The sequence below is a fragment of the Salvelinus fontinalis genome, chromosome 31, assembly GCF_029448725.1.
Source record: "Salvelinus fontinalis isolate EN_2023a chromosome 31, ASM2944872v1, whole genome shotgun sequence".
Lineage (NCBI taxonomy): Eukaryota > Metazoa > Chordata > Actinopteri > Salmoniformes > Salmonidae > Salvelinus > Salvelinus fontinalis.
This window is the reverse complement of record NC_074695.1, coordinates 26,302,319-26,446,497: the sequence shown is the minus strand read 5'-3', so window position 1 is coordinate 26,446,497 and position 144,179 is coordinate 26,302,319. Positions and strand designations below refer to the sequence as shown.

General features: G+C 40.7%; 1 protein-coding gene across 2 annotated transcripts; it reads right to left on the bottom strand.

Annotated features, from left to right (window-relative positions):
* Nucleotides 1-55,160: 55,160 nt before the first annotated feature.
* Nucleotides 55,161-124,541, bottom strand: LOC129829954 (adherens junction-associated protein 1-like). Of its 2 annotated transcripts, none has more exons than XM_055892012.1 (6): nucleotides 123,631-124,541; nucleotides 84,580-85,334; nucleotides 64,122-64,209; nucleotides 63,722-63,964; nucleotides 62,511-62,642; nucleotides 55,161-61,673 (listed from the first exon to the last, which is right to left on the bottom strand). In XM_055892012.1, exons 1-5 carry the CDS (start codon nucleotides 123,657-123,659, stop codon nucleotides 62,570-62,572), a joined length of 1,188 nt encoding a protein of 395 aa, XP_055747987.1. In that variant the 5' UTR covers nucleotides 123,660-124,541; the 3' UTR covers nucleotides 55,161-61,673; nucleotides 62,511-62,569. The 2 variants fall into 2 exon arrangements, with proteins under 2 accessions (XP_055747987.1, XP_055747988.1); XM_055892013.1 differs by having other exon boundaries at nucleotides 123,902-124,541.
* Nucleotides 124,542-144,179: the final 19,638 nt, after the last annotated feature.

Below are 144,179 nucleotides of genomic sequence, written 5' to 3'. Positions count from 1 at the left end.
TACTGAGTACAGGTAAATGTTAACGTTGACACGAGGACATGGAGCACTGTTGTCTACCAGGTGCATAATCTTATGGTGTTTTAACCTACATGATCAGAAATGTTATCTAAGTGTAATTATAGTGGCATATACACTACCGTTCAAAAGTTTGAGATCACTTAAAATGTCCTTGTTTTTGAAAGAAAAGCTATTTTTTGTCCATTAAAATAACATCAAATTGATCAGAAATACAGTGTAGACATTGTTGTAAATTGTAGCTGGAAACTAATAATTTTTTATGGAATATCTACATAGGCTTTAACCTGTTTGGGCTGCAGGGGCAGTATTGAGTAGCCGGATAAAAGGTGCCCATTTCAAACGACCTCATACTCAATTCTTGCTCGTACAATATGCATATTATTATTACTATTGGATAGAAAACACTCTAGTTTCTAAAACCGTTTGAATTATTTCTCTGAGTGAAACAGAACTCATTCTGCAGCACTTTTCCTGTCAGGAAGTGAGATTTCTGAAATTGAGGTCCCTGTTCTAGGGTCAGTTTATAAGTCCCCATGCAAGCTATGGGGCTACATGCACTGCATACGCCTTCCTCTAGATGTCAGTAAGCGGTGAGAATTTGAATGGACTGGATTGCACCATCTGGGACACTATAAGGGATCATGGAACGGAAGTACCGTTCTTTTCAATGGGGCGCCTGGCGCAAGAGGGACATCACAATGGCGTCCTGAAAAGCTTTCGTTTTAGTAGTTCTGTATCTCCGGCTCTGATTTAATTTGATTTTTGTCTTAAAAACTTCATAAGGTAGTTAATTTAAACCGACTTATAGCAGTTTATATCAGTTTATTGCGATTTTCTGGGGTTTCTTTGTCACACGCTATAACGAGTTGAACACCTCTCAGGTGGAGGGCTAGCATTAGCTGCTATTTCTACAGGAGAAGAGGACATCTTTCAACCAAAAGACGATTGTTCTGGAGAAAGGACACCTTGCCCAAGATTCTGATGGAAGCTCAGCAAATAGTAAACTCTATATGCATTGTGTAATATGATGTTATAGGACTGTCATCTGAAGAATTCTGAGAAGGTTAGTGAAAAAATTAATATATTTTGGTGGTTTATACGTTATCCCTATTTTTGGCTTGAATCAATGCTGTTGTGATGTTTGCTATTGTGGTAAGCTAATAGAAAATCTGAAATATTGGCTGGATTCACAAGATCTGTGTCTTTCATTTGCTGTACGCTGTGTATTTTTAAGAAATGTTTTATGATGAGTATTTAGGTCATACACGATGGTCTCTAGTTATTCTAGTTGCTTTGGTGAGAGTTGTGATGGTGGCTGCAATGGTAAACTATGATTTATACCTGAAATATGCACATGTTTCTAACAAAACATATGCTATACAATAAATATGTTATCAGACTGTCAGCTGATGAAGTTGTTTCTTGGTTAGTGGCTATTTATATCTTTATTTGGTCGAAATTGTGATAGCTACCTATGCAGGAAAAAAGTTGTGTCTTTTGCTATCGTGGTTAGCTAATAGATTTACATATTGTGTCTTCCCTGTAAAACATTTTAAAAATCAGAAATGATGGCTGGATTCACAAGATGTGTATCTTTCATCTGGTGTCTTGGACTTGTGATTTAATGATATTTAGATGCTACCATTTACTTGTGACGCTATGCTAGGCTATGCTAGTTAGCTTTTTTACTGGTGGGGGTGCTCCCGGACCCGGGATTGGGAGGAAGTAGAAGTTAAATACACTGCTCAAAAAAATAAAGGGAACACTTAAACAACACAATGTAACTCCAAGTCAATCACACTTCTGTGAAATCAAACTGTCCACTTAGGAAGCAACACTGATTGACAATAAATTTCACATGCTGTTGTGCAAATGGAATAGACAAAAGGTGGAAATTATAGGCAATTAGCAAGACACCCCCCAAAACAGGAGTGATTCTTCAGGTGGTGACCACAGACCACTTCTCAGTTCCTATGCTTCCTGGCTGATGTTTTGGTCACTTTTGAATGCTGGCGGTGCTCTCACTCTAGTGGTAGCATGAGACGGAGTCTACAACCCACACAAGTGGCTCAGGTAGTGCAGTTCATCCAGGATGGCACATCAATGCGAACTGTGGCAAGAAGGTTTGCTGTGTCTGTCAGCGTAGTGTCCAGAGCATGCAGGCGCTACCAGGAGACAGGCCAGTACATCAGGAGACGTGGAGGAGGCCGTAGGAGCGCAACAACCCAGCAGCAGAACCGGTACCTCCGCCTTAGTGCAAGGAGGTGCACTACCAGAGCCCTGCAAAATGACCTCCAGCAGGCCACAAATGTGCATGTGTCTGCTCAAACGGTCCGCCCACTCCGCCCACTCCCCCGGCCGGTCCTGGTAATAGGACCACAGAAACCTACCCACATCCTAGTTGACTCTCTCCACCTGCCTGTTACTCTCAGGGTGGAAACCTGAGGTAAGGCTGACCGAGACCCCCAGGTGTTCCATAAACGCCCTCCAGACTCTAGACGTGATTTGGGGACCCAGATCAGAAACTATATCCTCAGGCACTCCGTAGTGACGGAATACGTGGGTGAACAGGGCCTCCGCAGTCTGTAGAGCCGTAGGGAGACCGGGCAAAGGAAGGAGACGGCAGGACTTAGAAAACCGATCCACAAAAACCAGGATCGTGGTGTTACCCCTCGACGGGGGAAGATCCGTCACGAAATCCACCGATAGGTGTTACCACGGTCGTTGTGGAACGGGAAGGGTTGTAATTTGCCTCTGGGCAGATGTCTAGATGCCTTGCACTGTCCGCATACCGAACAGGACGAAACATAAACCCTCACCGCCCGACCGATGCCAGGATGACCAGAGGAGGATGGCGTGTGAGCCCAACAAATCAAACGATCACGGACATCAAACGGAACGTACAGACGCCCAGCTGGGCACTCAGGGGGAGGGGGCTCTGCACGTGACGCCCGCTCGATGTCCGCGTCCACCTCCCGTGCCACCAGGCGAGAAGCTGGAATTATGGGAGTGGGATCCGTGGACCGCTCCTCTGTATCATACAGCCGGGACAGTGCGTCTGCCTTAACCTTCTGGGAACCTGGTTTGTAGGATAGGGTGAAAACAAAGCGGGTGAAAAACATGGCCCACCTTGCCTGGCGAGGGTTCATTCTCCTCGCCGCCCGGATGTACTCCATATGGTTGGTGGTCAGTCCAAATGAGGAAAGGGTGTTTAGCCCCCTCAAGCCAATGCCTCCACGCCTTCAGAGCCCTGACAACAGCCAACAGCTCCCGGTCCCCCACATCATAGTTTCGCTCCGCCGAGCTGAGCTTCTTCGAAAAGAAAGCACAGGGGCGGAGCTTTGGTGGCGTACCCGAGCGCTGAGACAGCACAGCTCTTATGAATGCCAAGGAGGGACCAGGATGAGCCAGCACGGGAGCCGAGGTAAACAGAGCCTTCAGGTGACCAAAAGCCCTGTCCGCCCCAGCCGACCACTGCAGTTGCACCGGTCCCCCCTTCAGCAAGGAGGTAATGGGAGCCGCTACCTAACCAAAGCCCCGGATAAACCTCCGGTAGTAGTTGGCAATCCATAAGAACCGCTGCACCTCCTTTACCGTGGATGGAGTCGGTCAATTACGCACGGCTGAAACGCGGTCATTTTCCATCTGCACCCCTGACGCTGAAAAGCGGTATCCTAGGAAGGAGACGGACTGTTGGAAGAATAGACATTTTTCCGTCTTGAGGTATAGGTCATGCTCCAACAGTCGACCAAGCACCTTGCGCACAAGGGACAGATGCTCGGCGCAGGTAGTGGAGTATATTAGAATGTCATCTATATACACCACTACACCCTGCCCGTGCAGGTCCCTGAAAATCTCATCCACAAAGGATTGGAAGACTGATCGAGCATTCATTAACTCATAGGGCATGACTAGGTACTCATAGTGCCCAGAAGTGGAACTAAATGCCGTCTTCCACTCATCCCCTACCCGGATACGCACCAGGTTGTAAGCGCTCCTGAGGTCCAATTTTGTGAAGAAGCGCCCCCGTGCAAAGACTCTGTCATACTGGTGATGAGAGGTAGAGAGGTAACTGTATATTACCGTATTCTGATTTAAACCTCGATAGTCAATACACGGGCGTAAACCTCTATTCTTCTTCTTCACAAAAAAGAAACTCGAGGAGACAAGTGAAGTGGAAGGCCGAATGTATCCCTGTCCCAGAGATTCGGCAACATATGTTTCCATAGCCGCCGTCTCCTCCTGTGACAGAGGATACACGTGACTCCTGGGAAGTGCAGCGCCTACCTGGAGATTTATCGCACAATCCCCCTGTCGATGGGGTGGTAATTGAGTTGCTTTCTTTTTACAGAAGGCGAGTGCCAAATTGGCATATTTGGGGGGAATGTGCATGGTGGAAACCATTTGGGGGGAAGTCGTGACAGTGTTCGCATCTGGCAACCCATTAAATTAATAATCTCCAATCTCTCACCAATGTTAAGGCTGGGAAGGTTCAACTGAGACAGGAACAATAGCACACCTGAACTTGGTTAAAATAATTGTTTATCCTGATGAGGACAGAGGGGGCTGTTGTCACTTTGGGGGAAAAACGTGCCCAATTTAAACGGCCTCGTACTCAATTCCTGCTCGTACAATATGCATATTATTATTACTATTGGATAGAAAACACTCGCTAGTTTCTAAAACCGTTTGAATTATATCTGTGAGTTAAACAGAACTCATTTGGCACAAACTTCCTGACCAGGAAGTGGAAAATCTGAAATCGATGCTCTCTTCTGGGTCCTGCCTATAAATGGGCATGATACCTATTAGTATACATGCACGTCATACACCTTCCCCTGGATGTCAAGATGCAGTGAGAGAAGAAATGGAGTGTTTATCTTGGTCTGAGATGGAATACGTCCTCTTGGAATGACGTGTCACCCATTTCCTGTTTTCAGGAAGGCGCGATGTTGGACCTGGATTTGCCTTCTGAATAGTTTTCGTTATAGGCGACTAATATCTCCGGCTTTGATTTTATTTGATACATGTGACAATATCATCGTAAAGTATGTTTTTTCAATATAGTTTTATTAGATTTTTGAAATTTATTTCGGGACGTTAGGCGTTTTGTGCCTTTGTTCAGAAAGGAGAGCTTCGCGCCACTTGGCTAGTGCGCTTGCGAATTCAAGAGGGAAAATGGACGTTCTAAATCCAAACAACGATTGTTCTTGACAAAGGACACCTTGTACAACATTCTGATAGAAGATCAGCAAAAGTAGGACCCATTTTATGATGTTATTTCATACATCTGTCGAACTGTGTACTATTAGTTTTGCTCCCAGGTTTTGGGCACTCGGTTGACATAACGTAAGCCTTATGTGGTATTGAAGTTATTTTTAGAATTCTAACACGGCGATTGCATTAAGATCTAGTGTATCTATCATTTCCTATACAACATGCATTTTTTAGTTATGTTTATGAATAGCTATTTGGTCAGAATATGTGTGTCAGAAAAAGTGTCAGAAAAAAATCCGGACGTTGTGGGACAAAATAGCTACGTTAGGACAATGTATAACCACTGATTTCAGCTCTAAATATGTACATTTTCGAACAAAACATAAGTGTATGTATAACCTGATGTTATAGGACTGTCATCTGATGAACCTTATCAAGGTTAGTCAAAAATTATATATCTTTTGCTGGTGTGTCACGATCGCTAACTTTTACTGCTGGGAAATGGCTTGTGTTTCTGGTTATTGTGGTAAGCTAATATAACGCTATATTATGTTTTCGCTGTAAAACACTTAAGAAATCGGAAATATTTGCTGGATTCACAAGATGCTTGTCTTTCATTTGCTGTACACTATGTATTTTTCAGAAATGTTTTATGATGAGTATTTAGATATTTGGCGTTGGTGTCCTTAATTATTCTGCCTGTTTTCGGTGCAATTTCTGATTGTAGCTGCAATGTAAACTATGATTTATACCTGATATGCACATTTTTCGAACAAAACATAGATTTATTGAATAACATGTTATAAGACTGTCATCTGATGAAGTTGTTTGGTTGGTTCTTGGTTAGTTAGGTTGGCTTTGTGCATGCTACCTGTGCTGTGAAAAATGTCTGTCCTTTTTTGTATTTGGTGGTGAGCTAACATAAATATACGTGCTGTTTTCGCTGTGAAAACATTTTAAAAATTGGACATGTTGGCTGGATTCACAAGATGTGTACCTTTCATTTGCTGTATTGGACTTGTTAATGTGTGAAAGTTAAATATTTCTAAAAAATATATTTTGAATTTCGCGCTCTGCCTTTTCAGTGGAATGTGAGATGAGTTGCGCTGGCGGAACGCTGGAGCAGTAAAGGTTCATTCAAAAGTTAATTACATTTACATTTACATTTAAGTCATTTAGCAGACGCTCTTATCCAGAGCGACTTACAAATTGGTGCATTCACCTTATGACATCCAGTGGAACAGCCACTTTACAATAGTGCATCAGATCTTTTAAGGGGGGGGGGGGGCAGGAGGATTGCTTTATCCTAGGTATTCCTTGAAGAGGTGGGGTTTCAGGTGTCTCCGGAAGGTGGTGATTGACTCCGCTGTCCTGGCGTCGTGAGGGAGTTTGTTCCACCATTGGGGGGCCAGAGCAGCGAACAGTTTTGACTGGGCTGAGCGGGAACTGTACTTCCTCAGTGGTAGGGAGGCGAGCAGGCCAGAGGTGGATGAACGCAGTGCCCTTGTTTGGGTGTAGGGCCTGATCAGAGCCTGAAGGTACTGAGGTGCCGTTCCCCTCACAGCTCCGTAGGCAAGCACCATGGTCTTGTAGCGGATGCGAGCTTCAACTGGAAGCCAGTGGAGAGAGCGGAGGAGCGGGATGACGTGAGAGAACTTGGGAAGGTTGAACACCAGACGAGCTGCGGCGTTCTGGATGAGTTGTAGGGGTTTAATGGCACAGGCAGGGAGCCCAGCCAGCAGCGAGTTGCAGTAATCCAGACGGGAGATGACAAGTGCCTGGATTAGGACCTGCGCCGCTTCCTGTGTGAGGCAGGGTCGTACTCTGCGGATGTTGTAGAGCATGAACCTACAGGAACGGGCCACCGCCTTGATGTTGGTGGAGAACGACAGGGTGTTGTCCAGGATCACGCCAAGGTTCTTAGCGCTCTGGGAGGAGGACACAATGGAGTTGTCAACCGTGATGGCGAGATCATGGAACGGACAGTCCTTCCCCGGGAGGAAGAGCAGCTCCGTCTTGCCGAGGTTCAGCTTGAGGTGGTGATCCGTCATCCACACTGATATGTCTGCCAGACATGCAGAGATGCGATTCGCCACCTGGTCATCAGAAGGGGGAAAGGAGAAGATTAATTGTGTGTCGTCTGCATAGCAATGATAGGAGAGACCATGTGAGGTTATGACAGAGCCAAGTGACTTGGTGTATAGCGAGAATAGGAGAGGGCCTAGAACAGAGCCCTGGGGGACACCAGTGGTGAGAGCGCGTGGTGAGGAGACAGATTCTCGCCACGCCACCTGGTAGGAGCGACCTGTCAGGTAGGACGCAATCCAAGCGTGGGCCGCGCCGGAGATGCCCAACTCGGAGAGGGTGGAGAGGAGGATCTGATGGTTCACAGTATCGAAGGCAGCCGATAGGTCTAGAAGGATGAGAGCAGAGGAGAGAGAGTTAGCTTTAGCAGTGCGGAGCGCCTCCGTGATACAGAGAAGAGCAGTCTCAGTTGAGTGACTAGTCTTGAAACCTGACTGATTTGGATCAAGAAGGTCATTCTGAGAGAGATAGCAGGAGAGCTGGCCAAGGACGGCACGTTCAAGAGTTTTGGAGAGAAAAGAAAGAAGGGATACTGGTCTGTAGTTGTTGACATCGGAGGGATCGAGTGTAAGTTTTTTCAGAAGGGGTGCAACTCTCGCTCTCTTGAAGACGGAAGGGACGTAGCCAGCGGTCAAGGATGAGTTGATGAGCGAGGTGAGGTAAGGTAGAAGGTCTCCGGAAATGGTCTGGAGAAGAGAGGAGGGGATAGGGTCAAGCGGGCAGTTTGTTGGGCGGCCGGCCGTCACAAGACGCGAGATTTCATCTGGAGAGAGAGGGGAGAAAGAGGTCAAAGCACAGGGTTGGGCAGTGTGAGCAGAACCAGCGGTGTCGTTTGACTTAGCGAACGAGGATCGGATGTCGTCGACCTTCTTTTCAAAATGGTTGACGAAGTCGTCTGCAGAGAGGGAGGAGGGGGGGGGGAGGGGGAGGAGGATTCAGGAGGGAGGAGAAGGTGGCAAAGAGCTTCCTAGGGTTAGAGGCAGATGCTTGGAATTTAGAGTGGTAGAAAGTGGCTTTAGCAGCAGAGACAGAAGAGGAAAATGTAGAGAGGAGGGAGTGAAAGGATGCCAGGTCCGCAGGGAGGCGAGTTTTCCTCCATTTCCGCTCGGCTGCCCGGAGCCCTGTTCTGTGAGCTCGCAATGAGTCGTCGAGCCACGGAGCGGGAGGGGAGGACCGAGCCGGCCTGGAGGATAGGGGACATAGAGAGTCAAAGGATGCAGAAAGGGAGGAGAGGAGGGTTGAGGAGGCAGAATCAGGAGATAGGTTGGAGAAGGTTTGGGCAGAGGGAAGAGATGATAGGATGGAAGAGGAGAGAGTAGCGGGGGAGAGAGAGCGGAGGTTGGGACGGCGCGATACCATCCGAGTAGGGGCAGTGTGGGAAGTGTTGGATGAGAGCGAGAGGGAGAAGGATACAAGGTAGTGGTCGGAGACTTGGAGGGGAGTTGCAATGAGGTTAGTGGAAGAACAGCATCTAGTAAAGATGAGGTCAAGCGTATTGCCTGCCTTGTGAGTAGGGGGGGAAGGTGAGAGGGTGAGGTCAAAAGAGGAGAGGAGTGGAAAGAAGGAGGCAGAGAGGAATGAGTCAAAGGTAGACATGGGGAGGTTAAAGTCACCCAGAACTGTGAGAGGTGAGCCGTCCTCAGGAAAGGAGCTTATCAAGGCATCAAGCTCATTGATGAACTCTCCAAGGGAACCTGGAGGGCGATAAATGATAAGGATGTTAAGCTTGAAAGGGCTGGTAACTGTGACAGCATGGAATTCAAAGGAGGCGATAGACAGATGGGTAAGGGGAGAAAGAGAGAATGACCACTTGGGAGAGATGAGGATCCCGGTGCCACCACCCCGCTGACCAGAAGGTCTCGGGGTGTGCGAGAACACGTGGGCAGACGAAGAGAGAGCAGTAGGAGTAGCAGTGTTATCTGTGGTGAGCCATGTTTCCGTCAGTGCCAGGAAGTCGAGGGACTGGAGGGACGCATAGGCTGAGATGAGCTCTGCCTTGTTGGCCGCAGATCGGCAGTTCCAGAGGCTACCGGAGACCTGGAACTCCACGTGGGTCGTGCGGGCTGGGACCACCAGGTTAGGGTGGGCGCGGCCACGCGGTGTGAAGCGTTTGTATGGTCTGTGCAGAGAGGAGAGAACAGGGATAGACAGACACATGGTTGACAGGCTACAGAAGAGGCTACGCTAATGTAAAGGAGATTAGAATGACAAGTGGGCTACACGTCTCGAATGTTCAGAAAGTTAAGCTTACGTTGCAAAAAATAAGAATAAAATACAAGATCTTATTGACTAAAATGATATAGTACTGCTGGCTGGTGAAGTAGCCTGGCTAGCAGTGGCTACGTTGTTGAAAGTGAAGCTGGCTAGGTAACCTCGACAGTTTCACTAAATTTCTCTAAACTACACAATTATCATGGATACAAGGACAGGAGAGACAACTAGCTAACACTACGCTAATCAAGTCGTTCCGTTGTAATGTAAGTTTCTACAGTGCTGCTATTCGGTAGAAGTTGGCTAGCTAGCAGTGTTGGCTAGGTAGGAGGACGGCAGCGCGGCAGGCGAAAAATAGCTGGCTAGCTAACCGATAATTACTCAAAGCTACACAATTATCTTAGATAAAAAGATAGCAAAGAAAACTATGTAGCTAGCTAACACTACACAAGTCAAGTCGTTCCGTTGTAATGTAATCGTTTCTACAGTGCTGCTAATCGGTGGCTAGCTGGCTAGCTAGCAGGGTTGACTACGTTACGTTAGGGCGAGAATACCTGGCTAGCGAACCTCAGCGAACCTTGATAACTACACAATTATCACCGATACAAAGACGGCTATGTAGCCAGCTAAGTAGCTAGCTAAGATCGAACAAATACAAATCAAAGATAGCAAAGACAACTGTGTAGTCAGCCAACACTACACTGATCAAGTCGTTCCGTTGTAATGCACTCGTTTCTACAATGCTGCTATTCGGTGGCAAGCTGGCTAGCTAGCAGTGTTTGGCTACGTTGCGTTACGTTAGGGCGAAAATAGCTGGCTGGCGAACCTCAATAACTACACAATTATGTTTGATGCAAAGACGGCTATGTAGCTAGCTAAGATCAAACAAATCAAACCGTTGTACTGTAGTGAAAATGAAAATCAGACCGTTGTACTATAATGAAATGTAATGAAAAGTCTATACTACTATTCGGTAGACGGTGGACGTTTGCTAGCTGCTGGGCAGGTAGCAGTGTGGACTACGATAGACGACGGAATACGATAATTACGCTATTATCTTTTATACACAGACGGCTAAGTGGCTAGCTAAGAAGAAATTGCTAAGGTTAGACAAATTAAGCCGTTGTACTATAATGAAATGTAATGAAAATGAAATGAAAATGTATACTACCTGCAGAGCGAATGCAAATGTTAATGTTACTACTTAGCTTCGGCTGTTGAAGGTGCTGACGAACCAATAAATGGCAAATGCAATTTACTGTGTCATCACGCAGGATGAAACAGAGAAGTGGCCAACACCCTATTCCCTTCCCCTTTTATACTCCAACAGAGATAGTTCCTGTTTCTGAACCGAACTGAACTGAGCCTCTATTTAGAGTAGAGGCTCAGCATGGTTTAAACTTACTGGCCTATCGCTGATGTTGGCGCATAAGCTAGTCCTAGCCCCTTAGCGCTTTTTGGTGTCCCGACGCTGTTGCTGTGTAGATTACGCTCCCTCACCCCAGAGACTGAGGTCAGACAGCTCTGCAACATTGTCTGAGCTATTTGCACCTGTATACAAAGCCCACTGTTCTCGCTCAAGGCTAACCACAGCTTCCCAGCACACTTATCTGGGGCTAACTGTTACTTCCAGCACACACACACAGACACCCAGGCGCCCAGGCGAACAGTTGCTAATATTCAATCACATTGAGTATTCAATCACAATCACATATAGTATTGGGTTGTAGTGCATAATTCAGAACCTCACAGATGATCTTCGTGTGTATAGTTTATCTGTTATTGTCTATTGTACACCATAGTCAGCAGTCTCCTAATTCACCCCCCTCCCTCTACACCCCTCATGTGCCTTTCTAAGATTAGCACAGTTTCGGTCACACAGTACAGCGCCCTTCTTAACACACACACATTTCACACTTTATTGTTCATATCCTATGGCCTTGTACATTGTTGCATACACACACATATTTCAGGCTGTGGCCTCATGGTTAGGCTATGAGAACTGTTACTCCTGAGAACAAAGACAAATGTCAGGCCTACATGAGTCAGTAGCTTAAACTTGAATTAATGCAAAATCCTTCTAGTTTATAGTTATTTTAGCACGCTAAGCTTTGCAAAACCCCACACCGTCAACAGGCAAATATCCCTAGACAGGTCTGAGTGATCTTACAGATCCACCAAGCACAGTCAGTGCGGTTGCTAGATTGGGTTAAAAAAAAATAATAATTACATACATGGAAGAATGCGGGATCTAACGGCAATAATTCAAATGCACTTGTGGAGACAGTAATTCATCACCAGAGAAGTGGCATGCTTTCTTCCTAATTATTATGTAGTATTGTCTGTGATCAACAGTAAGTAAGTACGTTTTTCTCTGAGGCAATTATCTCTCCACTGTTTATTTATTTCACTGTTTTGCAAGATTAGCCTAATACATATGTATGATTAAAGTAACCAGGTCCTTTGTTACTTCATGTAGAACTAATTAGAATTTAATGACAGCTTTTTATGGTTGAAAATCTGGCAATTAATCACTATTCTATGAATAATATATGACTACATTTATCACTTATATTATGGTAATGTACAGGAATTTATGAATTGAACTGCTGACAAACCTCTAATTCATTGTGGAGTGTGTGTCTAGAATGTCTTGTTCACAGTGCCCTGGGATGCTGTAAACGGCCGAGACCATTTCAGTTGCTCTTGTTGAGGTAGAAGTTAAGTCATTTTACAGTGGCTTTTGTCACTGACTGTCTCAACTCTCTCTTTCAGAGCGTACAAAGTACTAAGTTGGCTCTGATGGCAAAGAGCAATCAAAGACAAAAAGACCTGAACAAAACAATGAAATCTCTCGAATCTCTACCTGTTGACTAGGCAACAACACATCCGTCACGCTGACCCTCAACACGACGGCCCCTCAGGGGTGCGTGCTTAATCCCCTCCTGTACTCCCTGTCACCCACGACTGCGTGGCCACACATGACCATCATTAAGTAGGCATGATCACCGACAACGATGAGACAGCCTATAGGGAGGAGGTCAGAGACCTGGCAGAGTGGTACCAGCACAACAAGCTCTCCCTCAACGTGAGCAAGACAAAGGCTTCTGATCGTAATCTACAGGAAAAGGGTCTGTAGTGAAACGGGTCGAGAGCTCATGTCCACATCACTAAGGACCTATCACGGTCCAAACACACCAAGACAGTCGTGAAGAGGGCACGACCACGCCTATTCTGCCTCAGGAGGCTGAAAGGATTTGGTATGGGACCTCAGATCCTCAAAAGTTCTACAGCTGTACCATCAAGAGCATCCTGACTGGTTACATCACCGCTTGGTATGGCAACTGCTCGGCATCCGACCACAAGGCGCTACAGAGGGTAGTGCGTACAGCCCAGTACATCACTGGGGCTGAGCTCCCTGCCAACCAGGATCCCTTCAGAGAAAAGCCCTAAAAATTGTCAAAGACTCCATCCACTCAAGTCATAGATTGTTCTCTCTGCTACCGCACGGTAAGCGGTACCGGGGCACCAATTCTGGGACCAAAAGACTCCTTAACAGCTTCTACCCCCAAGCCATAATACTCCTGAACAGTTATTTAAATGGCTGCCCGAACTATTAGCATTGACCCCCTTATTTTATTCTAATTTATTTTTTGCACCGACTCTCTTGCACATGCTTAATGTACACTCACTGGACTCTAACCACACACACTACACTGACACTCGAACACACACACACACACACACACACACACACACACACACACACACACATTCCTTCACACCCGCTGCTACAACTCTCTGTTTATTATCTATGCATAGTCACTTTACCCCTACCTACATTTACATATTAACTCAATTACCTTGACTAACACACACCCCTGCACACTGACTCTGTACCAGTAACCCTTGTAGCCTCTTTATTGTTATTTTACTGTGTTATTGTTTAGCACTTTTTTCTTACTTCATATTTTTTTAAACTCTGCATTGTTGGTTAAGGGCTCTTAAGTAAGCATTTCAAGGTAAAGTCTACACCTGTGACAGTGAAATTTGATTTGATCAAAGGGTCAGGTCAGGTGGCCAAATCCTTTACCATTCTGCTCTGTCTCCACTTCATAGAATCACTCAACGTGCCGTCGCCACTGGGGAATTCTAACTGTGGCCAGATCTAACATGCAATGTGTAACACATTAGTCTGAAGCCAGTCGATATCACAGCACTGGCTGTGATTGACTCTGTGGACCACCGTTCTTCAGCATCAGCGTATTTCGGCCACAGTTTTATAATTACCCAATTGACCTTTTCTGAACAATGTTATTCGTCCAATTAAGGGTGCAGACCAGACAAAAAGCCACCATAAATAATTTGATTGTCCTCCTCAGTACAGTATCAGTCGGTTACTTATTTTCATAAAGTAATGATTAAATGTGTTCATGGAAAGTTTCATTTATGGCAGATAATTCTATCCTTTCAGGACTTTGCCTTATAAAAGTAGCTCTACCAGTAGCTTAATTTGTGTCTCCATCCTAACCTTCAGATCTAAAAACTCAGATAGTGACTTAGTTTGTGAAAAGGATATTTCACTCTGTGATCAAAGAATACTTCACCCCAAGATCAAAGTTTGTCAGGAGGTTCTTTAACCTCATACGTAGAATGGAGTCCATATTCCTTGCCAGCTGTTGTGTAAATCCCCTATCACGCATGCAAAGAAATCTGCAGGCCTCATGTAAATGAATGACATAGATGGGCACCAACTAATGGATTGGTTGTAAATACAGTTGAAGTCGGAAGTTTACATACACATACACAGCCAAATACATTTAAACTCAGTTTTTCCACAATTCCTGACATTTAATACTAGTAAAAATTCCCTGTCTTAGATCAGTTAGGATCTCCACTATTTTAAGAATGTGAAATATCAGAATAATAGTAGAGAGAATGATTTATTTCAGCTTTTCTTTCTTTCATCACATTCCCAGTGTGTCAGAAGTTCACCTACACTCAATTAGTATTTGGTAGCATTGCCTTTAAATTGTTTTACTTGGGTCAAACGTTTCAGGGTAGCCTTCCACAAGCTTCCAAAAATAATGGCTGAATTTTGGCCCATTCATCCTGACAGAGCTGGTGTAATTGAGTAAGGTTTGTAGGCCTCCTTGCTCGCGCATGCTTTCAGTTCTGCCCACAAATTTTCTATAGGATTGGGGTCAGGGCTTTGTGATGGCCACTCCAATACCTTGACTTTGTTGTCCTTAACCTTTCTGAACCACCCATCCCGGATACGGGATAATTGTCATCAGCAACGCTGAATAGCATAGCGTAGCATAGCTCCACAGGTAAAAGATATTACTAGAAAATATTCATATTCATGAAATCACAAGTGCAATATTGCAAAACACAGCTTAGCCTTTTGTTAATCCACCTGTCGTCTGAAATTATGCTTTACAGTGAAAGCAACACAAGCGTTTGTGTAAGTTTATCGATCGATCGACAAAACAATAAGTACACTTAGCATCAGGTAACTTGGTCACAAATCAGAAAAGCAATCAAATTAATCGTTTACCTTTGATGATCTTCGGATGTTTTCACTCACAAGACTCCCAGTTAGACATTAAATGTTCCTTTTTTTCCATAAAGATATTTTTATATCCAAATACCTCCGTTAGTTTGGTGCGTTATGCCCAGGAATCCACCGGAAAGAGAGGTCACGACAACGCAGACAGAAATTCCAAATTATATCCATAATGTCCACAGAAACATGTCAAAGTTTTTTATAATCCATCCTCAGTGTGTTTTTCAAATATCTATTTGATAATATATCAACCGGGACAGTTGGCTTTTCACTAGGACCGGGAGTAACAATGGCTGCCTTTCTCTTTTACGCACAACTCACTCTGAGAGCCCCCACCTATCCACTTACGCAATGTGGTCGTTCACGCTCATTCTTCAAAATAAAAGCCTGATGTCAAAAGGCTGTGTCTAAAGGCTGTTGACACCTTAGGGAAGCCATAGAAAAAGGAGTCTGTTGATATCCCTTTAACCTTTTATGGCTGCAGCCCGACGCCGGTACACCTATGACAACATCCAGCTCACGTGCAGGGCGCGAAATTCAAAATCTATTTTTTTTTAATATTTAACTTTCACACATTAACAAGTCCAATACAGCATTTGAAAGATAAACATCTTGTCAATCCAGCCAACATGTCCGATTTTTTAAATGATTTACAGAGAAAATACCACATATATTTATGTTAGCTCACCACCAAATAAAAAAGAGGACAGACATTTTTCACAGCACAAGTAGGATGCAAGTAGCATGCACAAGCCAACCTAACTAACCTAACGCCTCACAAACCCGGATCCGGGATCCCCCCCATCACAAAAGCTGACTAGCATAGCCTAGCCTAAAGTTACAGGGATATCATAAAATAAAATGTTCATGAAACCACAAGTCCAAGACACCAAATGAAAGATACAGATCTTGTGATTCAAGCCATCATCTCTGATTTTTAAAATGTTTTACAGGGAAGACACAATATGTAAATCTATTAGCTAACCACGTTAGCAAAAGACAACACTTTTCTTACTCCACCATTTTCTTACTGCATCAGTAGCTATCACAAATTCGACCAAATAAAGATATAAATAGCCACTAACCAAGAAACAACCTCATCAGATGACAGTCTGATAACATATTTATTGTATAGCATAGGTTTTGTTAGAAAAATGTGCATATTTCAGGTATAAATCATAGTTTACAATTGCAGCCCCCATCACAACGCTCACTAAAATGACTAGAATAACTACAGAGACCATCGTGTATTAGCTAATTACTCATCATAAAACATTTCTTAAAAATACACAGCGTACAGCAGATGAAAGACACAGATCTTGTGAATATAGCCAATATTTCAGATTTTCTAAGTGTTTTACAGCGAAAACACAATATAGCGTTATCTTAGCTTACTACAATAGTCAGTCACACAGCAGCATTGATTCAAGGCAAAAATAGCAATAACGTTATAAACCACCAAACGCTATTAATTTTTTCACTAACCTTCTCAGAATTCTTCAGATGACAGTCCTGTAACATCATATTACACAATTCATATAGAGTTGGTTCGAAAATGTGCATATTTAGCCGCACAATTCGTGGTTACACAACGTGATTAGTGGGCAAAAAATCAAGCAATCTGTCCTGCGCCATCTTGGAAAGGCACCTATTCTTATAGAAAGCTATTCATAAACTTGACTAAAAAAATACAGGTTGGACAGCAATTGAAAGACAAATTAGTTCTTAATGCAATCGCTGAGTTAGATTTTTAAAATTAACGTTACTAGACATACAGTGTGCGTTACAGCCAGACTAGGCGGACAAATACGTTTACATTTTTCCACATAAATACGGAATAACATCATAAATAGCTCTTACTTTTGGACGAGCTTCCATCAGAATCTTGGCGAAGTGGTCCTTTGTCCAAAAGAATTGTTGCTTGGTTGTAAAACGTCGTGTTCAACTTCGGAAGTAGCAGCTAACAAGTAGCTATGAGGCCACAGCATGCCCAAATCTTCAAACTCAATACTAAGGAAATTCCGAAAATAGCAATATACTCGCATAAACTGATATAACTCGGTTGAAAATAACTTCGTTATGATGTTTCTAACACCTATAACGAATTAAATTACAGACGGGTATATCTAAGGTCGATAACTGAGCGTTTCAAAATGCCATCCTGAGGTCTTGCTTTGCGTAATGGCGAGCGTTGAAAAGAGAGGTCCTCTCGCTCCTTGGCCTTTTATAAACTCTGGGAACTACGCAGAAAGTCCATTCCACTTCTCTTTGGTTACTGACATCCAGGGGAAGGCGGGTGCAGTTCATGTCGACCCATAGGATACATACAGAGCTTAAAACTGATCTGAGAGCAGAGCCTAGTTTTCAGACATTCGCAGTTCCTGTCATGGATTTTGCTGCAGAAAGAGTTCTGTTCCACCCGCAGACATAATTCAAACGGTTTTAGAAACTAGAGTGTTTTCTATCCAATAGTAAGAATAATATGCATATTGTACGAGCAAGAATTGAGTACGAGGCCGTTTAAATTGGGTACAATTTTGTGCTATGTCGAAATGGCACCCCCCTAGTGGCAAGTCCAATACAGCAAATGAAAAGGTACACACCTTGTGAATCCAGCCAACATGTCCGATTTTTAAAATGTTTTACAGCGAAAACAGCACGTATATTTATGTTAGCTCACCACCAAATACAAAAAAAGGACAGACATTTTTCACAGCACAGGTAGCATGCACAAAGCCAACCTAACTAACCAAGAACCAACCAAACTAACCAACAAACAACTTCATCAGATGACAGTCTTATAACAACACATCTGACCAAATAGCTATTCATAAACATAACTAAAAAATACATGTTGTATAGGAAATGATAGATCCATTAGTTCTTAATGAAATCGCAGTGTTAGAATTCTAAAAAATAACTTCATTACGACATCCAGCTTCGGTATAGCTAGAGTACCCCAAAGTTGGGCGCCGGCGACTAGTTCACATGCACGACAGATATGAAATAGCATCATCAAATGTTTCTTACTTTTGCTGATCTTCCATCAGAATGTTGGACAAGGTGTCCTTTGTCAAGAACAATCGTTGTTTGGATTTAGAACATCCATTTTCCCTCTTGAATTAGCAAGCGCACTAGCCAAGTGGCACAAAGCTCTCCATGTCAACAAACGGAAGAGAACGGAACACGGCAAAACTCCCGAAAAAATTTCAATAATCTGATGAAACCATATTGAAAAAACATACTTTACGATGATATGGTCACATGTATCAAATAAAATCAAAGCCAGAGATATTAGTCGCCTATAACGGCAGCTAAACAGAAGGCAAATCCAGGTCCCCCTTCGCGCTCTCCAGAAAACAGGAAATGGGCGGACACGTCATACAAAGAGCTTGTATTCTACTTCAGACCAAGATAAACACTAAATTTCTTCTCTCACCGCCTCTTGACATCCAGGGGAAGGTCTACGAAGTGCACGTATACTAATAGGTATCATATCCATTTATAGGCAGGAAGTAGAACAGAGCCTCGATTTCAGACTTTCCACTTCCTGGTCAGGAAGTTTGTGCCAAATGAGTTCTGTTTGACTCACAGATATAATTCAAACAGTTTTAGAAACTAGAGAGTGTTTTCTATCCAATAGTAATAATAATATGCATATTGTACGAGCAAGAATTGAGTACGAGGCCGTTTGAAATGGGCACCTTTTATCTGGCTACTCAATACTGCCCCTGCAGCCCAAACAGGTTAATGCAACCGCTGTGTCAGATTTCAAAAAAACTTTACAGAAAAAGCAAAGCATGCAATAATCTGAGTACGGTTCTCAGATATCCGCCATGTTGGAGTCAAAAGAAGTCAGAAATAGCATTATAAATATTCACTTACCTTTGATGATCTTCATTGGAATGCACTCCCAGGAATCCCAGTTCCACAATAAATGTTTGTTTTGTTCGATAATGTCCATAATTTATGTCCAAATTCCTCCTTGTTGTTCACGCGTTCAGTACACAATCTAAACTCATGACGCGCGGGCAGGTCCAGGCAAAAGTTCAGACAAAAAGTCATATTACAGTCCGTAGAAACATGTCAAACGAAGTATAGAATCAATCTTTAGGATATTTCTAAAATAAATCTTAAATAATGTTCCAACCGGAGAATTCCTTTGTCTTCAGAAATGCGATGGAACTCAAGCTAACTCTCACATGAAAGCGCATGGTCAGCGTATGGTCAGCTCATGGCAGACCTTACTCAATCCCCTCTCATTCGCCCCCACCTCACAGTAGAAGCATCATACAAGGTTCTACAGAATGTTGACATCTAGTGGAAGCCTTAGGAAGTGCAGCATGACCCCATTTCCACTGTATCTTGGATAAGCAAAGAGTTGAAAAACTAAAAACCTCAGATTTCCTTCTTCCTGGTTGGATTTTTTCTCAGGTTTTTGCATGCCATATGAGTTATGGTATAATCACAGACATCATTCAAACAGTTTTAGAAACTGCAGAGCTTTGCAACTGCATCCGCAATGCTGAACTGGAGGCTATCAACAGAATCCCCCAGAGATCTATCAGAGATGATATGGGCGAACCTCCCATTGTGACCGAGATGCAAGATGCCATCAGGAGCCTGAGAAACGCCGCCGGACCAGACAGGATTCCAGCAGAAATCCTAAAGGAAGGTGAACCAGAGCTCCTTAGTTACATACATGCCCTACTCCTGAAGATCTGGGACAAGGAAGAACTACCCTCAGAGCTCAGGGATGCTCTGATAGTGATCATCTTCAAAAAGGGAAACAAGGCATAGTGTGGGAACCACAGAGACAAACCCTCTCCTGTCAAACACAGGCGAAATACTTGCACATGCCAAGCGACTGCTACCCCGGTCTGAGGAAGTACTCTCAGAATTGCAGTGTGGCTTCCACCCATCCAAAGGTACTGCAGATCTTCACAGTACGTCAACCACAAAATAAATGCTGGGAACAAAAGCAACCATTGTACATGGCCTTCATAGACTTAACAAAAGCCTTCAACACAGTTGACCGCTACTCTCTTTGGCGGATAATCTCGAAATACGGCTAAACTGACAAGTTCATCAGAATACTGAGGCTGCTGCATGATGACATGTCTGCCACAGGGCTCATCAACAGCGGCTCTGAGTCAGAGCCCTTCACTGTGGAGACGGGTCAAACAGGGCTTCATCGGCACACTGTTTGCCGCCTTCAGCGCTGCCATCCTCCACCTCAAGTTCAGTACAATACGGTACATTATATTGTACTCAACTCTAGTGTGCTCTACTGTACTGTACTATAAGGAACTTTACTCAGCTTTCTTTTCTTTACTGTACTTTACTCTGCTGTCCAAACTTGTGAAACAAAGACATCTATCTATGATTTGTTCAGACTGGACCAAATCTGAACCAAATATGGACATCTATGTTTGGGCCAAATCAAGGCCGATTTGGACCAGACCAAAAACTAAAGCCGGTCCAGACCAAAACAATGACATCTGTGGACATTGACATCAAGGTCAGGTTGGACTGACCAAATTTCAACTACTTTTCAATGTCAATGGATGTCCGTTGTCAGTTGGTGCTCAACAGTGGTGGCATTAGTTACTTAAAAAAGTGATATACTGTATTTCATATTACTTACATTTAACCCATAAGTTGAAGCCATGTCTAAGCCTGCATACACATATATACATACACATACCTATATAGACATACTTTTTTAAAGAATATAGCTTTATTATTATTACCCGCAAACCCTACCACCGATCCCCCAATTGGAGTAAACTAATAAACACTTCGGCTTTTACTTTCAATTTATACATCTTTATATATCATTTATTTTTCAACAGGACAATGACCCAAACACACCTCCAGGCTGTGTAAGGGCTATTTTACCAAGAAGGAGTGATGGAGTGCTGCGTCATCAGATGACCTGGCCTCCACAATCACCCGACCTCAACCCAATTGAGATGGTCTGGGATGAGTTGGACCGCAGAGTGAAGGAAAAGCAGCCAACAAGTGCTCAGCATATGTGGAAACTTCTTGAAGAATGTTGGAAAAGCATTCCTCATGAAGCTGGTTGAAAGAATGCCAAGAGTGTTCAAAGCTGTCATCAAGGCAAAGGGTGGCTACTTTGAAGAATCTGAAATATAAAATATATTTTGACTTGTTTAACACTTTTCTGATTACTACATGATTCCATATGTGTGATTTCATAGTTCTGAAGTCTTCACTATTATTCTAGAATAGTAAAAATAAAGAAAAACCCTTGACTGGTACTGTACGTGTTTGTGAGAGTCTCACCTTTTCACAGAGGGTTCATATTAGTGTGTAGCCCAAACTATTTGGATGCTACAGACAAAACTTCGTATATCGGCTGTACTGACTTCAGACGAGTCTCAAGACGCTTATGGGGGTTATAGAGCAAAACAGAGAACACCATTGTGTTCGTGAGAGGGATCCTAATAGTTTGTAGGCCAAACCTTTCGGATGCTACATACAATTTTGTGAGAAGACTGATTTTTGGGATGTCTCATGGTCTGACAAACACTGCTCTAGCTCTGTCACCTTTCACTGCAGATGCGGAAGTGCAATGATGAGATGCATCCAAGGCAAAAAATATATATCTTTAGCTTAAACTGACAGATTTTTATGGGGATTTTTTTATTACGCTAATTGTGTTTCTGCGGGGTCGTGGACATTGACTCTAGGAGGTTAACAAAAGTGACGTGTGACTTTACAATATTACTTTGTGTGGAAAATAATGCATTATATTACTAGTAATATTACTTTGCATTACTTTCATGAAAAAAATCACAATATCACTGTTAGACTGTTGGAGCGAGCAAGGCCAGCCGCGCGGCCTCTACTAAAAAGAGGCTACTTACTATTGGCTCTATTCAATATGTAAAGCAGAAGCATTACAGATTTTGCGATATAAATGTAAAGGTAATTTCCTATTGAGCCGACATATGCAGCGTTTATTCTGAATGCTGTCTCCGCTAAAGCGGGAACATTGCCTTTACATTTCAATCATGCTGCAAAGCTGAAATCTGCGTTGCGGATTGAATAGAGATTTACTGTAACTGAGGTTTGATCACAAGTTAATCCTTTCATCTGTGGCACTGCTTTCCTGTACTAGTCTACAAGTGCTGCGCTAGCATATGGCCTGCTTAATTAGCCATATACTGTAAGCCAAACATCTGTACAGATTTGCGATCCTTTCATTTAAGTCTTTCTCTCAAGCCGACCAGTTCTGGTTATAGACGGCACGTACATGGACACATAGAGATGTATTGAGGGCACACTGGCCACTAGACGGGTAACAATTTCTATATTTAATAATTAATGAATCAAATAGATATCAGTAAAAACATGAACTAATTGGTAGGTATACCTACAGTAGTTACTTCTGTGAACTTTTATTTTTCTCCCTCATGAGGGAGAGAAATTAGAAAATATCTTAAAGATATGTGGGATTTTGATAAAGGAATTACAAGGCACATGTGGCAATGTGTCTTAAACTTACATATGTCAAATAATTTCTATAACTGAATATAAGTGTTGATATTAGTTGAAATGGGTCTTTGCTTCAGCATTGTGTTTAGAAGTAGCTTTAATACCTTTTTAATAGGGATCCCTTAACCTGTTGAGGCTAGGGGGTGCTGTTGTCACTATTTATGTAAATCGTGTAATTTTTGAAACGGCTTCCTACTAAATTCTTGATCGTACAATATGCACATTATTATTATTATTGGATAGAAAACAGTCTCTAGTTTCTATAGCCGTTGAAATTTTGTCTCTGAGTGGAACAGAACTCATTCTACAGCAATTTCCCTGACATTTTTTATTTATTTTTTTTATTTTTATTTCACCTTTATTTAACCAGGTAGGCAAATTGAGAACACGTTCTCATTTACAATTGCGACCTGGCCAAGATAAAGCAAAGCAGTTCGACACATACAACAACACATAGTTACACATGGAGTAAAACAAACATACAGTCAATAGTACAGTGAAAAATAAGTCTATATACAATATGAGCAAGTGAGGTGAGATAAGGGAGGTGAGGGCAAACAAAATATATATATAAATAAATAAAAATATAAAAAGGCCATGGTGGCGAAGTAAATACAATATAGCAAGTAAAAAAAAGTAAAAAAAGTAGAGATAGTAGAGATAGAAAAAAGTAGAGATAGAAATAATGGGGTGCAAAGGAGCAAAATAAATAAATAAATAAATACAGTAGGTAAAGAGGTAGTTGTTTGGGCTAAATTATAGATGGGCTATGTACAGGTGCAGTAATCTATGAGCTGCTCTGACAGCTGGTGCACCTCTACCGAGTACCTAACCCGGATTCGGGAGCACCCCCCACCCCCCCCCACACTGATTAGCATCGCTAGCATAGCGTCACAATTAAATAGTAGCATCTAAATATCATTAAATCACAAGTCCAAGACACCCAATGAAAGACACAGATCTTGTGAATAAAGCCACCATTTCAGATTTTTAAAATGTTTTACAGGGAAGACACAATATGTAAATCTATTAGCTAAACACGTTAGCAAAAGACACCATTTTTTTACTCCAACAGTTTTTTCCTGCGTCAGTAGCTATCACTAATTCGACTAAATGAAAATATATATAGCCCCTAACCAACAAACAAATTCATAAGATGACAGTCTGATAACATATTTATGGTATAGCATAGTTTTTTTTTTTTAAATGTGCATTTTTCAGGTATAAATCACAGTTCTACATTGCAGCTGCAATCTGATATAGTGCTGATGCAGCCAGAACAATTACAGAGACCAACTTCATATAACTAATTACTTGTCTTAAACATTTCAGAAAAAATACACAGCGTACAGATATTGAAAGCCCAACATCTGGTGAATCCAAACAATATTTCAGATTTATTAAATGTTTTATAGCGAAAACAAAATGTAGCGCTAAATTAGCATAGCCACGCCAGCCAGAACCAGCTGGGCGCGCCCGACCAGTTCACATGCACGACAGATATATGAAATAACATCGTAAATTGGGTCTTACTATTGCTGATCTTTCATCAGAATGTTGATAAAGGTGTCCTTAGTCCTGATGAGTCGTTCAATCCATTCACAATGGCAACTTTCCCTCTTCATTTAGCGTAGGTACTGGTCGACTAGCACGGTTCTGTCCAAAGTTAAAAAACTCACAGAACGGAACACGGCAAAACTCCCGAAAAAATTCAAATAATCTGATTAAACTATATTGAAAAAACATACATTAAGATGATATGGTCACATGTATCAAACAAACTTCGAGACGGAGATAGTTTTCATCCGTAACGACAGCATAACAAAAGACAATTGCACCTCTAAAACGCGCGTTTCAGAAAACCGGAAGTTGTCGGTCACGCTAAAGAAATAGGTCTTCTTTCACGTCAGTACAAAAAATTTCTCCTCTGACGTCTTCCTGACACCCAGAGGAAGACGAATGAAGTGTGTTTCGGGACATAGGTGGCGTGACCATATATAGGCAGAGCGTTGAAGCGAGCATACACATCTTGCAATCTTCTTCTTGCTCAGGGAAAGTACTGTCAAATGACTTGTGTTTCACTCAGAGACAAAATTGAAACGGTTTTAGAAACCATAGCTTGTTTTCTATCCAATGGTATATGGTTATATGCATATAGTAACAGCAATAATTGAATAAGAGGCAGTTTAATCTGTAGAGGCAATTATGCTAATGCGAAAACAGCACCCCCTGTATTCTCAAGAAGTTAAAGCTAGTGAGGGAGATAAGTGTTTCCAGTTTCAGAGATTTTTGTAGTTCGTTCCAGTCATTGGCAGCAGAGAACTGGAAGGAGAGGCGGCCAAAGGAAGAATTGGTTTTGGGGGTGACCATAGAGATATACCTGCTGGAGCGCGTGCTACAGGTAGGTGCTGCTATGGTGACCAGCGAGCTGAGATAAGGGGGGACTTTACCTAGCAGGGTCTTGTAGATGACCTGGAGCCAGTGGGTTTGACGACAAATACGAAGCGAGGGCCAGCCAACGAGAGTGTACAGGTCGCAGTGGTGGGTAGTATATGGGGCTTTGGTGACAAAACGGATGGCACTGTGATAGACTGCATCCAATTTATTGAGTAGGGTTTTGGAGGCTATTTTGTAGATGACATCACCGAGAATGGAGTCAGATTTCACACATTTTGGCCCCTGATCTGGAGTCAGTTTTAAGGCCACTGTTATTGTTATGAGTATACGGACACTGCTTACGTCTTCCCCTGGATGCCTTTACGTGATGACGATTTGAATGGTATCGATTGCGCAATCACAGCCCCTATAAAACAAAAACACGTGTAGGTAGGAACTCTTTTCCAGATGCGTCAGGCGCGCGGTGGACACAGACCTGCTCTTTTTCCAAGCATTAGTGTAGCCAGTTATATTTCTCCGGTCATGTTTCTACTCGTTATAGGAGTTAAAAACATCATAAGGTAGTTAATTTAAACAGTTTTCTAGCAATTTATATCCGTTTAGTGCGATTTTGGGACATTTATTTCTGAGACACTGTGAATCTCTGGGCACGGTTCCAGTTCATGCCGAACGCAATGGGCATTTCTACATGGCAAGAGGACAGCTTTCGACCAAAAGACGATTAGACCCAAGAAAGGATTCTTTGCCCAAGATTCTGATGGAAGAACAGCTCAAAGTAGGAACAATTTATTATGATAAATCGTGTTTCTGTTGAGAAATGTTAATCGCTTATGACGCCATTTTGTTTGACGTAGCTTCGCTTGGCGCAAACTGTATTGAAAAGTAAGGATAATTTAAAAAATGTAAATCAGCGATTGTATTAAGAATTAAATTGTCTATCAATCGCTGTCCACCCTATATTTTTTAGTCACGTTTATGAGTATTTATGTATACGACTAGATCACTGTCTAATATGGCGCATGACATTGTCTGACCAGCTGGGCAACTTTTGTCATTGTCTAACCATGATTTTGGTGGCTAAATATGCACATTTTCGAACAAACTGTATATGTATGTTGTAATGTGATGTTACAGGAGTGTCATCTGAAGAATTCTGAGAAGGTTAGTGAAAAAATTCATATATTTTGGCGATGTTTACGTTATCGCTCTCTTTGGCTAGAACCAATGCTCTGGTAACGTTTGCATATGTGGTATGCTAATATAACGATTTATTGTGTTTTCGCTGTAAGACACTTAGAAAATCTGAAATATTGTCTGTATTCACAGGATCTGTGTCTTTCGATTAGTGTATGCTGTGTATTTTTACGAAATGTTTGATGATTAGTAATTAGGTAAACACGTTGCTCAATGTATTTATTCTAGTCCATTTGTGACGGTGGGTGCAATTGTAAACTATGATATCTACCTGAAATATGCACATTTTTCTAACAAAACCTATCCTATACCATAAATATGTTATCAGACTGTCATCTGATGAGGTTTTTTCTTGGTTAGTGGCTATCAATATCTTAGTTTAGCCGAATTGGTGATAGCACCTGATGGAGTAAGAAACTGATGGAGTTAGAAAAGTGGTGTCTTTTGCTAACGTGGTTAGCTAATAGATTTACATATTTTGTCTTCCCTGTAAAACATTTTAAAAATCTGAAATGGTGGCTTTATTCACAAGATCTGTATCTTTCATTAGGTGTCTTGGACTTGTGATTTAATGATATTTAGATGCTACTATTTAATTGTGACGCTATGCTAGGCTATGCTACTCAGTGTGGGGGGGGGGTGGGGGGTGATCCCGGACCCGGGGTAGATACTCGTGAAAGGTTAATAATCCACAGCTTTCAATTTCCCACTTAAATCAGCAGAAACCAAAGGCGGGCCGGCACAAAATGGAGGACGTGAGTCTTGTTGACACGATGAAGCCCAGCGGGGCCACAGCATTAATCTCGTCACCAATCCATAAAAACCTCCAAGAGCATCATTAATGTAGTGATATGGCTCCGTTGGGAATAGAGTCAGGCACAGAAAAGTTTATTAGGCCTCAAGTATTTATTCATAAGGCCTCTGGGGAGAGTAAAGGACCAAGAAAGAATAAACATCATTACAAGTGTTTTTGTTATCTCACTAGAGACCTACATGAACATATACAGTGCATTTTTGAAAGTATTCAGACTTATTCTAAAATGGATTAAACAGTTTTTCTCCCTCATCAATCTAAACACAATGTCCCATAATGACAAAGTAAAAACAGGTTTTTAGAAATGTTTGTCTTCAATACTTTGTTGACGCACCTTTGGCAGAGATTACAGTCTCAAGTCTTCTTGGGTATGACGCTACAAGCTTGGCACACCTGTATTTGGGGAGTTTCTCCGATTCTTCTCTGAATATCAAGCTTTTTCAGGTTGGATGGGGAGCGTCGCTGCACAGCTATTTTTCAGGTCTCTCTAGAGATGTTCTATCTGGTTCAAGTCCGGTCTCTGGCTGGGTCACTCAAGGACATTCAGAGACTTGTCCCGAAGCCACTTCTGTGTTGTCCTGGCTGTGTGCTTAGGGTCGTTGTCCTGTTGGAAGGTGAACCTTTGCCCCAGTCTGAGGTCGTGAGCGCTCTGGAACAGGTCCATGGTGCGGACCGCGTCAGACACAAACATCCGGTTATCTGGACACCCCCCCCCCCCCCCCCCCCACCCACACCGCGCCTCCCGAGCCTGCTTCCCTATTCCCCAGCTGAGTGCTGTCGCCAGGCACGAGTTGGGAAGAATGGTCTCAGGTTCTGGGGTAGTAGTCGTGGGAATATAGCGGCATGACAACACATCTGGCTTGACATTCTTGGATCCCGGCAAGTATGAGAGGGAGAAGTTGAACCGGGTATACGGTAAGGCCCATCTAGCTTGCCTGAAATTGAGGCGCTTGGTGGTGCATAGATATTCCAGGTTCTTGTGGTCGGTCCACACAATGAATGGATGTTCCGCCCCCTCCAGCCAGTGCCTCGACTCCTCCAACGCCATCTTCACTGCGATTTGCTCACGATTCCCCACATCATAGTTCCTCTCCGTGGAGTTGAGGCGGTGGGAGAAGAAGGCGCAGGGATACAACTTGAGGTCCAGGGCAGACCACTGGGACAGGACAGCCCCCACTCCAACATCCGAATCATTGGCCTCCACCACGAACTGGCAGGACGGGTCAGGATGAACCAAGATGAGAGCTGTGGTGAAGCGATGTTTGAGATCCCGGGAACGCCCGTTCAGCAGCTGGGGACCACGTGAACGGAACCTTGGGAGAGGTCAGTGCAGACAGGGGGAATCCAGTGTGCTGTAGCCACGGGTATAGTGGTGATAAAAGTTGGTGAAACCCAGGAACCGCTGCAGCTGCACTCTGGACAAAGGCTGGGGTCAATCCACCACCGCTCTCACCTTCCCGGGATCCATCTATACGCTCCCTGCAGCGACGATGTAACCCAGAAAGGGGATGGTGGAGCAATGAAATTCGCACTTCTCTGCTTTTACAAAAAGCTGGTTCTCCAGGAGGCGTTGGAGAACCTGTCGGGCGTGGAGCACGTGTTCTTGGGTGGAGCGGAGAGGACGAGGATGTCATCGAGGTAGACGAAGACAACGTGTCACAGAGAACATCATTACCAGAACCTGGAACACAGCAGGGGCGTTTGGTAAGGCCAAAGGGCATGACCAGGTACTCGTAGTGGCCGCTGGCCATATTGAAGCCAGCCTCCCACTCGTCCCCTTCCTTCCCTTCCTGTAATCGTACCAGGTGGTAGGCGTTCCGTACGTTCAGCTTGGAGAACACAGTAGCTTGGAGAACACGGTTCGAAGGCCGAGGAGATGAGAGGTACCGGTTCTTTCGCCGTGATGTCATTGAGACCTCTGTAGACGATGCACAGGCACAGGGTTTTGGCCTTCTTCTCCACAAAGAAGAACCCTGCACCGGCAGGGGAGGCAGAAGGACAGATGAACCCAGCAGCTAAGGAGTCCTCAATGTAGGTCTCCACAGCCTTGATTTCCGGGCCAGACAGAGAGTACAGTCGTCCCCGGGGCAGAGTGGTGCCTGGGAGAAGATCAATCCCGCAGTCATATGGTTGGTGCGGTGGCAGCGAAGTGACCCGGGCCTTACTGAACACCTCCCGGAGGTCCTGGTACTCCGTGGGAATGGCGGAGAGGTCTGGAGCAACTTCCGAGGCCCCAGGAAGACATCCCAGGATAGGCTGCGCTGACTTCCAGCAATGGGCGTAGCAGAACGGGTTCCAGACCATGATGGCACCGGCAGACCGTTTAATGAGGGGATTGTGTCACTGGAGCCAGGAGAATCCCAATACCACGGGAACCTGAGGAGACTTAATGAGCAGGAACTGGATGGTTCCCTGAGGCACGTAGTTTGATGGGGGTGGTATTCTGGATGACCCGGCCTATAGAGCATCCGTCCAGTGCTCTAACGTCCATGGGAATGGAGAGTGGCAGAGTGAGGATATTGAGCTCGGAAGCCAGGGTAGCGTCCATCGTCCACAGAGTCAATGAAGACCCGAAGTGAGTTTGACTGGTTCCCCCACAGCAACATGGCATGAAAAGGGATGCAAGTAAGGGGAGAGGAAAGTTCTCCATATGGCCCACCAGAGTACTCGCTCCTACCAGTGCGCCTGGTCTTTTAGTGGTCAGGTGGAGATGAAATGACCAGTAGTCCCGCAATTTTACTTTATTTTTATTTATCCATTATTTTACCAGGTAAGTTGACTGAGAACACATTCTCATTTACAGCAACTACCTGGGGAATAGTTACAGGGGAGAGGAGGGGGATGAATGAGCCAATTGTAAATTGGGGATTATTAGGTGACGCTGATGGTTTGAGGGCCAGATTGTGAATTTAGCCAGGACACCGGGGTTAACACCCTTACTCTTACGATAAGTGCCATGGGATCTTTAAAGACCTAAGAGAGTCAGGACACCCATTTAACATCACCATCCGAAAGACGGCACCCTACACAGGGCAGTGTCCCCAATCACTGCCCTGGGGCATTGGGATATTTTCTAGACCAGAGGAAAGAGTGCCTCCTACTGGCCCTCCAGCCAGCAGTGTATGCAGGGTGGAAATGCTGCTGGGTGGTATGCTGCAATACAGGCAGCTCTTAGTGTGAAGCCTGTATAGCCTTTCAGCTGGAGACGGCCTAGCTCTGCCTAGTTGCATGGGCTCGGTAAGAGGTGAATCGACAGCCTTCGGAGACTCTCGGGGGAACTTGGGTCGCCAACGGAGCCGTCGGGTTCTTCCGAGATACCTCGGAGGCGAGGTGGAATCCTTGGACGGCGAGTGAAATTGAATCTCCTCTTCCTCCTTCGTTCCCGTAGTCACCCATCAATCCGAATGGTCAAGGCGATGAGCGAATCGAGATCCGTCGGTAGTTCCCAGGCAGCAAGCTCATCCTTTACTTCCTCCGAAACTCCGTGCAGGAACATGTCGAACAGTGCTTCCGGGTTCCAGTCACTCTCAGCTGCCAATGTGCGGAAATCCACTGCGTAGTCTGCCACACTGCGGGAGTCTTGCCGAAGCTGAAGTAACTTCCACACAGCCTCTCCCGGAAATTGGAGCATCGAAAACCTTCTTTACCTCTGCCACGAACTCCTCCAGACTGAAGCATATGGCCGACTGTTGTTCCTAAACTGCCGTAGCCCAGGCGAGAGCCCTCCCGCACATCAGAGTGGTGAGGTATGCTATCTTAGAGCAGCCTGAGGGGAAGGCGGAAGGCTGCAGCTTGATGATGAGTGAACTCTGAGCGAGAAATGCCCGGCAGGTGCCCGACTCTCAATTAAAGCGCTCCGGGATAGGTAAGCAGGGTTCCCGGGAAACCGGGGTGACGGCGCTGCTAACAGCCGGGTTGTAGGCTTCATAGTAGACAACCCACGGAATTACTCCAGCAATTTCTTCAACGCTTGATTGTGACGTTCGGCCAAGTTCTGGAACCCTTCAGTAAAGAGCACGAAGCAAATGCAGACGGTGTCGAAGAAACTAAAGTTTATTTCTAAAACAGGGGCAGGCAAACAACAGGTCGAAGGCAGGCAGGGGTCAATAATCCAGAGAGGGTGCTAAGGGTCCAGAACGGCAGGTAGTCTCAGGGTTGGGGCAGGCAGGGGTCAAAAATCCAGTAAGGGGGGGTAAGGTACAGGAATGGCAGGCAGGCTCATGGTCGGCAGAACGGTCAAAATTGGGAAGTACTAGAAAACAGGAGCAAGAAACAGGCAGGAGCAGGGGAACAAACGCTGGTAGGTTTCACAAACAAAATGAACTGGCAACAGACAAACAGAGAACAAAGGTATAAATACACAGGCAATAATGGGGAAGATGGGCGACACCTGGGGGGGTAGAGACAAGCACAAAGACAGGTGAAACAGATCAAGGTGTGACACTTATAAGGTATTTCTGTTTTTTATGTTGTATAAATTTGCAAAAAATCCAAAAACCTGTTTTTGCTTTGTCATTATGGGGTATTGTGTGTCGTTTGATGATGATATTTAAAAAAAATCTATTTTAGAATAAGGCTGTAATGTAGCAGCATTTTTTTTAATTCAAGGGGTCAGAAAACTTTCCGCATGCACTGTAGATGGCTAATGCTTTCGCCATGAAAACAGAGATTAAATATCTTTGCCATTAGCAGAGATTGCATAAGAATTATAGATTTGCCTGAAGTGGCTGGTAGTACATTATGCATAGTCAAATATCCAGTTCCTTAGACTTTGACCTCAAGGGGGGGGGGGGTGGCAAATCATTAAGTTATTCAATGTTTAAGTCTATGTGTGGTTTGTAATTAAACAACATTAGATCAATGTAAGGGGAGTACAGCACTGGCTGACAAAGAAGTAGATGTGTTAGCCATAACCTCTGAAAACCGATGGGGAGGACCACATTTGTAATAAATACTTTCACTGCGTTGACATGAAATACATTTCAGATTCAGAGTTATAAATATTATTTATAAAATGAAAGGCTCAACTCTCAAACAAAAACACAAACCAATGTATGGTTTGTAAATGATTAAAATGAATTTACAAGATTCGATAAATTCAAAAACTAACCCGTCTGTCATACAAAGCGCCATAGTCATACAACTGACAGAGGGTTTTGCTTTCTCTGTAGAGATGACTGAAACGGTCACAGAAATAGATATAATTATTAGGATGAAGATAATGAATTCAGACCGCGGTTCTCAATCCCCTTCACGTGCTTCAGTATGTTGATCATAAACGGGAAAGTCCCCTGAAAACAGCCAAAAGGTCAACCCAGCAGGGAAATGTCTGGGGAAAATATGAAAATCTTCAATCTGTGATTACAATCACAATGCTGCCTGAGGCCAATTATTAGCTGTAGATGTAGGAAGGCCTATGTGAGGAAAGGTTTTGTAATGCCTTCATTACAAAACATGATCCAAGGTTGAAATTCAACGCATTTTGCAATGTTTATTGCAGAAATGTTTGTGTCGTGACATGTGGCTAAATATGTTGTAAGATTTGTGATGGTAGGAAATGACTTACATTTATTCTATTAGCATAGTGTGTTATTTTGGTTTGGTGGTTTGTTTTGAAACTCAAAGATCCCTATCATTTGCTAATACATGTCTTTTTGTATAGATTACAAAAAAACTAAAATACTGAAATCAGTTATTTGGCAATCATCATCACTCTTGTCTATATCACTGTGTGTTTTCTGCAGTGAATATGCCCACCAACACTTAAACATGACGAATACAATAATGTCAAAGATGTGACCACGAGACCAAAATTTCTAGCTCCCTTCCATGCATCCACCTGTTATCTGCAAACTTTCATTCTTTTAACCCTACTTGACTCTTTTGTTTTGCGAAAAGGAAAAGTTACAAAGAGCAAGACTGACAGGAAAGCCTTTAGCTAATAGCAACCCGAATCTGCCATCCCTTGGTAGATAGAGGCTGTGACTTAAATATTAAACTCTAAACTAGCTTCGCTCTCACTTAGCCCTCTGGTGTGATAGGGGGCGGGTAAGTAGTTTATACTGCTTGGTGACCTGAGCTGCCCTGGAAATTCAAAGTTCAAAAACAGAATTGCCATTAGCAGCACTGCTACGTTTTTTGTGTGTTTTAGCTATGGCCATAAGCAGCAACTGATATACTGCCACTGTTGGTGGATGCTGCCTGGTTCGACCAATAAAAATGATCCTCAAATCTCAACCTGTTGAATGAGACCACCCCAACTAAAAGCACGTCTTGGGGTGAGATCACTCACTGTTGTGTTTGACTGTGCAGTTAAAATCCCAGGTATTAGATAGAAAGTCGCAGCCCCGCACGCCTGTGGGGAAAACAACCTGTGGTTACCTAGGTTACCCCATTGGAAAAAGTTCAAGTATTTGCTGTGAGCCAAACGCAATTTTATTTTTGTCTGCTTGTCTTAGTCAATTACAAAACGACTTAACAAAAGTACAACATGTCAAGATTACTTATCCAAATTGCCTGCTCCTGAGCATTCTCACTATTTAGAAAAATGTAATATTGTAGGGCTTCCCTCATGCCCCTTTTCCTGACGGTGCTGGCAGCCACGTGAGTGAGTTAAGATAGCCAAGACCAACAACACAAACAAACGGACTATACAGCTACAAGTAGTGAGTGGCGTTACAAACCGGCTGTACTAAACAAGTAAAATGTCTTACCTGTGATGAAATGTTTTTCCACACACACAGCTACATTTAGCCTACTTGGTCCCAACATTTCCCAATCTCCCATGCCAGATAGCCTGAAGCCACAGGGCTCTTCTCTCAGGATCTATTTCCCTACGGGGGAGTATTGCGAACCGTAGGTCGGGATTTTTTACCTGGTTACATGTACATTGAACAACACAGCAGCTTTTTGGGATTTTTTGTTATTTCTGTATAACAAAAAATCAATGACGAAGTTGGGTCTTTTGCAATGGGGATTATAAAGTTATACAGATTCACCATCGAGAGCATTCTGACCGGTTGCATCACCTTCTGGAATGGAAACTTCTCAGCATCCGACAGTAAGGCGCTACAGAGGGTAGTGCGTACAGCCCAGTACATCACTGGGACTAAGCTTCCTGCCATCAAGGACCTATATACTAGGCGATGTCAGAGGAAGGCCCAAAAATTGTCAAAGACATCAGTCACCCAAGTCATAGACTGTTCTCTCTGCTACCGCACGGCAAACGGTACCGGAGCAGCAAGTCTAAGTCCAAAAGCCTCCATAATAACAATTTCTACCACCAAGCCATAAGACTGCTGAACAATATCAAATGGCCACCTGGACTATTTACATTGACAACCCCACCCCTTGTTTTTTACTCTGCTGCTATTCTCTGTTTATTATCTATGTATAGTCACTTTACCCCTACCTACATATACAAATTACCTTGACTAACCTGTACCCCCGCATCATTGAATTGGTACCGGTACCCCCTGTATATAGCCTTGTTATAGTTATTTTATTGTTACTTTGAATTTTATTTTTTACTTTCTTGAACTGCATTGTTGGTTAGGGGCTTGTAAGTAAGCATTTCACCCTAAGGTCTACACCTGTTGTATTCAGTGCATATGATTTGATTTGAATTGAATGAATGTTTGTTTTGTGGGCCTGGTCAAGGGGGATTCCTTATTATTACGTGAATATCGACGCAGAGTATTTGTTCAGAAACAGAACACAAAGCTGAGCCAATGAGGAGAGAGAGGTCCTTTAGAGTGTAAAAGTGAGAAGATCTGGGCTGATCTGGACTGGTCTCCTGGGCTATGTTATTTTTAGGACCACTCCTAAACTAGTGTTATAGGACTCCAACCCCTGTAATCCAGGCATTGAGAGGCAGTGGAGTGAGAGGAGATAATCAAATACCTGTGTGGCTAGAGGGAATCCTTGATGATGAGGAGGAGAACCAGTAAATGCCCTGGAGATGGACCGAAATAGAGAAATAGGCCCCCATCTCAGTTGTTCTCCAGTCAGTCTGGACCTGCTCAAGACTCTCTCTCCTCTCTCTGTCTTTCTCTCTCTCTCTATACACTGAGTATACAAAACATTAACAACACCTGCTCTTTCCATGATAGACTGACCAGGTGAATTCAGGTGAAAGCTATGATCCCTTATTGATGTCACTTGGTAAATCCACTTAAATCAGTGCAGATGAAGGGGAGGAGACAGGTTAAAGAAGGATTTTTAAGCCTTTAAACAATTGAGACATGGATTGTGTATGTGTGCCATTCAGAGGGTGAATGGGAAAGACAAAAGATTTCATTGCCTTTGAACGGGGCATGGTAGTAGGTGCCAAGTGCACCGATTTTTGTCAAGAACTGCAACGCTGCTGGGTTTTTAATGTTCAACAGTTTCCTGTATGTATTAAGAATGGTCCACCACACAAAGGACATCCAGCCAACTTGACACAGCTGTGTGTGTATACACAGCTAACTCAGTGTGTGTGTGATATATACTGTATATATATATGCACACACTCTCTATCCCCTTGCCCATTCTCTCGCTCAATCACTATTTTTCATTGTGAAATAAGGATACCCTACGGGGCTTCCTTCCTGGTTTACTGCAGCTCACTGATAACTCTTCTAATATACATTGACCGTCTACAGGGGGGAAATCAATACCTTGAGGAAGCTTGTCCCCGGCTGAAATGAGTTGCCTTGCCTCTAACCATGCAAGAAATGTGGACAAAAGTTTGACAGTCAGTGTACATTTCAAAATCAATGGCATCAAGTTTGATAAGGAGAAAGGCGGGATAGGTTCTGAGGGGGTAGAATGCCTTGGTCGCCTGTGCAAATATAGTGTGATAAAACTGTAGTGATAAAAACAATTTATCACTAGACGAGTTAGGAGTTTTATTTCTGCATCCGTTCTGCAAATGTGAATGTTCTCCTATATACTCTTGGAAGCCCCATTTGCGGAAGATGGAATCAGTCTTTTGGAACTTGAAGAGGACTTAACTGCTTAGGGCAGAAAATGCAGTGAATCATATACTTCCAGATGTACTTGCAGATTTACTGTATATCTTATCATGTTATATTGAAGTATGAGATCCTGCCATGATAGTAAATTATTCATAAATGTTTGAACAACATTGTGAGCACGGTCATAACAATATGTTATTCCTGGCGTCTAGGTTGGAGATGATGTGGGCGTCAGATCAGAGTCGAGAGAGAGAAAGAAAAGAGAGAGAAAAACACACACAAACACAGTACCAATGAACACACAATCAGACAAGCTACCACCCTATACCAAGTAATGTAATGGCGCTGTCTATGGCACCAAAGCTAAACAGTAGCAGTTAATTCACAGTGTTGTCCATGGTACAGAAGACAGTTCAAACTTACATTATGCAGTTGAAGACTATAAGATTTCAAGCACCCAAAATGACTTACCTTAGTATGGTAATTTCCATGTAAAAAGACCCATGTGAAGTTTATAGGAGTATGCCAAATTGGGTGTCAAATGAAAGCTATGAGTCTTAAATTTAAGGCATATATACATTTTTTCAACCATTATCCACTAAACATTTGGAATAAGCAAACACTTTGATTTCTGGTCAAACAGATGGAAAAGGGGTCTTAGAAAACATCTAACAGAAAGAGTTACAAGGTATTACAAATACATCAAAACACAATAATGTTGAAGTAAAGAGAGAAATGTTTCTGCCTTCTGTAAGTTTAGGAAAAATTGCCTTGTGATTCCGGCTACCAAAAACCCACATATCTTTAAGATATTTTCTAATTTCTCTCCATCATGAGAAGGGAGGTTAATGAAAATTCACAGAAGTAACAAGTAAAGGTATACCTATCAAGTTAGTTATAGTATTTTTGATGATATAGATTTTATTTATTAATTTGTTTATTAAATGATTAAAACTCAAAACGTAGTTACCAGATCTGTAACGGAATTCTTAAGAATCAGAAATGGAATTTCTGCAATTGAATTGGCTACAATGGGAAAGTGTAATAGTCACTAACCACGGTTGGGTTCACAAATTTGGAGAGAACAGTACAGCACAGTAGAGTGCAGTAAAGAAAAGTGTAGTACAGTAGAGTACAGTACAGTACACAGTGGAGCACACTAGAGTTGAGTACACTATAATGTACAATAGTGTTCTGTACTGAACTGTACTGTACTGAACTCTACTCTACTCTACTGCAGTGATCTCTTCTCCACTGTTCTGTACTGAACTACAGTTGAAGTCGGAAGTTTATATACACTTAGGTTGGACTCATTAAAACTAATTTTTCAACCACTCCACAAATGTCTTGTTAACAAACTATAGTTTTGGCAAGTCGGTTAGGAAATCTACTTTGTGCATGACACAAGTAATTTTTTCAACAATTGTTTACAGACGGATAATTTCACTTATAATTCACTGTATCACAATTCCAGTGGGTCAGAAGTTTACATACACCGAGTTGACTGTGCCTTATAACAGATTGGAAAATACCAGAAAATGAATGAGCTTCTGATAGGCAAATCAACATTGAGTCATTTAGAGGTGTACCTGTGGATGTATTTCAAGGCCTACCTTCAAACTCAGATGTCCTCTGGTCTGATGAAACGAAAATATAACTGTTTGGCCATAATGACCATCGTTATGTTCGGAGGAAAAAGGGGAAAGCTTGCAAGCCGAAGAACACCATCCCAACCGTGAAGCACGGGTGTGGCAGCATCATGTTGTGAGGGTGCTTTCTTGCAGGAGGGACTGGTGCATTTCACAAAATAGATGTCATCATTAAGTAGGAAAATTATGGGGATATATTGAAACAACGTCTCAGGACATCAGGCAGGAAGTTATAGCTTGGTTGCAAATAGGTCTTCCAAATCGACAATGACCAAAAGCATATGTGGTGGCATATTTCTGCTTTACAAAATGAGGAGAGTTACAAACTATACACCAGTCAGAGTTATACTTAAACTACATCTTTAATAATAATAAGCTTTGCAATAGCATTTGACTTTCAACAATTCACTTTCTAATGAACCGTTGAGAAGTACCAACAGAAAAGTACAAAGCTCTTTTATAGCCAAGATACACCCTCTCAACTTACATGACAAATCACATATCTTAGGAACAGTTCACAAAGAAAGACTTTTACTTGAGAAAGATATCTATAAACCATGTGTCAACAGTTTTCATTGTAAAGACCAGTGTCTGCCCCCCTTACTCCAAAAGGGAACCGTCTCTCCCTGGTACGGCACAGAACAGAACCATTAGCTTATCCAATGGCATATATCAATTGTCAACTCTAGATACACCCATCTCAAGTAAACCCCCTCTTGACCCCACTCCTGGACAAACTCACTGAGGGGAGTGAGCCTCTAGGTCATACACTATCCCGGGATAAGTGTAAGATCAGAGAGGAAATACAGACACTGCCATACTACTCCCGCCAATGGGAAAAGGAGGGAGTGACTGGCGCACAGACATTGTGGAGACAAGTAATTGGTTCCCCATTAACATACATAATCGATAATATTTCAACCGGACGGTAACCTATTCAATACTACAGAGAAAGAAAATCTCTCGCGCGCAGGAACTAATCAAGGGACACCTGATGCGTTTGTAAAAATCTTGCTCATTCTTCAAAATAAAAGCTTGAAACTATGTCTAAAGCCTGGTCACAGCCTGGGGAGGCCATTGGAGAAGGAATCTGGTTGATACCCCTTTAAATGGAGGAGGGGCAGGCAACGGAACAGGGATTTTTCCAAATTAAAGGCACTTCCGGGTTGGATTTCCTCAGGTTTTCTCCTGCAAAATCAGTTTTGTTATACTCACAAACAATATGTTGACAGTTTTGGAAACTTTAGAGTGTTTTCTATCCTAATCTGTCAATTATATGCATATTATACCATCTGGACCTGAGAAATAGTCCGTTTACCTTGGGAACGTTATTTTTCCAAACATAAAAATTCTGCCCCCTAGCTGAAAGAAGTTAAGTGTTGCAGTCATTTCAGTCGCTGTAGTAGCTGACATGTATAGTGTTGAGTCATCCGCATACATAGACACTCTGGCTTTACTCAAAGACAGTGGCATGTCATAAGTAAAGATTGAAAAAAGTAATGGGCCTAGACAGCTGTCCTGGGGAATTCCTGATTCTACCTGGATTGTGTTGGAGAGGCTTCCATTAAAGAACACCCTCTGTGTTCTGTTAGACAGGTACCTCTTTACACAATATAGCAGGGGGTTTAACCTTTTACGGGGGCAGCCCGACACCGGTACACTTATGACAACATCCAGCTCAAAGTGCACGGCGCGAAATTCAAAATCAATTTTTTTTTTTATATTTAACTTTCACACATTAACAAGTCCAAGACACCAGATGAAAGGTGCACATCTTGTGAATCAAGCCAACATGTCCGATTTTTTAAATGTTTTACAGGGAAGACAAAATATGTAAATCTATTAGCTAACCACGTTAGCAAAAGACACAACTTTTCTAACTCCATCAGTTTCTTACTCCATCAGGTGCTATCACAAATTCGACCAAATAAAGATATAAATAGCCACTAACCAAGAAACAAATTCTTCAGATGACAGTCTGATAACATATTTATTGTATAGCATATGTTTTGTTGGAAAAATTTGCATATTTCATGTATAAACCATAGTTTACATTTCAGCTACAATCTGAAATTGCACCGAAAGCAGCCATAATATTTACAGACACCAACGTCAAATAGCTAATTACTCATCATAAAACATTTCTGAAAAATACATAGTCTGCAGCAATTGAAAGACAGGCATCTTGTGATTCCAAACAATATTTCCGATTTATTAAATGTTTTACAGCGAAAACAAAATGTATCGCTATATTAGCGTAGCTACAATAGACAGAAATAATTGGGCGCCCACGGCCAGTTCACATGCACGACAGATATATGAAATAACATCATAAAATGGGTCTTACTTTTGCTGATCTTTCATCAGAATGTTGAAGAACGTGTCCTCTGTCCAGACGAGTCGTTGTTCCGATTCAGAATGGCAAATGTCCCTCTTCAATTAGCATTGGCACTAGCCGAGTGGCATAAATTTCTCCAACGTAAACACAGTCAGAGGACGAAACACGGCAAAACTCCCGAATAAAGTTTCAATAATCTGATTAAACTATATTGAAAAAACATACATTACGATGATATGGTCACATGTATCAAAAAAAATTGAGCCGGAGACGTCAGCCGTTCGTTACCAAAGCAAAACAGAAGTCAATCCCACTTCCTTCAGAGTACCGGAAGTGGACGGTCACGTCAAAGAAATAGGTTTTTTTCCACCACAGACCAAGAGGAGCACAAAAATGTCTTCTCTGACATCCTCTTTACACCAATAGGAAGGCGTATAGAGTGTCAGCAGACTCCTAAGTGTTAAGACCATGTATAGACATCAAGTTGAAAAGAGCATCGATTTCTGACATTTTACTTCCTGGTCAGGAAAAGTGCTGCAGAAGGACTTCTGTTTCACTCAGAGAAATAATTCCAACTCTTTTAGAAACTAGAAAGTGTTTTCTATCCAAAAAGAATAATAATATTGTACGAGCAAGATTTGAGTAGGAGGCCGTTTGAAATGGGCACGATTTCACTGGCTACTCAACACTTTGCCTTGCAGCCATAAGAAGTGAAAGACATAACACATACATTTTTCCAGCCGCAGACTATGATCGATAATGTCAAAAGCCACACTAAAGTCTAACAAAATAGCCCCCACAATATTTTTATCATCAATTTCTCTCAGCCAATCATCAGTCATTTGTGTAAGTGGTGTGCCTGCTTCCCTTTAAGCGTGCTGAAAGTCTGTTGTCAATTTGTTTATGTAAAATAGCATTGTATCTGGTCAAACACAATTAATTCCAAAAGTTTACTAAGGGTTGGTAACAGGCTGATTGGTCAGCTATTCGAGCCAGGAAAGGGGGCTTTACAATTCTTAGGTAGCGGAATGACTTTTTCTTCCCTCCAAGCCTGAGAGCATACACATTCTAGTAGGCTTAAATTGAAAATATGGCAAATAGGAGTGGCAATATCGTCCACTATTATCCTCTGTAATTTTCCATCCAATTCAGTAGGCTTGTCATTGTTGATAGACAACAATACATTTTTCACCTCTTCCACACTCACTTTACAGAATTCGAAATTACAATGCTTGTCTTTCATAATTTGGTCAGATATACTTGGATGTGTAGTGTCAATGTTTGTTGTTGGCATGTCAAGCCTAAGTTTGCTAATCTTGCCAATGAAAAATAATTTAAGTAGTTATATATATCATTTGGTTTTGTGATGAATGAGCCATCTGATTCAATGAATGATGGAGCTGAGTTTGCCTTTTCCAAAATGTAATTTAAGGTGCTCCAAAGCTTTTTACTATCATTCTTTATTTAATGTATCTTTGTTTCATTGTGTAGTTTCTTGTTCTTATTCAGTTTAGTCACATGATTTCTAAATTTGCAATATGTTTGCCAATCGGTTGAGCAGCTAGACTTATTTGCCATTCCTTTTGCATCATCCCTCTCAAACATACAATTCTTCAATTCCTCATCAATCCACAGGGATTTAACAGTTTTACAGTCATTTTCTTAATTGGTGCATGCTTAGTAGTAGCTGTAATAAGCAATTTCATAAATGTGTCAAGTGCAGTGTCTGTTTGCTCCCCATTACACACTACGCACCAACAAATGTTCTTTACATTAACAACATAGGAATCACTACAAAACTTATTGTATAACCTCTTATAAACTATATTAGGCTCAGCCATTCTAACTTTGGTTTTCCAAAGTATGGCTATTATATTGTGATACTGCTTTCAAGCACATTTCTGCAGCAGTAACAAATATGGGATCATACATGTTAATGATTTTATTCCTGTGCTGTTTGTAACTACTCTGGAAGGTTGACTGATAACCTGAACCAAGTTGCAGGCACTGGTTACTCTTTAAAGATTTTTCTTGACTGGGCAACTTGATGAAACCCAGTCAATATTTACACTACTTTTCAAAAGTTTGGGGTGACCTAGAAATGTCCTTGTTGAAGTTGAAGATCTCATACAATGCTGTGTACTACTCCCTTCACAGAACAGGGCAAACTGTCTCTAACCAGAATAGAAAGAGGAATGGGAGGCCACGGTGCACAACTGAGCAAGAGAACAAGTACATTAGAGTGTCTAGTTTGAGAAACAGACGCATCAGCTTCATTAAATAGTACCCGCAAAAAACCAGTCTATGTACAGTTGAATTCGGAAGATTACATACACCTAAGCCAAATACATTTAAACTCAGTTTTTCACAATTTCTGACATTTAATCCTAGTAAAAATTCCATGTTTTAGGTCAGTTAGGATAACCACTTTATTTTAAGAATGTGAAATGTCAGAGTAATAGTAGATAGAATGATTTATTTCATCTTTTATATCTTTCATCACATTCCCAGTGGGTCAGAAGTTTAGATACACTCAATTAGTATTTGGTAGCATTGCCTATAAATTGTTTAACCTCTTGACGCTAGGGGTCAGATTTGTTAATTTTTTAAAAATAACGTTCCCAAGGTAAACAGACTATTTCTCAGGTCCAGATCGTAGAATATGCATAAAATTTACAGATTAGGATAGAAAACACTCCAAAGTTTCCAAAATATTGTCTGTGAGTATAACAAAACTGATTATGCAGGCGAAAACCTGAGGAAATCTAACCTGGTAGTGATTTTTTTTTATCTGTGTTTCCTTGCCCATCTTTCTTCCATTTAAAGGGGTATCAACCAGATTCCTCAGGCTGTGACCAGGCTTTAGACATAGTTTCAGGCTTTTATTTTGAAAAATGAGCGAGATTTTTCAAAATTAGTGAGTTGTCCTTTGATTAGTTCCTGCGCTCGAGAGGGGTAGCTCTCCATTTTCTTTCTCTCTTTTATTGAATAGGTTACGGTCCGGTGGAAATATTATCGATTATGTTTGTTAACTTCTTGCGACTATAGGGGGTGCTGTTTTCTCATTAGCATAATTTGCATTACAGATGAAACGGCTTCCTACTCAATTATTGATCGTACAATATGCATATTATTACTATTATTGGATAGAAAACACTCTCTAGTTTCTATAGCCGTTGGAATTTTGTCTCTGAGTGAAACAGAACTCATTCTAAAGCAATTTCCCTGACATGGAGTCAGATTTCACACATTTTGGCCCCTGATCTGGAGTCAGTTTAAAGGCCACTGTGAATGCTATGAGGATACGGACACTGCTTACGTCTTCCCCTGGATGCCTTTACGTGATGAAGCTTTGAATGGTATCGATTGCGCAATCACAGCCACTATAAAACAAAAAAACGTGTAGGTAGGAACTCTTTTCCAGCTGCGCCGGACGTGCGGTGGACACCGCCCTGCTCTTTTTCCAAGCATTAGTGTAGTCAGTAATATTTCTCCGGTCATGTTTTTACCCGTTATAGGTGTTAACCTGTCTAGGATGAGGGTGCCGCTAGCGGCACTCCCCCCCCCCCACTGAAAAGGCAGAGCCGCGAAATTCAAAAAAAATATTTTTTTAAGATATTTAACTTTCACACATTAAAGTCCAATACAGCTAATGAAAGACACAGATCTTGTGAATCCAGCCAACATGTCCGATTTTTAAAATGTTTTACAGGGAAGACACAATATGTAAAGATGTACATCTATAACCTAAAAACACATTAGCATAATCCACCATCTTTTATTTGTCCACCAACACCAGTAGCTATCACCAATTCGGCTAAACTAAGATATTTATAGCCCCTAACCAAGAAAAAAACTCATCAGATGACAGTCTGATAACATATTTATGGTATGGGATAGGTTTTGTTAGAAAAAAGTGCATATTTCAGGTAGATGGCATAGGTTACAATTGCACCCACCGTCACAAATGGAATTGAAAAACTACATTGAGCAACGTGTTTACCTACTTACTAATCATCAAACATTTCGTAAAAATACACAGCATACACTAATCGAAAGACACAGATCCTGTGAATACAGACAATATTTCAGATTTTCTAAGTGTCTTACAGCGAAAACACAATAAATCGTTATATTAGCATAGCACATAGCACATAGCAGCCCAGCATTGATTCTAGCCAAAGTGAGCGATAAAAGTCAACATCGCCAAAATATATTAATTTTTTCACTAACCTTCTCAGAATTCTTCAGATGACACTCCTGTAACATCATATTACACAATCCATATAGAGTTTGATCGAAAATGTTTATATTTAGCCACCAAAATCATGGTTAGACAATGTGAAATGTAGCCAAGCTGGTGAGAAAATGTCCGTGCGCCACTTAGACAGTGATCTACTCTTATACATAAATACTCATAAACGTGACTAAAAAATATAGGGTGGACAGGGATTGATAGACAATTTAATTCTTAATACAATCGCGGAATTACATTTTTTAATTTATCCTTACTTTTCAATACAGTTTGTGCCAAGCGAAGCTACGTCAAAAAACATGGCGTCCTAAGCCACTAACATTTTTCGACAGAAACACGATTTATCATAATAAAAATGTCCTACTTTGAGCTGTTCTTCCATCAGTATCTTGGGCAAAGGATCCTTTCTTGGGAGTAATCGTCTTTTGGTGGAAAGCTGTCCTCTTGCCATGTGGAAATGCCAACTGCGTTCGGGATGAACTGGACGCGTGCCCAGCAATTCACAGCGTTTCAGAAATAAATGTCCCAAAATCGCACTAAACGGATATAAATTGCTATAAAACGCTTTAAATTAACTACCTTATGATGTTTTTAACTCCCATAACGAGTAGAAACATGACCCGAGTAATATTACTCCCTCCACTAATGCTTGGAACAGGCGCGGGTCGGTGTCCTCTAGGCGCATGACGCAGCAAGAAAAGAGTGACTAGCCTCAGGGTTTTTTAATTTGTAGTGCCTGTGAACGCGCAATCGACCCCATTCAAATCGTCATCACGTAAAGGCATCCAGGGGAAGACGTAAGCAGTGTCCGTATACTCATAGCAATAACAGTGCCCTTTTAACTGACTCCAGATCAGGGGCCAAAATTTCTGAAATCTGACTCCATGTCAGGGAAATTGCTGTAGAATGGGCTCTGTTCCACTTAGAGACAAAATTTCAACTCCTATAGAAACTATAGACTGGTTTCTATCCAATAATAATAATAATATGCATATTGTACGATCAAGGATTTTGTGGGAAGCCGTTTCAAAAATTACACGATTAGCATAAATAGTCACAACAGCGCCCCCATCCTCAACAGGTTAACAGCATCATAAGGTAGTTAATTGGAACCGTTGTATAGCAATTTATATCCTTTTAGTGCGATTTTGAGGCATTGCTTTGTTGTGCACTTTGACGCGCTGGGCACATTTCGGTGTCCCGGTCGTACGTTAGTGGGCATTTCGACGGACAAGTGGACATCTTTCGACCAAAAGAAGATTAGACCCAAGAAAGGATTCTTTGCCCAAGATTCTGATGGAAGAACAGCTCACAGTAAGAACAATTTATGATGATAAATCGTGTTTCTGTCGAAAAATGTTAAAGCTTACGCCGCCATTTTGTTTTGTATAGCTTCGCTTGGCGCAACCTGTATTGAAAAGTAAGGATAATTTAAAAAATGTAAATCAGCGATTGCATTAAGAACTAATTCGTCTTTCGATTCCTGTCAACCCTGTATTTTTTAGTCAAGTATATGATTAGCTATTGATTAACTCCTATAACGAGTGAAAAGATGACCGGAGAAATATAACAGGCTAAACTAACGCTTGGAACAGGAGCGGGTCGGTGTCCAGCACGCGCGTTACGCACCAAGGAAAGACTTGCTAGCTACAGGGTTTTTTAATTTATAGGGCCTGTGAACGCGCAATCGACCCCATTGGAATCGTCATCACGTAAAGGCATCCAGGGGAAGACGTAAGAAGTGTCCGTATAGTCATAGCAATAACAGTGCCCTTTTAACTGACTTCAGAACAGTGGCCAACATTTCTCAAATCTGACTCCATGTCAGGGAAATTGCTGTAGAATGGGCTCTGTTCCACTTAGAGACAAAATTTCAACTCCTATAGAAACTATAGACTGTTTTCTATCCAATAATAATAATAATATGCATATTGTACGATCAAGGATTTTGTGGGAAGCCGTTTCAAAAATTACCCAATTAGCATAAATAGTCTAAACAGCGCCCCCATCCCCAACAGGTTAAACTAGATCACTCAAAGATGGCGACCGACATTTCCAGGCTTGTTTTGCTACTATTTTCATTGTATAACCACGTTTTTTTATGGCTAAATATGCACATTTTCGAACAAACTGTATATGTATGTTGTAATTGATATATTGATAGCCACTAACCAAGAAAAAAGCTCATCAGATGACAGTCTGATAACATATTTATGGTATAGGATAGGTTTTGTTAGAAAAATGTGCATATTTCAGGTAGATATCATAGTTTACAATTGCACCCACCGTCACAAATGGACTAGAATAAATACATTGAGCAACGTGTTTACCTAATTACTAATCATCAAACATTTCGTAAAAATACACAGCATACACTAATCGAAAGACACAGATCCTGTGAATACAGACAATATTTCAGATTTTCTAAGTGTCTTACAGCGAAAACACAATAAATCGTTATATTAGCATACCACATATGCAAACGTTACCAGAGCATTGATTCTAGCCAAAGAGAGCGATATTGTAAACATCGCCAAAATATATTAATTTTTTCACTAACCTTCACAGAATTCTTCAGATGACACTCCTGTAACATCACATTACAACATACATATACAGTTTATTCGAAAATGTGCATATTTAGCCACCAAAATCATGGTTAGACAATGACAAAAGTTGCCCAGCTGGTCAGACAATGTCGTGCGCCATATTAGACAGTGATCTAGTCGTATACATAAATACTCATAAACGTGACTAAAAAATATAGGGTGGACAGCGATTGATAGACAATTTAATTCTTAATACAATCGATGATTTACATTTTTTAAATTATCCTTACTTTTCAATACAGTTTGCGCCAAGCGAAGCTACGTCAAACAAAATGTCGTCATAAGCGATTAACATTTCTCGACAGAAACACGATTTATCATAATAAATTGTTCCTACTTTGAGCTGTTCTTCCATCAGAATCTTGGGCAAAGAATCCTTTCTTGGGTCTAATCGTCTTTTGGTCGAAAGCTGTCCTCTTGCCATGTAGAAATGCCCATTGCGTTCGGCATGAACTGGAACCGTGCCCAGAGATTCACAGTGTCTCAGAAATAAATGTCCCAAAATCGCACTAAACGGATATAAACTGCTATAAAACGGTTTAAATTAACTACCTTATGATGTTTTTAACTCCTATAACGAGTAGAAACATGACCGGAGAAATATAACTGGCTACACTAATGCTTGGAAAAAGAGCAGGTCTGTGTCCACTGACGCCTGACGCATCTGGAAAAGAGTTCCTACCTACACGTGTTTTTGTTTTATAGGGGCTGTGATTGCGCAATCGATACCATTCAAATCGTCATCACGTAAAGGCATCCAGGGGAAGACGTAAGCAGTGTCCGTATCCTGATAGCGTTCACAGTTGCCTTTAAACTGACTCCAGATCAGGGGCCAAAATGTGTGAAATCTGACTCCATGTCAGGGAAATTGCTGTAGAATGAGTTCTGTTCCACTCAGAGACAAGATTCCAACGCCTATAGAAACTAGAGAGTGTTTTCTATCCAATAATAGTAATAATATGCATATTGTACGAGCAAGAATTTAGTAGGAAGCCGTTTAATCTGTAATGCAATTATGCTAATGAGAAAACAGCACCCCCTGTAGTCGCAAGAAGTTAATGCATCAGACTTGACTTAAATGACTTGATAGAAACAATAAACAATATTCACTTAGTCCAGTCCTTTGTGGATTGGCTGTTTGCGGCTGTTTGATCCATAAATCATATATTAGAAACAAAGTGGCTCTGCACTCAATCATGTGCAAATGTCAGGCTAAGAAATATATGAAATGTAGTTAAGACTGGTTTCTATTCAATCTAATCTGTTTCCTCTGCTTTGATTTGAGTCTTACTTCGTTCGACACTTTAAATGTTATTTTGCATATTTACATGATTCAAATTGTGTTGTACTCTTGTTGGGACAAGACAAATGTTATTCTTGACTTATTCCAGAAACCATTTTTTTTAAACCCATCCTTACCTTTATTTATACATGTCCATGACCACATACTCTTTAATATTTACAGACTAAGCCTAAGCCAGTCACAGTCATCCCTACACATTTTCCCGTCTGGGGTATCAGCATTGTGCAACACTGGCTTCTCGCCATGCACTACATCATAGCCGCCAGTCAAAAGTGCAAAGTGTCTACACCGAGACCGCCACAAGCTAATCAACTCTGACTGGAGTGTCTGAGCTGGCAATGGAACCTCCTTTGATGGGCACAGGTTGCAGTGGGTACTTTTTCTCACCACACTAAAGTGTCTCTCTGGCAGCAGTTGGCATGTGCTGTCGACGTCATTGATCCAGGCGTCTGTGTAGGGCTGCATAATTCTGTTTAATATATGAGTTCTGAGGGGCTCAGAGACTGTCAGAGGGAGTAGAGACTGATCTGCCCTGTCTCATACTAATGCCGCCTGGCAGCCCTCCCCGAGGGAACCAGAGGGAGAGGAGACCAGGGCAGGCAGCAGGAGGACTCACTCTGCCCATGCACATTTATCAAAGAGTGTCAAGAGAGGAGGCTGGTGGTAGACCATGTAATTGTTCAATCCAGAATCCAGAATAACATTTTGTTAAAATAATGACTGAAATGGAAATGTGGTTTGAACAAGCAGGAATACAACTAACTTTCTCTCGTGGAAATTATATGACATTCAGGTACAAGGTGATGACCGTACAAGTTACAGAATATGTTGGCAAAGTTGGCCACACGAGGCAGGCAAAAAAAACTGGAGTGACTTTTCTCTTAAGGACAGCATCTAGTGACAAATGTTGAAATCCAGTCGACGGACAGTTCTTTTAATAAATTAATATTGAAAAAAATATGATAAAAACATGTGTAGAGCCTGCCAAGCTATAATTAACTGTATTATTAACAGCTTGACTGATTTAGCTATCAAAAAACAAAGGTAGACATTATAGAAAAGTTAATTACATTTGCGTACCTTATATGCTGTCTCCCTTACAGCCCTCTTAACTCATAAACTACTGTTTGTTGATTATTGAGCCATTCCTTACTTAGGCAATACATTAACCTGTTGGGGATGGGGGCGCTGTTTAGACTATTTATGCTAATGTGGCTAATTTTTTAAACGGCTTCCCACAAAATCCTTGATCGTACAATATGCATATTATTATTATTATTGGATAGAAAACAGTCTATAGTTTCTATAGGAGTTGAAATTTTGTCTCTAAGTGGAACAGAGCCCATTCTACAGCAATTTCCCTGACATGGAGTCAGATTTGAGAAACGTTGGCCACTTTTCTGAAGTCATTTAAACGGGCACTGTCGTTGCTATGACTATACGGACACTTCTTACGTCTTCCCCTGGATGCCTTTACGTGATGACGATTCCAACGGGCTCGATTGCTCGTTCACAGGCCCTACAAATGAAAAAAACCTTTAGCTAGCAAGTCTTTTCTTGCTGCGTAACGCGCGTGGAAGACACCGACCCTCTCCTGTTCCAAGCGTTAGTTTAGCCTGTTATATTTCTCCGGTCATCTTTTCACTCGTTATAGGAGTTACAAACATCACAAAGTAGTTAATTTAAAGCGTTTTATAGCAATTTATATCCGTTTAGTGCGATTTTGGGACATTTATTTTTGCAACGATGTGAAAAGTTGGTCACGCTTTTCAGTTCATCCCGAACGTAGTTGACATTTCCACATGGCAAGAGGACAGCTTTCCACCAAAAGACGATTTCTCCCAAGAAAGGATCCTTTGCCCAAGATACTGATGGAAGAACAGCTCAAGGTAGGACATTTTTATTATGATAAATCGTGTTTCTGTCGAAACATTTTAGTGGCTTAGGACGCCATGTTTTTTGACGTAGCTTCGCTTGGCGCAAACTGTATTGAAAAGTAAGGATAAATTAAAAAATGTAATAACGCAATTGTATTAAGAATTAAATTGTCTATCAATCCCTGTCCACCCTATATTTTTTAGTCACGTTTATGAGTATTTATGTATAAGAGTAGATCACTGTCTAAGTGGCGCAAGGACGTTTTCTTTACCAGCTTGTCTACATTTCACATTGTCTAACCATGATTTTGGTGGCTAAATATAAACATTTTCGATCAAACTGTATATGCATGTTGTAATGTGATGTTACAGGAGTGTCATCGGAAGAATTCTGAGAAGGTTAGTGAAAAAATTAATATCTTTTGGCGATGTTGACTTTTATCGCTCACTTTGGCTAGAATCAATGCTGGGCTGCTAATTGCTATGTGCTAAGCTAATATAACGATTTATTGTGTTTTCGCTGTAAGACACTTAGAAAATCTGAAATATTGTCTGTATTCACAGGATCTGTGTCTTTCGATTCGTGTATGCTGTGTATTTTTACGAAATGTTTGATGATTAGTAGTTAGGTAAACACGTTGCTCATTGTAATTATTCTAGTCCATTTGTGATGGTGGGTGCAATTGTAAACTATGCCATATACCTGAAATATGCACTTTTTTCTAACAAAACCTATCCCATACCATAAATATGTTATCAGACTGTCATCTAATGAGTTTTTTTGTTGGTTAGGGGCTATAAATATCTTAGTTTAGCCGAATTGGTGATGGCTACTGGTGTTGGTGGACAAATAAAAGATGGTGGAATATGCTAATGTGTTTTTTAGGTAATAGATGTACATCTTTACATATTGTGTCTTCCCTGTAAAACATTTTAAAAATCGGAAATGTTGACTGGATTCATAAGATCTGTGTCTTTCATTAGCTGTATTGGACTTTAATGTGTGAAAGTTAAATATTTTAAAAAAATATTTTTTTTGAATTTCGCGGCACTGGTTTTTCAGTGGGGGGGGGGGGGGAGTGCCGCTAGCGCCACGCTGATCCTAGACAGGTTAATCAAATGTAAAGGAACAGTAAACAAACGGATAATACAGACAAAAATCCGGAATAAAACCCGGAATAATGGGAACGACATTTTCCAATAAGGCAATTTTACATAACAAAAGTTGAAAAAAAACTCAGCAAATGTCCTCTCACTGTCAACTGTGTTTATTTTCAGCAAACTTAACATGTGTAAATATTTGTATGAACTGAGACATAAACTGAACAAGTTCCACAGACATGTGACTAACAGAAATGGAATAATGTGTGCCTGAACAAAGGGGGGCGTCAAAATCAAAAGTAACAGGCAGTATCTGGTCTGGCCACCAGCTGCATTAAGTACTGCAGTGCATCTCCTCCTCATGGACTGCACCAGATTTGTCAGTTCTTTGCTGTGAGATGTTACCCAACTCTTCCACCAAGGCACCAGCAAGTTCCCGGACATTTCTGGGGGGAATGGCCCTAGCACTCACCCTCCGATCCAACAGGTCCCAGACGTGCTCAATGGGATTGAGATCCGGGCTCTTTGCTGGCCATGGCAGAACACAGACATTCCTGTCTTGCAGAAAATCATGCACATAACGAGCAGTATGGCTGGCGGCATTGTCATGCTGGAGGGTCATGTCAGGATGAGCCTGCAGGAAGGGTACCACACGAGGGAGGAGGATGTCTTCCCTGTAACGCACAGCATTGAGATTGCCTGCAATGACAGTCCGCAGTGCGCGCAGTCCGATGATGCTGTGACACACCGCCCCAGACCATGACGGACCCTCCACCTCCAAATCGATCCCACACCAGAGTACAGGCCTCGGTGTAACGCTCATTCCGTCGACGATAAACATGAATCCAACAATCACCCCTGGTGAGACAAAACTGCATCTCGTCAGAGAAGAGCACTTTATGCCAGTCTTGTCTGGTCCATTGACGGTGGGTTTGTGCCCATAGGCAATGTTTTTGCCGGTGATGTCTGGTGAGGATCTGTCTTACAACAGGCCTACAAGCCCTCAGTCCAGCCTCTCTCAGCCTATTGCGGACAGTCTGAGCACTGATAGAGGGATTGTGCGTTCCTGGTGTATCTTGGGCAGTTGTTGTTGCCATCCTGTACCTGTCCCGCAGGTGTGATGTTCGGCTGTACCAATCCTGTGCAGGTGTTATTACATGTGGTCTGCCATCAGCTGTCCGTCTCCCTGTAGCGCTGTCTTAGGCGCCTCACAGTACGGACATTGCAATTTATTGCCCTTGCCACATCTGCAGTCCTCATGCCTCCTTGCAGCAGTTCACGCAGATGAACAGGGACCCTGGGCATCTTTCTTTTGGTGTTCTTCAGAGTCAGTAGAAAGGCCTGTTTAGTGTCCTAACTATGACCATAATTACCTTCCGTCTTTAAGCTGTTAGTGTGTTACGACCGTTTGTCACGATCGTCGTCTGGAGAAGGAGAGAAGGACCAAGGTGCAGCGTGGTAAGTGTTCATTAATTTAATTAAAATATGAAACACTTGACAAAACAACAAAAACGATAAACGAACAGTCCTGTAAGGTGAACACACAAAACAGAAAACAACCACCCACAAACACAACGACAGACAGCTGCCTCTGATTGAGAACCATACCAGGCCAAACACATAGAAATACAAAACAAGGACAACATAGAACACCAGACATAGAATGCCCACCCAAACTCTCGCCCTGACCAACCAAAATAGAGACATAAAAAGGATCTCTACGGTCAGGGCGTGACACCATTCCACAGGTGCATGCTCATTAATTGTTTATGGTTCATTGAGCAAGCTTGGGAAACAGTGTTTAAACCCTTTACAATGAAGATCTGTGAAGTTATTTGGATTTTTACGAATTATCTTTGAAAGACAGGGTCCTGGAAAAGGGACGTTTCCTTTTTTGCTGAGTTTATTAACTTCTACTGCCTCAGAAACCCGGATCCGGGAGCACCCCCCACCCCCCACACACTGTTTAGCATAGCTAGCATAGCTTCACAAGTAGATAGTAGCATCTAAATATCATTAAATCACAAGTCCAAGACACCAGATGAAAGATACAGATCTTGTGAATAAAGCCACCATTTCAGATTTTTAAAATGTTTTACAGGGAAGACACAATATGTAAAGATGTAAATCTATTAGCTAAAAACACATTAGCATAATCCACCATCTTTTATTTGTCCACCAACACCAGTAGCTATCACCAATTCGGCTAAACTAAGATATTTATAGCCCCTAACCAAGAAAAAAACTCATCAGATGACAGTCTGATAACATATTTATGGTATGGGATAGGTTTTGTTAGAAAAATGTGCATATTTCAGGTAGCTGCCATAGGTTACAATTGCACCCACCGTCACAAATGGACTAGAATAATTACAATGAGCAACGTGTTTACCTAACTACTAATCATCAAACATTTCGTAAAAATACACAGCATACACTAATCGAAAGACACAGATCCTGTGAATACAGACAATATTTCAGATTTTCTAAGTGTCTTACAGCGAAAACACAATAAATCGTTATATTAGCATAGCACATAGCACATAGCAGCCCAGCATTGATTCTAGCCAAAGTGAGCGATAAAAGTCAACATCGCCAAAAGATATTAATTTTTTCACTAACCTTCTCAGAATTCTTCCGATGACACTCCTGTAACATCATTTTACAATATACATATACAGTTTGTTCGAAAAGGTGCATATTTAGCCATACAAAACCGTGGTTACACAATGAAAATAGTAGCAAAACAAGCCTGAAAATGTCGGTCGCCATCTTTCAGAGTGATCTAGTTTAATTAATAGCTAATCATATACTTGACTAAAAAATACAGGGTTTACAGGAATCGAAAGACAAATTAGTTCTTAATGCAACCGCTGATTTACATTTTTAAAATTATCCTTACTTTTCAATACAGGGTTCGCCAAGTGAAGCTATACCAAACAAAATGGCGAAATATGCGTTTAAAATATTTCGACAGAAACACGATTTATCATATTAAATATTGCTTACTTTGAGCTGTTCTTCCATCAGATTCTTGGGCAATGTATCCTTTCTATGTTATAAACGTCTTTTGGTCGATAGATGTCCTCTGTCCTTCGAAATGTCCACCACCAACGACCGACACCCCAAAACGTGTCCAAAGTTTCAGAGTGCACAACAAATAAATTCCTCAAAATCGCACTAAACGGATATAAATTGCTATAAAACGGTTCAAATTAACTACATTATGATGTTTTTAACACCTAGAACGAGTAAAAACATGACCGGAGAAATATTGCTGGTTAGAAAACGATTTGGAACGAGGCAGGTCCGATGTCCTTCACGCTTCAGGCGCACGACGAGAAAGGGCGGTCTCTATACATTTTGGTCTTTTATAATGGCTGTGAAAATCCCATCGATTCCATTGAAAGCGTGATGACGTACAGACACCCAGAGGAAGACGTAGGCAGTGTCGGTTTCTTCATAGCATTCACTGTCGCCTTAAAAACAGACCCCAGATCAGAGGTAAAAAAATTTGAAATCTGAACCCTGTCATGAAAAGTGCTGTAGAAATTGTTCTGTACAACTCAGAGACAAAATTTCAACTTCTATAGAAACTAGAAGGTGTTTTCTATCCAATAATAACAATAATATGCATATTGTACGATCAAGAATTTAGCACGAGGCAGTTTAATTTGGAGACACAAATATGCTAATGCGGAACAGCACCCCCTATAGTTCCAAGAGGTTAATAATGAGTTATATAAATAATTAGATGAGTTATATGAATGTGCGATTTTATTACATTCTCTTATTTTTTTGTTGCATTTTACTGTGAATCAGGCAGGCAGTCAGGTAGTCAGGCAAGCAGGCACAGCAAACTTCAGGGTAACTAGGGGGAGAGACAACCCCCCCTGGGTGCTTTGCTTAGACGTTTTGTTTAAGAGCGATATGGGAGGAAAGGAGCTCAAATGTACAGTATGTGGGTACTCCTCATATTCAAATAGTTTATTTGTGTTATTTGACAAACTCCCCAGCATGAATTTAGACAGACAGTCTGTGTTGTTTTACATTTTATTTATAGGAACATCAGAGTACTAAATGTACAGAGGACGAATCCGATGAGAATCGCATTTACAGTGCTTGCAAATACAGAGCTTAGAAGTACAAGAGTAACCAAATCAAAATCACCTGTAAATTTAAACATTACCAATACCTACAAAAAGAGATGTGATCCATAAGACACAAAATAAAATTATACAACATTTAGCTGACACAGAAATGGACTGTTTATACAGTCCTTCTGTGTGCGTCTGTGTGTACTACAGTCATAGATAGATCATATATAAAAGTAACAGATTTACTCATTGATATATTAAACACAAATATAAAAAGTTTAAGAGTCACAAAGTACAAATGTTTCATTTCTATGGCAACAACAAGACTTCAGTCAGGTTCTGTGTAGTAGTAGTATGGATTCTTGTGATTGTTTCGCTGAACAAACTGTTGTGTGCACCTGTGTGAAACACCAGAAAGAAAAAGATGTCATCTCAGTCAGACATATTTGTTTGTCTACCATTTAGCCTTGCGAATTATTTCAATACCTGAAAAAACATCTTACCAATATCTCTCAGACATATATCGGTTTGGCTTCATCTGCTCTGAGAGAGTGACAAGGCAATGCCTCACTGTCACGGCTGACTCTGTTCAAATCTGACGACCTGTCCAGTGATAACCATATATCGATTGAGCTGTGCTATCTCAAATATCAATGTTAAACCAGTCCAGATCAATATACACTCCATTTTAAAGGCATCATACTGAGTGTCAGTCTGAGGCCCTATTTTGTGCAGTGGCATATAGCTATGCTCATAGGCAGATGTGTTTCATGCAACCAGACTCTACTTGACCCAAAATGGCCATATAGGAAATGGTGACGTCATTAAATCATAGTTCAAGTCATTAACTCTGTTGACAAACACTGGTGATTATATCAGTACAATAGCTCTTATGAATAGAAAAATAAAAACATGATCCGCAAGGAGAATTGGAGTCCTCCTCTTTAGATACAGTTTAAGCGCACAATACGTAAAGTCATAAAAACATGATGAGGAAAGCAGTTTGAGAATGAACGACCCTGTGTAAAGCAAAAATATGCACCCAAAAACAATCCAAACACCACGCATTTATCCCCTTTCTCTAAGTATTTCAGAACAACAAGGAGTATCAGTATCCCCCCTGTACTGTAATTAGCCTGTGGCCAGATGAATTCTAGTGCTATCAATCAATCGTTGCTAGGCTACTCACAATGTTTATTATAATAATATGTTCCCCAACAGTATAGTGCCATATTGAAATACCTTAAGCCTGAACCCCCTGGCCTGTGATTAATACTAAGACTCAAAACAGATTGATCATTCAAGTTCTGGATCATATCTCATAGATAAATTTTTTTTAAAGATTGGGCCAGTAAAACATGGAATTGACATTCTGAATATGTCAAAAGGTCGCAATCAATATGACTGATTATTAACTGTAGTATTAACATGAAGCAAAATACAGCACAATATGTGTGACACCTTTCCTCTTGCTGGCACCGACTGCGTCCTTTCATTATTTGACAGTTTGTTTGTCTCATAGGTGACACATTGGGGACATGCTGTATTATAAGTGTCAAGGATCACTGAAGAGACAGCTAGAGGACATACAGTCTGTCTCATATGTAGATATTTGTTTGCTCACAAAAGGTGTTCAGTCTCATATTTCTCTGATCTTACTGCAACTCCATTAGTCATTAGTCATCTTCACAGTCAATTGAACTGCCTCAACCACTATGGGCTAACTGTAAAATCAGCAGATATGATAAAGAATAGCTCTGTTATGTCCGCATTACCTACAGAGAAGCATGGGTGCTGTTGTTGGCACTGATATTTCACACTGAGGGATGAACTGATCTGAGAGAAGCAACTGTGAGTTGCTTATGTCAAGTTACATTTACTTTGCCATTCCTTCAAATTAGTGGCTTCGGCTATTTCAGCCACACTCGTTGTTGACAGAGGTATAAAATGGAGCCCACATCCATGCAGTCTCCACAAACATTGGCAGCAGAATATCCCGTACTGAAGACCTCAGTGACTTTCAACGTTCCAACAAGTCAGTTTGTCAAATTTCTGCCCTGCTAGAGCTGCCCCGGTCAACTGTAAGTGCTGTTCTTGTGAAGTGAAAATATCTAGGAGCAACAACGGCTCATCCGTGAAATGGTAAGTGATAGGCCAGACAAACTCACAGAATAGGACCACTGAGTGCTGAAGCGCGTAGGGCGTAAAAATCATCTGTCCTCGGTTGTAACACTCACTACGGAGTTCCAAACTGCCTCTAGAAGCTACATCAGCACAATAACTATTTGGCGGGAGCTTCATGAACTGGGTTTCCATAGCCGAGCAGCCGCACACAAGCCTAAGATCACCATGCGCAATGCCAAGCGTCGGCTGGAGTGGTATAAAGCTCACCGCCATTGGACTGTGCAGCAGTAGAAACAAGTTCTCTGGGGTGGTGAATCATGCTTCACCATCTGGCAGTCCGACAGACGAATCTTGGTTTGGCGGATGCCAGGAGATTGCTACCTGCTCCAAAGCATAGTGCCAACTGTAAATGTTGGCGGAGGAGGAATAATGCTACAGCATACAATGACATTCTAGATGATTCTGTGCTTACAACTTTGTGACAACAGTTTGGGGAAGGCCCTTTCCTGTTTCAGCATGGCAATGCCCCCATGCACAAAGTGAGGTCCATACAGAAATGGTTTGTTAAGATTGGTGTGGAATAACTTGACTGGCCTGCACAGAGCCCTGACCTCAACCCCATCGACCACCTTTGGGATGAATTGGAACGCTGACTATGGGCCAGGCCTAATCGCCCAACATCAGTGCCCGACCTCACTAAAGCTCTTGTGGCTGAATGGCAGCAAGTCCCCGCAGCAATGTTCCAACATCTAGTGGAAACCATTCTCAGAAGAGTGGAGGCTGTTATAGCAGCAAAGGGGGGACCAACTCCATATTAATGCCAATGATTTTGGAATGAGATGTTCAATGAGCAGGTGTCCACATGCTTTTAGCCATGTAGTGTATTTCAAGACAACACTTTCATATGTAACAATATGAAAGTATATTAGGAATTTAAGAAATGTGCATTGGGGACAATGCTTGGGAGGATATTCGAACATCTGAGGCTTGTAGACAGCACTTGAGGAAACCTTTCACATTAAAGAAATTGTGCCCTTGATATTCCTATGATGTCTCAAACTTCCTTTAGAATATTGAGGTAAAAATAGTGTAGTATGTAGCTGGCTTTAAACAATCATGCTATCTAAAAATCTGATCATGAAGATGTTCATGAAAGTGGAGAATTTTGTTGCAAAACATTGGTGGTGTTTGTCATCATCATATGAAAGAAAGACATAATAAGTACATACCCGATTCATTTCAGTACCAGCATAACCAAAACAAACCAAAACATAAAAATCCTTGTTCATGTACTTGTTCTCTGCAAATGCAAAGGGGAGTGAAATATTTACCCTAAAAACCCTGAAACCTTATTCTTTGTTCTCTTTACTACTGTACTTCTTTCTGATAACTTATCTGTGGTTTCAACTCATGCTAAATAGTACGAGGTCATAGGCCTAATAGTTTTCCCTGCCTTTAAAGAGAAAACTAACACATATGTTGTGGTTACATGTAGTTTAACATTTTACAATAAAAATGAACAAAAAATTTACTCATTCTAACTTTCTCTCATAACAATTATTCTTGGGTTTACATTACTTCCCCTTTTCACCATGACTAATCATATCTCCAGAAGCAAATAGATTTCATATGAAAATGGTTTGTCAGCATTTGATAATTGCGCATCTTCTACCAACCAAACCCCAAGCATCAGCATGCCGATCTCATCATAGTATACAATCAAAAGACCTTCTCTTCCTGGACCGTAGCTTTGTTACTTCTAACAACTTTTTCAGTATGTGAAATATTGCAGTGTCTATTTAAGTATTGTATTCATTAGCCAAATATATAATACAGGTACTGCTTGAAAGTGCAGGTAGGACGCTTGGCACAAGGTTTTTTTGTGTTGTGAAAGAAATACGGTAGTTCACATGTAAACAAAGACACTATCCCAACCTAGCCAAACCTTTCCCAAAAAGAGACAGGTCTTTAAAAATAGAACATACCTGTACACAAATAGAAGTAAATAAATAGAAAATACATTTACACATGTTTAATATACAGTTTAGTAACCCTCTGACTATCCAGATAACACTTTTTGTTCAAAAAATATATGTTATGTTGACGCAACTTGGTCTCAGCGTACATGTTTGGATGAATTGGCATGGTCGTTCATGGTGTTTTGGTGTGTGAGTGGAGAGTGGTGTACTAGGAGTCATAGTTGCACCACAGTCACAGATCCAAGGTCAGTTCTTTACCCCTCCAGTTACATAAGCTTATGATTTAGTGATTTAGGATCTGTACTATGGGTCCACCTCTACCTTGAGCTCTGGGAACAGAATAGCTGAAGCCTGAATCTTGTCCATCTCATTGAGTAAGTGCAGATATCAGCCCACATCCGGAGAAGAATCCAGTCCATCTTTAAATATGTACATATTGCTGTCGACACCGAATAATTGCAATCACGTGTTGTTATTTTTTGTGCTTTCTACCTACCCACTAGCGTAATGAAATGTTTTGTGTTATGTTCAAGTGTCCTGACTCACTAATAGTGGAATTGTATTAACTAATCAATTAATTCATGTATTACATATGGCCCAGTCTTCTAGACTCTGATTGGCTGCTCCTAATCCCCCTAGTTCCACATCTCATTGATGATGCTGGAGGTTAAGACGAGGCTGATGTTAAACAAAATCGCATCTATGAGCAACCCTCAGGAACCAGAAAGAACATGGTTGTTTTTCACTGTACTGCACTTGACATGAAAGAGGGATAGTGTATTCCTTCATATAAGTGAGCTTTAGGGAGGAACATTATTAAAAATGGTTGTGTCTGCATTCACAGCACAAGATATACAGCTAATTTGGACCTAATTAGGAGGAATACTTTACCATTTTTATTCAGATGTCCTGTTCATTTCCATTTCTTGATTTGCATGCATTTCAGAGATTATGCTTTTGAAAATACTACTTCTGAATGTAAATACTTCTCGCACAGGGCACCATTTGTAAAGGTGTTTGATGATAATATGATCATTCAAATTATAATTCCAATTAGCATGTGCTTGATAAATGCAACACAAAAAGGTATTGTGATTCCCCCAATAATACACACAAATCACACTTATTAGTGGCCTTAGAAGCATTGTTTGATAAACCTGACCCTTGGTTGTTTTAAGAATAATAAGAGAAATATTTGCAATTAGACACTGGGAAACAGTGGTAAACACTGACTATTCATATAGTTGAGAGGAGATATTCAATATTTCTCACTTACTGTAATTGTTGAGTTAGAATAATTCTATTCTTACAAGTTCATTCTAAATTCCACCCTTGTGCGGTACCGCTCATATCCTACCAACACTCAAAGTAAGTCATCATGTCTTATCCCTTGTAAATAATGCTTGGGATGGAAAATGGAAAACTTGTGTATTGGACACTGACCTGAGTCAGTACATATGTAAACATACTGCTAATCCTCTCTGTTTGCTTTAGCTATGCAAATTCAGATAGAACTGAACACAATAGGACATAGGGTATGCAATGTTCGACAGCCATAGAGCCCTTTTGTATGTAGTAAGCACAATCCAAAACCTCTGACAAAAAGGACATAGCGAAAGGGCAAATAATCTGGGCTTGGATTCGATCTCTGATTGGACTGTTAACGGCATTCCACTGTCCAAACATCATGTGGCATGGAACTGCACTGTTTGGGTTGTGACTGACTGACCTCTTTTTGTATAGAAAAATAGACAGACTACTCTGGTTTTAAAATGGGACATAGTAACAATGCATTAAATGTAGGTGTTGACTAAAGCATTTACCGTTTTCTTTTCTTTCCCCCCTTGCCCTCAATGATTAGTGCTTCATATAATATATATTTTTTGGACTATTTCAGAAAACATATTCAAATACTTTTAAACATATTTTTTTCTTAATTTTTCTTTAAAAAGAATATGTTTGATACAGAGTTAATATAGCACTGTCTTTAGTTGTCCATGAATTGTTGTTCTGTACAGATTATGGCACATAGTGGCGTAATTGGCACATTGTTCAGTAATACAGCTCAGCTTTTTCCACTGAGAGCAGATGCTCCAAGTCTCCTAGCTCTCCAAGAAACCTATTCCCCTTCAAGGTGACGCTGACGTAGATGGTCTTCTCTGGCACATCCAGTAATATAGTTATATATTAACTCTAACTAGATATCTAAATGAACACAGGTCTCTGGAAAATAGTATATGGTGGCAGCGGTATGGCTGCTCGGTTTGTCATCATTTATAGAAAAATAAATATCTTCATCTGTGTCATTTGAGTCGCTTCTTTCTCTTGGCTGGAAAAGTTTACCAAAGGATCCTGTGGAGAAAAATCTTGACATTAGTAAATAAAATTGTCAGAAGAGCTGTAGAAAACCAATAGCAGTAGTTAAAGCAAAATAAGCATGTGTCAAACTCAACATTGAACACAGTAAATAACCTACAGTATGTTGCGTAACTGCCAGTTGTAAGTACCATGTCACAATGTGCATCTACATTGCAATAACATTGTTTATGCCCATTTAACTACAATGGCTCTCCATGGTCTTTAAGTCTGCAGTGCTGGAAGGAAGAACTGGGGCGTTTTAGTTCTTTCTCTGACTGAGACCAATGTCTGTATAGACGATGGTCTTGGCCCTCTTCCTCCTGCTACTGTTCCTGCAGTCGTTCTATTCCTTTTCAAAGCTGGGTCAATAACAGACGTGTGGCCCCCTGGGCTTTTAGCCACACACTAGCCCAGTGCATGTGTTTAACTTTCACGCTTGGAATTTCAAATGGAGGCAGTCCAGCTTATCGTTAAAATATACAGGAAAGTCAAGGGAAAGTTCCCCTTTCCCATAACAAAACATTGAAACAATATTACACTGGCCGCCTGAATGAGAGCCGCCACCCCATAAATGCGTAATATTTTTCATAAACGCTAGGTTGTCGAAGGGCATGAGTCAAACATAATTGGATTATAATTGCTAATGAATGACCTTTGGTGATCTTGCCGTTAAATACAATTTTCCAGGGCAGTTTATGAAAAATCCTTGCCGAAATAACAACCATATGCCATTTCCCTTCTATTCCCAAACTGGGACACTAACACCACAGTGATCAAGGTTGGGAAGGCTCAGGAAAGGATTTGCGGAGGGGAAAGTGACATAGTACTCACCAGAGCATAAATTCAGGAAGTTTGTTCAATCCATGTGATGTAAAAAAAGCTTCAGATAGTCAGCAGGAGATCTCGAACCACTTCTCTGACACAAAGGCCACAGGAATCAGCTGCCTTTCAGTGGGAGAAGGTCTGTAGGACAAAGGATTGAGACACAAAGATAATGAGAACCTGAGTCCAGGAGACACTATATAGAGGTACTTTGCAAGGAAAACAATACCACTTACAAAAAGAGGATTTACACCATTTAGGGCAAGGACTTTTTCCGAAATATGTGATTATACCAGAAGAAACAACTGTCCCGACTCATAATCAGTGTTGGGGGTAACGCGTTACACTAATACTATTACTTTTTGCGGTAACGAGTAATATAACGGAGTACTGTACCAATTTGAGAAACAATATTACCGTTATTGATCAAAGATACAGTAGGTATCCTATTCCTATTATAGTTATTATATGTGATGATTATTCTGTCGTCCTCTCACCAAGTTCCTGTTTACGCACGCATGCCCTACTACAGTACTGACCGTTTTAGTTCAAAAATGGCAGAAGCTTTTAAAACATTGTTTCTCAGCATGGAAGTACTCCCATTACTTTGATTTGGTAGGATGACAAAATGACAAGAATATAACTGTAAAATGTTAACTGTGCCCAGGAGAGAAACACCTCTCCACTGCTAGAAACGCAATCCAATCTCTTGAAGCACCTTCAAAAGCAACACGCCAAGACAAAACCCAGAGCGAAAGAACCACAAGGCCTGAACACTTCTGCTGAAGATGACTGTAGGCCTACCTCATACAAACAATCAAGGCTTGTTTTGAGGAGGACAAACTGTGAGAGCTAAACAAGCTTGTAGCTAGGTATGTAGCAGAAATGCTGCCCTTATCCACGGTAGAATAACCCTCTTTTTTGTGTTGCTCATTATTAGGCTACTTGTGTTGGTGTATAGGCCTACATAACGTTTACATTGTGTGAGGATGCACAACGTTTTGGGGGGTAATGTTTTACTTTTCCCAGGGAGTAATAAGTAAAGTAATTTGTTATTGTTGAAAGAAGTAACGAGTTACAGGTAATATTTTTGCTTTTTGAGTAACGACCCCAACACTGCTCATAATAACCAACCCAAAAGTGAGAGGGAAGCACTTACACAAACAGTGATCAAACTGACTCAGAAACCTAGCGCTGAGAGCGATTTAAAGCCGGCGTACCTATTTCCGTTATAGGTTGTCTTGTATATAGGGGTCTGCTGGATCATCTCGTCTGTGTAGACGGGCACGGCGGTGCGCACACACTCGTGCGAGCACTGCAGGCTGTCGTTGTAGGCGGTGAAGATGTCCACTTTATTGGGCACTCGGGCAGGGGTGAAGTCGGTCAGGTTCTGACAGCTCTCCTCCTGCTGGTGGATCTTCCGCTGATGACTACTGTGACGGCCATTCCCCGACTGTACACAGCTACAAAAACACGTACCAAAGACAAGAAACAAACATAAAATCATACCTTGTACCACTGTGGATGAGTGGCTCTGGTAAAAGCTTAATTGAAACTTTCAAAAGCGATGTGTTGTGTGTGTGTCAGGAAGTAATTGCAAAGTAAAGGAATCTTTCCTACCAGTTTTTAAGGACAAGCGTAGTTATCAAGGCTGCGATGACCATAATGAGAGACACAGTGATTGTAATAATCTGGTGAACTGCCAGACCTGCAAAGAAAGAAGGACACAAAACACAAAGAAGCGCTTAGTTACGAATGGAACGGTTTTAAAGGCCGGTAGTAATTTGCCATGTTACAGAAAACTAGTAACATTTTAAGGATGTTTTTGAATAACCATATGCGCTCCACATAACACCAAGGGCAATCTACTGAAGCTCAGAGGAAGATATCTGTGAAGGTATTGATCATACTCTCTTCATTATTTAACAGATCTATAAAGATTTCAATCAAAGCCAACCACCTGCATATTAGTTTAGTTATCTTTTTTTGTACAACATTTTTACAACTTCTCCTGAACTGGTGGGAACCGTAAACCTCACTTTGAGTTTCTTAACTCTTCCCTGATTTCCTATAAGTGAATTAAAAGTACTAACACTTTTCACTTGTCAAAACTTAATCTCAGTCTTTACCTCAAAATAACCTATAGTTCAGTTCAAATACAAATGTACATGTTATCCATGCCTAAGCTGTTTTTGATGAACCCAGACAGTTTTTAAGTTTATATTTTGTGTTAGCTATGTTCCAACTCAAAATTGGGGTTATCAACATTCAAAGCAGGATTACTTTCCCGTTACTTTCTCCAATTACAGAAGTTTTTGTAAAAAAAAAAAAAAAGCCTAGGATCCTGTAACATATTTAGAATTTTGAAAAAACATCCGCCACAGTATCAATTAATGTGTACCAAGGCGCTAATAAGAACAAACAAAAACATTTGCACATTTCTACAGGGTATATAACATGGTTCACAGTGGTGCCACCTCTCTCATGAGTCTCCATCCACCAATCGCAGCCTTGCTTTTGCACAACGCCGAAAAACAGATGCGGACTTCCAGATGTTTCGCTGGTTCGAATAATTTCGTATGACTGAACTACAAAACACTGTATTGTTTTACTAAAACCCTGGAGAACCCTGCAAGGTGCTGATGCCTCAGTTTTGGAGGAATAAGGTAATCTACAGACACAGACGCAGTGCATGTCAGCACCACAGATTTCTCTCTATGGCCGACATACAGTATGATGAGGTGGTGTGGGGTTGGGAAGGGGGGGGGGGGGGGCAATTCACCAGCAATGAGTGGACCACATGTAGCAGAACGCCAAGTTCTTCATGATGAAAACGTCCTTGCGGGCCTATATATCCAAACCCTCATCAGCCAGGTGATTGTCTGCTGATCCAGTCTAGTTAGTCTTCGGGATAGTTCAAAAGGAGCGGCCACTCAGTCATGGTAAAATGCTAGCTCCCTCATTGTGCATATACATTCCCTTGGATAACAAACTTCTGTGGGCAGGGCACAAAGCAGCCAGGTCAACCTTGGATTAATGATTTCTCTGGCTGTCTCAGGAATGCCTCCCTTCCTTCGCCACAATCAGTCCCTCTGCTGCAAAGACATCATTTGCATCTTTCTCTCTTGCTCACTCCCCTGCCTCCCTTCCTGGCTGACATCAAGGCTTAAGTTGAAAGTGTGGAGTAATAAATGAACACCTGTCCAAGTTCATGGATAATAGATCATGGATCGATAGTCCACGTCTCCATGGAGAATTGTTTCGTTTTACATTCATGTCGGCATGAAAGGCTTCTCTGGCAGATGTCCAGCTTATACCAAATTCATATCAAGCTGAAGCCCTGGCCATACAAATACAGTCTTAGGTCTCATTACAACCTACTTTTAGGGCAGTGCATTAACAAGACAAGATAATGTCAGATAATGATTCCACTGACACAACCGGGAGACAGTCCAGATGATTCTCTATCCCTGACCAGAACTGCCAGTTTAAGGGAGAGAAAATTGGTCCTGCTAGCTCAAATGCATTGTGCTCTAGCAGTGAGGCTGAAAAATTACCTTTAGCAGTCACCTTGCTTTAGAGGTGCTGGGTTAGGTTTTGTTTGGAAGAATCAGTGCCAGACAAAGAGAGGGGGAGTGAGAATGGGAAAGAGAGAGAATAAGAGAGGGATAGAAAGAGCTACTGACCCCTGTGTCAGCAGAGTTTTGGGCACACCAAAGCTCCCGGAGAGAAATAAATGAGGTTTTCACCTTCAAGGTCTTGACAGTTTGATGAACACGCCATTGACAAGCATGGCATTTTAAGAAAATCTCACTATCTGCCTTTATTAAAGACTACCTAGCCCAACCCAGAAGGAGAACAATAGAAAATAATATCAGCAACAGATGTAAATAATGTATCATACACATACATATATACTGTACAGTACCCTATGTGTATGCCCATACAGTTAAGTAAAAAGTAGTGGATAAAAGCCTGTGGCAAAACTCCACAGCCAGTTGATAAAAATCTAGCAGCACTATAGCTCTTAATTGGCAACAACAACAAAAAACATACTGCCAACCTCGATAATGAGATGGAACACTGACATCAAGCTGAAAACGCTCACCTGTTAAGTCAATGGTACCAGAAGCAAACAGTGGATTTAGTAATGAAGCCATCCACTTTTGAACCAGAAACTGTGTTCTCCCCTATAAATGGACATTGGTTTAGCTTCCCATCACAGGGGACCCTTGACCCTTGCTCAATTTCATAGCCTGGCTATTTGAATTGCTTGTGGGCATCGATTTTAAACTGTTATCAGACCATTTGTGCGGGAACTGCTTTTGAGCGGGTTTGTCCTCCCAAAATTGCCTCAATAACAAAAGCATAACCAGCCATTGCCGAGCAAAGGAAAAATATGTGGAACTCAGTTTCTAAGCAAGGAGTTATTTGAAGCTATAAGGCAATCATTCTAAATGGCCATTGAGCATTAAGGCCTAATGCCGCCGTACAGCCCACGTCCGCTAGCAGAATTAAAGCTCATGAAAAATGTGGGAATAGCCCCTATTTGTGAATGGAGATGTTGTCGAGAGCAAGCCAGCCCTCCCTTCCTCCCACCCATTGCAAATGTACGGAATCTGTCCCTTATTTATAATGCATTAAACTTCCTGGAGTGTGTGAGGGTTGACATGCAGTGAGACTTAACCCCCCTATCCCCTCCGCTCTTCCCCGTTGCCCCTCTCCAATCCATCCTCCCAAACGTGGTACCTGAGCGGGGAGGGAAGGGAGAGATGGGGCAGGGGAAACCTTCTGTCGAAGCCTGCTGATGGCTCACAATTGCCAATTAACGCTGATGTCAAAGTGTCAATCTGACCTGATTTCCACTGAGTCACCGAGCAATCTAAAACACTTACAGAAGAAGAGAGGGTGCTTCTGAAGAGAGAGAGAGTAGAGAGAGACGTAGAGAGAGACAGAGAGAGAGAGAGAGCGCAAGATCAGAGCCAATTATTCCACTCACCTTTTCTCCCAATGTCAAAGGCAGCACTGCATAATTCAATCACTCTAGATAGCAAACTTTGACAGTCGAGGAGATTTGGTCAGACTCTTGCGCAAGTTCCGATGATTTTGTTACTTACCAGTAAATGCAGTTGTCATGCATGCCTGTACTTCATTTGGGGACAGTTGACTATGAAATACTTCTTCTAGTGTTAAAGAGCCACTGAACACAACAATTGGCATGTGTGTCTTTCAGTTGCACATTAGAAAAACAAGATTTCAGTCCTGGTGTGTTTCCTGACCAAGAAATTTCAAGAAATCTGTGATTTGTTTTTATGGTTTTGCCAAGGATGTTTTAGTTGCGCAATTTTACATCTAATTAAGGTGTTGGTGCAGTATTTCTCAAGGAAAAGAATTTGCAATGTTTTGTCTTATCTAAACAAAGTCGGAGCTGATGGGCAGATCTGTCTCACTCTCTATGCTATTGGATAGAGAGCCATCACTGCAGCTGTTCACCCCATGTTAGTTGGCAAATGAACATCGTCAAATTAACACCTAAACTTCATTTACCTGTTGTGATGCACGGATGTTTCAAACTTTTAGATGAGGCTGACTTTATGACCAAAATTATCCTACTTACACTTTGTAGTCAATTTTGACAGAACTATTTTTTCATCGAATCAATGCTTTGTATAGGGTGTTACTTTTTAAGTACAGAAAGGGGATTGCCACTAACAAGTGGGACTACATAACAGAGAGAAAGTTTTGAGTGTGATGTATTCAACTGTAATCCCTCGTATATCCTCCCCACTCAATTATCTGACTTGATATTGATGTTTCTTCATGCTGTCTGAATTTGTGTCAAACAAACAAATGACGTGCACTGTGAATATTTGCTGTTAGAGATTGCATTCTAAAATAGGTACACCAACACCTCATATTTCTAGTTGACATTGGGTAAAGGAACAATTTGCTATCTCCTGACCTGTTTGGATAAATAAGGTGTTGGAGTCTAGCTAGCCAATACAGAAACAACGAAAGGTTTTTCAAATGGTCGCTTGCCAGTAGTGCACCTTTTCCTCTCAGAGGAGATGTCTGCCATGAAAGAGCTGAGCATTGGAAACATGAAGTAAAACAGCATCTGTTCATTCTGGCTACTCTTCATCTCCTCTTGGCCGAGTTTCTATAAATCAGAAGGCTCGACTCTGCATGGCTGTCACCAGGCATCAGCATTTAAGTCCAGATTTAACGCTTGGGAAGAAAATTCATTTTTACCCAGCTTATCGAGAGTCAATATAGAGTAATGGTGAGATTATTAGATTGCCATGGTAACCAGTGTGGAAAGTTTATGTCTCTGTGCCTGAAGAGCCTCTCACTCTATTGTAGCCTACACCTCTACAAGGCTCTCAGAGGTCACAATGTACCATTGGTGGCGTGGCGTTTGCCAAATTTGCATACCTCTTTAAATATAGATACATAACTGAAGCACTCGAGTACTGTACTTAACGTACATTTTATATGTGCTTCGGGTGGATTCTGGCCTTGCTTATTTAACTGACTGTTCGTTTAACCTCACCTCTTCAGAGTGTGATAACAAGACCTGAATTAGCAGCTGCAGCAGGTTCTATACATTCTCGATGCATTCATCACATTTTTGGTGGAATTTCATTTTTACTTATTGACTCCACTGCCTCGTTTAACCTCTCGACTTCAGAACGTGATAACGAGACTTGAGCGATCAGCCAGCAGGATGGACGGCAGTTTTAATCATCTCATATCCATAATGAAGCTGACAGCTCCATCTGCGCGGCTTTGAGAGACCTGAGCGGAGCTAGCACAACATCACCGGGAACAATCAGCCAGCATCTGGAGTATTGTCAGAGCCTGTTACTGGGCACCTAGGTGCTTCACTGATATTACATTTAATCTATTTAAATTATATTGGTTACGTACACTTACAGTTGAAGTCATTAAAACTTGTTTTTCAAACACTCCACACATTTATTGTTAACAAACTATAGTTTTGGCAAGTCGGTTAGGACATTACTATGTGCATGACACAAGTAACTTTTCCAACAATTGATTACAGACAGATTATTTCACTTATAATTCATTGTATCACAACTCCAGTGGGTCAGAAGTTTACATCCACTGTTGACTGTGCATTTAACCTCTTTGGGCTCAAGGGGCAGTATTGAGTAGGCAGATAAAAGGTGCCCATTTCAAAAAGGCCTCGTACTCAATTCTTGCTCGTACAATATGCATATTATTATTACTATTGGATAGAAAACACTCTCTAGTTTCTAAAACCGTTTGAATTATATCTGTGGGTGAAACAGAACTGGACTTAGAGCAATTTTTTCTATGTGTATGTCAGAATGCAGAATTTTGCTGGCTGTTCTGAGACCTGTGTATTAATTTGCCTGTCCTCTATTGGTTGAGATGCACTGCATACACCTTCCACTGGGTGTCAGCGAATAGGGAGAGTTGAAATGGAGTTTCTACGTAGGTCCCAAAGGTTATAAATTGCTTGGAACCGAAGTGTCCCATCTTTCCACTCTTCGCTCTGACGCAGGGAGGGTCTTGGCATGTCATTTTAGAAGCTCCCGTATTAACTCCTAGATATATCCGGCTCTGTTTTTATTCGATATAGGTGTTGATGACATCGTAATGTTGTTATTTTAAACCGAATTATATCAGTTTGTCAGTATATTGCGATTTTCGGGTATTTATTTTCGTGACGTTTTAGGAAGTTGGGTATCTCTGGCCCACATGGCTATTGTTTACTGCTAATTGCAACGTTGAAGACGAAGTTCTCCAACCTAGCAACGATTCTTTTGGACAAAGGACACATTTCCCAAGATTCTGATGGGAGTTCATCGAAAAGTAAGAACTATTTATGCTGATAATTCATTGTTCTGTTGAAAAATGTTAAATGCATAAGACGCCATTTCCTGCAGTGTAGCCTTGCGTTATCGCAGCCTGTATTGCGCAGTAAGGTTAATTTTAAAAATGTAATTCAGCGATTGCATTAAGAACTAATTTGTCTTTCAATTGCTGTCCAACCTATATTTTTTTAGTCAAGTTTATGAATAGTTTTCGATAAGAAAAGGTGCCTTTACAAGATGGCGCCGGACAGATTGCTTGACGTTATGGACACTATTCTCATTGTATAAGCACGATTTGTGCCGCTAAATATGCACATTTTCGAACAAACTCTATATGCATTGTGTAATATGATGTTACAGGACTGTCATCTGAAGAATTCTGAGAAGGTTAGTGAAACAATTAATATATTTTGGTGGTTTATACGTTATAGCTATTTTTGCCTTGAATCAATGCTGTTGTCATGTTTGCTATTGTGCTAAGCTAATATAACGCTATATTGTGTTTTCGCTGTAAAACACTTGATAAATCGGAAATATTGTCTGGAATCACAAGATGCCTGTCTTTCAATTGCTGTACACTATGTATTTTTCAGAAATGTTTTATGGTGAGTATTTAGTTATTTGGCGTTGGTGTCTGTAATTTTTCTGTCTGCTTTCGGTGCAATTTCTGACTGTAGCTGCAATGTAAACTATGATTTATACCTGAAATATGCACATTTCTCTAAGAAAACATATGCTATACAATAAATATGTTATCAGACTGTCATATGATGAAGTTGTTTCTTGGTTAGTGGCTATTTATATCTTTATTTGGTCGAATTTGTGAAAGCTACTGATGTAGTAAAAAACTGATGGAGTAAAAATAGTAGTGTCTTTTGCTAACGTGGTTAGCTAATAGATTTACATATTGTGTCTTCCCTGTAAAACATTTAAAAAATCGGACATGTTGGCTTGATTCACAAGATGTGTACCTTTTCATCTGGTGTCTTGGACTTGTTAATGTGTGAAAGTTAAATATTTAAAAAATATATCTTTTGAATTTCGCGCCCTGCACTTTGAGCTGGCTGTTGTCATAAGTGTACCGACGTCGGGCTTGCACGCCAAACAGGTTAAACAGCTTGGAAAATTCCAGAAAATTATGTCATGGCTTTAGAAGCTTCTGATAGGCTAATTGACATCATTTGAGCCAATTGGAGGTGTACCTGTGGATGTATTTCAAGGCCTACCTTCAAACTCAGTGCCTCTTTGCTTGCCATCATGTGAAAATAAAAAGAAATCAGCCAAGACCTCAGAAAAATAATTGTAGACCTCCACAAGTCTGGTTCATCCTTGGGAGCAAATTCCAAACGCCTGAAGGTACCACGTTCATCTGCACAAACAATAGTACGCAAGTATAAACACCATGGGACCACGCAGCCGTCATACCGCTCTGGTAGGAGACGCGTTCTGTCTCCTAGAGATGAACGTACTTTGGTGTGAAATGTGCAAATCAATCCCAGAACAACAGCAAAGGACCTTGTGAAGATACTGGAGGAAACAGGCACAAAAGTATCTATATCCACAGTAAAATGAGTCCTATATCGACATAACCTGAAATGCTGCTCAGCAAGGACATCAGGTTATACATACACTTATGTTTTGTTCGAAAATGTGCATATTTAGAGCTGAAATCAGTGGTTATACATTGTGCTAACGTAGCATCTTTTTCCCACAACGTCTGGATATTTTGCTGACACTTTTTCTGACACACATATTTTGACCAAATAGCTATTCATAAACATAACAAAAAAATACATGTTGTATCGGAAATGATAGATACACTAGTTCTTAATGCAATCGCCGTGTTAGAATTCTAAAAATAACTTCATTACGACATCCAGCTTAGGTATAGCGAGAGAGTACCCAAAAGCTGGGCGCAAACGACTAGCACAACATGTTCGACAGATATATGAAATAGCATCATAAAATGGGTCCTACATTTGCTGATCTTTCATCAGATTGTTGTAGAAGGGGTCCTTTGTCGGGAACAATCGTTGTTTGGATTTAGAACGGCCTTTTTCCCTCTCGATTTAGCAAGCACACTTGCCAAGTGGCGCGAATCTCTCCATGTCAACGAACGAAAGAGAACGGAACACGGCAAAACTCCCGAAAAAATTTCAATAATCTGATTAAACTATATTGAAAAAACATACTTTACGATGATATTGTCACATGAATCAAATAAAATCAAAGCCGGAGATATTAGTGGTCCTTAACGACAGCTTATCAGAAGGCAAATCCAGGTCCCTTGACGCGCTCTCCAGAAAACAGGAAACTGGTGACACGTCATACAAAGAGCTATTATACGAGCCCAGATCAAGTTACACACTTCATTTCTTCTCTCACTCCTTGTCGACATCTAGTGGAAGACGTATGAAGTGCATCTAAACTAATAAATATCAAGGACTTTAACAGGCAGCCCCTAGAAGAGAGCATCGATTTCAGATTTTCCACTTCCTGTCAGGAAGTTTGCTGCAAAAGGAGTTCTGTTTTACTCACAGATATAATTCAAATGGTTTTAGAAACTAGAGTGTTTTCTATCAAATAGTAATAATAATATGCATATTGTACGAGCAAGAATTGAGTACGAGGCCATTTGAAATGGGCACCTTTTATCCGGCTACTCAATACTGCCCCTGCAGCCCAAACAGTTTAAGTGTTCCCTTTAGTTTTTGAGCAGTGTATATACAGTGCATGTATATGATTGTGTGTATAGACAAGGACAGTATATGAACAGTAAAGGTGTCTACAGAAGTAGTTACAGAGACCAGAATATACATATGAAGTGGGTAAAACAATATATAAACATTAAGGTGACCAGTGCCAATGACGTAAGGACTGGCTGATTTCCAACTTCTCACTGTGTAAAGCAGGGAGACGCACCCTCGCCCACTTTATTTCCAGTACATGTCAATGATTTAGCCCTACAAATCAAATATGCTAAACTTGGTGTTGAAGTTGTGGATATATTCCTGGGCATCTTGTTGTATGCTGCTGACATAGTTCTCCTTGCAGAAACCGAAGATGACCTCCAGAATATGTTGAATATTGTTAATTGATGGTGTAATAAATGGAGACTTGCGTTAAATCAAGAGAAGACCCAGATTGATCATTTCATAAAGAAGGGAGTGCAGAGAAGTGCACACAATTTTTGTTTTGGTACAACCCCATTATTCTACACTGTGCTCTATAAATACCTTGGTTTCACTCTGGATGAACACATGACCTTTGAAGATGGCATTAGATCACTGGTAGATTCTGCAGGCAGAGCATTGGGGTCTACCTAAGTAAGGATCTTGGTTAATGTGCTTATTCTCAGCTGTATAAATCCTGTGTGTGTCCGGTGATGGACTACGCTGCTGGGGTATGAGGATCCAAAGTGCGTACTAATTGTAACAATGTTTGAAACCGAGCAATCTGCTGCCTTCTTGGTGTGCACAAAGTGACTCCAAACCTGGCCATCTGTGGAGATATGGGTTGGGAACCATGTGCGGTTAGGCAAAAAGGTGGAACATACTGATAAATATGCCAGAACACAGAATCAAAAAAGTGACCTTAGTCATAGCTATTCATGAGCCAGAAAATTGTTATATATTTTTTGTGAAACTGATTTGCAGTATATATTCAGGAACAAATTACAGTGGTTGCTCAACAAAAAGTTTTAAGATTATGCTGCGGGACTTGTGGTTTAGTACGGTACCCTGCATCACTACTTCATTGCTCCAGACCAACGCAAGGGGGAGTTAGAGCACTGATTATGCTTTTGGGTCCCAAGGCGCTACTGTTTCTCTAACTGACAATGAATGGGTGACATAACCCTAAATAGAAACTGATAATTGTGCACGGCTTCAGTATTACGAACCAAAACTGTTGTTACACTAAGAGAAACTTAGACTACAATTAGGGTGTGGAAATGTTAGATTTATTTTGCTCTTACTGTAGTTCTGTAGCCTACTCCCGACCAGTCACGTTGTACAGCGCCTGAGAGCCGGTCTAAGACACTGCATCGCAGTGCAAGCTATGTTGCTACAGATGCTGGTTCAATATCTGTGCTGACCTTGACTGGGAGACCCATGAGATGACTGTAGGTTTTTGGTTTCTCTCCCTCTAAAAACAGAATCATTCTAAATAACAAACTGTCTGTCACGCCTTGACCTTAGTTATCTTTGTTTTCTTTATTATTTTGGTTAGGTCAGGGTGTGACGAGGGTGGTATGTGTGTTTTTGTTTTGTCTAGGGAGGGTTTTGGGTATGTCTAGGTGTGTGTGTGTAGTCTAGGCATTATGTAGGTTATGGTGGCCTAGATTGGTTCCCAATCAGATGCAGCTGTTTATCGTTGTCTCTGATTGGGGATCCTAATTAGGTTGCCATTTTCCAGTTTGGTTGGTGGGTGATTGTCTATGAGATGTTGTATCTCTGCCATCGTTATACTTAGTTTCACGTTCGTTTTGTTGTTTTGTATTAGTTTGTTAAGTGTTCTTCGTTTCATTAAAGAAGATGTAGTCACATCACGCTGCGCTTTGGTCTCCTCACTACGACGAGCGTGACACTGGCTTTATTTACAAATTAGTAGCAATGTCTCACCCAATGTTCAAGAATGGCCTTTTTCTTGCTCATTTTATGTTATTTGAAAACAAAATAATATCCAAAATATTGTTATTTCTTAAACAAAGCGAATATTATTATTATTATTAATTTAGAATTATAAACTCATCAAAAAACGAAACGTCCCTTTTTCAGGACCCTGTCTTTCAAAGATAATTAATTCATGTGGAAATGTTATGCACTTAATATTGTAGCCTACTCTCGACCGTCACGTTGTACAGTGCCATATTTTCAGTTTCATCCTAACGGAAACCCTGAGGGTTTTTCATTTTTCTTGGAATAGAAACAACATAATATTAATCATATTAATTAAGCAACATTTCTTAAAATCAGTCCCATGTACTATGTTCTTACAAAAAAAGTTTTTAAATTCTCTAGCACAGTGTCACGTTCCTGACCTGTTTTTCCTTTTTCTTGTATTTTATTTAGTTGGTCTGGACGTGAGTTGGGGTGGGTTGTCGATGTGTTATTTTCTGTGTTCGGCCGGGTATGATTCTCAATCAGAGACAGCTGTCAATCGTTGTCCCTGATTGAGAATCATACTTAGGCAGCCTGGGATTCATGTGTGTTTTGTGGGTGTTTGTATCTCGTGTCAGTGTTAGTACCACACGGGACTGTTTGCGGTTTTGTCACGTTTGTTGTTTTGTATATTAACCTGTTGAGGATGGGGGCGCTGTTGAGACTATTTATGCTAATTGGGTAATTTTTGAAACGGCTTCCCACAAAATCCTTGATCGTACAATATGCATATTATTATTATTATTGGATAGAAAACAGTCTATAGTTTCTATAGGAGTTGAAATTTTGTCTCTAAGTGGAACAGAGCCCATTCTACAGCAATTTCCCTGACATGGAGTCAGATTTCAGAAATGTTGGCCACTGTTCTGAAGTCAGTTAAAAGGGCACTGTTATTGCTATGACTATACGGACACTTCTTACGTCTTCCCCTGGATGCCTTTACGTGATGACGATTCCAATGGGGTCGATTGCGCGTTCACAGGCACTACAAATGAAAAAACCCTGTAGCTAGCAAGTCTTTTCTTGGTGCGTAACGCGCGTGGAGGACACCGAGCCGCTCCTGTTCCAAGCGTTAGTTTAGCCTGTTATATTTCTCCGGTCATCTTTTCACTCGTTATAGGAGTTAAAAACATCATAAGGTAGTTAATTTAAAGCGTTTTATAGCAATTTATATCCGTTTAGTGCGATTTTGGGACATTTATTTTTGAAACGATGTGAATAGCCGGGCACGCTTTTCAGTTCATCCCGAACGCAGTTGGCATTTCCACATGGCAAGAGGACAGCTTTCCACCAAAAGACGATTACTCCCAAGAAAGGATCCTTTGCCCAAGATACTGATGGAAGAACAGCTCATAGTAGGACATTTTTATTATGATAAATCGTGTTTCTGTCGAAACATTTTAGTGGCTTAGGACGCCATGTTTTTTGACGTAGCTTCGCTTGGCGCAAACTGTATTGAAAAGTAAGGATAAATTAAAAAATGTAATTCCGCAATTGTATTAAGAATTAAATTGTCTATCAATCCCTGTCCACCCTATATTTTTTAGTCACGTTTATGAGTATTTATGTATAAGAGTAGATCACTGTCTAAGTGGCGCAAGGACATTTTCTGACCAGCTGAGCTACATTTCACATTGTCTAACCATGATTTTGGTGGCTAAATATAAACGTTTTCGATCAAACTCTATATGGATTGTGTAATATGATGTTACAGGAGTGTCATCTGAAGAATTCTGAGAAGGTTAGTGAAAAAATTAATATATTTTTGGCGATGTTGACGTTATCGCTCACTTTGGCTAGAATCAATGCTGGGCTGCTATGTGCTATGTGCTATGCTAATATAACGATTTATTGTGTTTTCGCTGTAAGACACTTAGAAAATCTGAAATATTGTCTGTATTCACAGGATCTGTGTCTTTCGATTCGTGTATGCTGTGTATTTTTACGAAATGTTTGATGATTAGTAAGTAGGTAAACAAGTTGCTCTAAGTAGTTTTTCTATTCCATTTGTGACGGTGGGTGCAATTGTAACCTATGCCATCTACCTGAAATATGCACTTTTTTCTAACAAAACCTATCCCATACCATAAATATGTTATCAGACTGTCATCTGATGAGTTTTTTTGTTGGTTAGGGGCTATAAATATCTTAGTTTAGCCGAATTGGTGATGGCTACTGGTGTTGGTGGACAAATAAAAGATGGTGGATTATGCTAATGTGTTTTTAGGTAATAGATGTACATCTTTACATATTGTGTCTTCCCTGTAAAACATTTTAAAAATCGGACATGTTGACTGGATTCACAAGATCTGTGTCTTTCATTAGCTGTATTGGACTTTAATGTGTGAAAGTTAAATATTTTAAAAAAATATTTTTTTTGAATTTCGCGGCACTGGTTTTTCAGTGGGGGGGGGGGGGGGGGGGGTGCCGGCACGCTGATCCTAGACAGGTTAAGTGTTCAGTCTACGTGAATTAAAAGATGACCACTTTCCACTCTGCATATTGGTCTGATCCTTCTCGCCTCTCCTCCTCGTCCGAGGAGGAGGATTACGACGACCGTTACACACAGCCACTATTGAAGGCAATCAAATGCTTCTCAAAGATCCCTCTGGTGGTCAAACTAGCTCTAACTAGCTTTAGTGGTTACAATTTAAGTATGCTCTCTCTCTAATTCTCTATTTCTCTCTTTCTTTCTCTCTCTCGGAGGACCTGAGCCCTAGGACCATGCCGCAGGACTACCTGGCATGATGACGTCCCCAGTCCACCTGGCCGTGCTGCTGCTCCAGTTTCAACTGTTCTGCCTGCGGCTATGGAACCCTGACCTGTTCACCGGACGTGCTACCTGTCCCAGACCTGCTGTTTTCAACTCTCTAGAGACAGCAGGAGCGGTAGAGATACTCTTAATGATTGGCTATGAAAAGCCAACTGACATTTACTTCTGAGGTGCTGAGGTGCTGACTGGTCATTTATGAACATTTGAACATCTTGGCCATGTTCTGTTATAATCTCCACCCGGCACAGCCAGAAGAGGACTGGCCACCCCTCATAGCCTGGTTCCTCTCTTGGTTCCTTCCTAGGTTTTGGCCTTTCTAGGGAGTTTTCCTAGCCACTTTGCTTCTACACCTGCATTGCTTGCTGTTTGGGGTTTTAGGCTGGGTTTCTGTACAGCACTTTAAGATATCAGCTGATGTAAGAAGGGAAGATATATTTGATTTGATGTGATACTGTGGTGTTAAGCAAATCAAGAACACACTTTTTCTGATCTACAAGGAAAAATGGGCAGTTATTTGTTTTAAACCTAAACTTAGAACATACACTCTTCAACTATAAGGTACTTTTTTGAGCTCTCCTAGATTTGCCATTGAGGAATATAAGCATGCTGGTCATTTTCTGTTTCGAACACAGCCCTGCATCCCCACCAACACACAATTTCTGTTGTTGTTTACGTAATCCCAAAACATTCCATTATAAATTGCAATACAGGTCAGGTGGGCATAATTTCAAAGCTTATTCTATTGCCTACATGGCTTGCTAAGTTATAAAATATGATCTTACAGTGTTAGGCTTTCAAACTAACAGATTGTAACTTTGGTGCACATAGAATGGAGTCATGAGTGCGTGTTCCGCACAGTCTGAGAAAATCCAGCTGAATAGGTCTGGATGGGGCTGGGTTCATATGAAGTGAAACATCTGTACCACTGGGTCAACGCTAAAAGTTAAGATACAGTCTACTGTAGAAGTATAGCCGTTTCCCATTTCACTATGCCAAACAATGCCTTCAAAGTATTCACACCAATTTTCAACATTTTGTTGTGTAACAGCCTGAATGTAAAATGTATTAAATTGAAATTTTGTGTTACTGGTCTACACACAATACCCCATAATGTCGAAGTGGAATTGTCTTTTGAGATTTATTTTTTTTGTTAAAAATGAAAAGCTAAAATGTCTTGAGTGAATAAGTATTCAACCCTTATGATATGGCAAGCCTAGATAAGTTAATGAGTTTAAATGTGCATAACAAGTCACATACACTATTAAGTTGCATGGACTCCCTCTGAGTGCAATAATAGTGTTTAACATTATTTTTGAATGATTACCTCATCTCTGTACCCCACACATAAATTATCTGTAAGGTCCCTCAGTCGAGCAGTGAATATCAAACACAGATTCAACCACAAAGACCAGGGAGTTTTTCAAATGCTTGCAAGGAAATAACAAAAGCATACATTGAATATCTCTTTGAGCATGGTGAAGTTATTAATTACACTTTGGATGGTGTATCAATACACTCAGTCACTATGAAGATACAGGCGTCCGTCCTTCCTAACTCAGTTGCCGGAGAGGAAGGAAACCACTGAGGGATTTAACCAGGATGCCAATGGTGACTTTAAAACAGTTACAGAGTTTAATGGCTTTGATAGGAAAACACTGAGGGTTTACTAACCTAAATGACAGCGAGAAAAGAAGAAAGCCTGTACTGAATTAAAATATTCCAAAACATGCATCCTCTTTGCAATAAGGCACTAAATCAAAACTGCAAGAAATGTGGAAAACAAATGAACTTTATGTCCTGAATACAAAGCATTATGTTTGGGGAAAATCCAACACAACACATCACTGAGTACCACTCTTCATATTTTTAAGCATGGTGGTGGCTGCATCATGTTATGGGTATGCTTGTCATCAGCAAGGATTAGGGAGTTTTTTAGGATATGTTAGCAGTTGAAGTCCAAAGCAAATCAGGGGGAGAAAAATAGATGTATCTGAGAAGGACAAATCATAGATGTTATGCTGGGAGGTGGATGTTCAGCCTCCCCTGTCCTCAGGTTTTCTCCACAGAACAAAGGAACAGGATGCCATGCATAACCCCCCACCCTAGCCTGGGGTTGACCAATCAGAAGTCCTTGCAGTGCACCTGGGCCAATGGCCAAATAACAATAATAAGTATCCTGCTCCAGACTCAATGTACAGACCAATGAAAACGTGGCACATGTAGCGCTGAGTACAGACTGACATTCCACAGATTCTGAATAGGTGTTGAACTGAAGACCAAGTATTTACATTGACAATTCCCTATTGACCATTAGTACTCTCGTCCTCTCCTCCTCTGCGTTGTGTATTTATCTTCAAAATATTATTATAGATAAAATGAAACAGAATAGAGCTAAGCACAGGCAAAATCCTAGAGGAAAATATGGTTCACTCTGCTTTCCAACAGACACTGGGAGACAAATTCATCTTTCAGCAGGACAATAATCTTAAACACAAAGCCAAATATACACTAGAGTTTCTTACCAAGATGACGTTGAATGTTCTTGAGTGGCTGAGTAACAGTTTTGACTTCAATAAGCTTAAAAATCGATAGCAAGACTTAAATGGCTGTCTAGCAATGATCAACAACCAACTTGACAGAGCTTGAAGAATTTGAAACATAATAATGTGCAAATATTGTACAATCCAGGTGTGCAAAGCTCACATGGAGAAACTTCACCATAAAATCACACATTGCTTTTGTACATCAAACGGACAGTAATTTTCGATAACAACATTTAATATGGGATCAATATGGGATCAACAATATGGGATCAACATTTGCAAATGTATTTGTAAATGTAAATCACCAATCCATAAATGTAAATCGCTATCCACAAATGCAATTCACTATCAACAAACAAACACCATTTGATTTGTATATGTAAATCGAGGGCCTTAAGTAAAATGACTGGCATAAAGATTTGCACATAGGAGAGATATGCACAAACATGACAGATATGGCAAACCTGCAGCTCCATATTTGGAAGCGCTTAGGTCACCTGACTTTTGGCAGGGATTTTACGACTACAAATCGCTTTCTATCGTAATAACTTTTTTTCTTTGTGGGAGAACTTCTTGTCTACATGTGAGAACTTCTTGTCTTTTTCTTGTCGTCAAATCCCTACCAAAAGTCAGGTGCAATGACTTCCAAATCTGGAGTTGCAGGTTTGCCATATCTGTCATGTTTGTATATATCATATCTCTCCTATGTGCAAATCTTTATGGCAGTCATTTTACTTAAGGCCCTCGGTTTTTCTTATTTTTTAAATATTTTCTACACTGTAGAATAATAATGAAGACATCAAAACTATGAAATAACACATATGGAATCATGTAGTACCCAAAAAAGTGTTCAACAAAACAAAATATTATTCAAGGTAGCCACCCTTTGCCTTGATGACAGTCTTGGCATTCTCTCAACCAGCTTCATGAGGTGAGAATGAATTTCAATTAACAGGTGTGCCTTGTTCAAAGTTAATTTGTGGAATTTCTTTCTTTCTTAATGTGTTTGAGCCAATCAGTTATGTTGTGACAAGGTATGGGTGGTATACAGAAGATAGCCCTATTTGGTAAAGTCCATATTATGGCAAGAACAGCTCAAATAAGCAAAGAGAAACGACAGTCCATCATTACTTTAAGACATGAAGGTCAGTCAATTCTGACAATGTCCAGAACTTTGAAAGTTTCTTCAAGTGGAGTCGCAAAAACCATCAAGCGCTATGATGAAACTAGCTCTCATGAGAACCGCCACAGGAAAGGAAGACCCAGAGTTGCCTCTGCTGCAGAGGATATGTTCATTAGAGTTAACTGCACCTCAGATTGCAGCCCAAATAAATTCTTCACAGAGTTCAAGTAACAGACACAGCTCAACATCAACTGTTCATAGGAGACTGCGTGAATCAGGCCTTCGTGGTTGAATTGCTGCAAAGAAACTACTAGTAAAGGACACCAAAAATAAGAAGATACTTGCTTTGGCCAAGAAACACAAGCAATGGACATTAGACTGGTGGAAATCTGTCCTTTGGTCTTATGGGTCCAAATTTGAGATTTTTGGTTCCAACCGCCGTGTCTTTGTGAGGCGCAGAGTAGGTGAACAGATGATCTCCGTATGTGTGGTTCCCAACGTGAAGCACGGAGGAGGTGTGATGGTGTGGGGTTGCTTTGCTGTGGACACTGTCAGTGATTTATTTAGAATTCAAGGCACACTTAACAGCATGGCTACAACAGCATTCTGCAGCTATACGCCATTCCATCTGGTTTGCACTTAGTGGGACTATCATTTATTTTTCAACAGGACAATGACCAAACACACCTCCAGGCTGTATAAGGGCTATTTAACCAAGAAGGAGAGTGATGGAGTGCTGCATCAGATGACCTGGCCTCCACAATCACCCGACCTCAACCCAACTGAGATGGTTTGAGAAGAGTTGGACCGCAGAGTGAAGGAAAAGCAGCCAACAAGTCCTCAGCATATGTGGGAACTTCTTCAAGACGGTTGGAAAAGCATTCCTCATGAAGCTGGTTGAGAGAATGATAAGAGTGTGCAAAGCTGTCATCAAGGCAAAAAGTGGCTACTTTGAAGAATATAAAATATTTTTTGATTTGTTTAACACTTATACTACATGATTCCATATGTGTTAAATCATAGTTTTGATGTCTTCACTATTATTCTACAATGTAGAAAATAGTAAAAATAAAGAAAAACCCTTGACTGTCACTGTATATTTAATTATACCATGGTACCACAAGCATGTGGTAAGAACAATTTAACAATGCTCTATCTGCAAATCACAATATATTTAACACTTTCAAAACAGTAATACAATGCCCGTATAAACGAATAGACCTATAGTGCCTATCATAAGAAATCACCCCGCTTGGATTTTTTTCACATTTTGTTGCGTTACAAAGTGGGATTGAAATAGATTTAATTGTGATTAATTGTCACTGATCTACACAAAATACTCCATAATGTCAAAGTGAAATGGACATTCTATGAATGTTTACAAAATTAACAAAAAATAAATAAATAAAATTTCTTGGTTATACTGTATCAGTATTCACCCCCATTGTTATGGCAAGCCTAGATAAGTTTGGGAGTAGAAATTTGCTTAACAAATCACATAATAAGTTGCATGGACTAATATAATATGAGTTAAGATGATTTTTTTAATGACCATCTCTGTACCCCACACATACAATTATGTGTAAGGTCCCTCGGTCAAGTAGTGAATTTCAAGCACAGATTCAACCACAAAGACCAGGGAGGGTTTCCAGTGCCTCAAAAAGAAGGGCACCAATTGGTTGATTGGTAAAAAAAAAAAAAAAAAGCTGAATCGGAATATCCCTTTGTGCATTGTGCATATTAATTAGGCTTTGGGGGGGGGGGGGGGGGGGGGGGGGGGTCAATACACCCAGTCACTACAAAGATACTGGCATCCTTCCAAACTGAGTTGCATGAGGCCAATGGTGATTTTAAAAAAGTATGAGTTTAATGACTGTGATAGGAGAAAACTGAGAATGGATAATAAACAATATTGTAGTTACTCTACAATACTAATCTAAGCCTGCACAGAATAAAAGTAGTTCATAACATGCATCCTTTTTGCAACAAGGCACTTAAGTAAAACTGCAAAAAATGTAACAAAGGAATTAACTTTTTGTCCTAAATACAAATTGTTCAAAATACATCACTCAGTACAATTCTCCATATTTTCAAGCATGGAGGTGGCTGCATCCTGTTATGGGTATGCTTGACATCATCAAGGACTGAGGAGTTTTTCAAGATAAAAAAAATAATGGAATGGAGCTAAGCACAGGCAAAACCGTAAAGGAAAGCCTGGTTCAGTCCGCTTTCCACCAGAGACTGGGAAATGATCTAATGACAAGACTTGAAAATGGCTGTCTACCAACCATCAACAACCAAGTTGACAAAGCTTGAAGAATTTTTTAAATAATAACGTGCACATATTGCACAATCCAGGTGTGCAAAGCTCAGAGACTTACCCAAATAGACTCGCAGCTGTAATCGCTGCCAAAGTGTTTCAAGCATGTATTGACTAATTGGGGTGAATACTCAAGATAAATTATTTTTTTATTTTTCCATTTCTTTTTTCCCATTTAGAATTTTTCTAGCACTTTGACATTAAAGTATTTTGTGTGGATCGTTGACAAAAAAATTACAATTAAATCCATTTTAATCCCACAATAAAATGTTAAGAAATCTAAGAGGGGTGAATACTTACGATAGGCAATGTAACTACAGAGGTATAAACATGGCATATGCCTATTCTGAAACCAAAAACTGCTGAATAAAACAAAACAGTTTGCTCTGAGTCATAGCTCCTCTAAATTCAGGGGAAAGATTAAGTGTCCTAAAATATTAATTGGCCGATGGTTAGGGAAGATGTGCTTTGAATAGTTGAACAATTTTGAGGGGCCCATCCCTCTCAATACCCTAGATATGTCAAAAGGAGAACACTTACATCACTGAATGATATTTCACTTATTTTACACAAATATTCAACACATTCTTTACTTATCTGTCCCAGACAACGGCAATTCATGCCAAAATCTTGCTTCAAACAGTTAGCAATGGGTGTATAATAACGTGATGCACTCCTGCTGTCTTCCTGACTAGCCTTGACACACCAAATCCAGATGCACTTAAAACAGGATAAAATTACAGATGAATGACTTTGAAATTGCATGATAGAAAACATAGGAAAGGAGTTTTACCTGGTGTGTCTCCATATGGCTTTGGTGGTTTGACAGTCTCCCCTAAACTGACGCTGGCCTTGGTGGTGCTCAGCCTCCTAGGGTGTGGGGTGGTCACCACCGCGAACGTCCTCTGGGGGCTCTTGGTGGTGGTGGTAGTGGTGGTGGTGGCCACGGTAGTGGTCAAGGCCTTGGTGGACAGCGTGGAGTTGGCCGCCGTTTTCCCCTCACCATCGTCAAAGTTGTCCTCTGTCCCTGTGGGTCCCCAGTCGATATATCCGGCCACTGTCGTGGTCCTGCCATCCTGAGATTTGTCGTCGGCGTCCCATTTCAGCTGTCTCCGAGCCCTCCGTAACAACCTCACCATGTCTGTTTTGCTCCCCCTGGGGAGACCTACCGCTGCTGCCGAATCCCATGCCTCGGTCGATGTGTATTTCCATCGGCACTCCTTACATGGCTGTCCTTTGTGTGCCAGTCTCCTGTACTTTTGACCCCTGACCTTTAGCACTGGCCCTCCCCTGCTGTCTGGCAGTGGAACGGGGTTGAGGAGCCGGTGCGCCAGAGTGCTCACAGTCCTCCAATGGAGAATGTTGGGAGTATCCCAGAGGGGCGCCGAGTGGGGCCGGGGGCGAGGCACAGGTTTGGGGATGAGCTTGATCCCCAGGCCCTGACTGAGGGGGCTACACAGGGAGAAATCCAGGGTGAGGTGGGTCATGGCCAGGAGGATCCACACCTGACGCCCTAGACAGCTCCCCGGCCGTAGAACAGACATCGGACTGGGGAGAAAAGGAGAGAGGCCATTTTAGATTTGGCGTCGGTGCACATTTTAAACCAAAAGGGATAGTAGTAGTTTTGTAGATGAAGGGTTGGTTTCCCAGACATGCATTACGCCTAATCCTAGACTAATAGCACTTTAGGCCTAATCTAGGACTAATCTACATCAGAAAGCCATCCAAGAGTGTTTTCTAACTGTGAGATTGGCATCACAGAAGAACGTTGATGGAGGTCTAGTCACCTACACAATGAAACATATATCGATGTAACATTGTGTACGGTCCGCATCTGCATTCCAGACAGACCTGATTCTCCTCTCAGGCAAAATTCTGCTCTCTGACTAACTAAACTCTGGAAAATTGAGCACCTGAAATGACAAAGGTCAGACACTAAATAAATAGTGTTATACATTTTCAAAGATTAAGGCTTTAAAATATTGCTTTGTGCTGTCAAATGCAGCAAGGATTTATCCTTGATTTTACAGGTTTACTTCTTCAATCCAGTCATGATTAACTGTAAAAAAAAAGGTGGTCAGGCCTAGTTTAGCTGATCATAATATTCAGCATAGAATGTCATCTTGATTCCCGGGGGGCAATTAGATTATGCTGCGAGATAGCATTGAAGGGTGTCATATAATATAAAGTCAGAATTAGACATGGCTTGATGTGAGTACGATATTGAATATGAAAACTTAAAAGGTAGACTCAGAGACACGACATCAGCATGCACAGCGGGGCGACTTCCTGTTTATAAAATATCAACAACAACAGACTTCAAATCTGTCAAACCTGCCACCATTGGCATGTCTCAAAAGAGGGCTCAGTGGTAGTATTGGCAGAATAAATGTTTTTGCTGTTATTGATATCTATAAACAGGACATCGCCCCAATACTACATTTAACATTGGAATGAATACATTCTTTATCACTTTAGTCATCATTATCATCACCATTAAAACTCTCAAACAGACATTTAAACACCTGTTAAATGTTACCCTGCTTCCAAATCATCCACTGATAGATATCTGTAAACAGGACACTGTCCCATAAGCACTAACATGTGAAGTTCATAAGAGCACATCACATTTGTTGTCAAATGAAAGCTAAGAGTTTATACTTAAGAAAAGGCATATATACATTTTTCAACCATTTTCCATCCTAAACAATTTAATAATTTAATTTTGATCAAACAGATGGAAAAGGGGTCATAAAGTCTTTAAAGGTATTACAAATACATCAAAACACAAACATGTTGAAGTAAAGACCCCTGCCAACTAATATCAACACTTCCATTTCGTTTTTCAGTTATTCGATTTTGATTTCATTTATTAGGATCAAATCAAATTTCATTGGTCACATACACGTGTTTAGCAGATGCTATTGTGGGTGTAGCGAAATGCTTGTAAATCCCCATTAGCCGACGCCAATGGCAACAGCTAGTCTTACCGGCGTCCGACACATAACGAAAAAGACATTACAGACAAAATACTTTATAATTGACATATATTTAACAACATTAACATGTAGTATGTGTGTGTGTGCATCTATCAGTTACACATGCATGTCAGTACAAACAACAAGTCAGTCACATGGGGGCGAGGCATTGCTTTATTTGTTTTTTTAAACCAGGTTTGCTGTTCACTTGCGCTTTATAAGATGGAAGGAAGTTCCATGCACTCGTGGCTCTGTATAATACTGTAGGTTTCCTTGAATTGGTTCTGGACCTGGGCACTGTGAAAAGACCCTTGGTGGCATGTCTGATGGTGCTGTGTGTAAATTGACGATGCAAACCATTTGGAATTTCTAACACATTAATGTTTCTTATAAAAACAAGAAGTGGCACAGTCAGTCTTTCCTCAACTAAAACCAAAAGAGAGACTGGCATGCATATTATTAATATTAGCCCACTGATTACAATGAAGAGCAAGACGTGTCGCTCTGTTCTGGGCAAGCAGCAGCTTTCTTTGCAGCACTTGACCATTTAACTGTACAATATATCAAGATAAGATAAAACTAGAGCCTTCAGGACTTGCTTTGTGGAGTGTGGTGTCAAAAAAGCAGAGCATCTATTATTACGGACAGACCTCTCCCCATCTTTAAAACCATTGAATCCATATGTTTTTACCATGACAATTTACAAGCTAAGGTAACACCAAGTAATTTAGTCTCCTCGATATGTTCAACAGCCACACCATTCATTACCAGGTTCAGGTCTAGAACCTACGGAATAGTTTGCACCAAATACAATGCTCTTAGTGTTAGAGATGTTCAGGACCAGTGTATTACTGGCCACCCAATCCAAAACAGACTGCAACTCTTTGTTAACCTTTCTCAATAGGGGGTGCTGTTTTCACTTTGTAAAAATTCGTTCCCATATTAAACTGCCTGGTACTCAATTCTTGCTCGTACAATATGCATAGTATTATTACTATTGGATAGAAAACACTCTCTAGTTTCTAAAACCGTTTGAATTATATCTGTGAGTAAAACAGAACTCAAGTTGGAGCAAACTTCCTGTCAGGAAGTGAGAAATCTGAAATCAGGCAGTCTGTTCTAGGGTCAGTTTATTAATTTACATGTATTCTATTGGTCGAAATGCACTGCATAGGCCTTCCCCTAGATGTCAGCAAGCAGTGAGAATTAGAATGGAGTTGCTAGGCAGATCTGAGGCCATATAAAGGGTCTTGGTACATGGGGTACACTTTTTTCAACTCTTTTCAACATTCGCCATGACGCAAGACAGACCTCAAGATGGCGTTCTGGAAAGCTCTCGTTATAGGCCTTAGATATATCCGGCTCTGATTTTATTCGATATAGGTGTTAAAAACGTCATAATGTAGTTATTTTAAACCGAGTTATATAATTTTATTTCAGTATATTGCGATTTTCGGAATTTTCTTAGTGCTGCGTTATAGTGAGTTGGGCACGTCTTCGCCACATGGCTAATGTTTACTGCTAATTCCAAAGTTGAAGGCGACAATCTACAACCGAGCAACGATTCTTCTGGACAAAGGACAACTTGCCCAAGATTCTGATGGAAGCTCATCAAAAAGTAAGAACTATTTATGATGTTAATTCGTTGTTCTGTTGAAAAATGTCAAACTACTATTCCGCCATTAATTTCGGTGCGGTCTCGCTTTAACGCACGCTGTATGTCGTAGTAACGTTAATTTAAAAAATCTAACACAGCAGTTGCATTAAGAACTAATGTATCTTTCATTTGCTGTCCAACCTGTATTTTTTATTCAAGTTTATGAATAGTTATTGATTAGATTAGGTGCCTCTCCCAAGATTTCTCCTGACATTTTGTTGGCAGCTTGGCTACTATTCTCATTGTATAACCACGATTTGTGCCGCTAAATATGCACATTTTCGAACAAACTCTATATGTATTGTGTAATATGATGTTATAGGACTGTCATCTGAAGAATTCTGAGAAGGTTAGTGAAAAAATGTATATCTTTTGCTGGTTTATTCGTTATCGCTATTGTTGGCTTGAATCAATGCTGTTGTGTGGTTGGCTATTGTAGTAAGCTAATATAATGCTATATTGTGTTTTCGCTGTAAAACACTTAAAGAATCTGAAATATTGGCTGGATTCACAAGATCTTTGTCTTTCATTTGCTGTACGCTGTGTATTTTTCATAAATGTTTTATGATGAGTATTTAGGTAATTCACGTTGGTCTCTGTAGTTGTTCTAGTTGCTTTGGTGAGAGTTGTGATGGTGGCTGCAATGTAAAACTATGATTTATACCTGAAATATGCAAATTTTTCTAACAAAACATATGCTATACAATAAATATGTTATCAGGCTGTCATCTGATGAAGTTGTTTCTTGGTTAGTGACTATTTATATCTTTATTTGGTCGAAATTTTGATAGCTACCTATGCAGGGAAAAAAGGGTGGAGAAAAAAAAGTTGTGTCTTTTGCTATCGTGGTTAGCTAATAGAAATACAAATTGTGTCTTCCCTGTAAAACATTTAAAAAATCTGAAATGATGGCTGGATTCACAAGATGTGTATTTTTCATCTGGTGTCTTGGACTTGTGATTTAATGATATTTAGATGCTAGTATTTACTTGTGGCGCTATGCTAGGCTATGCTAGTCAGCTTTTTTACTGATGAGGTGACTTCATTAGCTGTGGTTGCTGATGTGTATATGGTTGAATCATCAGCATACATGGACACACATGCTTGGTTAATGCCAGTTCCGGGACATTGGTAAAAATAGAATAGAGTAGCGGACCTAGAGACCTAGAGAGCTGTCGTGCGGTACACCACACTTTACAAGCCTTCTGTAAGCTTAGGAAATATGTGACTAATTTCAGGAAACTAGGCGTATGTCGCACGTCACTAATTCACAGGAGCAGCATTTGAACGTATACATTTATTTTTGAAGAAAATTGTTTTGTGCAGAAATGCCTTTTGGAACATTTGAATTTTCATGTGCTTTAATAACAAACTTGTATTCCATGAATTCCATACAATTGTTAAATTATGAGCCTAGTTGGTTTAGCCATGGAAAAAGCCAGGAACCTTCCCACTAGCCATGATTGGCTGAACTAATGTATGAGCAGGACATGCCAGGAGATGAGTTTGGATTGATCTGCCATGTAGCACGCTTCTGTCTTTAACGTGAGCTGTTCAGTATGTGTTGACAGTCCTTTCTACTGTGCCGTTTTTGAAAAGATATAACGATAGCCATCAAGAACTACAAAAGTTTTGCTACTTTTCTCAACAACATTAATGCCCTGAATTTAGCAGGCGCTATCGACAGATCAGTAGGAAAAAGTGATGGGCTACTTTCTGCATACACCACGGTCAGTGTGAACCGAAGTATTAGTGATCAAGTTATACAAATTAGCCCATCTGGCATTTGTAATTGCCTTGTTAAACAGTATATTCCAAGTTGCACTCTCAGAATACCATAAGGGACCTGCAACTTTGACTTTCTCCACTTTCACTCTGCCTTTCTGCAATTTCTCTTTAATGTATTTGTTTCCTCACTCATCCAAGGGGCTCTCCATTTGGATGTGGCCTTTTCAACTTTACTGGAGCTATGGCATCACTGGTAGCCCTTAATTTGCCATTAAAGTTATCAACTAAATCATCACAAGAGGAAGGCAAGATAGGTGATGGAGTATTGTTCATACACTCAATCAAATCTGTAGCAACTTCAGAGGTAAGATAGCGTTTCTTAATAATGCATTCAGTATTACCCTGTGCTGCAATAAGGTAATAAAAAGTACACAGTGGTGATGCGATAAAGCAACATCAACAATAGAGGATATGTCAATAGAAAGCCCCTTGGTAATAATCAGGTCCAGAGTATGGCCGCGGTTATGCGTGGGCCCAGTAACATGTTGGATAAAGAACACAGAGTTTAAAAGATTCAGAAATTCAATGGCCTTTGAGTCTGTCTCTAAACATGAATATTAAAATCACCCAACAAATTATGTTATCATACTTTTCAAGGGCAATAGACAATAGTTCAGAGAAATCAGTAAAACAGTGAGGCTTTGGTGGTGGCCTACACAGGGTTATGGCCAGCACTGGTGGCTGACATTGAAACAGTATAGCATGATGTTCAAAATACCCAAAGTTGCCAAATGAAATGTCCTTACAGCTGAGAGCATTAGTAAATATAGAGGCTGCCCCCCCCCCACCCTTTTCCCTATTCAGATAGAGTATGAAAAGCTGTAGTCCGGGAGGGAGGCTTCAATAAGAGCGGCACTACAGTCTGAAGACAGCCATGTTTCAGTGAGAAATATGCAATCAACTTTGAGCTCAGTAATGAGGTCATTGATGAGAAAGGTTTTACTAGTGATTGCTCTAACATTTAAAAGTGCTATATTCAATGAGTGTGGGCCACTCTGCCCCTATGGCATCTGCCAACAGGTAACCAATGGATAACCAATGGAATAACAACCATCTTATTAACGTTACAACCACATTGTCTCCAATCTATCAGAATAGTAGGAGATGACAGTTTGTATAAACTCACTAGAAGGCAGAGTTAAAGGAACATAAATTAGGTTACTCACAATAACCATAGTGCCCTTTCTATAGGAGTTGATATGGTTTTAAGTCCTATGTTGCTTATTTTGACAGGGAGAACTGGAGCACTACCAGACCCTGTCTGTCAGTCTCTTAAACAGTTTGCGATGTTGCTGGAAATAATCTTGGAACCCAAGAGGTTAGAGTGAATCCCATCTCTTTTAAAAAGTGCTGGTTGCTCCCACAGCAAATCAAAGTTGTCAATGTTTGTAGTCATCCCTCAGTTCCTCAGATCACCTAAAACGAAGGCCGTTAAAACCTACGTGAGTGATGATGGTGTCAATATTGGAGTAGTTGGCCAGAACCGTGGGCAGGAGAGAGTTGATGGCATGGACACAGTCTCCTGGGTTATATGGGATCTTGGTCGGTCCACAGACCGTAGGCAGGCCAAGATCTCTCACCATTGAGCTGCCCACAATGATGGTGGTAGTGATGGAATCTGATGAGGAAACGACCTGCTGCACTGTGGTGGCCATGGGGAAGTGTGCCACTGGGCAGCCGCTGGCTGTTGGTATACATCCAGAATCCTCGCTCACTCCCGGGACTGGTAAATCCGTCCCAAGCAGGGCAAAGCTGTTTGATAGCTGGATTGGATTTTCTAGGATAAATGGGGGTCCAGACTGCCTCCCCGATCTCCTGTGCCTTGTGAGCGTCCAGTCTCCCATGGGTCGCAGAGTTGAGCTTAACATCTGTCCGTTATATTGGGACAGATCAACGCTGCCCGACTCATCAACAACTTTGCTATATGAGGCATTTAAAACTGAGATTCGGGTTTGACTGGGTTACAGCAAGGTTGGTGTACTTAGAAAGCATGTTTTCCTCTTCTCGCAGCCGAGATAACAGCCAGATCTCTTCCCTAAGATGCTTGATGGTGGTGCATTTAGAGCAGACTGTCCATTTTCCAGTTCCACCTTATCTGCATCTTGTGATTGAGTGGAAATCATCTCACACCTGAAGCATTTGTGTCCAGCGTGCTCGATTTTCATGATGGCTAGCAGCTAACTGCTATTTAACAGGAATCCGGGACACAAACTTGCGGTCCCACCCTTAAACTCTTACCGCGTCGCAAAATCAGTAAAAAATCAGCAATACAAACTTTAGCTATGAAAAAAGACTGGATGAAAACTATTTCATTAAAACAATCACATATTGGTCGCGTCCCTCGATTATGATTTCGCGGGTGCAGCAAAATGCTTGTGTTTCTAGCTCCAACAGAGCAGTAATACCTAGCAGTAAACAAAAAAAAATACACACCTAATCCATAAAAAAACTACAAACATTTTAAGACAAGTTACCAGCTCATGTCGACTGACTTTTTAGTAGTACTTTAATTTCAATTGCTTGAATTTTTTCATGGGCCCAAAACCTTTTTATTGAGCAAGTAAACAATTGAATAGTAAAACTCAATAAGGACTTAAACCATTTTGTTTAAACTACTGTATCCACTAAATGATTGAATTGGGACAATGGAAAGGTTTTCGGAGACAGTAAATATAGTAAAAGTAGGATGGGACTGTGCATACATCAGTTGTTTTCCATGCATGGGAATCACAGTCATCATAAAACATCTTAAGGGCAAAAACGTGCACACTGCTGAGGGGCATGAAAAACATACAAAGAAGGAGAAAGTCAACTGCCATATTATGAAAAATGCTGGTGTTCAAAAGCACAGTGCAGGGGAAAAATGAACTTTAATACATTTAATACAATTATTAGTTATTTCAGTGTTGACTTTTTGGTGGGTTGTTGATGTGTGCAAGGTTCTGAGAAAATACACCAAACGTTTCTCACATTTTTGACAGAGGGTGAAAGTTCACATGACTATAGCTTAAAAGATCAAATATGGTCTACTGTATATAGTTACGTCTGGTGACTTGGATTGGTCCTGCTCTCAAACCAAGCTGTGTACTTTCTAAAAAGCACACTTTCAAAGTGACTACTGTAACGGTTTTCTTCCTGGGATGAAGGAGAGGACCAAAACGCAGCGTGGCTAGTGTTCAACATGATTTAATAAAGAATATATTAGAACACTACAAACAACAAAACAAGAAATGTAAAAACCGAAACAGTCCTATCTGGTGCAGAACAAAAAGACAGAAGACAACCACCCACAATCCCCAACACAAAACAAGCCACAACTACATTCTCACCTAAGACTGCTATATCTGAGGGTTCTGAAATTAATGTAGTCTCTGATAAGGGGAGCGGTTGTTACCCGTCCTGAATAATATTGATTCTAGCAGGTGATGGGGGGATAACACCTATGCCCTGTCAAAAAGCACCAGGGGATGTTTAATGACCACCTTGGTTCAGCATCTATCCGAATGCTCTACTAGGTTCCATTACAGCCACATAGAAGAGTGGCAGAGTGCCATACTGTTCTGTTGCAGCCCTATGTGAGTGTGAATTATCATGGGTAAAGAAAGGAAAGTGTTGTTGTAGGTATAATGGTTGCCAGATCCCATGGTACAGTGGTTCATATATGCCACCTACGATGCCGTAATCATGAACGTGTTGCTCCGTGAAAGCAATAAGGTCATTGTATGAGGTGATCGTAAACATGATGACACATGTAGCATGATAAATATCTCTGCATCACAAGCATTAGTGTCTGATTCGCTGCTGGCAAGGAAAGGGAGATAGTCTATTGGCAGAAAGAACTAGCGGGAGTGGAAAATATTTTTGGTAATTTCCCCCCACTACTTCCACCATAATAAATATTACCATAATACATTCTGATGGTACTGTGCAATCATGGGAGGGGGAATCATCATTGTTGGTGCAGCTTCATTGATCTTCATGCCCAGTAAAACAGGAGGAAGGACACAATTACTCAGAGTGGGAGCCCACGTATCCACATGCATATGCACGTCTTAGTGCTGAGAGACTGGCAAAGGATAAGTTGATTGTAAACAATATGCATCTTTCAGGCTCTCTTTAGACATCCGGCAGGCTCAGCTATCTGTGCCTGGATCTCAATATGCCAGGTCCATTCTGCAGCTGAAGTCATACAGGGAAGGGAATTACTTTGTGAAGCTGTAGAGCGCCCCATTAATTAGTGTGTCCGTTCGCCTGGAGACATGGGCTTGAAGGTCAGGTAAAGACTTCCCTGAATGGAGAAAACAGGCAACTAGAGAGAGAGCACGCACACACAGGCTCACATACAAGTGCAGGTACACACACACACACCTTGTTGAAATATAACGTATGCATTCAGTGTATGTTTACTCAGTGAATGTTATCTCTCTCCTTGTACCTATTGATCTTCCAAGTATGATGCTCAGAGCAGAGACGCGGTATGGGGTCATGTTTCTGTTATGAGTCATTAGTCACTGTGGGGGCTCCCAGAACAGGGAGTGGCTTAAGGCATGATTTCAATCAAACCCACACTGCAGATATTCTCCACTCTGGAAGAATCCCATTCTTCATCCATGGAAAAATCTAAATTTTCATCAACAACAAAACCCATAAATATTGCCTATTAATAGTTAATTAACGGGTTGAATTTCAAATTTGCTTTTGTATGAGGCAGTAACAATATTATTCGTGTGGGTGTAAGAGAATAAAAACACAGCAGAGTTGAATGGCAGTGGGAAGCAGCAGTGTGTTAGCGATCATCTGCTGGGTGGAGACAAACAGTCGCGATTCAACATCTAGAATAGTCTGGAAACTAACTGAAATTGGCAACCGATATTTTGGTGAGCAAAGATAGGACGGCCACCCTATCCACTGACATCCGTTGCTCTGGTGTGTTTCCTCTCAAAGCAGTGAGGTTTTCATTGAATTCCATGTCACGTTGGTATGAATGATTTGGGAGACAGGCGCAGGAATGCGTAATAGGGGTTTTTATTACCCCAAATTACAGTGTGCCGTGTAAAGGCACGGGGACGAAGACCAAACAAACATCTATACAACACACAGCGTTGAAACCCAAACAAAAGAGCGAGGAGTACCTTGAATAAATAACACTAGCGCACAATGATTATCACACGGGACGAAACCCGTAATCATCTGTGCACTCCACAATGGCACGAAAGCCAAAACAACAAAGCACAGGTACTCACACGACCAACGGATATTGTAACAATAATCGACAGGACAATGGTAAACCAAGGGCACACTTATACAATTACTAATCACTGGGAATAGGGGCCAGGTGTGCGTAATGAAAGTTCCGGAGGGATCCGTGACATTCCAGCCTTTTGAACTAAACAGTTTCAATTACCAACAATATAGGTAACATTGGTCATTTGTGTATTTTGTAGTAGAATTTTGGATAAAACACTCTTAATACTTGAATCTGCTGAAGGAAGGTTTTCAGTTGATATTCCACATACAGAGCCAACCTTAGCCTGCCAATAAAAAGTAAATCTACTGTAACATTATTTTGCAGCTCAATATAAATTCCAGTGTCAGGGGGGTTAGGATTAGGCCTAGAAAGGCATTCTAAATTAAGCACATGAACCTCGCTCATGCTTGAGGAATGTCAGTCTGCGACAAATTCATAGGTTTTCGCTTTAATAAAAATATCATTGGCATATGACTCAAGACTTGATTTATACAGTTACATTGCATTTTAGGGTAAGTCATGAAAAAATTATATTCTGTGATGAATAGAATTACCTTCTTTTGATGTCAGTTCAACAAAGGATTTGGGAAATCATCCCGATTCGAATGTTTGGAAGAAAGAAAAAAAATGATTCATTCAATGTATTTATGGAATTACAGCTCGGATCGTGCTGTGGATAGAGGATGTGGCCTATATACCTTTTCAGCTCATTGACATATTGATATAGTGAACTGTGCTGCATGTTTGCTGTGCTTTAAGTCTATAGCACTGGGCTCTCTGTGATCTATGCATTCTGAGAGAGGGCAACAACGGTTCAATGGTCCTCACGCTCAATGGCAAGATGACTAAGACACTTGTAACAGAGAACCAGTGACATTTGACTCTACCCTGCCCACTGTTGGCAGTTCACAGACTGTCCCAATCTCAGACACGGCCTTCAGGTCTCTACTCAGGGGTCACTGACAAACGCACAATGGGCCACTTGAGTTCAGAGTCAGCCTTGGGGGCTTTTGTCATCGAACATGGTTGGCTAATGTTTCCTGAAAGGTCGAGAGGCACAAACCTGGAAGACCGGGAGAGACATCCATCTCTGTAATCAGAGAGTAATTGAACAGATGGTTAAGTTGTAATTCCCTGTTTGGGAACGGATTTATGCGCGCTTGTGCCCGGTGTTGAGATCTCAGGTGTGTAATGAGGCCAGGCTGGAAAACATTCAGTGGTTATGAGAAAACAAAGGGCAAGGAGGACTGAGTGCAAAGCCTCATCTCACGCAGGAGGGTAGTGTCACTATGCAGTTGTGGTTACGCTGGCAGCGATAGAGATTAACGATACCATCCAGGACAATGCACACAGGGATGTGCAGTTTCATGCAGTTTCAGCACAGCTGCGAAGTATTCGATTCAAGGAAAATAACGCCATGTACAAGTAACTGCCAAAAAAATGGAAACACTTCAGGAAATTAGTATATTGAATGTAGTTGCTTCCACACAGGTGTTGTTCCTGGGTTAATTAAGTAATTCCCATTCCATCATGCTTAGGGCCCCCATCCACAGGGCACGAGTGGTCACTGAATGTTTTGATGAGCATGAAAAAGATGTAAACCATATGCCATGGCCGTCTCAGTCACCAGATCTAAACCCAATTGAACACTTATGGGAGATTCTGGAGCGGCACCTTGGACAGCGTTGTCCACCACCTTCAACAAAACACCAAATATTGGAATTTCTCGTGGAAGAATGGTGTTGCACTAGAATCTATGCCAAGGTGCTTTGAAGCTGTTCTGGCTTGTGTTGGCCCCCTAGTAAGACATTTTATGTCGGTGCTTCTTTTATTTTGGCAGATACCTGAAACTGGTTATGCACACCACTCCAGCGAGAAAGGTTTAGGGAAAAAGTCATGCAAGTTACAGACAACACAAAGGATAAATGGCTGTTCCTTGCAATATGCACGTTGCTGTATACAAGGTAGTGCTCTCCTGTCAGTTTGTATCAATTAATTGAATGTGGTCTAGAAAATAATAATGCAGTACTGTAGGTTTGTTCTATAGTCATTGTATCTCCAGCATACTCTAAATGCAGTCACGTACCCAGTAACATAGAAAAATATGCAGTCGTGTACCCAGTGACCATAAAAACACCAAATACACAATATGCCTACAGTATAAACACAATATGTTTTTTAAGTGCTAAAGAAAAACATTGTCTATGAAGCGAATCAGTTATTATCTCTATAATGTTTGTCTTCTGGCTTGGCTAGCAAAGGTCTGCCATGGTCACAGTATAGTAATCCTGTGTTTAATATAGGTTGTAATTAGAACTCTTCCTGGGAGTCAGTTAGCAACAGAAACAAGGCCTTTGGCAGATCCTGGTCCTTCACCAGAGGGAGGTGAGAAAGGCAGGCCTTTATATAATCTAGTTCACCTCCCGGCCCCTCCACTCAGCTCCCCTCTTTTTTATGTGATTTATAGCCCCCGAGACAGGTCTCGTGGTTTAAGCTTATGTAAAAATTTTCGGAGGCTTTACAGTAAGTGACGCTTTCTGTTGGGAAGTGTCTAGCAATTGATGGTGCGTTTATGCCAGCTATTGTTGTATCCCGCTCTCTTCCACACAAAGTATCTAAAAATGGCCCCGAGGTCAAATCAATGGTGAAAAATTTGCAAGCTTCAGACAGCATGTGTATAATTTCTACAGTAGGTGGTACAGTTTGGATGGTCCATGTATACATCTGAGGGTTTGCATTAGCATTTTTAGGGGATGAAACTATCCTTGAAATCAGTTATTTTCAACAGCAATGCATTCCATTTTCCCACCCAAAGGTGGTGGTGCCCTGTTGCAGTCCCTAATCTCACCTTTGTTTCCATGTAACAGGAGTAGAGGTATTGGGGCAACTCATTGTTAATAATATTTCAATTATTGTGAGATTGTTTTACAAGACCAAAGGACTTTCATCTTTCATGTAGTCTTTCAGGGCAGCTGCCAAACATTCCAGCGCTTCATCTGTACTACAACGGTGGATATAGCAGGCTTGTAACTGCTAACTCTAGCAGGCTTGTAACTGCGTGTTCATCTCGCACATGGCTAGTCGACCACGGAACTCTTCATTGGCACAATGCCGAAACATTAATCCATGGGCGAGTCAGTGCCACATTTTCATTTGTGCTGAAATCAAAAGTAAAGAAAAGTTATCTAGAAAATTCAGCAGGCTATGGTGTGAAATAGGCTTTTATAAATGCATTCTTTATTTTATTACTTATCGTTAATGTCATCTTTGGTGTGCTTATCAATGCACAATAACCTTTTATCACAATTGTATCAATAAAATAATTGTATTAAATCATCAAATGCATTCTGTCATTAATAAATGTGTATTCTGATAGGTATTTTAACGTTGCTATTTTTTTAAACAAATAAAAAGGTATTAATAAAATATTTTATCAATTATCTTCCTCAAATGAAGGGGGATGATGATGCAATCTTTGTGAGAGGGGGAATCTGATTTCATTGGTCCTGAACTCGCGGCTCAGACATTTAATTCAGGATAAATGGAGTTAGCCCTGAGTTAGCCTGCCCGGAGCAGGTTACTTCTGATCGATTTGTTGCTATAGAAATGTACCTGGCTAAAATGTGTGGACCAAAGTTACATCTAACTCCTCAAATTTGATTCATAGTATAGGACTCTGGAGACTTTTGGGTATGTTGTGGTGGACTGTCATTACAATTGCTTCATGGGAAACCTGGTCAAATTAAGTTTGTATTGTTGCTAGCCACTGGATGGCTCTGCATTTTCTGTCAGCATGCAGTAAAGCTACTAACCACTTTTGTAGTTACTAGTGCTCTCAAATTGTATCCTGATGTCTACAGCACATGAGGTAGAGTATATTTGTAATATAGCTAACTTAGCTACTGTAGCAAACATACATTTGGAAAAAACATGTTTTATTAACTGGGTAGCTAGCATGCTACTGTTAGCAGCATCTTCAATGACGGTCAATGAGAGTTAGCTAACCAGCTAGCAAACAATGTAACTATAATTTTTTGATTTCAAGTCAGTACCACTGGTGCACTATTCAATTATTTAGCCGTTTAGACAATTTATTTTTGATGAAAACTCTGGTTTTGCCATTGCCCTTATTGGCTTCCATGCATTTGAAACTTGAGCTTGCCTGAGGAATCAAAGTCAAGATGGTTAGCTACTGTTGCTATTCACAGGCATGCTGCGATTGGTTGCCCAACATTCTGCTGCGGGGCTTAGCTTAGCAAAGGGTCAATTTCCAATACACATCCCTAACTGGCCATTAGCTACAAGATAGGAAAACATCCACAGTAAAAATAATGTTCTCAGCAGCTACAGTAGGCCTACTCCAAAATGGATGTGCAAAGTCAGCACAACATTTAACTGGTGACATTTTTAGTGGAGACCTTACACTTACAGCGGTGTTAACAAGGTTAACCCTAGGTGTGCTGGTAAATTGTTCACCATCTTCAGAAATGCCTTATTGGTAACACTTTACTGTAGTCCTCCTGATGTACTGTATGCATTTATAAAGCCTTTATAACACCAGTCATACACTCTGGATAAGAGCATCTGCTATTAAAATGACCAAAATGTAACATTATGATTAATGGTATAATGTATTACAAAGCTTGTCATAATGGGTGCCTTATTTAATAAATAATTACATATTTCATAACTCTGGAAGAGTATAGTGATTTACATAACAGGATCCATTTCCAGTTGGCTGAAAGGGAATGGGAATTCTATGACCTCTTTCATTTTATGCCTGTGTGTATTCTGACATAAGACTGTTATTTTTAGGCAAGTTGTCTAAAAAGACTGCTTTTTATTCCTTATTTCTCACTGCAAAGACACAGCATTGTCATGGCTTTCCAACACCTTGAGGGGACGCGGAGTGGGGTACGACATACTTAAACCACACAGTTTGAGTCATGACACTAAAAACCAGGTCCATCTCTGCATGAAGAGCATTGAAAGTCATCTGCCACTTAAGCTGAATATCAGCAAGAGCTCAAACAATGTGAATCCATTCATTCTACCCCCCGCCTCTCTTGAAACTGGCAGCCCAGAGCACCTGCCCCATGGGGATGATGATACTTCAAATATAAGAGTGGGGGGGGGGGGGGTGCATTACCTTGAGAGGAGTTCTTGAACAGTTGCACAGTGGTGTGGTAGTCCTGCCCCACTGGGGGGAAACCATGTGATTGTATACAGGCCATGGAACAAGGACCCATCCCTTTCATCTGACTCACAGGGGCAGTGCAGACAGAATCAGAGATTGGGAGTCCACTGTCAGCAGGGCAAATTTGACTGCTTCATTAAACTACAACAATGATCCCATGAATGCAGTTAAGAGGAAAGCGAAGAAGAGCCGAGGCCCATGGTTTTATGAATAGCTTCAAGCATGCAGGGAGAGGGATGAGGGGACCGGGGCTCTGCTATTGTTTTTGGTGCAGCAGCAGAATGTGGTATTACAGGCTGACATCATGTTGGTGCATAACCCAAACAACAATGTGTCAGTGGACATCAACAGTGATTCGATTCTGGATGGGAAAAAGCATGCTGGTCTTGTTCTAATGAATGCTGCTATAGCTACGTCATAAAAGGTTTAATCGACAGAAACTAATGAACATGCTTCCATGCAACCAATCATTGTTGTTTCAGAACAATGAAGTTCACCTTGATGGGGATTGGAAAACATGTTTTTCATATTGGAAGACTACGTTGAGCATTTCATATTAGCATCATGATTAACATCAGAAGGAGAGGAAAAGTAAATCCCCCCCGAAGTCTAGATTGGCGCACAAAACACACACAAGCACCATAGGATGGCCATTACCCCATAAATAATTACATTAGAAGTGTAAATTACCAAAATAGTAAGTGGTTGTGCCTCGATGATTCATATGCAGCATATATATATTTTTTTACATATTAGTATTTTGCTTTCTATATTGCTTTAGACATCACTGGGAGATTAGTTTGACCCTAAGTAGATAAGGAAGAAAGTGGGTCATGCGGTTTCTTTGTACCTCTATTGAAGGGTACGGCAAAATAAGGGCATAAGAACAGTCTTTCACTGCCCTTCCCACTTCATTAATATGAACGTTGCAGCTTTAAGGGAGACTGACCCAGAATAATCACTGTTTTCAAGTCGAGGTCAGTGGAAATGGACTTTAAAGCCTGGATAGCTAAGCAGCCTTGCTCCAAACGACTGAACTAAACGACTGGACTAGCCCCTATCAATGTTATTTTTTAAACAAGGAAATTACGGAGAGATTTCAAAAAGCCCAATTTCTGTCCCCCTATGACAACTTTTCACATTGCACAGACAGGAACCCCCACTTCAATGTAGCGAAGTGAATGAGTTGTGTTAAAGGGAGTCTGTTTCCAAGGCTGATTTCTCTTTACATCAGAACCTTGAAACAGCAAAGAGATTAAAACAAATAAGGCCTCAAGAAGCCTGTGGTTTCATACTGTTTTGTGTTTTTTGAAGGGCTGCTGGGTTTGCTTGCTCAAAAAGCACTTTTATGGCTAGGTAGGTTTGAGGATTGGAATAGGGGGGCAGATGATGTGATCCTTCCTTGCCAATTAGGTGAAGCACTCACGTCAACAGAGGAGATACAATCTCCACAGCATTCTTTCCCAATACCTCCATCACCAGCCTCAACTTACAATACAGATATCATTAGGAAAAGGAGAGATATATTACAGTGCTGACTGGCACTTGTAAGTTGGGCTGGAATTATTTGAGATGTACTTATGAAGATCTACAGCACCGATCTCTCTTAATGACCTTATTCTCAATCACCCTGGTCAGGAATGGTTAACATAGCTATCAAGGGAAATTGTGATTCTGCAGTTGATGGATGAATCACTGACCAATTGGTATTCTACAGATAGTTTGAGTGAGACTAACAGGGGAGAACGTTCATTGACAATGGCATCCTCTTTCTCTGAATTAAGCTTAATGCACTGCAATGCAAGTGTCTCTCAAGAGCTAACGTCTGAAATTATGTTCATCTCTAACGTACAATTGAGCTAATCAATCCGTGATGTCGGAAAAACACCAGCTATCATTTGCTGGAGGTAAATAGACATTTACAATGGCCGGACTTCACCGAAAATTGTGTTATTCAAATGAACGAAAAATGAAAAATATGGCAGCCCTGCTTTCCAGTCCAATAAACTCAATGAATTACTAACGATAAGGTAAATTGAATATGTCAGAATGTATACAAAATACTAAGAGCGATTCGGAGGGACTGATGAATGCAGCCGCATTAGAAATGTATGAATGATGAGGATACATGGCTGCTTCCATTATTACATTTCAATTTCAATTTTACGTATCCAGCTCCAGCCCGGCAGTCCTCCAGACTATGGAAAAGAACCAAAGATCTTCTGTTATTGAATGTGCTATATTCTGACATGAGTAGAAGAGAAAAAGTGCCATCTATTTTCAAGCTCGTTATTCTTTCATACAGTCAAGTCATCATGGGAAAAAAGCTAGGCCTATTCTATCTCACTTTAAGACATGCAGTCACAGACAATAAGTAAATGCGGTGCCGGTAGTCTCAGGATACAGAATTAGGAAATACAAGATATAAAGTGCCTCATTCCATATTACTGTAGCTTGCATTCTATCCAAAACTACCGTTGGCACTGAATCTGCAGCCTTATTATCAAAGCCTGGAAAATATTAAGTGTTCTTTTGAGACATCAATGCATTATTTATCTCACATAATCCCGTGAGTAAATGTCACATTGTGGCAGTGCTTCAAACTAGGGCCATTAGCAATTTTGTCTGTAGTTATTTTAATCCTTTATTGCCCATGTTTTTTCTCTTTTTCCAATAACGGTCTTAATATGCGCTGTCGTTTCATTAAGTTAATTGAAGATAGAAAGAGCTAAGCCTTGGCCTCCTTAAGAATACCGGTGTCATGGAGGGGGCATACAGGGGGAAAGGTGGGTGACTAGGGACGGTCTGGAGAAGAGAAAAGCATCATCCTCTGGCAGGCTTTGGATAACAGTGGCTAAATGGTTGGGATAATCAGCCCACATAGGCTAATTGTTGACATGATTTTGGAAGTGTGGATAGAATTGATTTAAATTGATAATTGATTATATTCTCTAAGCTTCTGTTTTGGCATTTAAGAGTTTATATGCGAAACCTAAACCCTATATTTATGGAGACTATATTGAGCATACTGGTGATATTGTCATACTGTATGATATACTGGAGATATTGTCAATTTAAGTCTGCAAAAGGTAGTAATGCTTTCGTACAACTGTAAGGTCTGGTGGCTTGTGCTTGCTCAAGAGATCCCATTTTGTGAATATTGTTAGCTGTCTGTGTGGTTTCGGTAAGTCAGTTTAAAGCCACAAGTCTTAGGAAAGTTTAAAAGGCTGAGAGCCCATTGAGCCTCCATTTGGAGCCTGTTGAATCTGTGAGGTTGCCTTTGTTGGGGTGGGAGAGGCCTGTGTGCTTAAGCTCTTAGATTAAGCGATAGGACAAACACAGCCCAGCATGTCCTCACACATACTGTAGCTCTGTGGAAACGCCACCTGCCAGGAGATATGAGGCACAGAGGATACACTTACTACACTCCTGGTTTAAAAGGACTATCTCATCCAAGTATCCATACAGTATTTTCTAGCTTTTCTAGCTTTTCCAGTGGCAGGAATGATGAAGGTAGGAAATGTTTAAGAGGACAGTAATATAAGCATTAACTTCATGTTTCTCTCTTGGTAAATGCTCTACTTTTTTGACACCACACGTTCTGCAGGCTATAGTTTTGTCTTATCTTGATTGTTGTCCAGTCGTGATGTCGAGTGCTGCAAGGAAAGACCTAGTTAAGCTGCAGCTGGCCCATAACAGAGCTGAACGTCTTGCTCTTCATTGTATATGAGAGCTGATATAAATACTATGCATGCCATTCTTTCTTGGCTAGGAGTTGAGGAGAGACTGACTGCATCACTTCTTATTTTTATAAGAAACATGTGTTGAAAATCTCAAATTGTTTTCATAGTCAACTTACACACAGCTCTGACACACACAATTAACCTACCAGACACGCCACCAGAGGTCTTTTCACAGTCCCCAAATCTAGAACAAATTCAAGAAAGTCTACAGTATTATATAGAGCCATTATTGCATAGAACTCCGTTCCATCTCATATTGCTCAAATAAACAGCAAACCTGGTTTCAAAAAACAGATAAAGCAACACCTCACGGCACAACGCCTCTCCCCTATTTGACCTAGACAGTTTGTGTGTATGTATTGATATGTAGGCTACGTGTGCCTTTAAAGATGTTATGTAGTTCTGTCCTTGAGCTGTTCTAGTCTATTAATTTGATGTATTGGGTCATGTTTCATGTTTTGTGTGGACCCCAGGAAGAGTAGCTGTTACTTTTGCAACAGCTAATGAGGATCCTCATAATGATTATATCTCACCTTCAACCTTTTACCTTAGGGACAAGGAGGGGCACCACAATATGAAGTACCTCCATGTATCTCCTAGTGTTTCACAAGAAAATCATATCTCCAGACATTTTCAGATAATAAATCAAACAGTGTTATTTTGGATATTTGTACAGACTGGAACATTACTTGGAGTGTGCAGTTTCCAGTCAGTGCGTGGTTGAATGGCTTAGAAAAGCAGACTGAGATGTAGCAGTTACTGAGGGAACTAGCACAGCCTCATGGTTTCTCAGCAGAAATCCACTATTTCAGAGTAAATTACCACAGCCAGCTCTAACGAAGGTTCTGCAGCTTTATGGATTGCCTCAGTACAGGCCTCTGGGTGGTAAATATTGTACTTAATCTTTCAAGTGTTTCAATAACGTGCTTAAGGTGCTCACATGAAAAGCTGTAAAAAGTAAACCATATCACACACACACACCATGCCTGTAAGGCCGAGGAGGCAGCAGCTGCTACTATGGGCAGATGAAGCAATGTTGTGTCACCACTTGCTGAGGGAATCTACGCCTGGCAAAACCAAAAGTGTGGAAGATCCAAGATGCAACAGCCAAGAGCGCTTTAGCGTTCAACTAATTAATCCCTCAGCACAACGCCTTCCACTACTGTGTACATGGCCCACATGCTGAAAAAGAGGCTGCAAGCTTCCTGGTAGGACTAACGGGACAATGTTCGATTCAACTCAGCCCTCATAGTCAAGGTTTTCGCCTCCCATCCAGCCATCTCTATAACAGTCTAAGTGGATGGAATGGGAAAAAGGGAAACCATTCCCAGAAAATCCCTGTTGTTCATTTATGAAGTGTTTTCGGAATAGCGGGCCACTGAGAGGTGACCTCCATGCCTGGAGTAGGCTAGTTAGTGGAGGGGCCGTGACGGATAAATCTGATCCTTTGTAGAGGCCGTATTGATCCGACAAAAGCTCACTACATGAATCAAGTATGAGGTCAGCCGTTCCCTCTCCCAGGCTCGGCGTGATGGATGTGCTTCAGTGAAATAATAGCACATATCCTCCGTCACGTGCTCACACACTGGCAACTGTGGCAAGGCTCGGCTCCAGCAGTGGTCATTAAAACCAGTCAATCAAGCTGTTCTCTGCAGATGGAATAGAATGTTTCAATTGCATGGATGGTGTGGAATGGTGCCCTATTTTGGATGGGATTGAGAATATTTGAAGTTGACATCCCAAAAGCATGCATGGTGTTGAGTCTGAAAGATTCATTTTGATTCAAACCCTTTTTAGTAGAACTTTGTCATGTACATAACATAATTTCTGCAGATATTAGGCATATTTGACCATAACACAAGAATATGTTAGTCATGTACAACATAATCTGAATAGTGTCTCAAGACTTGTTCTGTTGTGATGGCTCCGCACATACTGTAGTGTCTTCAGAAAGTATTCATACCCCTTGACTTATTCCACAGCCTGAATTCAAAATGGATGAAATAAAAAAAATGTTTACCCATCTACACACAATACCCCATAAGTGAAAATGAAATACAGAAAAATGTAATTTGCATAAGTATTCACACCACTGAGTAAATACATGTTAGAAGCACCTTTGGCAGCGATTACAACTGTGAGTCTTTCTGTGTAAGTCTCTAAGAGCTTTGCACACATGTATTGTACATTATTTGCACATTTTTATTAAAAAAGATTTCAAGCTCTGTCAAATTGGTTAGACAGCCATTTTCAAGTCTTGACATAGATTATCAATGTCAAGACTAGGCCACTCGGGAACATTTAATGTCGTCTTGGTAAGAAACTCCATTGTATATTTGGCCTTGTGTTTTAGGTTACTGTCCTGCTGAAAGGTGAATTTGTCTCCCAGTGTCTGTTGGAAAGCAGACTGAACCAGGTTTTCCTCTAGGATTTTGCCTGTGCTTAGCTCTATTCCGTTTATTTTTATCCCCCAAAAATGTCATAGTCCTTGCCGATGACAAGCATACCCATAACATGATGCAACCACCACCATGCTAGGAAATATGAAGAGTGGTACTCAGTGATGTGTCGTGTTGGATTTTCCCTACACATAACACTTTGTATTCAGGACATAAAGTTAATTTCTTTGCCACATTTTTTGCAATTTTACTTTAGTGCCTTATTGCAAACAGGATGCATGTTTTGGAATATTTTAAATCTGTACAGGCTTTCTTCTTTTCACTCAGTCATTCAACAGTCTAAACAATGTTATTGCACACAGTGAGTCCATGCAACTTCTTATGTAGCAACATTTGAAATGGTGTTATTTACTGTCTATATAATTAGAGACAGAGCTACAAAATGGTATATCATACACTGCATTTGAGGATCAATGGGGAAATAATTCTGCTTTGAAAGTTGATCAACTTTGAGAATATGGCCTTTGAATGTATTGGTATCTAGCGAAGAGCTCCTCTTTGTCTACACCCATTCACTATCGTTCCCACCCTATTAAGCATTAGCCCCACCCGTCTCGTTTCGCTCTCGGAGCGCACACTTGATGCTCTGGTCGAGGATTTGTTTACCTATGGATAACATGAAAACAGCCTATCCAGCCCTGCTGGCAACAATTTCATTACGCTTTTTTGCAGACGTTTACTGACACCGGCCATATTCAACGGGGGATGTACACACGTCACGTTAGCTAACGAGCCAGCCAGCTAATGTTAGCTAGTTAAACAACAATGCCACAGTGATGAGAGCTAACCAACCAGGTTCAATGTTAGCTATTTAATACTAGGCTCTAACTAGAAAAGCAAATGGCTCTGGGTTACGAATAATAAAGTCAGCTAGGGAGCCAGCCAGCTAATGTTAGCTGGCTAGCTATCAGTACACTTTAGCTTAAAAACCTCTTAGCGCTAGGGATCAGATTATTTTTTTTTTTTTCAAATAACGTACCCAACTTAAATGGAAATTTTCTCTGGCCCAGATCGTAGAATATGCATATAATTTACAGATTAGGTAAACACTCCAAAGTTTCCAAAACTGTCAAAATATTGTCTGTGAGAAAAATAATATTTATTCTGCAAGCGAAATCCTGAGAAATTAACCTGGAAGTGATATTTAAAAAAAATAATCTTTGTTTCCTTTCCCCTCTAACCTCCATTTAAAGGGGTATCAACCAGATTATTTTTCCAAAGGCTTCCTCAGGCTGTGACCAGGCTTTAGACATAGTTTCAGGATTTTATTTTGAAAAATGAACGAGATTTTTCAGAAGTAGTCAGGTGTACTCTGAATATTTCCTGCGCGCCAGAGGGGAGCTCTCCATTTTCCTTTTGTCTCTTAATGAATAGGTTATGCTCCGGTTGAAATATTATCGATTATGTTTGTTAAAGACAACCTGAGGTTTGATTATAAAAAACATTTGGAATGTTTCTACGAACATTTCGGATACTTTTGGGGATTTGTCGAACGGAACCCGGCTTTTGTTTTCTCAAAATATTGCGCAAACCAAATGGCGGTGTTTTGCGATAAAAGTAATATTTATCGAACAAAAATAACATTTGTTGTGTAACTGGGAGTCTCAAAGATTATCAAAGGTAAGCGATTAATTTGATTGCTTTTCTTACTTTCGTGACCAAGCTAGCCAAGCTAATATAACGCTAAACTGTTATAGCATTGAAAGCTACACTCACAAAAGCTTGGATTTCTTTCGCTGTAAAATATATTTTAAGAATCTGACACGATAGGGGGATTAACAACAAGCTAAACTGTGTTTTGGTATATTTCACTTGTGATTGCATGATTATAAATATTTTTTGTAATATTTTTTTAATCCGTTACGTTTGGAAATTTCCGTCTTCCTTTCAGGACCGGAATGAGGCTGTAGTTTTTCCATCATAGCGCGCAACCCAAATGGCGTTTTTTTGTGATAAAAGTAATATTTATCGAACAAAAATAAGATTTGTTGTGTAACTGGGAGTCTCGTGAGTGGAAACGTCCGAAGATTATCTAAGGTAAACGATAAATTTTATTGCTTATCACACTGTCACGTTCTGACCATAGTTCTTTTGTATTTTCTTTGTTTTAGTGTGGTCAGGGCGTGAGTTGGGTGGGTATTATCTATGTTTTCTGTTTCTATGTGGGGTTTCTCGTTTGACCTGATATGGTTCTCAATCAGAGGCAGGTGTTAGTCATTGTCTCTGATTGGGAACCATATTTAGGTAGCCTGTGTTCTATTGTGTTTTGTGGGTGATTGTTTTCAGTCTTTGTGTGTCTGCACCAGATAGAACTGTTTCGGTTTTCACTTTTGTTGTTTTGTAATTTGTAGTGTTCAGTTTTTGATTATCATTAAATTTAGATGAACACTAACCACGCTGCGCTTTGGTCCTCTCCTTCTTCCACCGACGAAAGCTGTTACACACACTTTCGTGACCATGCTAATTTGGGGTTAGCTGATGTAGCATTGAAAGCTACACTCACAAAAGCTTGGATTTCTTTCGCTGTAAAATATATTTTCAAAATCTGACACCATAGGTGGATTAACAACAAGCTACGCTGTGTTTTGGTATATTTCACTTGTGATTGCATAATTATAAATATTTTTAGGAATATTTTTGAATTTGGCGCCCTGCAATTCAGCGGTTGTTTAGGAAAGTGAACCCGTATTCGGTATCCGTAGATCAGAGAAGTTAAGACAGGTAGCTAGCTAGCTAGGTAAACCACTTTTAAGATCACACACGTCACGTAACGTTAGCTAACGAGCCAGCCAGGTAATGTAGCTAGTTAAACAACACCAAATCATGTCGTTGCTACCCTGCATGAATACAGCCCTGGGATACAAATAATAACGTCACCTAGGGAGCTAGCCAGCTAACGTTAGCTACCTAGCTAACAGTACACTTTAGTTTGAAATGAAACCACTGTCAAATTAGAAACTTGTAATATCTGAAAATGTAGCTAGCTAACACTGGACTATTTTACCTGTATACATCATCATGCATGATGGACGCGTCTTCCTGTCAGGAATGCCATACCATGATTGTCCTTAGTAATCCGGAGACAGGTGTTTTCTCCATCTCTTCAGCTATCATTCTCTAATTCAGTGGTTCCCAAACTTTTCTACAGTCCAATACCTCTTCAAACAGTCAACCTCCAGCTGCATACCCCCTCTAAAACCAGGGTCAACGCACTCTCAAATGTTGTTTTTTGCCATCATTGTAAGCCTGCCACACACACACTATACAAAACATGTATTAAACATAAGAATGAGTGAGTTTTTGTCACAACCTGGCTCGTGGGAAGTGACAAAGATCTCTTATAGGACCAGGGCACAAATAATAATATAAATATATTACATATAAAACCTTATTTGTTCATCAAAAATTGTGAATAACTCACCACAGGTTAATGAGAAGGGTGTGCTTGAAAGGATGCACATAACTCTGCAATGTTGGGTTGTATTGGAGAGAATCTCAGTCTTAAATCATTTCCCACACACAGTCAGCGCCTGTATTTAGTTTTCATGCTGGTGAGGGCCGAGAATCCACTCTCACATAGGTATGTGGTTGCAAAGGGCATCAATGTCTTAAACTTGCCAAGGCAGGATACTCTGAGCGCAGCCCTATCCGATTTGGCAGTGGCTTCTAATTCAATTACATTTTCACAGAACTGCTTGTTGCAATTTCGATGAGGCTCTCTTGTTCAGATATCGGTAACTGGACTGGAGGAATAATGAATCCAGTTGTTTGTGTCGTCCGTTTCAGGAAAATACCTGCGTAATTGCGCACCCAGCTCACTCAGGTGCTCGCTAAATCACATTTGACATTGTCTGTAAGCTTGAGTTCATTTGCACACAAAAAATCATACAATGATGGAAAGATCTGTGTGCTGTCAATGTTAATACAGAGAGAGAATAGCTCCAACTTCTTAATCATAGCCTCAATTTTGTCCAGCACATTGAATATAGTTGAGGAGAGTCCTTGTAATCCTAGATTCAGATAATTAATGCAAGAGAAAACATCACCCAGATAGGCCAGTCGTGTGAGAAAGTCATCATCACTGTAGCGCTCGTCTGATGAAGAAGAGGGAGTGGACCAAAACGCAGCGTTGTACGTGTTCATGATTTTTTATTTAACTCAGAACACTACGAACAAAAATAACAAAGCGACAAACGAACAGTTCTGTAAGGTCACCAAACTGAACAGAAAACAACTACCCACAAACACAGTTGGGAAAAAGCTACCTAAGTATGATTCTCATTCAGAGACAACAATAGACTGCCTCTGATTGAGAACCACACCCGGACAAAGACAAAGGAATAGAAATAAAGAAACTAGAATGCCCACCCTAGTCACACCCTGGCCTAACCAAAATAGAGAATAAAAGCCTCTCAATGGCCAGGGCGTGACAATCACGCAAGTGGTCAGACAAGTGAAAATGATGTCCAGTAAAGAAAACTTTAAGCTCGTCTCTCAATTTAAAAAAAATTGTCAATACTTTTCCCCTTGACAACCAGCCAACTTCTGAATGTTGTAAAATTGTTACATGGTCGCTGCCCATATCATTGCATAATGCAGAAAATACACGAGAGTTCAGGGGCCTTACTTTAACAAAGTTAACCATTTTCACTGACGTCTTCAACCTGTCAGGCATTCCCTTGGCAGCAAGAATCTCTCAGTGGATGCTGCAGTGTACCCAAGTAGCGTCAGGAGCAACTGCTTGCATGCACGTTACCACTTTGTGTCATCAGTACAGATACCAACACATCTTGACTACCAAAGTCCATTTGATGTCACAAAGATGTCCAGTACTTTAAAAATATCCTCTCCTGTTGTCCTGGTTTCCAGTGGTTCGCAGAAGAGGATGTCTTCCTTAATTGACTCAGCATAAACGTAACAAACATAGACCAGGAGCTGTGCCAGGTCCACCACGTATGTTGACTCATCCAGCTGTAACGCATAGAATTCACTGGCTTGTATGCGAAGCAGTAATTGTTTCAAAACATCTCCTGCCATGTCAATGATGCATCGTGAAACAGTGTTGTTTGATGAAGGCATTTTCTGTATAGTTTTTGGGGCTTTTTCACCCAGCATTGTCCCAGCATTATCCACGGCAGCAGGAAGAATTGAGTCCTCCACAATAGTATGGGGCTTGCCTGTCCTAGCCACTCGGTAGCTCACCATATAAGACGCTGCTAGACCCTTCTTATTAATGGTATCTGTTGCTTTTATACTTCTTACTACTCAAAAGTCGTCATAATTCTCACCCCAAAAAACTCCAGTGGCTTATTTTTCAAGTTGGCATGTTTAGTTTCTAAATGTCTGCGCAAGAGTGAAGGTTTCCCGCAAGAGAGTAAAGGTTAATGTGATTGGATGTTATTTACTTGTATTTGACATTGTGTTGTTATTTCACTGAACACTAGATGGTTTCATTTAAATTTTTGCAGTGAAACGAGGCTACTGAGGCGAGAAAAAAACATCACCCAAATGTATAGCCCTGTTGAAAAATCTAAATGGACTGTTTGAAAATGTGAATCACATTTTTTTTGGCATACCCCCGACGGCATTGCACGTACCCCAGTTTGGGAATAGCTGCTAATTCCACTGATTTCAAAACTTGATCACCCAGAAAGTGGAGAGCAACACTTATGCATCTCCACTACACAATATTTTTTTTTTAAAGCCGCGTTCGATAGGATTACCAACACAGACTGACAAGCTCAAATAGATAGGAGCCTCCGAACTCATCTCTCAGCATGTCCAGCCCACTCATTAACTCCGCCAATCATGGCTAGTGGGAAGGTTGATGTATTTTTCTGTGGCTTAACCAACAAGGCTCGTAATTAAACAATTTTATTCGTATTTACAGATGGCATACAAGTTTGTTATTAAGGCACATGAAAGTTCACATATTTGAGAAGGCATATCTTTAAAAAAAAAATGATTTTGATAAAAAGTCATTTTTTGCGTTCAAACGACTCTCCTGTGAAGTCATGACTTGCCAAATGCCCCTACTTTTTTTAATCGGGTCACATTTTTACTCCTGAACTTATTTAGGCTTGCCATAACAAATAGGTTGAATACTTACAGACTCAAGATTTCAGCTTTTCATTTTTAATTATATAAATTTCAAAAAACATAATTCCACTTTGACTTTACGGGGTATTGTGTGTGTAGGCCAGTGACACAAAAACTAAATTTAATACATTTTACATTCAGGCTGTTAAACAACAAAATGTGGAAAAAGTTGAGAGGTGTGAATACCTTCTGAAGGCACTGTATTTGGTACCTCACTTCATACACAGCGAGGCAAATTCCTGCTTAGAAATATCATCAACAACAACATTTAAATATGCCAATACTGCCGCTATTGGCTCTTCCCAACGTGGGCATGCCTCAAGGGAGGTTGCAAATTAATATCAGTCTTGAATCCTGCTGTTGCTGTTTCTGTAAGCAGGAAGTCACCCCGCTGTGTATGCTGAAGTAATAATGCTGAGACTACCTTTAGCACCGTTCAGTGAATCACAATTCTGACCAGTGGAGGCTCCTCAGAGGAGGGAGAGGACCATCCTCTCAGTGAATTAAATAAAAATAAAAATTGTAGAACATTAAAAAAGTTATCCTTTTTAGATAAAACTAAATATAATCATGTCACCAAATAATTGATTAAAACACACTATTTGCAATGAAGGTCTACAGTAGCCTCAGCAGCACTCTGTATGGTAGCACCATGCTGTAGCCGATGGACAGCTTTCGTCCTCCTCTGGGAACATTGACTTCAATACAAAACCTACGAGGCTCATGGTTCTCACCTCCTTCCATAGACTTACTTACTTACACAATAATTATGACAACTTCTGGAGGACTTCCTCCAACCTATCAGAGCTCTTGCAGCATGAACTGATTGTTGTTCACCCAATGAAAGGATCAGAGAATAAATCTAGTAGTGAAAGCATAAGCTATAGCTAGCAAGCACTACAGTGCATACAATGTGGTGAGTAGTTGACTGAAAGAGAGAGAAAGACAATAGTTGAACAGTTTTGAACAAACTAATTTCTTCCTAAATGAAGCAGATGCAAGAGAGATAGAGATGTTTTAATTTTTTTCACTTTCAGTTTCACTTACTTGGCTAGCAAATGCAGCTAACTAGTTTAGCCTACTCAAACACCCTGCTCAAACAGAGGGATGCTATGTTAGCTAGTTGGCTATGACTATGTTAGCTAGTTGGCTATGACTATTCAATACAACACTGGAACTCTTCCAAGATAAGCTTATCTTGGAAGAGTTCCAGTGTTGTATTGAATAGTCATAGCCAACTAGCTAACATAGCATCCCTCTGTTTGAGCAGGGTGTTTAAATGTATTGCCACCGGGGCCCGCCACTGTAAGTGTTAAACTGCTTACTGACTGCACATTAATGTTACTGCATGATTGTAGCAGGTTTACTAACTCGTTCGTTCTATTATCTATGCTGACTATGATGTTACTTTAGCTAATATGGTGACAACAATGTAGGCTGTGTGTAGCGGTTATGATATGGTTTGGCGTGTCATTTGTTTTCCCCCTGGTCACATACACCTGTTGTGTTGTGCATTGAAGTCCACAAGTGAAGGGAAAATGTGAGAGGAGGAGATGCATAGATGCGAGAAGGAATACACCGTGGCTGCTATGAAAGTTAATTGTGTTTACTCGTGATCAGGGTTGTATTCATTCTGCCGATTCTATTGAAAAAACATTTCTTAAACGGAACAAAACGGTAATAAATACCAGAATTTGTCCAATCGAAACACCCTTTTGCAACTGTTGGACTAATGATTACACAGTCAGGAGTGTGCAAGGCATTATTGAATGTATCACTGTCTGTCTATGTGTCACTGTCACCTCAAATCTTTCTCTCGACCAGTGTGCACCAACGTTGTAAACTTTTATTCATAGGCTAGGTTGTAGCAACCTCATGATGGGTATAGGGAAAATTTGAGTATCATGTAGTAACCTAAACATATCGCTGTTACATTGAACTGGGTGATTGGAATATGAATAGCAGTCATCCAATATGCTGTAATATAAATAAAATAAATAAAAATTAACAGCACTGACCGCCACTGATTCTGACTGACATTAACAGACAGTGCTGTGCTACAGTACGAGGTCTGATCAACTCCAACACATACTGTGGCCATTCTTTAACTCGCTAATTACATTTAGAAGATTAGCAAGCTTGGACAAACTGAGATGTATTCAAAAGGGGACCATTGCGCTCTCCCAGAATCTTGGCTGGTGCGTAAAACCCGTGATTCAGACAAACCAAATGCGTGATGGGTCCGTACTCAAAAATATATTTCATAAAGATTTCTTAATTTTGTGTTTTTTATTATTTTCATTGCATCAGGGATAGTGTACATAGACGTCTCAGCTTTGCAGCCGAAAGAGAGAGAAAAGAGGCATTCATAAAAGGATGTAGATCATATACCTCATGTAGCAAACAAAATAAGGAAATGTTATAACTTTGTATGCCCTCAGACTTCTAGAACCTATGCGATAAACTAATGTATAACTTGCACTACGAAATAACTTATTTCTATGTTAGGGTTCTTGCAATAAGATTTATTTGGAAAAACATCCCGCGGCTTGAATGTGCCTTTGCGAACATAAATCCACTTTCCGACATGAAGATATCACCTCGCCAGCTGCGAGACACTTTAGAGAACAAAATAATTATATTAATGAATTGCGTTGCGCCAAGATTGAAAAAGTTTATCCACAGAGGAGATGATTACGACGACAAATTGCTCCGAGAAGTAGTGTGGAATTTAATTGTTTCATTTGAATAGGCAAGTCAGTTAAGAACAAATTCTTATTTACAATGACGGCCTAGGAACAGTGGGTTAACTGCCTTGTTCAGGGGCAGAACGACATATTTTTACCTTGGGGATTTGATCTAGCAACCTTTTGGTTACTGGCCCATCGCTCTAACCACTAGGCTGCCTACCGCCCAAGGATACAGTGCCTTCAGAAAGTATTCAGACCCCTTGACTTTTTCCACATTTTGTTATGCTACAGCCTTATTCTAAAATGTTTCCTCGTCAATCTACACACAATACCACAAAGCAAAAACAGGTCTTTAGATTTTTTTGCTAATTTACACTACCATTCAAAAGTTTGGGGTCACTTAGAAATGTCCTTGTTTTTGAAAGAAAAGCACATTTTTGTCCATTAAAATAACATAAAATTGATCAGAAATACAGTGTAGACATTGTTAATGTTGTAAATAACTATTGTAGATGGAAAGGCAGATTTTTTATGGAAAACCTACATATGGTAGGCGTACAGAGGCCCATTATCAGCATCCATCACTCCTGTGTCCAATGGCATGTTGTGTTAGCTAATCATTTTAAAAGGCTAATTGATCATTAGAAAACCTCTGTGCCTCGACACAATCATGTCTTGGAGCTCTACGGACAATTCCTTCTACCTCATGGCTTGGTTTTTGCTCTGACATGCACTGTCAACTGTGGGACCTTATTTAGACAGGTGTGTGCCTTTCCAAATCCTGTCCAATCAATTGAATTTACCACAGGTGGACTCCAATCAAGTTGTAGAAACATCTTAAGGATGATCAATGGAAATAGGATGCACCTGAGCTCAATTTCGAGTCTCATAGCAAAGGGTCTGAATAGTTAGGTAAATAAGGTATTTCGTTTTTTTTATTTGTAATACATTTGCAAACACTTCTAAAAACCTGTTTTCACTTTGTCATTTTGGGGTATTGTGTGCAGATTGCTGAGAAAAAACGTATCTTTAATCAATTTTATGCTGTAACGTGACAAAATGTGGAAAAAGTCAAGGGGTCTGACTAATTTCTGAAGGAACTGTATATAAATGTAATTCTGTATCCCCACACGGATTAAACAAAGAATTAGATTTCATCGCATTCCTTTTGGACAAATTTAGACTGTTAGAAGAGAACACTGTTCATATAAAATGTTACATATCATTTATGAGTTAACCTCACATTTATGAACATCTGAGCCTAATGTCCTTTGTGGCAAGCTATCTCATGAATTGATATAATGTATCCAAGTGAGCAGACACCTACTGTAAGGCAAGTGATTCATGAATGGTTCACGCCTGATGCCCTCAATTGCCCTTCGTGCTCACCTGTGTTCCCTACAAATGCTGTTTTTAATTAAAAAGATTTGTACCTACACACTGAAGAAGACTGCAAAACCTAAGTGTTTATGCACGCTATCCCTGATGCAGTGAAAATAATAAAAATAATTTAAAAAATGAAGTAAGCTTTTTGAAACATCTTTTTGAGTGCAGACCCATCACACCTTTTGTCAAACAGCGTTGTCCGAGCTGGTGGTGCCAGTCAGTGTGTGATGAAAAGTAAGCATTTCACTGTTAGTCTACACTTGTTGTTTACAAAGCATGTGACAAATAACATTTGATTTGATTTTGATTTGATTTACTGTCATTGCTGTGTGTCACATGGACCAGTTCTGCTCCCCCCTCCTCGTGGGTTTATCAGACTGCTGAGTGCAGGGTGTTAGTAATCACACACACACACACACACACACATAATCCTCCACAGAAGGGAAGGTCAGAGATGCAACACAGCCTTTTTTACAGCAAATGAGGTTAATCACGCTCCAGAAGCTCCAGTTAATAACCCCCATAAAGGCTATTAAGAATCTGAATATCAGATCGAGGTTTACTTCATAATGGACTACAGTAGTTGACACATAAGTAAAGGGAGGTAGGCTACTAGGTAAAATCACACATAGTAAGTAAATAGCCTTGTCTGAGCTAGAACGCCGTATAGGCCAGAAGCCCATCTCCTGTTTCTGTAGCGTAAGGCAGCTTGATGTGCACCCTCTGGACATGACGCTAGTCTAGACTGCAGTTTTTTTTTAATCTTACCTATATATCTCCTAACATTAGAATGCATTGACTTGACGTCTTACCAAGGTAAAATTTTATTAGTGCACTGGCAGATAATTTTGCTTATTTTAACCCCCAAAAAAGCTTGGTACAAGTGGGGTAAGATAAATTATCTTATTTCAAGTTATTTATCTTAATAAGACATCATACCAAGACAAATTGTGTTAGTGCACTGGCAGATAATTGTTCTTACTTTAACCTAAAAAAGTCTTGAAACAAGTCAGAATATCTTAAAACAATACAAATGATCTTGATGCATTTCTGGGTAAGCTAAATTAATCAAAACAAGTAAATGCATTTTCTTGGTGAGCGGGATCAACTCACAAGTAATTTTAACTTAATTATCTCAATACAATAACATTTACATTCTTTGCAGTGTATCACGAGGCCTAACCCTAATAATATATTGTTTGATCATTTTCATTGAGGGCATATTGAAAAATAAGATTGCTTATGAACCATATATTGATATATTGCATAAGCCATGATATATGTGAAACTATGTGCACTGGGCTATTTTGGACTCTCAAAAATAAGAGTTGTCAGGAAATGGTTGGGAAAAAATATTTAAATTCAGGTCCATAGAAACCATCCTTCTACGCAAGGCATCTATAATTAAAACAACCAGTTACATCCCTTGGCTCATAGAAAGTTGTCAAAATCATAGCCATACATTTTCAATGTGTAGGATCCATTGATAATCAATTTTATGAGACGCACTAAAAAAACAACCAACCCTTCACCCCCCTCCCAAAGGATCCGGGCAGCCCTGCCTAGTCCTCCCCTCCAGCGTCAGTAGCTGTCTGATCTACCTGACCACTGCCAGGGCTCACTGCAGGGAATGTCACATGTGTGACTAGGTTTGCAAAGATTCCATTAATTTACTAAAGTTACCGGAATCTTCAGTAATTTTGATAATTAACAAAAAATCTATGGCAATCTATCGTAACTTAGTTTATTTATAGTAAATAACTTCATATCAAGTATTAATTTATTATATCTGTATTCATATTGTCCATGTATTTCTAGTCGTAAAAATATACACAATAAAGACAAAAGTATGTGGACACTCCTTCAAATTAGTGGATTCGGCTATTTTAGCCACACCCGTTGCTGATAGGTGCATAAAATCGAGCACACCCCCATGCAATCTCCATAGACAAACATTGCCAGGAGAATGGCCTTACTGAAGAGCCCATTGACTTTCAACTTGGCACCGTCATAGGATGCCACGCTTCCAACAAGTCAGTTCGTCAAATGTCTGCCCTGCTAGAAGTGCCCCGGTCAACTGTAAGTGCTGTTATTGTAAAGTGGAAACGTCTAGGAGCAACAACGGCTCAGCCATGAAGTAGTAGGCTACACAAGCTCACAGAACAGGACTGCCGAGTGCTGAAGCACATAGCGTGTAAAAATCGTCTGTCCTCGGTTGCAACACTCACTACTGAGTTCCAAACTAAGATCTAAGCCTAAGATCACAATGTGCAATATCAAGTGTTGGCTGGAGTGATGTAAAGCTCGCCGCCATTGAACTCTGGAGCAGGGGAAAAGCGTTCTTTGGAGTGATGAATCATGCTTTACCATCTGGGAGTCCGACGGACGAATCTGGGTTTGGTGGATACCTGGAGAACGCTACATAGTGCCAACTGTAAAGTTTGGTGTGGGATAAATAATGGTCTGGGGCTATTTTTCATGGTTCGGGCTAAGCCCCTTAGTTCCAGTGAAGAAAAATCTTAACGTTACAGCATACAATGACATTCTAGATAATTCTGTGCTTTCAACTTTGTGGAAACAGTTTGGGGGAATGCCATTTTCTGTTTCAGCATGACAATGCCCCCATGCACAAAACAAGGTACATACAGAAATGGTTTTTCGAGATCGGTGTGGAAGAACTTGACTGGCCTGCACAAAGCCCTGACCTCAAACCGATCGACCACCTTTGGGATGAATTGGAACGCCGACTGCGAGCCATGCCGAATCACCCAACATCAGTGCCCGACCTCACTAATGCTCCTGTGTCTGAATGGGAGAAAGTCCCCACAGTAACGTTCAAACATCTAGTGGAAAGCCTTCCCAGAAGAGTGGAGGCTATTATAGCAGCAAAGGGGTGACCAACTCCATATTAATGCCCATGATTTTGGATTGAGATGTTCGATGAGCAGGTGTCCACATACCTTTGTCATGTAGTGTATATATTAAGATTATTTCATGTTGAAGCCCTTATATTAAACACCATTGATGCCAAGAAGGAAGAGAGTGGGAGGAATCCCTATTGGTTAAGACGAGCCAAGCACACATACTTACTCTATTATCCTATACCATCACAGTGAGGAGAAATATAAGGAGGAGTGTCTTTTAATAGAACAAACCATTTGGGGCCACTTTTAAGACTATAAAATCACCTGGGAGCATGAAGAGCAGAGTGCAGAGTTTTCCTTTTTATTTTTCACTTTTAAAACTATCAATATCTTGGAGCACTCCCACATACTATGCTTTTAGATCCCAGGAGAGAACCCTGGGGGCAATGGGATTCAAGGGAACAATGTCTACTTTGAGTTTATATAATTTGAAACTGTTCACGAAGAGTCAATAGCCTATTCCGTAGATAAATCATTTTCATTCATCTTTAGTAGTAGTAACTTTGGTCATATAAAAAGACACAAATAGGTGACATGCTTTCCTACCACCTTCTTGCTGTATAGACAACATGTAGGCACATCTCCCTGTAGGCAACATATTAGATTAGCATAATGAGCAATGCTTTCGTGCTTGGTTAGTCAATACTGTGTTTAGCGCTCAGGCGTTTCTAGCCAGCCATATTTCCAGCCCAATGGAGGAACTTCTGCAGCAGAAGGTGTAGGAATTCGCTGTTACATTTGTAAACACAGAAAGTCCTATTCAATAAAATCCTGTGCCTCTTTATTCATTTAAGCAAATAAAATATTAATTCAATCAAAAAAATCAAAGTGTCACTGTGTAAAGCTAAAAGAAAACTTTCAGCTGACGTTTGAACAAGGTCCAAAATGGCTCATTTCCAAGCAACATAGATGAGCAGATTACTGTAGCTACTACACTATTTATGTTTCCTGTTGCATTTAACATACAGCAACACATGGTGGTATTATTACACCTTCAGATGTTCAAATCAACTGCACCTCATGCACAATATACTCTCCTAAACACAGACACACATACACACACTGTAACACGCATAGTGATACAATCCAATGTTAGAATTAGGAAGGCTAAATTGTTGTGGCTATCCTCTAGTATCATGTTTCAAAAGATAACCAGATTGAAAACACTGAATAGTAATAACACGATAATTGAATCTCAATATGGAACGCTGAATCTCAAAATTCTCAGAATTGTTTCAATGATATTTCAGCCTGATTAAACCAGTTTTTATATAAAGATAAATGGCATGGCATTTTAAAGCGAGGCAGAGAACTGTTGTGGGTTGTGGGACTCGATCTCTAGCTCTCTACAGTAGCTGTGATATCATTGACCTGACCAATCATTCTAAAGGCTTCTAATTTCTGCATCTTCAAAAGCAATGCTCTGTTCAAACGTATTATCGTTCAACTGTGAAGTCAACCCTCAACATTATCCTTAATACCTAATTAACATTGTTTCAGTGGGAAATAAATAAATGTTTAGTGATTAGAAGCACAATTCAGCATGAAATGGTATTCTAATTAGTAGGATCCCTCCCACTGTGTTCATTGAATCACCTGAAAGGCTTGTTCACTCCCATACTATTATTTTCTAATGAAAGATTCTTCTGAATAGAAATGAATAAAACGCACATCTTCTGCCTCATTCTATCTGAACACTGCAGAATTCAGTATGAATCACTGGCTGTGAGGCTTTAATGAAGTGATGTTAGTTGATGTTCAGTTGATGTTGAGTTTGTGAGAGGGGGTAGCTAGTTCGTTAGAGGCATTTAACCAGCTGTGTGCTCTGAGTAACAAGGTGGGGCACTGTGCCACGGTGGATGTCACTTGGCTTTTGATACTTTCCGCTTCTCTTGTAACCGCTGTCGTAAACATTAACAGTAAAACATACTTGGCAAGAGGGATGTGCTTACATTAGCTCTGCTCTAATGTGGGCAGCCACAGGAACAAACTTCAAAGAATCTAGTGGTGATGAATGGTGCTATCTCATAAAGGCATATTAGCCAATTCATTCATGCAATGAATAAGACCAAGCATGTACTGTAGGCCTATGGCCACATAATGGTCGTATACAAGCAAAATCACCCATTGCAAGGGTTATTATAGCATTGTCTCTTTGAAACAGGGTTGACAGTTCTGGCACAACTAATGGCTTGTAATTTATACATATTTTACTTGTGTTAGGCAATAAGAAAGTGTGTGTGTGTGGGTGTGAGTGTGTCAGTGGCGTAGCCAGAAATTCGATGGTGGGTAGGCCTGCAGAAATTTGGGTGGGCCAAAAAAAGCTGATAACTTTCTGCAATTGTCCACATTTTGCCATTGGGGCAAAGAGAACATTTAGCAATTGTATAACTAATCTCATGCTATTCTACACATTTTGCCATGAAGCTGATAGAAAATGTTGCTGTTTTAAGGCAAATTTCCTGCAATTCTACACATTTTGCCATGGGGCAGAGAGGAAAATGTGCAGATTTATAGCTCATCTCATGCTATTCCACACATCTTGCCATGAGGCTGAGAGAAAATATAGCATTTTTAAAGCTAATTAAAGCTAAAATACAGATGTGTTTAGTTTGCTAAATTAACAAATTCAATAGGCAGTGGCATGGCGAGAGCTTGGGACTATAAGGTTCTATCTGCATTTGTGTAAAAGAAAATTGGGGGATATAGTACTACATAGTCCTCTAAATACCCCAATTCATGTTGTTAAATTCAAAAGAATGCAAGATAAAAATTCCTGACACCATTCAAACCAATAAGGGTTCAGAACATTTAAAGCCAATTATATCAGAATCATCTTTTTGCAGATAGAACCTTATAGTCCCAAGCTCTCATTTTGGTGCATATAGCCATAGAAGCACAGTGACATATGCCTCAATGCGGTCATATTTGTGACTTATTATGGGTGTGGCTTTCAGTTAGTTATTTTTGACATTCCAGTTCATCTGTTCTGTTATATTCAATCAAATCTGACTAATCCAGTGCACTGCTTGCTATGAATTCTATCTGATGTTGTTTGCATGTTTAGGTAAAAAGACAAATAACGCCCCTTTTGGAACAATGACCTGTAAAGAGCTTCTTTTTTTTCTCAATTTGATTGGGTAGTCCTGGCTCCCCAGTGGGTGTGCTTGGGCCCACCCGTGCTTACGCCACCCCGGGCCCACCTGTGATTACGCCCCTGGTGTGTGTCAACCTATTTGCCAACAAAGGCGTGCAGTCATGTAGCGCAGCAGCATGTACCTTTGGCGACCCCCAGCGTACAGTAAGTGAAAGTTTTGCTCAATTTCTCTTCATAAAATCTTCTGTTGAAGCTCACAAAATGAACTCACACATTTAAACATATTGAATGCACAATGTAAAAACCATTGTGCCAATAAACACACCATAGAACTATAGACACAATATTTATGTTTCCTGTGAACCCTACAATCGATAAAGTAGGCTAATATTCAATTCCAGCAGACGCTCATAACTCTTGTCATGGCATAGATTATGAAGAGAGAGCGTTCGATATGGGCGTATGCAAATATGAAACAATACTATTTTGTAGATTAAATAACACCCAGAGACATGTTCCACTTACCGTGGAATTTATATAAAGCAAATTACATAAGGTAGAGACTAAATTATTCTTACCTGCGTGCAATAGACCGTTTTATCCACATTTTCTCAACAGCAAGTCAGTTTCCAGGTTTCCTCACATTTAGATGGTTTCCACAAAAGTCTATAGTGTCTAATACACTCAAGTGATGAACCTTACTCCAAATGTCATTAATGCAAACATTCTAAGGCTATATCCTTCAATATTGCGCACATAAAATTACTCCAGATATGATGTAAATCCTGCTACTACACCACCAAAGGCGAGACGATGCAAATATATTGGACTTTGCTTGTTTATTCTTACTTGGCAATTATCTTTCCTTCAATGTGATAAGGTTGATAAGGACGCGCCGAGCCCGTGGACAGGTGGTCCGTCCACTGTCCGATTACCAAAAGGTGCCCGCTGACCACTTGTGACGGTCAAACTTTGTCTTTATATAAATCATCGAATTTACTCCACTGGACAGTCAAAAGGCTGTGAAAAAGAACACCGGAAAGACAAGGTGATTCGTCGTAGGCATCTGTGGATTCGGCGCTGAAAATGACCACGCACTTTTCTAAATTGCTGAGAGGCAGAGCATCGCAAAACATCGGGATAGATAGCCTACCCAGTTTGGACGGTTATAACAGTCAACCCCGAAAAGATGCACCGAAGAATTTCGACATGCAGACAGGTCACCTTTGGCCAAAATTCCAGATTTCGTACATCTTTGAACAAATTCATGTAATAGGTTAAAAAAGAAAAAAGAAACAGGAGACCAAGTGAGAAGACGAGTTATTTTGGAAGAGTGTGTCTATGAGCGCGAGATGCTGCGCACGGTGAGTGGTATAGGGGAAAATAAGCACTTGTCAATTGAAGAGAGAGTGCAGTGTTATCACCCGGTGCTATATCTCCCTGCCTCTCCGTGCCTTTCACAGACTAACAATCTGCCAGTCCTGCTTCGGCTGACACCCCTCTGACGTCATTTAAAGTAAAATATATGATATTAGAGACCACACTGCAAACTCAACCCGTTGCTCTGGTCTTGACCTCGGCTATCTGCACACCTGTATTGCAAGATGTTGGAGGTAGGCAACCTCCCATCGCGTTAGACTCAACATACTGAGTATGACCATAGTCAGATAAGTGAAAACATTACATATGACAAGCTCAGCTCTTGCGTGACAGAGAGAATGAATGTGGTGCGCTTATTTTGCACCTTGGGGTGAATGTGTCAAACAGGTGCAGTCAGCTGTTGAAATCACACCTGCTATAGCCTACATGTATGTGATTTGGACACAGCAAACCATGTGTATTGTTTGAAGGTGAGCTATGAGTCATATTTGTATCATGAGTCTGAACATTTGCAGGCATGAATATAAATTCATGCAGATTTTCAAGAGTGAGAGAGCACTGCAAATACCAATGGCTGTCTAGAAAGCCAAGTTTAGTGCATGAGAAGTTGCTCTCTCTCTCTCTCTGTGGACTATCATTGGCAGAAAACCAAACCTCTCTCTACTCAACAGTGCATCAAATGTATTGCATATGTAATTGAAAAGTTGCAAGATGAGGACACCAGCATCACCTTTAATTGTATAAAATAGACTTGGTACAATACCCTTATTATTACGTTAGCGGGTACAGATGCACTGAACGAGTGGATTTGTCTGAGTAAACGCCAGTGGCTCCCTAGCAGATGGTTGTCATTTCTCTCTCTCTCTCTTCTCTCCCTCTCTCTCTCTCCACTCTAAACATGATGGGTTAAAAGCAACCCAACTTGGGTTATAGCACAGAAAATACGCTGGGTTATTTTAAATAAATACTGCTTTGAATAACCCAATGTTTTGGGATTACCGCCCAAAATCATATTTTGATCCATCAGTGGGTTGCTTTACTTTCTTGCTGGATTATTGTTCATACATCTTTCGACCCAGCAGTGGGTTATTTCTTGCTTGTTGGAGTCCTAACTCGTAACTCTAATCCCATGAGTGACTGGGCTATCACGCTATCACATTGCTGCCTTTATTTCTCTCTCTTTATCTCTGGGATTTTATTTATTTCGATTTCTCTCTCCCCCTCTCTTTCTCTCTAGTTCTCTCTAACACATACAGTACATGTATTACACACACAGTGTGTTTGCATTGTGTGTGTGTGTGTTCGTGTGTGTGTGTGTTCGTCTGAGTGTGTGTGTATGTCAGAATGCCATACCCTGACCTTAGATATCACTGTTTTTCTATATATTTTGGTTAGGTCAGGGTGTGACTAGGGTGGGTACGCTAGTTTTGTATGTCTAAGGTTTTTGTATGTCTATGTTGGCCTGATATGGTTCCCAATCAGAGACAGCTGTTTATCGTTGTCTCTAATTGGGGATCATATTTAGGTTGCCATTTTCCTCGTTTGTGTTGTGGGATCTTGTCTACGTTGAGTTGCCTGAGTGCATACCAGTAGCGTCACGTTTCGTTTAGTTGTTTGTTGTTTTGTTAGGTGAGTTTTCTCTTCATTAAAATTATGTGAAACTCTACTCACACTGCGCCTTGGTCTCATCTTTACGACAATCGTGACACAGACAGAGAAAGTGTCTGACAGAGAGAGAGTGGGAGATAGAGAGAGAGAGCGTTCATGGGGAGAACACTGTTGTTTTACCTCAGAGATAGTCACTGGTTGCTGTGCATCAGTCAGACTGTGGGTGGTTATGGTCCACATGGAAGAATCATAAACCCAAACGCTCCTGGTGAAACAGCTGTTGTATAAGTCATTAACGCCCCGCAATGAGGACTAGAATTAAAGGGAGAGGGATTTGGGCAGTGCAGCCTGTCTGCGTAGCTCTACAGTGCCTCAGAATGGAATTTCTGTGTTCCGTTTGTGCTTAATAAAATTGCTATCATTGGCCATGTCCCTGGAAGAGAATGGTATTTCATGAAATACAGAATATCGACTCTGAATTGCAACACCTGAGCAATATGATATTCCATCATTGCCTTTGGAGCTAGGGGATTAAGTTGTAAAACTTTATGCATTTTGTTAAATGTTCCATAACTTCTCTAGGGCACCTGTGCCAAGTAATAACCATATTAGAGCTTTCTCAAACAGGAGGCTGCCTTAGACCAGTGTGGATGAAAATGGATTTCCTTACTGTATGCTGCGATGTAAAACTAAAACTGCGATGTAAAACTAAATAAATCTAAGAGGAGTTATTCAGAGGGAGTTTTTTTCCTCATAGTCACAATGATGACCTTTTTGATGTATCTACTCATATATGCTTTTTCTTGTATATGGTACATTTTCCTGAATAATGCATTGGTGTTATATTTCACAGCTTTCTCATTAGAAGGGGAGGACAGGGAGAGCAGCAACTTTACCCTGCTATGTTTTATGTGTGATAATTGCTGGGAATGTAGAATACAATGCATCTCCATTCACTCTCTTGGCACAACTTGCCAAGTTTGTGCTTATAGCAACAAACAATGTTGAGCTAAGATTGTGTGTTCATTGTAAAAAAAGGTATGCCATAGTATTACCAGTTTCATATCAGGTTATTGCAGTCTTGAGGTAGTCATAACTACATGCAACTTAATTGACAGTTAACAACAGGTATTTCTCTGCAACTATTGCATATTTTTGAGTACTTATTTCTTACATTCATGACTACAAATAGTTTCCATTTAACTATGCTAATGAGTGAATGGGACATGTAGATTATTATATATTTTTTGAAAAAAATACAATTTTGAAACTCACTCTGCGACAAGTTTTTTTCCTTTTTAATTATTGACCACACATGACCAACATGGACTGTACATCAAACCCAAAGGTAATTTATGTTGATTGAAGAAAGTTTAGGATAAAAATAATGAAATACCCCAATGATTAACATCAGCAAATCTTTCAATTGGCAATGTTGAATTATTAACACATTTCATACAGCAGAACTCCCAACTTCAGTCATGCTCACTTTCAGTGGAACTTTGAATAATATTTTTTCTTTATACTTGGCAACAAAAAATTCACATGATTTACAGTATTTCAACAGTGAAATGATTGGATGCGGAAAACCCCCATGGACCTGTAATATCTGTGAGGGATGTGTGTCTACAGTGGCTTCAGAAAGTATAAATACCCCTTGACCTACAGTGGCTAGCGAAAGTATTCACCCCCTTGGCATTTTTCCGATTTTATTGCCTTACAACCTGGAACTAAAATAGATTTTTTTGGGGGGGTTGTATCATTTGATTTACACAAATGTACCACTTAAAAGATGCAAAATATTTTTCATTGTGAAACAAACAAGAAATAATACAAAAAAACGGAAAAGTTGAGCGCGAATAACTATTCACACCCCCAAAGTCAATACTTTGTAGAGCCACCTTTTGCAGCAATTACAGCTGCACGTCTCTTTGGGTATGTCTCTATAAGCTTGGCACATCTAGTCACTGGGATTTTGCCAATTCTTCAAGGCAAAACTGCTCCAGCTCCTTCAGTTTGGATGGGTTCCGCTGGTGTACAGCATTCTTTAAGTCATACCACAGATTCTCAATTGGATTGAGGTCTGGGCTTTAACTAGGCCATTCCAAGACATTTAAATGTTTCCCCTTAAACCACTCAAGTGTTGCTTTAGCAGTATGCTTAGGGTCATTGTCCTGCTGGAAGGTGAACCTCCGTCCCAGTCTCAAATCTCTGGAAGACTGAAACAGGTTTTCCTCAAGAATTTCCCTGTATTTAGCTCCATCAATTATTCCTTCAATTCTGACCAGTTTCCCAGTCCCTGCCGATGAAAAACATCCCCACAGCATGATGGTGCCACCACCATGCTTCACTATGGGGATGGTATTCTCGGGGTGATGAGAGGTGTTAGGTTTGCACCGGACATAGCGTTTTCCACAACTTTGTCCCTGACCTGTTTGGAGAGCTCCTTGGTCTTCATGGTGCCGCTTGCTTGGTGGTGACCCTTGCTTAGTGGTGTTGCAGACTCTGGGGCCTTTCGGAACAGGTGTATATATACTGAGGTCATGTGATACTTTAAGAAAGCCCACCTGTGTGCAATCTAACTAATTATGTGACTTCTGAAGGTAATTGGTTGCGCCAGATCTTATTTAGGGGCTTCATAGCAAAGGGGGTGAATACATATTCAAGCACCACTTTTCCGTTTTCAATTTTTTAAAACATGTTATTTTTTTCATTTCACTTCACCAACTTGGACTATTTTGTGCATGTCCATTAATTGAAATCCAAGTAAAAATCAATTTAAATTACAGGTTGTAATGCAGCAAAATGGGAAAAACACCAAAGGGGTTAATACTTTTGCAAGGCACTGTATTCGTAGGGTTGCAAAGGGTCGCAAACCTTGCAGTGAATTTCCAGAATTTTTCGTCACATTCCCAGTGGATCAGACGCTAACATACACTCAATTAGTATTTGGTAGCATTGCCTTAAAATTGTTTAACTTGTGTCAAAAGTGTCGGGTAGGCTTCCACAAGCTTCCCACAATAAGTAGGGTGAATTGTGACCCATCCTCATGACAGAGCTGATGTAACTGAGTCAGGTTTGTAGGCCTTGCTCGCACATGCTTTTTCAGTTCTGCCCACAAATGTTCTATAGGATTGAGGTCAGGGCTTTGTGATGGCCACTCCAATACCTTAACTTTGTTGTCCTTAAGCCATTTTGCCACAACTTTGGAAATATGCTTGGGGTCATTGTCCATTTGGAAGACCCATTTGCGACCAAGCATTAACTTCCTGACTGATGTCTTGAGATGTTGCTTCAATATATCCACATAATTTTCCTCCCTCGTGATGCCATCTATTTTGTGAAGGGCACCAGTCCGTCTTGCAGCAAAGGACACCACAACATGATGCTGCCACCCCCGTGCTTCACGGTTGGGATGGTGTTCTCGGCTTGCAAGCGTATCCCTTTTTCCTCCAAACATAACGATGGTCATTATGGCCAAACAGTTCTATTTTTGTTTCATCAGACCAGAGGACATTTCTCCGAAAAGTACGATCTTTGTCCCCCATGTGCAGTTGCAAACTGTAGTCTGGCTTTTGTATGGAGGTTTTGGAGCAGTGGCTTCTTCCTTGCTGAGCGACCTTTCAGGTTATGTTGATATAGGACTCGATTTACTGTGGATATAGATACTTTTGTACCTGTTTCCTCCAGCATCTTCACAAGGTCCTTTGCTGTTGTTCTGGGATTGATATGCACTTTTTGCACCAAAGTACGCTCATCTCTAGGAGACAGAACACGTCTCCTTCCTGGGCGGTAAGGCGGCTGCGTGGTCCCATGGTGCTTATACTTGCGTACTATTGTTTGTACAGACGAACATGGTACCTTCGGGCGTTTGGAAATTGCTCCCAAGGATGAACCAGACTTGTGAAGGTCCTCAATTCTGTTATGGGGTCTTGGCTGAATTTTTCATGATGTCAAGCAAAGAGGCACTGAGTTTGAAGGTAGGCCTTGAAATACATCCACAGGTAAACCTATATTTACATATATTCCCAATAATTCCCATATATTCCCAGTTTCCACCGTTGAATATTCCCCAAAATGTGCAACCCTGCCTATTCGACATTTTGTTGTGTTACAGCCTGAATTTAAAATAGATTAAATATGTGTTTTCTCAGCCATCTACACACAACAATCCATAATGACAAATTGAAAACGTGTTAGAAATATTTGCACATTAATTTAAAAATATATACAGAACTATCTCACTATGTTGTATTGGATTTGTCCCGAACATGACCCTCTATGGTCCCACTTTAAATGTTGTTCAGCTTATAAAGGCTTCATAAATCCTTCATGATACCTTCATAAGCGCTACATAAATGTCTTACAAAGTATCTATAACCATATGTCATGCTTTATAAAGTGTTCATAACTGTGTGACATAATCAACACTGTCAAATGTGGCATAACCCACTATGTCGAATATTCTAAAAACATGTGCTTTAAAAAGGGTGACATGTTGTGCTGAAGGGTGGGATACGCTCTAAAGTGATGTCATGTTAGTCACATTACACCTAATCTCGTTCCCAGACACTTCCACCCAAATGCACGCAATGTTTGGTGGACCAACGCATCAAACTTGGCCTTCATTAGTTAGAGTTAGGTTTAAAATCACATTTTAAGAAGGGAAATTGTGAAAATCAGCAGGATTTAGCCATAATTATGACTTTGGATTTTTTAACTAGTTGACAACCAGGGGGAATGTTTTTGCTAGCAAAGGACATAGCCTGATGACAGATACTCTACTCAGGAAGGGCTCTCCCTTAGAATTCTATGGTCATTCCCACTAAGGCCAACTTTGAATGGTTGATATCCCAGGCTTATTTGTGCTGTGTGCGCAATGGCCTGGGCACGGCTTTACACCAAGAAACACTTCCCTTGATGAAAGCCTCCAACATAAGAAAATTGAAAGTGGCTTTCTTCTGGAACCAAGTTACATGTTCCTCAGTACACAAACACAACAATATAACAAGCAATATCGTGCGATTCTGGGCCCAGTCAGGTCTTTGACACATTCATCCACTCCCTCGCTGAAAGATCAGCCACAAAATGTTGCCACCATTGTAACAGGTTCTATTTAAGCCCTGGTCTCCAGCAGTAGTCTCATGTTGGACTACTCCAAATCATCTTGGCTCTGACACACAAATGCAAGCTTTGCAGGTTTCTCAAACTATTTAAATACCTCTCACACCCTACAGTAACTTGTGGATCATGAGAGAACCTTCATAAATCAGCAGTAATACTTAGTTTGAAGTGAAACACCTTCGGTCACTCATGACACATCCATAAAGATTCTGTTTCACATCATGCTGTACTTACTTTAAAGTCAGACTCCTTTGGTCATTTATAACACATACTGTAAATGCCTTATATCATATGATGCTGTACTTACAATAAAGTCAGACACCTTTGATCATTCATAACACATACATAAAGGCTTAATTATGTAAACACAATGTTTTAACACTTAGGGAATTATCACTAACAGCTAAAACAAATGAACATTAAAGACATGTTTAATCCATACATTTCCTTTTATTTATTTTAAAACAAGACAAATACAGTTTCAAAAAGTTCAGCAACGCAATGACATTGAACATTACACAGGGCTGTGAACAGTGTAGCTTGTTTCTGAGCTAGCGGATGAATGGTTCTTGCCTTTCTGCCTGCTAGAGGTACAGCATGTTGGTTCCAACCGTAAAAGTAACAACAAATAAAGTTAGCAGGTCTGTTAGGAAATACCTTTATCTCACCAACTGGATAAGGGCATTTCTGTCCTGCGCCAGAAATACTCTGAATGGGAAGATGGGAAACTCCATTCAATTCGTATTGTTATATTCCTCTTTCATATACAAATCTCATGACATGACTATGAGACGTGGCTGTATCTAGGGGTATTTTTATTTAGCATGAGCCTACTACATTAGCTAGCTGAATCTAGCTAATTTATTAATGATTGAAATAATGATAAACAGTGCAGGGCATGTGCACTGAATTAAAGGGCCACGAGTTTCTTCGATTTTTCCCAGACCTGAAAAGTCATCCCGTAATTTTTATTTATTTATTTTATTTTACCGTTATTTTACCAGGTAAGTTGACTGAGAACACGTTCTCATTTGCAGCAACGACCTGGGGAATAGTTACAGGGGAGAGGAGGGGGATGAATGAGCCAATTGTAAACTGGGGATTATTAGGTGACCATGATGGTTTGTGGGCCAGATTGGGAATTTAGCCAGGACACCGGGGTTAACACCCCTACTCTTACGATAAGTGCCATGGGATCTTTAATGACCTCAGAGAGTCAGGACACTCGTTTAACGTCCCATCCGAAAGACGGCACCCTACACGTAATGTGGCTTAAGCACTGTTGTGAACAGCGAAAATCCAATTTTGTTGCTTTTAATAAAAAAAGTGTGAAAGAAATGGGGGGAAACACCAGAAAATGAGGGCCTTTCATAACCTGGAAAAACCAAAAATGTACTTTATAATTTTTGCCTAATTCATTTTTTTTTTAAACGGATTTTACAAGGCCCTGACAACGTTTTTTGCTGGGCATAACTGCACTTTAGGGTGTGTCATCCTGCAGCATAGCATTTTGGGGAAAGTTGAGGTCAGGTCCAATATCGAATATCGACTTACATAAAAATGTATTCACGCATGAATGTATGGGTGGTCCCGGGAATCGAACCCACTATCCTGGCATTTCAATGCTCTACGAAGAAGCATAAACAGGGTTATAAATGCTTTGTCAAGCCTCAATTGAATATGATTTATAAAGACTTTATTAAGCGGTGCTTATGCCACCCTTTATAAAGCACAGATTTATATCACATTTGACATTGGTGGTTACGTCTCACAGTTATGCCACATTTATGAACTCTTTATAAAGCATGACATACAGTTATAGATGATTTGTAATTTATGTATGTAGTGTTTATGGAGGCTTTATGAAGTCTTTATGAAGCCTTTATGTGCTGCACATCATTTAACGTGGGACCCACTTGGTCCTCAGGACAAAAAGTGAATTGTGTTGTCACGTTCTGACATTAGTTCCTTTTTTATCTCTTTATTTTAGTTTGGTCAGGGCGTGAGTTGGGGTGGGCATTCTATGTTGTTTTTCTATGTTTTGTTCTGTATTTATATTTCTATGTGTTTGGCCTAGTATTGTTCTCAATCAGAGGCAGGTGTCAGTCGTTGTCTCTGATTGGGAGCCATATTTAGGTGTTTTCTGTTTTCTATTGTGTTTTGTGGGTGATTGTTTCCTGTGTTAGTGTTTGCACCATACGGTACTGTTTCGGTTTTCATTTATTCTCTTGTTCTTTTGTATTTTGTATTAATTCTCGATTAAATGATATTATGGATACGTACCACTATTGGATAGAAAACACTCTCTAGTTTCTAAAACCGTTTGAATTATATCTGTGAGTAAAACAGAACTCCTTTTGCAGCAAACTTCCTGACAGGAAGTGGAAAATCTGAAATCGATGCTCTCTTCTAGGGCCTGCCTATTAAAGTCCTTGATATGTATTCGTTTAGATGCACTTCATACGTCTTCCACTAGATGTCGACAAGCAGTGAGAGAAGAAATGGAGTGTGTAACTTGATCTGGGCTCGAATAAATGCTCTTTGTATGACGTGTCACCAGTTTCCTGTTTTCTGGAGAGCGCGTCAAGGGAGCTGGATTTGCCTTCTGATAAGCTGTCGCTATGGACGACTAATATCTCCTTTTTCGATTTTATTTGATACATGTGACAATATCATCGTAAAGTATGTTTTTTCAATATAGTTTAATCAGATTATGGACATTTTTTCGGGAGTTTTGCCGTGTTCCGTTCTCTGAGTTTGTTGACGATGGAGAGATTCGCGCCACTTGGCAAGTGTGCTTGCTAAATCGAGAGGGAAAAAGGCCGTTCTAAATCCAAACAACGATTGTTCCCGACAAAGGACCCCTTGTACAACATTCTGATGAAAGATCAGCAAAAGTAGGACCCATTTTATGATGCTATTTCATATATCTGTCGAACATGTTGTGCCAGTCGTTTACGCCCAGCTTTTGGGTACTTTCTCGCTATACCTAAGCTGGATGTCGTAATGAAGTTATTTTTAGAAATCTAACACGGCGATTGCATTAAGAACAAGTGTATCTATCATTTCCTATACAACATGTATTTTTTAGTTGTGTTTATGAATAGTTATTTGGTCAGAATATGTGTGTCACAAAAAGTGTCAGAAAAATATCCGGACGTTGTGGGAAAAATATGCTACGTTATCACAATGTATAACCACTGATTTCAGCTCTAAATATGCACATTTTCGAACAAAACATAAGTGTGTGTATAACCTGATGTTATAGGACTGTCATCTGAGGAAGCTTATCAAGGTTAGTCAAAAATTATATATCTTTAAATTTAAATATAAGAAATCGGAAATATTGGCTGGATTCACAAGATGCTTGTCTTTCATTTGCTGTACACTATGTATTTTTCAGAAATGTTTTATGATGAGTATTTAGGTATTTGACGTTGGTGTCTGTAATTATTCTGTCTGCTTTCCGTGCAATTTCTGATTGTAGCTGCAATGTAAACTATGATTTATACCTGAAATATGCAAATTTTTCAAACAAAACATAGCTTTATTGAATAACATGTTATAAGACTGTCATCTGATGAAGTTGTTTGTTGGTTAGTTTGGTTGGTTCTTGGTTAGTTAGGTTGGCTTTGTGCATGCTACCTGTGCTGTGAAAAATGTCTGTCCTTTTTTGTATTTGGTGGTGAGCTAACATAAATATACGTGCTGTTTTCGCTGTAAAACATTTTAAAAATCGGACATGTTGGCTGGATTCACAAGATGTGTACCTTTCATTTGCTGTATTGGACTTGTTAATGTGTGAAAGTAAAATATTTCAAAAAAATATATTTTGAATTTCGCGCCCTGCACTTGAAGTGGCTGTTGTCAAATTGTGGCCGGCTTCGGGCTTGCAGCCAGAAGAAGTTAAGACACTTCCGTCATCATGAAGTGCTTTGAGAGACTAGTCGACCATATCACCTCCTCCCTACCTGACACCCTAGACCCACTCCAATTTGCTTACCGACCCAATAGGTCCACAGACGACGTAATCGCAACCACACTGCACACTGCTCTAACCCATCTGGACAAGAGGAATACCTATGTGAGAATGCTGTTCATCGACTACAGCTCAGCATTTAACACCATAGTACCCTCCAAACTCGTCATCAAGCTCGAGACCCTGGGTCTCGACCCCGCCCTGTGCAACTGGGTACTGGACTTCCTGACGGGCCGCCCCCAGGTGATGAGGGTAGGTAACAACATCTCCACCCCGCTGATCCTCAACACTGGGGCCCCACACGGGTGCGTTCTGAGCCCTCTCCTGTACTCCCTGTTCACCCACGACTGCTTGGCCATGCACGCCTCCAACTCAATCATCAAGTTTTAATTTCCTCGGTGTACACATCACGGACAAACTGAATTGGTCCAAACACACAGACAGCGTTGTGAAGACGGCGCCTCTTCAACCTCAGCCGGCTGAAGAAATTCGGCTTGTCATCAAAAGCACTCACCGCCTGGTCCGGCAACTGCTCCGCCCACAACCGTAAGGCTCTCCAGAGGGTAGTGAGGTCTGCACAACGCATCACCGGGCGCAAACTACCTGCCCTCCAGGACACATACACCACCCGATGTCACAGGAAGGCCATAAAGATCATCAAGGACAACAACCACACGAGCCTTTGCCTTTTCACCCCGCTATCATCCAGAAGGCGAAGTCAGTACAGGTGCATCAAAGCAGGGACCGAGAGACTGAAAAATAGCGTCTATCGCAAGGCCATCAGACTGCTAAACAGCCACCACTAACATTTAGTGGACGCTGCCAACATACTGACTCAACTCCAGCCACTTTAATAATGGGAATTGATGGATATTTATTTAAAAATGTATCACTAGCCACTTTAAGGCTTGCCATAACAAATGAGATGAATATTTATTGACTCAAGACATTTCAGCTTATAATTTTTTATTAATTGGTAAGCATTTCGAAATACATAATTCCACTTTGACATTATGGGATACTGTGTGTAAGCCATTTTTTTATTCAGGCTGTAAGACAACATTTGGAAAAAGTCAAGGGTTATGAACACTTTCTGATGGCACTGTATCTGTGTGTAGCCCTCCATTGTTTTGGTAAAAAGCTGAGGGATGGGCTGGAGAAACGAAATCACTCTCAAATTCATAGACAGAGCTATGAATGCAAGGACTGACCATCCATGATATCAAAATTACAAATGGCATTGACAAACTAATTGGCACATCATATCTATTACTAATTTCCGCAGCTTTTGACCAAGATAACTGCCTGCCATCAATGAGCTTGCTTCACCTTTCAACTGGCCATTTGGCCCACTCTTCAGCTGCAAACTGCTCAAATTCTTCAGTGTTTGAGGGGGTGCCTTCCACCAACTGCTGTTTTCAGATCTCACCATATGTTTTTGATGGGATTCAGATCTGTACCGTGTGTATCCAAATCCCAATCCTCTACCCTAAACCGGGTTTGTGTCCAACCCTCACCATTCACTGATACATCACTCTTTCCCTTCTTTGAGCCCACTCCTCTTCTTATTCATGTTTTGTTTAGTCTGATGTATTGTTTTTTTCATCTTTTTCATTTCTATAATTGTAAAGCGACTTTGGGTCCTTGAAAAGCGCTATATAAGTCCCATGTATTATTATTATTATTATTATTATTATTATCCTATGACTAATCATCTCGGCTCACATTGACACTACTGAGCCAGCTGAGCCACCACACAGCTGCTAGTCAGTAACCGTGGCTGTATAAAGGCACTATATAAAATTATACTTCTCTAGCATGTGTGTGTGCCTGGGCAGGGGGTCTTTTAAAGATTGTGAGGATGAACCGCTCCCATTGATCTCCTGCCATCCTAATCTGTACATCTCTGTGATACTAGACACTCCCCACTGAGGGCCTGGCAAATAGCTACATCTACTGTACCAACTCTTTCTCTCTCTCTTTCCCATGAGAGATATATTCTTGAACTCCCATCCTCTCTCACACCCACACTCACACAAACACACACACACACTATCCTTGTGGGGACCAAACAGTTGATTCACATTCAAAATCCTATTTTCCCTAACCCCTAACCCTAACCTTAACCCTAAACCCAACCCCTAAGCCTAACATAGCCTTTTTCCTTGTGTGGACCGGTGAAATGTCCCTACAAGGATAGTAAAACCACACACAACCACAGCAAGAGAGCCAACCTGTAAGCACATACTGGACCTGCGCCCACTGGGGCTCAACTTTACTGAACAAAAATAGAAACACAACATGCAACAATTTCAACGATTTTAATGAGTTATTGTTCATATACTAAGGAAATCTGTCAATTGAAAATAAATTCTTTAGGCCCTAATCTATGGATTTCACATTTCGGGGTAGGGGCACAGCTAAGGGTGGGCCTGGGAGGGCATAGGCTCACCCACTTGGGAGACTGGCCCACCCTCTGGGAAGCAAGGCCCAGCCAATCAGAATGAATGAAGGGCTTTATTACAGACGGAAATACTCCTCAGTTTCATCAGCTGTCCGGGTGGCTGGTCTCAAACAATCCCACTGGTGAAGAAGCTGGATGTGGAGGTCCTGGGCTGGCGTGGTTACACTGTCGTTGTAAGGCCGGTTGAACGTACTGCGAAATTCTCTAAAATGATTTTGGAGGCAGCTTATGATAGAGAAATAAACATTAAATTATCTGGCAACAGCTCTGGTGGACATTCCTGCAGTCAGGATGACAAGGTGCACCTGTGTAATGGTCATGCTGGTTAATAAGCTTTGTAATATGCCACATCTGTAAGGTGGATGGATTATCTTGGCAAAGGAGAAATGCTCACTAATGGGAAATGTAAACAAATTTGTGCAAAAAAAAAGCTATTTTGTGCATACAGTATGAAACATTTCGGGGATCTTTTATTACAACTCATGACACATGGGACAAACACTTTACATGTTGCGGTTATATATTTGTTCAGTATATTTTCAGTTAAATGTCATATTGTCAATACAGAGACAAACACTATACTTTTTCCAATAAAATTTCAACTTGAAAATAAATATTTGGCCTAGAGGGAAAACAGGATGACATTGTTATTGTGCTGCGGCTGGTGCAGACGACAGGATAGAGACTGCCTGTAAAATATAGATACAGTTGGGTATGTCATGTCTTAAAGATTTTTCAGAAATTCCGTTACAGATTTGGTAACAGGATTTTGAGTTTTAATCACTTAATAATTCATAAACAAAATGTATATCAGTAAAAACACTAACAAATTGATAGGTCTACCTTTTACTTGTTATTTCTGTGAACTTTCACTATCCTTCCTCCTCATGAGGAAGAAAAATTAGAAAGTATCTTAAAGGTGGATTTTTGGTAACGGAATTTCAAGGCACAAGGCAATGTTTCTTAAACTTACAGAAGGCAGAAAAATCTCTCCAAAATTAAATATAAGTGTTGATATTAGTTGGAAAGGGTCTTCAACATTATTGTGTTTTGATGTATTTATAATACCTTTTAATTAAGGCACTTAAGACCACTTTTCCATCAGATCAAAGCCTTTGCTTATTCCTAATTTTTAGGATGGAAAATTACTGAAAAATCCCATAACAGTCTAAACCCTTGCTTAAACTGACAGATTGTTATGGGGATTGTTATATTATGCTAAGTAGATTTATGCGACGGTGCGGACATCGACTCTAGTGGGTTAATTTCTAAAAACGATCAACTCTTAGCTTCATTTGACACCCAATTTGCTATGTTCCTTTGAATTTCACAGGTTGGCTCCTTTAAAATGGAAATTACCATACAGACAATGGGCCTCATTTCATTCACACCTAGAGATGTGCAAACAGCACAAACCAAACAAGCAAGGATATTTATCAAGTATCTCTGAAGAGCCAGTGGACACAAAGTACTCATAACGTCCTAGTCGCCTACAGACAATTAGGAAAGGGGTGTCAATTGGGTATGGCAGTCGCCATACCCTAGATCAACAACAAAAATGTAAAATAGGCAAATAAAATCATTCCGGTGTCAATTAAAAGGCAAATGCATCAAGACAACCAGGACGGCAGGCTGTTTAGCGGTAGTAGAGAGCATGTTTTGGACTTGAAAACCTGGGCCCCTCGGAGATGGCTAGGACGCTTGGTAACTGCTGTTTGACTTGACATGAAACTAAACTAGAGTTTTTAATCCCTGTGCTGAGCTAGGGCATAGCAGCTAATTGCTGTTTGATGTGAATGAAGCTATAGCAGCTAAGGTAATAATGGATGGAGTCAATTTACCTTGTTTTTGCTGTTCTCCAAATAGCATTTTAGAGTTTTTAAATTGTGTAGAAATGCAGTTAATGAACTTCAACTTCATAAAAAGTCCTTGAGATGTACACACAGAACATAAAGTTTACCACCGCTATGGACCTACGTGTGCGACATTCTCGCGACGACATTCCAGCAACATTTCTGATTAATACCAACTTGGAGCATTTCTGTTCTCTCAGCTCAGCTCCATTCTTTTTCTGCTGGACACTTCTGGGCTAGTCGATTTGCGGTTGGGTGCTCCCAGTGCTTGGGGTTTGTCACTGAAACTGAATTAGTGCAAATTTACGGTATTACTCCATGGGCTGTGCCACTGGGATGGTTTAAATCACTCCGGCGCCAAGCAATAAAAAATCTCAACGAGCAAATTTAGGACACTCCGGATATTAACTTTTCTTTTCTCTTCACAAGCTTCACAAGGTTGACATTTAGAAATAACGAAGCCCCTTCAAGGAATGCTCGTAATCATCTTTGCTTTGTATTTTGGGCCATACTTCCCATTCGTCTGTTCCAGTTAAAGGATAGCATATATTATGAGGTATTCATAGTTTTAAAATGATTTTATCTGCTATTCAAAGGACTTTACGAATGTATTGTATAATTTACACCACAGCTACTACAACACACACTTCTTTTTTCATTGTCTCTGGTACATGTGCAATATTGACATAATGGTGATTGAGGTTGGTGTTACTCTGCATGTGAGGTTGGTGATACTCTTTCGCTCCCTCTTTAGCCAAATATGCACCCCCCTCCATTCCGCTCCTCCTCTGCACCCAGTGAGGGGATGCCACTGTAGTAAAATGAGGGTCATAAACTCAATCAGATTCTTCACAGGCTAAAACCAGATTAGAGTTTAATCCAATGTACAACAGGGGCTACAGCTCCCATCACTCTCAGCAGCATCACTACAACATTTCCCTAATAACACAAAATTGGCCACCTTCTCTTCAATTCATATGGTTATGTTAATGACTGCATATCCAAGTCCTCATTTGTGGAACATCTTACATACAGAAGCCAACATCTTTAAACATCTATCTTTATACATAAATAATATATTTTTCTATAGTTCGCCACAGTAGCCTAACCTATAACTAGTTATAATATTTTTCCTCCTTAGGGTGCTAACTTCTATAGTTGTCTTTGGATGGTCCCCATCCTGTCCACTCCTGCCATCTTCCTCTGTAAATATCTCATGGTGCTTAATCCCCTGCCTACCCAGCCATGTGTGATATTGGCCACCCTAGCTTGCTGGTTACCCTGTCCACACACTGCACTCCAGCTATATTTTGTTCCTCGGCTAGTGGAATTATGGTTATTCTGACATTTCATTGCTCCAATTTCCCAGTGAGAGAAGCACAATGTCCAGGTGACAGACAGGCAGACATCTTTCTGCTAGAACTGGATGGAAATAAACAGACTCTAGCTAGGACTACTAGTATTAGCCCAGTTGATGTGTATATGTGGAAGGAGCTAAAGCTACATTATAACCCAATGACAACTCCTTCTCATGTGGCAATTGTCTTGATTGACAACCACTGAGATGAGTATCGGGGAGAAATGTTGAGGAGACCAAGGGTGGAAAGAGACGGGTCTACTCTCTGAATTTAGGAGCAGGATCATACAGGTTCCACAGTTTATAGTGTATACTATACAATTACATATACACTATAAAATCATGTATGAAATTGAGAGAAAAAAACTGTTCAAGCCTTGGTCAGGGTTGTACTCAAGTTCCTGTTATAGTTTAAATAGGCTGCAACAATGTACATTATTCCCAGACATTCACATAATCCCAGGCTATTTAATGGTATCCATAAAATAACTGCACTGCTCATATGGGGAATGGATTTGTGAACAAGTAGTGGGAATATAGACTACAGAGGAACTCCAGGGGCTTTTTCATTGTCTGTATACTGCTGTTGCCATTAGTTACAAAGTGATTGTATGTATTCCATTTCATGTGTGTGCGAGTGTGAGGAGGAACAAAAATGTTATTCTGCTGTATTTGTCTATCGATGTATGACCAAGTAAAATAGTTTACGCCATTCATAGACTTTGTTCAATTTCATCGAATAACCTATTTGGTCCAATGTCTTCCTCAGCACAGTTTCTATTTTAAGTTGTGGCCTATGTATGCCTTTTTCCTCGAACGTTACCCTTGTTTCCATAGCAATGACTTTTTCTGTGCTCCCACGCTTACTCTCCTCCTAGGTAGGCACTCACAGGCTGACTTCATAAACTGGTGGATCTCTGAGCATTAGACTAGAGTGTATGGTGAGACATTTCCATATACATAAGTGGTATGCCCTTGAGGGGGTCCAAGGCGCTATTAGCAGACTTTCTTTGAAATGATTTAATAACAGAATGTTTACTCCTGGCCTTGTCATATTAAGTGCAGAGTGCAGAAAACATTTAGAAATGTGTTAGTAAGTACTCTTGTGTGAGCATTTGCATAAGATTCTCAGACAATAGATAGAACAAACATTTATTTGCTTTGACCGAGTGTCAGCATTCTATGTTAGTCTAAAAATTACATACTAGTGATGTAGCATTCTAAGAGCACACATCTTCTGAAGTAAAGTTTTCTAAAATGGAAATTCAATAGGTTTTTCAAGGTTGGTTCCCTCATACCTCACACAAGCTGCATCCTGCTTTGACCAGTTCTGCTGATGTTGCGCAAACAGTAAGTGAATTATCTCACCACCTTTGTGAGATTCCCCAAAAATACAAGATTAACTTGCAGGGTAGAGGGGTAGGGGAATTTTGTGATGTTAGCACATGTTAGCACCTAGTTACAGTAACAGTAAAAAGTCACTTAAACAAGACGTCTTCGTTTTAACAACAGACAGTACACGATGGATGTAATAACATCACTTCATCTCAAGTTTCAGTGCTTCTTCTGTCTTATTTTTTTAAGTTTTCAGGGCTTCTTCTGTAGTATTTCGTTCTGAGTTTTTGTTGCTTGTTCCTGAGAAGTGAAGCCAATTCTGGTTGTGTTTTCGGAAAGAGTAGGAGTTATTTTCCCACACTAGGCATTGATTCCCACTGATGCCATGATTCATAAAGCTTAGCCTACTAATGCTTAGCCTGCAAGATGACGCCAACAGACATGGCAGCTCTGCTTCTAGCTCCTAAGCAACTTTACAGTATTTCGTTTTTTTGTGTGTTATTTCTTACACTATTAGCCCAGAATTTTGGGGGGGTCATTACATACAGCCGGAAATAACTTTTGGATATCAGAGCGGCGGTAACTCACCAGCACTGAGACAAGGAAAACGACTTTCCTGAATTGGATCCTTTGTTCGCACCCCCTAGGGCAATTGAACTTATCCCAGAGGCTGCTCCAAGACACCGCTGGCGGAGAAGAGATATTCGGAGTGGACGTCTAATCCGACTCAGGAGGCATGCACACCATCCATCGCTTCCGAGTATATTACTCGCTAATGTTCAGTCTCTGGACAACAAAGTAGACAAGCTCAGGGCGAGGATCTCCTTCCACAGAGACATCAGGGACTGTAACATACTCTGTTTCACGGAATCATGGCTCTCTCCAGATATACTGAAATAAAGAACTCTCCAGGAAGAAGAAGGGCGATGGTGTATGCTTCATGATTAACCTTTCAAGGTGTGATTGTGAAAACGTACAGAAACTCAAGTCCTTTTGTTCATCTGACTAGAATACCTCACAATCAAATGCAGACTGTATTACCTCCCAATAGAATTCTCTACGGTTATAGTCACATCCATGTATATTCCCCCTCAAGCCGATACCACGGCGGCCCTCAAGGAACTACACTGGACTTTATGCAAACTGGAAACCACATATCCTGAGGCCGCATTTATTGTAGCTGGGGATTTTAACAAAGCAAATTTGAGGAAAATGCTACTGAGGCTCTATCAACACATTGACTGTAGTACGCGTGCTGGGAAAACACTTGACCCTGCTATTCTCTCTTCCAGGATGCCTACAAGGCCCTCCCCCGCCCTCCCTTTGGCAAATCAGATCACGACTCCATTTTGCTCCTCCCTTTCTATAGGCAGAAACTCAAACAGGAAGAAACCGTGCTAAGGTCTATTCAACACTGGTCTGGCCAATTGGAATCGATGCTTAAAGATTGTTTTGATGACGCAAACTGGGACATTTTCCAGTTAGCCTCGGATAATAACATTGATGTACAGTATACACGGACACAGTGACTGAGTTCATCAGGAAGTGTATAGGAGATATTGTTCCCACTGTGACTATTAAAACCTACCCAATGTCACGTCTACTCCCGGGCCCCCCCTTCGGCGTTCGATGTCGCCGGTATACTAACCACCGGACCTGGGATCCATCATTACGCACACATAGCATCAATCATTACCCACACATAGCATCAATCATTACCCACACACCTGTACGTCATCATGAGGCACACATGACCTCTATTACCGCACATATTATCTCCCCTATATCTGGCACTTCCTTAGGTTCCTGCCCCAGTCAGTATTCATCCTGTGTTTATGCAAAGATGCTATTGTTATGTTATCTCGATCCATGTTTGTTGTTTTATTAGACGTTTCACCTGCTTCGACTCAAAGCATCTTTGTTACATTCAAACCAGAAACCGTGGATAGATGGCAGCATTCATGCTAAACTGAAAGCACAAACCACCACATTTAACCATGGCAAGATGTCTGGGAATATGGTTGAAT

Excerpts from the sequence above, each read along its gene's own strand:
- LOC129829954 (XM_055892012.1), bottom strand. The coding sequence starts at position 123,659 with ATGTGGATAAAACGGTCTATTGCACGCAG. Across the intron at positions 63,965-64,121 it reads ACGCTTGTCCTTAAAAACTG|CTGTGTACAGTCGGGGAATG; the intron begins GTAGGAAAGATT and ends GTGTTTTTGTAG. Across the intron at positions 62,643-63,721 it reads ACAACCTATAACGGAAATAG|ACCTTCTCCCACTGAAAGGC; the intron begins GTACGCCGGCTT and ends TTTGTCCTACAG.